General features: G+C 43.7%; 4 protein-coding genes across 8 annotated transcripts in view; 1 reads left to right on the forward strand and 3 right to left on the reverse strand.

The window, feature by feature from the left end:
* Positions 1–8,143: 8,143 nt before the first annotated feature.
* On the reverse strand, positions 8,144–94,136 carry smarca4a (SWI/SNF related BAF chromatin remodeling complex subunit ATPase 4a). 2 transcript variants are annotated; one of them, XM_084329659.1, is made up of 35 exons: positions 94,022–94,136; positions 92,510–92,775; positions 91,905–92,037; positions 88,878–89,345; positions 87,756–87,854; positions 77,159–77,414; positions 76,415–76,541; positions 74,722–74,895; positions 74,021–74,194; positions 73,438–73,608; positions 70,955–70,999; positions 64,491–64,621; positions 58,862–58,919; positions 58,199–58,276; positions 57,761–57,888; positions 57,244–57,394; positions 54,317–54,480; positions 43,280–43,346; positions 42,752–42,862; positions 40,006–40,248; positions 38,262–38,375; positions 36,240–36,347; positions 35,661–35,747; positions 35,171–35,217; positions 31,501–31,667; positions 27,995–28,158; positions 27,424–27,651; positions 25,417–25,494; positions 24,816–25,034; positions 24,162–24,424; positions 21,290–21,398; positions 18,642–18,743; positions 15,660–15,792; positions 15,366–15,520; positions 8,144–8,899 (listed from the first exon to the last, which is right to left on the reverse strand). In XM_084329659.1, the coding sequence occupies exons 2-35, from the start codon at positions 92,732–92,734 to the stop codon at positions 8,867–8,869; spliced, it is 5,010 nt and encodes a 1,669-aa protein (XP_084185785.1). In that variant the 5' UTR covers positions 92,735–92,775; positions 94,022–94,136; the 3' UTR covers positions 8,144–8,866. The 2 variants fall into 2 exon arrangements, with proteins under 2 accessions (XP_084185785.1, XP_084185784.1); XM_084329658.1 differs by having other exon boundaries at positions 70,955–71,002.
* An 18,597-nt stretch (positions 94,137–112,733) lies between these two features.
* Positions 112,734–118,203, forward strand: LOC311240627 (galactose-3-O-sulfotransferase 2; the record flags this gene model as incomplete). Its single annotated transcript, XM_084329199.1, has 3 exons — positions 112,734–112,865; positions 113,719–114,045; positions 117,285–118,203. Exons 1-3 carry the CDS (start codon positions 112,747–112,749, stop codon positions 118,201–118,203), a joined length of 1,365 nt encoding a protein of 454 aa, XP_084185325.1. The 5' UTR covers positions 112,734–112,746.
* A 162-nt stretch (positions 118,204–118,365) lies between these two features.
* LOC311241009 (cysteine protease atg4da-like) lies at positions 118,366–134,744 on the reverse strand. Of its 4 annotated transcripts, none has more exons than XM_084329661.1 (11): positions 134,607–134,744; positions 133,373–133,629; positions 132,320–132,403; positions 128,156–128,329; positions 126,436–126,739; positions 126,224–126,288; positions 125,569–125,720; positions 123,950–124,028; positions 123,287–123,363; positions 122,251–122,370; positions 118,366–120,755 (listed from the first exon to the last, which is right to left on the reverse strand). In XM_084329661.1, the coding sequence occupies exons 2-11, from the start codon at positions 133,569–133,571 to the stop codon at positions 120,582–120,584; spliced, it is 1,428 nt and encodes a 475-aa protein (XP_084185787.1). In that variant the 5' UTR covers positions 133,572–133,629; positions 134,607–134,744; the 3' UTR covers positions 118,366–120,581. The 4 variants fall into 4 exon arrangements, with proteins under 4 accessions (XP_084185787.1, XP_084185789.1, XP_084185788.1 ...); XM_084329663.1 differs by having other exon boundaries at positions 132,320–132,437; XM_084329662.1 differs by having other exon boundaries at positions 133,373–133,583; positions 134,607–134,739.
* An 8,490-nt stretch (positions 134,745–143,234) lies between these two features.
* The window catches only part of LOC311240628 (microtubule-associated serine/threonine-protein kinase 1-like), a gene marked incomplete at both ends in the record, with an annotated part of 155,423 nt that continues 154,478 nt past the window's right edge, over positions 143,235–144,179 (reverse strand). The window contains one exon of the mRNA XM_084329200.1: positions 143,235–144,179. This exon is cut by the window's right edge and continues 752 nt beyond it. Within this exon, the coding sequence (XP_084185326.1) occupies positions 143,235–144,179 (945 nt within the window).

A 144,179-nucleotide genomic window follows, 5' to 3' on the forward strand; every position in this document is an offset into this window, starting at 1 on the left:
TATCTTGTATGTCACAAATGTAACAGTACTGTATATCTGTATGTCATGTATGTCTTAAATGTCATTAGATTAGATTCTTATATCTGTATGTTGTGTATGTCATAAATGGCATTATGAATTGATGTAAACAAGACGAAAGTCTTTCTCTGGTCTGCATCCCCTTAACACATTGGGTGCCAACAACGAGATATCTCGTTGTTGGCCGCCATGGATTGGTTGCCAACAATGAGATTTCTCGTTATTTAATCGTTATATATTTTATTAGCGATATCCATTCATTTTTCATCCGTCCAGCCTGACATTATCATTGGGACTGGCTCTGAGCTCGAAATGCCGCCCCCTATCGTCTCCCGGATGGGAATGCACATCATTGGATTGGAGTCGATGGGAAGATTGCATCAGAAAAAAACTCCGCCCCAGGGTTTCCCCACCTCTGGAAAGCAGTGTCGTGTTACAAGATACACAGTCAGCGAGGCTGGAAGCAGTTTGGATCATGCGTTTCAGACTATAATGTTGGATCAATAAACACGATCAATATTTGGTGTGGCGATCAGGAATTGGATTAATCTTTTTGCAGAACATCTGATCTGAGGTAAGGAATCTATTTGACCAGTTTTGGGTTAATCAGATGTTTTTTCACAGCGGTCACAACGTGTGTGTATGTGTGTGCGTGTATGACGTTAGCGCTGACCAGGTCATGGATAATAGATTTTTCAGCCCGCTTCTCTAGCGTGCATAAGTACACATATACTATCGATAATCTAGCGTTTATTTGAAAACGATTCATAAATAGGCCGAAAAATTACAACTAGGGATGTCCGATATTATGCCACATCAATGTGGAACGCCCTACCCAAAGCTGTAAAGGAATGTGAATCACTACCCACTTTCAAAAACACTCAAAGAACACCTACGGGAGACTGCAATTTGAAACTGGCCCCTACAAATGTCCTAACCCAGTTGTACAGTAAATTACCAAGTATGGCTTTGTCAGTATTCCAATGTACAGTGTACAGTGTCCTTCCCCCTCCCCCCCACCCACCTCCAATGTACAGCCCCACCCAATTAATTTCTATAACCTTTATTTACCCAGGCAAGCAAGTAAGAACAAATTCTGATTTTATTTATTGTCAAAAGTATGCATAATGTTGTGTTAATTCCACAACAAGAGATATGTAATGTTAATTACCTGAAATTATAAAAAATGTTGGGGGGGAAAACCCTGCATATATCGGTATCGGTTGATATCGGTATCGGAAATTAAGAGTTGGACAATATCGGTATAAAAGCCAATATCGAGCATCCCTAATTACGTGTTTTGTGTATTCCAGTAAAGAGCTATTTTCGCGGATTTTTCTGGAATCACTAGAAATATTCAAAACTATACTCGTATTCAAAACGGTATAAAACGGGAATGTACCGATGAAAAAACAATCCGTTTCGTACATGTTGACTGCAAGCAAGTCATTGATAAGCGACGGGTGTATTAGACACATTGATTAACGTGGTGGCATCCAAGCGATAAATCGTCATATCCGGCTGGCAAACAATGTGTTAACAATTGCGTGTATTGAGCTGTAGGGGAGAGTGGGGTAATTTGTGCCAAGGGGCAAGTAGTGTCACCCCTGTTATCTAGAAGAAGTTGGTCATGTGACAACATATTTTTGAAGAGGCATCCATTTCACTCAACCTGCAAAAGGGAGACACATTTAAGTAATATAAAAAAAAAAAAAAAAAGTTTTGCCTTCCAAAGTAAAATTTGTATGATCAAGGTTTTTTATTGCTGTGTTTGAACAATTATAGACAACTTTGAAAACAGTTCACACGTTTTAGTGCTTTAGTAAGCTACACCATGAGTCTATACAGTTAGCATGATGCTAGCTCAAAACAGCTGGGGGATGCATTTTTTCCCAAAATGGTAGGCTTGGGGTGATTTGTGCCAAAGGGCCTGGGTTAAGTTGTGCCAGATGTTCGGTTAAGTTGCCCCAACTTATAATAATTAACTATTACTTTATTGTATTTTATTGTTATTGTACATTGTATTCTTACATTTGATCACTAAAACTGTGATATTCTTAATTTTAGACCAAAATCCACCATGCCACGCAGATACAAACGGAAGACAGACAGGGTTTCAACTCCTCTTGAGAAGTTGGAAAGAGCAGTGAAAGAGGTGCACCAGGGGAAGACTATACATCAGGTTGGAAAGGAGATGAAGATCTACAGGATGCTTTTACCGCTTTTGAGATTTAAATGATCCGTTTTACATCAATGGCCCAATTTACCACAGTGTATTCTCTCTAATGTCACAACTTACCCCGCACCGGGGGCAAGTTGTGCCACAAAACCACTTTTTTTCCCTAAAGCTATATTTCTGAAACAGTTTATTTAAAGGGGAACTATCTTATAAATGGCCTTTTTCAGTGTTTAGCATTGTTTCCTAGCTATGTGGACTTATATTAATATGATCTACGTCTCTAATTCTCATATTGGCGCATTCTTCCAATTCTCCTCTCACAATATTCACCCTCACTGAACTGAGTCATCTGAAAATGTGCTGATTTGTGATGTCAGAGACTCAGCTGCATGAGACTCTGCTGAGACTCACACTCCACACAGTTCCACCGTGGTTGGAGCCCAGCCTCAAAGCGGCTTAAAGGTGCTATGCATTATAAATGTCATTTTTCAGTCTCTAGCATTGTATTATAGTAATAGGAGTTCGTATCAATGTGTTTTTGGGCCTAAATACTATATTGGCGAATTCCTCAGCTACAGCCCATCCCCTCTTTGCCTCTAGTAAATCAGGTCATGTTGATTTGACGACCTGGTGCACGTCACGGGGCGCTGTTTATAGCGCACGGTGATGTGATTGGCTCTGTGGTTTTAGTAATGCCCGCCTCCATTCTTGCTACCTGCAGGGTGGAAGGTTTGTCCAGAAGATCACTAATCAGCTGAAGCCTGATGCGGTTCCCTCGGTCTTCGACAGACAGACCGGCGTTAGCTCTCGGGACTCGGGAGCGATCGGTAGCTACTTAGCACCAGCCGGGGCCGGCGTTAGCAACCGGGAGCGTCGTTGAGCATTCAGCCTGCTGGCTACCTAGATCCACTTCAACCAGCGTCGCGGAGCATTCAGCCTGCTGGCTACACAGCTTGTCGGTGTGCTAATAGCCTCTGCAAGCTAACGGTAGCTGGCTCCAGGCTATTAGCACATCGACAAGCTGCTGGAGCTCCCGACGCTCGGCTGGTTGAAGTGGATCTAGGTAGCCAGCAGGCTGAATGCTCCGCGACGCTCCCGGTTGCTATCATGTGCAGGTCCTCTTCTCAGACCTGTGTGGCAAAGCACTGCACACGCATCATGCAAGCTACACATCGCTGCATGTTGATCAATGGTGGCCCACTCGGTGCATCACAGTGGGCTACTATTGTGCTAACAACAACCGCGGTGTCCGGCTTGTCGGCCGGCATGAGTGCTCGATTTGGGGTGGTTCTCTCCTCCTTGTGTGCCCCCGTTCTCGCGGGTGTCCTGCCGGGGAGCTTGTGGACGCGACAACAGCGGCGGCCGTAGCGTTAGTTAGCTCATAGCTATTGTGTACCACTAGCGTTACGGCGGGCTCGAGCACCCTACGGCTGCCGCCGTTGTCGCGTCCATGGGCTCCCCGGCAGGGTACCCGTGGGGACGGGGGTGTACAGAGAGGAGAGAACCATTTCGTGTCGGGCGTGCATGCCGGCCAGCGAGCCGGACGTCGGGATATGTTGTTAGCACAATAGCTACCAAGCTAAGCTATGTTAGCTTCTAACGGTGTATACACAATATGTACAACGACACAATGATTTACATTATTACAAATATGGTAACGTGGTTGTGGCTTTTACAAATAGTGGTAACATATATATAGATAGACAGTACTGCTACATCTCTATATTTATGACCTACCATATTTGTATTGCTACAGTACTCAGGGCCGCCTCAGGGGGTGTGCGAGCAGTGCGGTCGCACAGGGCCTCGCGGGAAGGGGGGCCTCACAAAATAAAAAATAAAAAAAAATAAAAAAAAAATATTTTTTATTTATATTTATTTTTATTTTTTTGAATTTTTTTTTGAATTTTTTTTTATTTTTTTGCGAGGCCCCTCTTCCCGCGAGGCCCTTTTTCATCACAGACCTAAAATCTAGTTTTGCTTATATGCTTATATATTTCACATTAGACACGTTTGTAGAATGTGTCTGACTTGTTCCTGGGTCTGCACCTGGGTCACTATTGGAGCTCTGGGGCTCTGCAGCAGACATACTATTGGTTTCAACGAAGGGAGTGGTTACTTACATCATGTGTAGTACGCCGGCGCGCGTCAGCTGCGTTTGACTATTTCGCGCGTGCAGCTTTTGACTATTATGCTTAGTTATGCCAGCCAAGACGAAGAGGTCGGTCATTATCAGTCGGTCTGTCACCAAGGAACGTTGACGAAAGGCCTCTCGCTGGCGGGACAAATGGCCGGAGCCTTGTCATGGTGATGTCGGTTAGTAGCTAGCTTAGCTAAAGGCTAACTAGCGTTAGCTAACCTAGAGACAGCGCATCATGCGCATGCAGCCAAGATGAAGAGGATGGTCGTTTGGCAGATGAACTTCGTCAACTCCACGCGGTTGTCTCCATCCTCTTGGACGTTTGGTGAGTTTTTAACCTATTCTATTAACTCTATTCTATTCCCGCCGTGGACATCTCTCTCTCTCTCTCTCTCTCTCTCTCTCTCTCTCTCTGGAGCTAAACTGGCCGACTAGCTGTTGTAGTACTACTAGTAGCTAACGGTGTGTGGCCTGGTGTCAGCACCTGTATGTAGCCGCATAGCTTGCTTCTGCGTTAGCTAATGGTTAGCGATAGCCTGGTTGAGCTAACTGTTAGCCAGTTAGCAGTTTAGCTACGACGTTAGCTGCCGGCTGCGCTCGGCTGGGAACGTTCGTTTGATGCTATCAGTTAGCCTAGAGACTAGTTAGCTGTTAGCTTGTGCTACGACCATTGACATTAGCCGTGAGAATAGCAGGGGGTTCTGGCACTCTGACTACGACATCATCTTTGACAGAAGATGTAGTCGGGCCTGCACCATGACAAGGCTCCGGCCATAGCATAGCTTTTTGTCCCGCCAGCGAGAGGCCTTTCATCAACGTGGAGACCTGTGTTGCGGCCTTTCGCCCTGCGTTCCTTGGTGCAGGTAAGATTAATGAAAATGTCATGACATTACCCCACTCTTCCTTCCTTCCCCTCCTGAATGTTTTGTTAATAACGATGTTTTTTTCCAGGCAAAACATATGTTACTTCACAACATTTGGAGATACGACATGTGCTGTGTGTGAATTCATTGTCTTGGTCGTTTGTGTAGCTTGGGTAGCGTTGGGCCGTTGGCCAAAGCTGTGTGTGGCCTGGTGTCAGTAGCCTACCTGGCTAGCCTTTAGCTGATGTCGGCCAAATGGCTCCTTGCTGCTTTGTTTTCTCTGGTATAGACCCTCTTCTCTTTGGATTTAAGTGTTGATCTTTGTCCTTTTGGATCTATGTATATTCATGTTGCCTTTGTGAAGTTATCTTTTCCTTCTGTTTTGTTCTTTCATTAAAAGTTGAATATCCTTTAGGGGGTCATCTTTGCTTATCTCTCTCATACATGCTCTCTCTCTAACACACACACACACACGACAAACACACATGCTCTCTCTCTCTCTCTCTCTTTCTAACACACACAGTCTGCCTATGGCGGCCTTTCTCGATGGCTAGGCTGTGCTCGCTGAGTCTGTACCTAGTCAAGGATCTTCAGTCACAGTGCTCAGGTATTCTGCCACTGTGTACTCTCTGTTTAGGGCCAAATAGCATTTCAATTTCTTTCCAATGTGTCTCTCTCTCTGTACACTGTATATTGACTGTAGAACGGGAGCTCTCTCTCGCTCTCTCTCTTGCTATATGTTGACTGTATCATGCCCAGCCTCGGGCAGCGCTATTATTTACGAATATGTTAATGTATGAAAAAAAAAAAAAATTATATATAATTTTTCTTTTTTTTTTACCTTTTGGGGGGGGGGGGGGGGGCTCGCGTTTAAATTTCTCCCAGGCGGCCCTGACAGTACTGCTCAGTACTGCTATGATGGAGACCAGAGAAAGACTTTCGTCTTGTTTACATCAGGGTCCCCCAATTTCAATTCATGGTAACATATTATATATATATAGATAGACAGTACTGCTACATCTCTATATTTATGACATACCATATTTGTATGTAACCTGAAACCTAATCTCTGACGGGGAGATGGGCGGAGCTATTTGGTGGGTGGCTGTCACTCAAAGCATTCTGCCAGAATGGGTGGAGCCAAGCCAATAATAGCCTGCTTTCATGAGGCTGAAAAATGCTGGTTTTGAGTACAAGATTAGAAATATAAAACAATGATTATTTTTGGAATAAAAATTACAGATGTGTTACATAGACTCACAGGAAGTGTGTAAAGTTGCCCAAATAGTGCTAGGAATAGCAGTGCATAACCCCTTTAAGATCTTGAGGTAGAAAAATGCTGTTTTTGAGGACTTGATTAGAAATACAAAACAATGAATTAAAAAAAATAAAAAATTACAGGTGTTCCATAAACTCACGGGAATTGTGTAAAAGTGCCCAAATAGTGAAATAAATAGTCAAATAGTTCCCCTTTAAGATCCAAAATAATTGTCCCCAGGGATGCACAACATCCTAAACTGTATGTACATATTTTAGTTGGGGGCATTACTGTAATACCCTTGCTTTAAAGGGACTTTAAGTAAAAATTGGCACTAATTACCCCACTCTCCCCTACTGTACCCATTCTGAAATCTGTTTATTAAAATGTTCAATCAATCAATCGGGGTCAAGAGGGAGAGCACCGTGTTTAGAGCAGGGAGATCAGAGAGGTGGGGTGGCGTGGAATACCACAACCAGCAGAGGAATTCAGCGTAATGCCAAAAAGATATACACCCCAGGCCAGGATACTCCAAAACAGAGATAGTGGGAAAATAAGCTATGGGTTGAAAGTTATTTTAGGACGTGCTAAATTATACGTGTAGATACATACCCTTCATTTACGGGTTATAATCACTGGCGACAAAAAAGATAATGACAAAAACAGCATCTCAAAAACACGTCATAGCCTGTTTTCATGGTGAAGGAAACCCAGTGTCTGTACACTAAACACCAAGTCACGGTTCCAGTGCCCCCTAGTGGACGTAACTGCTAAGCACAATTGAGTCAGCGTCGACCCGGAATGACTTTATTTCCCACAATTGATTAATTTGTCACGAAAACAAAAATGCACAGCAGAGCAACCCAGGGAGTAACATGACTCAAGATTCCACTCGTTTCCAACGTGGACCCGATGGAATAAAATACAAAACAACACACCAGACAAATAATCAGGTCAAGGAGTGGTCAATGTGGAGACGTCACTGCAGTCATACCCTTAACCCTTTCACTGCCAAACTACAGAAGGTTAACCCTTTACTATCACACTACCGACGGGTTAACCTGATGTTGTGTGGCAGTGAAAGGGTTAACCTTGTGTATTGTCACAGTGAAAGGGTTAACAAAAGGGTTGTAAGACATTATGCAGGGCGATTAATGGGGTTTCAATTTCAATTAAGATTTTGGCTTCCCACGATCACAAAAACAAGATATTAAGAGATAAAACAATTATTGTGCCGTGTTGCTCTCATTTTGTCTTGTGTTGTAAATGCAGCACACCCTTCCTTCACACATGATGCAATTTTGTCCCCAAACACTCCACCAGCCGAAAAGGAGGAAGGGTCATCATGTCAGAATACCAGCGTTCCATGCTCTGCTTGGTGCCAGTTCTATTGAAGCCTATGGTCGATGTAAATAATAAAATAAATATACAAGCTATCTGAGGAAATATACATCAAGCAATATATCAAACATTAGCTAGTTAACAATGCAACAAATTGCAGATGATTCTGAGATCCAAGGTAATAAACCTGTTTAAATGACTGGTACTAAACAAGGAGACGGCTGATTCCATTCAACTAAACGTCGGCCGAACTGAACTCTTCCACACTTGTTTCACGCACAGTGACGACCCTTCCTTCTTTTATAGTGTCCAGGATCAGTCCAGGATCAGAGCAAAGACACAGACCAGCAGGAGCAGGTTAATCATATGAGATGCCTTTATTGTAACTGTATGGATTCCAGTGACACCGACACAAGAAATGGTCCCATCCCTCCCTCTAGCTTTATCACACAGGGGGGGGGGGGGGGGGGGGGGGAGACGTACCATGATCCTGCTTGTAGTCTTAAATTAAACATATAGAGGAAGGGAATACGGGTGTGTTTTCACAGACACACTTAAGTGACATGCATTAAAAAAGAAAAAGAAAAAGGACTCCCGTTTTAGAGGCAGCGACTCTGGTTTCACACATTAAGCTTAGTCACAAATGGAACGGAAAAAGACAACAGAAATAATAATAAAAAAAAGACATGTCTGCTCTCTCCCTGTGGTCCATGATCAATCTTGCTATTCCAAGCCCCATCAATCTTCATCTCTTATACAAAACAAAACAAAAAAAAAAGGCAAAAAAGACATACAGTTCCTACTATTCACGATCAGGAAAGCCTGCTTAAATATGGAAGTGGAAAGTTATATATATTTTTTAGTCCTTTTCTTTTTTTTCTCTTTTTTTGGTTGGTTTTTAAATACTCGTTTCACTTTAATGACTTGAGAATACATTTTGTGTCACTAAAAACCACCTGATCTACTGTAGCTAAAACTAGGCCCGTCTGTCACCGACCGTTTTCCCCAGCCGTTCAATTCTAAGTCAAATACATAGGTTCCAGCAACAGCGGGCTGCTGGTCTGGGTTCAGTCGTCGTCGCTGCCGCTGGCTGAGCGCTCCTGGAAAACACACAGAACACCACACGCTTGTTTACATGGACCCTGATCACATTACAGTCACATGTACCGTCATCAGTACAACGGAAATAATAACCAGAGTGCAAAGGTAACAGTAAAGTGCAATAACAACACAATGTACATTGTTTTACTCTTGATTTATGTTTGTTTTTGTTACAGTTGTTTGTGTCAGGCTTGTTTCGGAACAGGACAAGCTGTGTGGAACTCGAATGTAACATGTTGTATGATTTTGTCAATACAAATTTAAGTTTAAAAAAATAAAACAATACAATGTACAAGTGATTCAACTGGAGTATATATATAAATGAGTACTACAGAGTGATAAATCAAATGTATGTACAGTGATACAGGTATAAATACACTATGGTAGTAGTAAGCCATACTGGCCAGTGGTATAACTAATAAGAGTAGGTAAGAGATATATACAGATATAGTATATACAGGTACAGTATGTAAACAGGAATGTATGCATTTACATTTAGCCGACGCTTTTATCCAAAGAGACTTACAAGTTCTGTACAACAAGTCAGCAGGAAGGGTACAACTCTTTCAGCTGAGTAACAATGATCAAATAGTGCTGAAACTTGGGTGCTGCAGTATTGAGTGCATAGACATAAGACATATTAGTATAGTAGGAGGAGTACATGGTAGTATAGGACAGTAAGAAGGTTAGTGTTAAAAAAAAATATATATATATATATATATATATTTCAGATATTGATTGAAGAAGTGTGTTTTTAGTCGACAGCGAAAGATTGGTCGGGATTCGGCTGTCCTAACTGTGGTGGGAAGTTCATTCCACCATTGTGGAGCGAGGACAGAGAATAGGCGGCTTCTCTTTGATGACCCTCCCGGAGCTCAGATAGGAGTGGGTCTGAGGCGGCCAGAGGATGTAGAGCATAGGGGTCTTGAGGGTGTTAGAGACCATTGACTGGAGGTAGTCGGGAGCCGTTCCCTTCGCAGCACAATATGCTAGGTCGAGGGCCTTAAAGCGGATTCGTGCTGCGATGGGGAGCCAGTGCAGGTCCCTGAGAAGTAACATGGGCTGTGTTACAAAGAGTCAGATTAAACCGAATATATGTATTTATTGATTGATATATATTGCATAGGATTTGTATATCGTCTGATATCCCTTGTGTATTCTTTGTACATATACACGGAATATCCCTTTAACCTAGTACAGACCATAATATTTCGTTCTCCTATTGGAAGCGATCCCCTAGGCGCCAACGGCCATACCCCCAATGCCGAGTTCAAAGTCACCGCGAAGACATGTCTGTACATGCCCGGCTTTGCCCAGGAATACGAGACAGAAATAAGGTTGGCACTAGATTATTCACCGTACGTATAAATATGTCGCCGGTGGATACAGCAGTAGTCTTGTCTTATCCTAATACGTTCTTTCAACGTATCGTTCGCTCCTTACTAGTAAAGCCTTCATCACGAGTCAACGACCAAGTGAAGTGAGCAACCGTGCATCTAAATAGAGCACTTATAACCGCGTGCGAATAGGATAGTAAAGTGTCAGAGCTTAGTGGAATAACGTCAAGTTCGACCTAGTTAATGTGAAGTACCGCGCACCGGAGAATCTACACCGGTGAATGCAGAGCCCCTTTCCGGCTGGATTATTATTATTATTGCTTTGGTCCTGTGGCTATTGGAGCGGAGGAGAATCGTCTACACCCCACTACTGTGTGGGATTTACCCGTGAGGAACATCACTCGAGCCCGTCTCTTGGAGAGGCTGGCTGGCTTTCACCTATGCTGCACGCATACTGGGATTACAGCTGCTGCTTTCGTCTGCCGATCCAGGGAGTAATATACCGCCTCCCATAGCAGGAGCTTATCGAGTCCCCGTTGATCCAGACTTTGCATTCGAACATTTCCTCCCCCTGATGGCTTACAACCGGTGGGAACCCTACTAGTATCTCCCGCTACCTTACCAGAGTACCATAGATATAATTCCTAAGATTCAGGTTGTATTATTATCTCCTGCGTAATATGAGAATGGACATACGTTATTGATTTGCCTACGCACATTCCTTTGCCTTATAAGCGCATCCAAAGTAAAGTATATTATGTACTATCATTGCTGCTAATAAATACTTAAACCCAGTTTTGTGTGGAACCGAGTCATTGTGGGAAGTGTTCATCATAAGATACCTGTGTACTGTATGGCCAGTAGTAATGTACATAAGACAGTAGTGGTTTAATGATACCATACTTATTAATACAGTCAGGGAATTGTACCCCTCAGTTACAGGCTGACTTTGGTAGGTTGGAGATCAAGTGGGTGGCTGCGTTCTGGATGAGTTGAAGAGGCTTGGTGGCGGTGGACAGTAGACGAGCGAGCAGTGCGTTGCAGTCGTCGAGGCGAGACATGCCATCAACACCGCTCATTGGCCACGGTCTGTTATTTGATTGCAATAACTGTTGTTTGCCTACCATGATGTCTGTGATGATGGAATCTAATACCAGCTAGTATCTTCTTTAAAAAAAGGGTAAGTTCAGAATGTTAGACCTCTAGCCCGATTCCCTACTCGCCAATGATGTTGTAGCAGCCGTTCTGAGCATCATCCACGTATCAGCCCTGAAATAAACTCTGAAACGTATTCCAGTTGAGTGCACCCAAAGTAGCTTTCAGCATTAATTTCAGTGCTTGTACAGACCAGGCCACGTGAGCGGATCGGCGCGGCCGAGAAATCCGCTCTTCGCTCTTTAAAGCTTGGTCCGCTCCGCTAATCGCTCATGTTGACCCCGCCCCCAAGTCGCTCTCCGCTCGCTCCCCGCTCACCTTGAATCGAGCGCTCCCCGCTGCCCGCGCCAGATCGCTCGGCAGTTTTTTTTTTTTTTTTTTTTGGAGCATGGTGTAAATTAGCTCAAACTACAACAGTCTACACCCCCTGGGCCCCTTAACAATTGTTTGTATTGAGCCGCATTGTAATTGTACCCATTCTGCAATGTTAAATAACATTGTTTATCCATTCACTAGCTCTATTAAGCGATGATAGGCTAGCCGAGCCACAATGCTATGGTCGCTGCCATTAACGTTAGCATGTAAGCTAACGACAACAACAATGGCGTCGATACTTTTTCTAACAGGAGTGAGTGAAGGAGGAGGAGTGAAGCCTGAACCGGATATCACAGGTTCACCCTTCTCATTGGTTGAAAATGGCCTTCATGTTTGTACATCGCCATCTGTTGCTTTGGCATTGTACTGCATGTATATTACATCAACAGTGTTAAACCACTGTGAGCGGCCTGGAGTGGATTGGAGCGGAGGAGAACTCTCGCTCCGGACGTCGCGCCGACTCATTTTAAAACCCACTCCTCGCTCACGTCAAAACCGGCCGCTCCGCGCCCCGCGCCGCTCACGCACCGATCCGCTCACATGCACTGGTACAGACTGGAATATGGCCCCATTGACTTTTGATTTGATTTTTTTCTCGAACATAGAAACATAAAAAAAAGGTAAATAGTCAAAGACCATTTCCATACAGTTCAATAAGTGTTTGAGAAGGAACATGGGGAAGTAAAAAATAAAAAAAACGTATCAAGCCCTGCCCCTTCCTAACAATATTTTACATTATAATACAAATTAAAATAATATAACCAATAATTAAAAACGAACGTTTTTTTTATATATACAAATCCAAATGAGAAATATATATATATATATTAGGCAGTCACATTATTGTTCAAGCTCCTCTTATATTTGTCCATAAGCGCTTGTTTATAGCCGCCTTTAAATTGGTTGATATTGCTTAATTTTATACTCGCATCCAGACCATTCCAGAGTGATACCCCACAAACTGCAATGCCCATACTGTTAAGAGTTACGTACAATAGGTTGTTTTAAAGCTAATGTCCCTCTAAAATTATAAACACTCTAGACATGAAATTTTATTAATTGTAATGTTCCTTGGTACTTCGTTTTTTATTGCCAGAAACATAATTTGTGCAGATTTGAATTTGATTAAGTCCACGAATTGTAATGTTTGACTCTTTACAAACAGACTATTTGTGTGATCTAAATATCTACCAAAACTTGGCATTGGGTTTGTGGCTAACTAAGGTCTCCACTATGAAGAACTGCATAGATGGTGCAGAGAAAGGAGTCTACTGATCCACAACATAATTGCTAAATTAGGAAATAAATGTTTACATGTAGCAATTTGTCCTCTGCATTTAACTGTTTAAGAGCAGGGGGAAACCACGGACATCCAGGGAGCAGTTGGAGGTTAAGTGCCTTGCTCAAAGGCACATCAACGGTGGGTATTGACTCGAAGGACGGGAGAGAGTAGGCCTGCCACGATAACACATTTTGCTGGGCGATTAATTGCCCCCGAAAATATCGCGATAAGCGATATTATTGCGACCGGTTAGAGAATTTTTTTTTTTTGGAGAAATTTATTTCCCAAAACTTTTATTTTGAAGCCCACCGCTCCGTCTTTTCCGGGTTTTAGACTTTTATTTTGAAGCCCACCGACCGGACCGGAAGTATTGTTGCGATTATCAGGTACTTTGGGTACCAGAAAAGTCACGTGAAACACTGCAGACCACTGATTGGTCAGAATAGAGACGCGTCTCTAGGATTTCATAAGCATTATGTTTGCAGCAGGCACAAGTGCAATAAACAAAGGATACAGTCACTGTGTATTCTGCCTCATTTATTGATTAAACAAAACCGACATCAACACAATTTGCCACCGAGCGGAGAGTTTAGTCTCGCAAAAAGATCGCTGACTTGTTAAGGCTTGTTGTTAGGTTAGGTGCTAATGTTGTGCTAGCGTTTTAGCATGGCTATCGTACATAGCGTGATCAATATAACTCGCTATTGATTGTTTGTATGAGTAACGTTAATGCTAGTAGAATAGACACAACGTGAGGTAATCACCATCCATTTTAAACCGGTTATTACCTAATGCTAACGTTAGCAAATAGACGCGACTGGTAACGTTACAGCTAACGTTAACGCTTGTAGAATAGACACACTGAGAGGTAACGTTAGCGTTAGCAGAATAGACACAACGAGGGTCTCGTTAATGTTGTTATTGATTGATTGATTGAAAACTGTTTACTCTGTTTGTATGAGTAACGTTAATGCTAGTAGAATAGACACGACTGACAAGGGGCACTGGGTCCGCCTCATTAAAACAAACGCGCAAATAGCAATTAATCGCGCCCGTCAAAATCATTGCATTCATTTTAATTATCGCGGCAATTAATCGATTTATTGCTTATCGCGGCAGGCCTAGGAGAGAGTCATTCATTCGATTCCCCTACCCAATGGTCGCATGCCTGCTTCTCTAACCAGTAGGCCACCGCTGCCCTCTAGTGGGGATAAAGAGCTACTACAACCATTAGAAACAGGTTCATTATACGAGAGGCCTTTACTGTAACTTTATGGAATCCAGTCTCAGTGCATCGCTGCCCGGTAGTTCAGCTGGTCCAGACTGCTTTGTAATATCTCTAAAAGGCTAGACACCCTTCAGGGCAAAGAGTTCAGAGGTCACAACAACTTCACTAATGGACCGTCTTAAAACATTACATTTAGCCGACGCTTTTATCCAAAGTGACTTACAAGTTCTGTACGACAAGTCAGCAGGAAGGGTACAACTCTTTCAGTTGAGTAACAACAAACAGAGTTGAAACTTGGGTTCTGCAGTGTTGAATGCATAGTAGTAAAGACATATTAGTATAGTTAGTAGGAAGAGTGCATGATAGTAGAAGACGGTTTCTATCCCCACCCCCCTTAATTTCAGATATTGCTTGAAGAAGTGTGTCTTTAGTCGACTGCGAAAGATTGGTCGGGTTTCGGGTGTCCCAAATGTGGTGGGTCCCTAAGAAGTGGGGTAACATGGGCTGACTTTGGTAGGTTGGAGATCAGGCTGCGTTCTGAATGAGTTGAAGAAGCTTGGTGGCAGCAGTCAGTAGACAAGCGAGCAGTGCATTGCAATAGTCGAGGCGAGACATGACTGTTGATTGGAAGTTGATTGTGTGTCTCTCTCTCTCTCCATCTGTGTGTTTGTGTGCGTCTCTCTCTCAGTCTGTGTGTGTCTCTCTCTCTCCGTGTTTGTGTGCGTCTCTCTCCCTCTGTCTGTATGCGTGTCTCTCTCTCTGTGTGTGTGTGTCTCTCTCTCTCTCTCTCTCTCTCTGTCTGTGTGTGTCTCTCTCTGTCTGTGTGTGTCTCTCTCTGTCTGTGTGTGTCTCTCTCTATATCTGTCTGTGTGTGTGTCTCTTTCTGTCCATGTGTGTCTCTCTCTCCCTCTCTCTCCGTGCGTGTGTCTCTCTCTCTCTCTGTCCGTGTGTGTGTCTCTCTCTCTCTCTATATCCGTCTGTGTGTGTCTCTCTCTCTGTCCGTGTGTTTGTGTGGGTGTCTCTCTCTCTGTGCGTGTGTGTGTGTGTGTGTGTGTGTGTGTGTGTGTGTGTGGGTGGAATCCTCTCACCTCCTCCTGCTCGTCTTCGCTGTCGTCGTCGCTCACCACCGGTTTGGTGCGGGACCCGCGGCCCCTCCGCCGCTGACTCTTCCCTCGCTCTCGCTCCCCCTTCTCCTTCTCCTTCTCCTTCCGGCTCAACTTGATCTTCACCTTCACCGAGCGAGCTGGAAGAGAGGGAAGAACCAGGAACAGTCATGACCATCCTGCTACCTGCCGTCCATCGGTAGAACAAAATGTGTTAAAAAGTACACACTCTGTGTGTGTGTGTGTGTGTGTGTGTGTATGTGTCCGTGCGATACTCACATTCAGATTCTGAGCCTTCGTCTACCTCCTCGTCCTCTTCCTCGCTGTCCTCCCCTTCGCTGTCTTCCTCCTTCTCGATCTTCTGACGGACGCTGGTGAAGACTGACTGGAGCACAATGGAGTCTTCATAGATCTGACAGGTTCAGAGAGAGAGAGACAGAGGTCAGAGGCAGTCTGGTAGAGATATTGATAGAAGACGTGTTCAGAGAGACACAAGTCTATAAACTATAATAAATCAGGAGTCGGCGGGGATATTCTGGATGTCATTTTCATCTCTAGTTGAGGTTATGGTGGGGAGTGAGGTCTCCAGTGAGGTTAAGGTAAGGGTTAGACTTGGGTTTATAAACAGTGAGGTTAAGGTAAGGGTTAGACTTGGGTTTATAAACAGTGAGGTTCAGGTTAGAGTTAGACTAGGGTTTATAAACAGTGAGGTTCAGGTTAGAGTTAGACTTGGGTTTATAAACAGTGAGGTTCAGGTTAGAGTTAGACTTGGGTTTATAAACAGTGAGGTTCAGGTTAGTTAGACTTGGGTTTATAAACAGTGAGGTTCAGGGTTAGGTTTGGGTTTATAAACAGTGAGGTTCAGGGTTAGGTTTGGGTTTATAAACAGTGAGGTTCAGGTTAGCGTTAGGTTTGGGTTTATAAACAGTGAGGTTCAGGTTAGCGTTAGGTTTGGGTTTATAAACAGTGAGGTTCAGGTTAGAGTTAAATTAGGGTTTATAAACAGTGAGGTTCAGGTTAGAGTTAGGGGCTAAATAGCATGAAAATATGGGTACAATGTTGGTACTTCATCCAGAATGTCCCTGGTGACTCATGATGATCAGGGGTGGAGCTGGACTCTAGCAGTGGTGGCGGAGAGGAGCAGCCTGGCTAAGCTCCAGGCCATCAGGAACAACCCCTCCCACCCACTACACACGGACTTGGCTGACAGAAGGAGCACGTTCAGTGTTAGACTAAGACTCCCAAGATGTAACACTGAACGGCACAGGAAGTCCTTCATCCCGACAGCCATCAGACTTTACAATGCATCACTGAGCACAGGGTGACGGTACTACCTTCCTGGACTTTTACATTTACAAATGTACACTTACTGTATATTGTTACTGTATATTTTATATTAGAACGTGACATAGGAAATGTATATCCCGGATCGTATTTTATTCTTAGGCTTATTTTATTCTTATTGGTGACTTTTGTTTTTGTCTATCCAAATGTCTACCGTTTACTGTGAGCGATTTGTAGTGCCAAATTTCCCTCGGGGGAATAAAGTATTTCTATTCTATTCTATACAGAAACTGGTATCAATACTGGTATTGACAGGGTATTGGTATCAGAGATATCCCCCTATTAAACTCTGATACCAGAAGTTATGTGAAACAATTCAGAAATCAGAGCAAAGTGACTCGACTTTCTGTTGATAAATAGAAGTATGTTAGGTCTCTCCGTTGATGAAATTAAATGGAATATAGCTCCCATAAATTTTTGCCCAGTGATCCAAAACTAACATTGTAGGTCTGTAGCGTAGAAGTATAATGGATCAGAACTCTGTACAGGTCAGGGTTAGAAATAAAAAAAAAAATTCAAGGGCTTTTTTTGCCCCCCTTAATTGATTTTCGGGGGCTTTTTTTTATTTCGGGGGCACTGAATTTTTATGATGAAAATTAACATAAGGATTATAAAACATTGTTGACACTTTTTTTTACAGTCTTCGTCCCTATGTTTGATAATGTAATGTTAATGTCTCCATATATAGGGCTCTACGCTAACCTTTTTCCCAAGGAGCACATGTGCTCCTAAATAAAATGTTAATAAATAAAATCGAAATCGAAATTTAGGTGCACACAAAGAAATTTAGGAGCACAGTGAAAATTGTTCAAGTAACAGAGTTTATTAACTATTTATCACATGCATATTATACTGTGCGTGTGCACACTATGAATTGAAAATGGGGGACCCTGATGTAAACAAGACGAAAGTCTTTCTCTGGTCTGCATCCCCTTAACAATTGTGTGTATTGAGCTGTACTGTATTGTACCCATTCTGCAATCTGTTAATAAAGTTTTCAATCAATCAAACGCAAAGGATATCGGTTGTCAAGCTGCTTTTGTATGTTGTAGTGTTGTTATGATACCAACATTTTGACTTTGATACAGATAGGAAAGGTAATGGAATATATTATTAGATGACAGAACATTGAAAATTCTTTATACAATTATTTAATTAATTATGAAATAGAAATTCCGTTTTTGGGTGGAACGTTTGTTGCAAGGAGGGAGGGAGGCGTAGACCACTGCGTGTTACACACAACACGGAGAAATGTCCAAGCGCCTAGCTGCTTCGGTGCGTCGTTAACGTTAACGTCGGAAGAAATTCCCCACTAAGCCCTAAATTCAGAGCAGAGCAGTATCCTAATGACTTTTATGCTTCAGTCGATAAGGTGTTTTGCGAATTCTGTCAACATGCCGTGGGGACTGGACCCGCAAAAACACGTGCGAATATCACTTCAAAAAACCATGTCAGCCGGATTCCTCTTTCTCCTCGTCTCTCTTTTGCTCAAAATAAAAATGAATGGGCTTCATGGCTGGCTGATTTTTTTGCGTTGTCTGATTCTGAATGTATAACTTGCCTAAGCCGGTACCGTGACTTTGTTTTCGGGCGCTACTGTGATTGGACGTTTATGCGCCTTGTGTAATGTGGGACTATTAACAGCGCAGCTGTTTTGTAATCGTCACTCGTCTCGAGTAAATGATTTTTCCGGGTCGCGCACACACACATATTATTAGGGGCAAATACAAGGGAAATGCTCGCACTGTAGATCATATATATAATTATATATATAATTAGTAAACTGCCGGGGGCATTTTCTGCCCCCCTTAACTGATTTTCGAGGGCATTTTGTCCATTTTCAAGGGCATTTTGCCCCGAGCCCCCGTTAATTTCGAACCCTGGTACAGGTGTAGGACAGCAGCATCGTCTCCCTACCAGCGATCCCTCCAGGTTGAAGGTCTGGGCGTTCTGACACAGCAGCATCACGTCCTTCTCCAGGTCGTTCAGACTGCGGTACTTGTGGCTACGGATCCTCTCCTGGGACACGAGGCAGGAAGGGAAGAGGTTTCAGACACACACTCACACCAGCCCAGATTAAAAGAGAAAGGTTACGACAAGAGAGCGGTCAGAGGAATGAACCATGAGGCGGATGAGACACCTTTCCAAATGGGTGTTTGTAAGTAAAGACTCATCTAGGTCGGGAGGTTTGAGCAACGCTAGGTTCATGTCAGGATATTGATGCTGCATGGTGTATGTCGTGGCTTCCTTCCATTGTCAATCAATCAGTCTTTCCATCAAGCCACTAGACGCTTTAAACAGACAGTTCTAACTCGTTTCTTTCCTTAGATTACTCACAGTTCGAAGTGTTGCTTGGCCTCCGATGGTTTCGATGATGTTGCGATGTGTTTGCTCAAAATAAAGTACCAAACATTTGCACATGCAACAAAGAAAATAGGCCTTTACAATATTCAAAAGAAAATATGCAAAACTCAAAGTAAATAACAAACAACTTAGGTATTCTTTCTTTCTTGATAATGCTTATATAACTTTATAACTTAAAGGGTATTTGTACAAGTTGTATGTACGTATAATACGAAAAGGTACGTTATGAAAAGGTAGGAAAAAGTATGAAACGATATGAAACGGTTAAAAACTGTTTCCCGACCGCGTCTCTCAACAGGTTGGCTTCATTGCGGCTTTAGCGCAAGGCGCTGTGGGATTTGTAGTCCTTTGTAGTGCGTTGACTACAGACGTCACAATTAAGTGGCTTTCTTATGAAAATCAAAATACTGGCTCTAACAGTGTCACTGTCCAATCCTCTCATCTAGGAGGTTTGAGCAACGCTAGATGTCAGGATATTGATGCTGCATGATGTCACTGTCCAATCCTCTCATCTAGGGGGTTTGAGCAACGCTAGATGTCAGGATATTGATGCTGCATGAGTGTCACTGTCCAATCCTCTCTCATCTATGAGGTTTGAGCAACGCTAGCTTCATGTCAGGATATTGATGCTAGGGATGGGCGTGAGTAATCGATTACTCGTAGCTATGAGAAAAATCAACAACAAAAAAATCGAAATTATAAAAATGTTTTATCATATCTTTTCACATGTATGTGTAAGATTATAACCGTTTGTGGTTTCCTTAAACATATATACGTGAATGAACAAAAATAAGTAAACAAATATATATTCAATTTTTTTCCCTTTTCGAGTAATAAAAATCAATCGAGTATAGCATATAGATTTTTCTTTAAAATGCCCATCCCTAATTGATGCTGCATGGTGTCACTGTCCAATCCTCTCTCCACGTCTCGTGGTTGTGCTGCAGGTTAACCCTTTGACTGCGACAATACAGAAGGTTAACCCTTTCACAACCACACTACATCAGCCTCCCCATCAGTCTACATCAGCCTCCCCATCAGTCTACATCAGCCTCCCCATCAGTCTATGTCAGCCTCCCCATATCTGTTCAAAGCACCCTCTCAGTGTCATCTACCCTGTACAAATACTTTGTTAGCTGCCCATTCTACAGAGATCCAGGGCAGTGCATTCATCATTCTGAATCTCTCCACACTAGCAAGTGTAAGTTCAAGATTAATTCTACACAGTATTTGGTGCTGGCCTGGTTATACTATACAAGATGAATTCTACACAGTATTTGGTGCTGGCATGGTTACATTATAGAAGATGAATTCTACACAGTATTTGGTGCTGGCCTGGTTATATTGCATTCAGTCATTTGGACAGAGTTGTTAAAACTCACTCCACTCAAATCAATAGAGTTATAATTCACTCTACTCAAAATCAAACTTAAATCGACGTGACTGGGGAAATGTTGCCAGTCAGTCAGCCAAAACAAATTCCTGGACGACTCCAAGGTCGAACTGAGAGCTGCTGGAGTCGAAGGCCCTCTTGGAGATAAGAGTGACATGCGGCCCCCCCACCCCCCCTCCCCCCTCCTACGTGTATGCCCTGCGCCTCACGTTTGGTGACGGCAGCTAACTCGTATGCGTGCTGGAGGGGGGAGCCAAGGCTGTCTCATCACCAAAGTCCCACCCCCCAGCTGACAGCAAATGTAGTCAGAGCATGATCCCCGACTGTGTTGCAACGGTGATTCAGGACAACTCTTTTCCTCCCTCCCTCCCTCCCTCCCTCCCTCCCTCCCTCCCTCCCTCCCTCCCTCGGGTGTTCTGCGCCGGGAACATGGCGTGGTGATACACATATGTCTGTCTCAAGACTTTTAGTCCTGCATGTATCAACAAATGCGCATGTTGGTGTGAATTTATGTGTGTGCCATTATTACTATCAACTGTAATAATTGTGGAATATTACTAAAATGAGCTGTATGTGTATGAACCAAGCATCTCACTGTAATGTACCTGTACTTTATTCGTGACAATAAACTACTACTACTACTAGTCTACTACTATTATACAAGATGAATTCTACACAGTATTTGGTTCTGGCATGGTTATATTATACAAGATGAATTCTACACAACATCCGGTATAAACATGGGTATAGAAAATATAAATTCTACACAGTTCTTTTTACACTGGTTACACAGGTTTCTTCTCCATACCTTTATCTTCCTGAAGTCGACAGGTTTGCGGATGAGCTCATAGTACTCCGGCAGCTCCTTGCGAGATGGCAGCTGGATGAAGACCTCACTCAGCTGTCTCCCGTTAGTGCTGTGAGGGGACAGGAAGCTGCCGTCTCAGTACACAGTATCGTCACCAACTTCTAGTCTGATAATGCTACTTAACCTCTTAACCCATTATGCGCCAAGAACGAGTATACTCATTATTGCCGTCCAACCGTGGAGCGCCAACAATGAGTAAACTCGTTTTTATGATTGTTATTTCCTTTATTCGCTATATCCATTCATAATTCATGGCTGCAGCCTCTGCAGACCCTGTCTGAGCTGGCAGACGGTCAACACCGCCCTCTACTGCCTTGCGGAGCTATTGCACTTCATTGGAAACGGTCTGGTGTGTTTTCTGAGCCGATCTGAGCCGTGGGGGCAGGGTTTAAATACTCAGGCGAGGCAGGCCTTTACAACGATGGCATGGAACACTAACCCCGCCCGCCCGTTCATGTGTAACGCTCGTTAATGTCGGGGACAGGATCGCTGTGGATAACTGGAATGGCGATCAGATAATTGGATTCTTTTTTTTGCATTACATCAGAGACAAGGTACGAACACTATATATAAAATCTTGCGTTGATCTGATATTTCTTTCTCCCGCGATCAAAGCTATCTGTGTGGACCGTGTTGTGCTTTCTACCGTTCGCTGCAGTGTATGCACGAGGAAGGATAATAAGGATAATCTAGCGTTGTTTTCAGGATGATTAGATAATCAGGCGAAAAATTACAACGTGATAAGTGTATTCCACTAAAACGCTATTATCGCGTCTTTTCCTGGGATTACTAAGAATCACCAAAACTATACTCATATTCAAAACGGTATAAAACGGAAATGTACGGATGAAAAAACCATCGGTTTTGTGCATGTTGACTGGAAGCAACTCACTGACAATCGACGGATGTATTAGACCCATAGTTATAATATAAGATATATTTTAAGCACTCGCAAATTTGGCATTCTAAAACTATATCCATTGAATAAAGTCTTGGCGCTGAAGGGGGATCAGCGCCCCCTGCTGCTGGCAGTCAATGTGTTAAGCCCGAGCCCTATTTTCTGAAAATCCGCCTAAAAATACATACTTAAGTAAATGGAAGATTGATCCACTTCTACAAGGTCCATTTGGGGACCTACTAGGGACATCTATTTCGAGTGTCAGAAATATTGTGTCCGTTACTAGGTTTGAGTAAATTGTAATGAACCAAAAGAGAATATCAAATCTTTTTTTTTAATTTTTTTTTATATCTTTGACGGTGAATAACACCATGCTAAAATTGACCGGACATGAAAAATGGCCACTGAGCTTATTCAGCACCTTCTTGAGATCACGTGTACAAGAAATCTAAGCAAATTAATAAAGGGCAGACGATTAAACAGGAGATTTTGTAGATACAGTACTGAATTCTACCATCCGGACACATGCCATTTGAAATCCGATTATAGAATATAGAATATCAGGCATATAAATTACCTTATTATGGCCAAGTCGCACATCTTTTTTTTTGATCCACTTTTTTTTCTCCCATTTTTCTATATTTTCTCCCATCCCAATTTCGTATCATCCAATTCAACCCTCCCCTGTCACGAACGCTGTTTCTTGCCTCCCACAAGCCGGCTGCAATGTGGACTAAGTCATACATAGCACAAGGCCCCTCCGGTACTTGAGGTAACAGCAGTCGCATCTTTTCACCTGCGCAGCTCGATCTCTCAGTGGCGAGGAGTAACGCGTGGGAGGCTCACGCTGCCCCCGACACTTCCTGATTCTACTGCGCAGGCGCACCAACTGACCTGTAGGAGTCGCTGTCCACAACGTCCGATCCCCACCCATCAGTTTCCCACCCTCTAATACTGCCAATTGTATTAGTACGGACGACCAGCCAAACTGAAAACAATGTGGAGAGCTGGATTCGAACACGCGAACCAGCGTCTCCACATTGGTGGCGAGTGCCTTGCCCACTACACCACCTAGCCGCCCGCCAAGTCGCACATCTATGGATCGGGCCAAATCTCCCCTTTCCAATGGCAGAGTTCAAACTGGATTTAGTATCACCAGGTGTGCACCAAAAACCGTGAATGAAATCTACTGTAAGTATAGTTACTTTTTTTGTTTTTTATAATGTAAATTTCTGCCATTTATCAGATTGCAATGCTGTTTTTTTGCTAGACGTTCACAGAAATGTAAATAAACTAACTGCGTTCTAATTTATGGCAATAACGTTCAGGTTTGTTCCACCTGTGAGATATGATCCCGAAAATAAAGAGGAAAAAATAAACTGAAAAAGAAGTCCGATGATCGACAGGGGCTAGCGTGAGCTGAGAAGTGTAGTTTTAAAAAATTCTAAAGCCCATCGAAAGCCCTCTGTCTCTTCTCTCAAAAGACTACACTAAAGTTAGATTGCGCCAAATTCTCACGTCAATCCTCGCCTTTTTCCGACTTGATGCGCTCAGATTTCTATAAACTAATATTTCACTAATAACACTTAAAATCATTGGTAAACAAGTATAGTGCTGAAAATATACACGTTGACTGCCGTCTTTACTCTTGGCTACATTAAAATGATGTGCGTGATGTCATTCTCGTACCGGACCATCAGGCTTAAGAGGTTAAGACAAGAAGCTGCCATCTCAGATGATAGACAAAATGATAATAAACTAGTTCATCATGATAATATTTGGCATTTTATATTCACTGCATATTAATTGAAAAACACACAACATAGTATATTGGGAGTACTAAAGAAAGCCATCTAGCAGTGTGTGATTAAGAAAGTCAAAGTAGGCTGGCAGAGTAAAGCGTATCCTTCTCACCCGTCCTTGTACTTGATGACGGCGTCGACGATCTTCTTCATCTTCTTGGTGAGAGAGGGGGCGTTGGGGGAGAGCTTCTCAGCAGGGGGGCGCCCGCGTTTCTTTGCCTTCTTCACCTCCTCATCCTTCTCCCGTCTGTGGCCGCCACTGGAGCTGGGCGTGGCGGGCCCCGCGTCGTGGTCGCGGTCCCTCTTGCGCTTCCTGCTGGTCTTCTTGTGACGTACTTCCTCCTCGATGTCCTCCAGATTTCCCTCCTCTATGGCCTGTGACGGGGGAGAGGGTGTTAGTGAGCCAAGTACAATACTAATAGAATACTCTACAAGTAGAAAACTAACTTAACAAGGTTACATTTCTATATAAAAGACATTAGTGTGGTGTTCCAAAACAAATTAATTAATGTAGAGGAAACACTGACAACAGTTTAAGATTAAGATGTAGAGGAAACACTATGATAACAGTTTAAGATTAAGATGTAGAGGAAACACTATGACAACAGTTTAAGATGTAGAGGAAACACTATGACAACAGTTTAAGATCAATATGTGGAGGAAACACTGACGGTTTAAGATTAAGATGGTTAACTCAAATACCGATGTATCATTAGAAGCCAAGTCACTCTTAATTCCCTACAAATGAAAAAACCAAACAAGTCACCTTGAGCCACTGTTTCTCTGTGAGCGAGTCGCTGTAGTCCACCTCCTTCCGCTGGCGGGAGCCACGACCAAACATCTTTTCCTCCTCCTCCTCGCAGGTCAGCCTCTCCACCTCTGCGTCGTCCTTCAGGATCCAGCTCGGCATATCGTCGTCCTCCATTAGACGAGGCTTCCTCTTGGGGTTGCGGGCGTCCTCGCGGCGCCGGTCCAGATCCATGCGCTGGGTTAGAGAGGAGTCAACAAATTCATGTTGTGGATACAGCTGTGGTTCTCCATAATTTTTTGACAGAATAGAAATTGCAAATATTTAGTTCCAGGGACCCCCATCCGAGAAGATTAGAGTTATATTTAGTATTTTAATAGATTCTTTAATAAATGTTCATATTTAGTCCAGAATTCCATAATCATCTTTACTGTAGGTGGGGAGTTAACAGAGGAGAGAGTGAATTGAAACCTATTATGATTATTACATTCTCTCATTGTGATAACTTCAAGTAAATACAATATTAGTGAAAGAAAAACTACACCCACACTTTGCTGGGGACCCCCTGGAACCCCCTTCAAGGACCCCCCAGACCCCACTTTGAACAACTAAGACCAACCATGAACAGTTCGAACTCCTCTTCGCTCCTGGCGATCATCTGGTTCACGGTCTCATCATCGGGCACTTCGTCTTCCTCCTACAGAGAGATGAGATGAAGAGGCGTCAGGAGAGGCTGGTGGTGGATCTATGTGGCACCTCAGAGCCAAAGCCTCTGAAATGTGATAACACATGACCATGTAATGTCTTTCACAAATGTAATACAACATGACCACGTAATGCCTTTCATACATGTAATAACACATGCCCATGTAATGCCTTTCATAAATGTAATAACACATGACCACCTAATGTTTTCATACATTTTATAAAACAAGTGCATTTCGATATTCCACCCAATTACAATCATCACTTTTCAGGTCTATATGTATGGCTTTGATTGAATAGGCTATGTGTTATTACTGCTAACTGCAAACCAACAATAATGAGAAAGCAAAGACATGGTAGAAGGGAAAACCGACAGGAGGAAAGGAATAGGAAAGGATGGTCATTATTTTATATTACTGAAGAGGATAGATGACTATTGACTACTGAGGATATATGATTATTGGCTATTGAGGATATGACTATTGAGGATATGACTATTGGCTATTGAGGATATATGGCTATTGGCTATTGAGGATAGATGACTATTGGCTACTGAGGGTAGATGACTATTGGCTACTGAGGGTAGATGACTATTGGCTATTGAGGATATATGACTATTGAGGATATGACTATTGGCTATTGAGGATATATGGCTATTGGCTATTGAGGATAGATGACTATTGGCTATTGAGGATATATGACTATTGATAATGACTATTGAAGATATATGACTATTGGCTATTGAGGATATGACTATTGAGGATATGACTATTGGCTATTGAGGATATATGGCTATTGGCTATTGAGGATAGATGACTATTGGCTACTGAGGGTAGATGACTATTGGCTACTGAGGGTAGATGACTATTGGCTATTGAGGATATATGACTATTGAGGATAATGACTATCGATGATAGAAGACTATTGGGGATAGAAGACTATTGGCTATTGGGGATAGATGACAATTGAGGATATATGACTATCGAGGATATATGACTATAGGCTATTGAGAATATGACTATTGAGGATAGATGACTTATAGGCTATTAAGAATAAATGGCTATTGGGGATATACGACTATTGGCTATTGAGGATATATGACTATTGGCTATTGAGGATATGACTATTGAGGATATGACTATTGGCTATTGAGGATATATGGCTATTGGCTATTGAGGATATGACTATTGAGGATATGACTATTGGCTATTGAGGATATATGGCTATTGGCTATTGAGGATAGATGACTATTGGCTATTGAGGATATATGACTATTGAGGATAATGACTATCGAGGATAGAAGACTATTGGGGATATAAGACTATTGGCTATTGAGGATAGATGACAATTGAGGATATATGACTATCGAGGATATATGACTATAGGCTATTGAGAATAAATGGCTATTGGGGATATACGACTATTGGCTATTGAGGATAGATGACTATTGGCTATTGAGGATATGACTATTGGCTATTGAGGATCGATGACTATTGGCTATTGAGGATATATTACTATTGGCTATTGAGGATATATGACTATTGAGGATAGATTACTATTGAGGATATATGACTATTGGCTATTGAGGATATATAACTATTGATGATAGATTACTATTGGCTATCGGGGATAGATGACTATTGAGCCTAGAAAACTAATGAGGATAGATGACTATTTACTTTTCTTTTTACAGCATGTATGAAGAAAGAACAACTCAAGGAACACAAGTGACTGAGGAGAGTGTGTAAATGTTGAGGAGGGAGGACAAGAGAAGGAGGTCAGAGGAGGAGGAAGAGAATGAATAAACAGGTGGCGTGGCGCGTTGGCAAGATGCGGGTGGGTGTGTGGGGGCGATGTGGGAAGCGGGCTTGGATCACACCCACCCACGCCCCACCAGTGCGCCAGCCCCAGGAGCCCCGACCTCGTCCTGTTCCTCGTGCTCCAGGATGGCCTGCAGGAAGGCGCGGCGCTCGCAGCCCGACGACTTCTGGTCGAACATGCCAGCCTGGATGACCTTCTGGTCCACGTTCAGCTTGTACTTGGCGGCCGCCAGGATCTTCTCCTCCACACTGTTGACGGTGCAGAGGCGCAGCACGCGCACCTCGTTCACCTGCCCGATGCGATGGGCTCGGTCCTGGGCCTGCAGGTCCTGTAAGGAGAGAGAGAGACGAGAGGGGTGTTCAGAGGGAGGCACCCATACCGGGAACAAAATATATAGATATATCACAATATCTAAAAGAAATTTAAAATAAATGTTTATTACAAATAAATGAATAGCATGCTATTCCGATCAATCATATTATCATATAAACATTTCAGAAATCATTGTGTGTGAAATCGGACTTACCATTTGCGTTTTAGCATCGATTTAGAGTGTATCACGACCCTCAAAATAATTGAATAAACAAAGCATTGATGCAATATAACGTATGTTATAATGTGTGTGTGTGTGTATATATATATATATATATTGCCCAGACTAGTAATGTTACCTGATGTGGGTTCCAGTCGCTGTCGTAGATGATGACTGTGTCAGCAGACTGCAGGTTGAGGCCCAGGCCTCCAGCCCTGGTACTGAGCAGGAATATGAAGTAATCAGATCCCGGGTCGTTGAAGGTCTTCAGCAGCATGCCACGGTCCTCAGCCTTGGTGCTTCCTACAGCAACAGAACAAAAACACAGCATGTTGGGAATTTTTTTTTTTACATCCCAGGAAGTTATGTATACTCAAGTGAAAGAAATAGAAATATTATTTGATTCAAGTAGGCTAGTGAGTGAGATCTGATGAGATAATACTGTAGCGAACAGTGTAGTTGGTTGGTAGAGAGAGAGAGAGAGACTGTGTGGAGCCCGGATTTATTCCCTGCCACAGACTACCTGAAGGTTGAGGTGTTGGATGAAAAACAATAAACAGGGTGGCTGACTATATCTCACTTCTATATTAGTTTACTGCTCTATTAAAACACGATTATTCCACTTAAAAATTCAATGACTGCATATTCACAAGTTTGAAAGATAGATGAGTGGGAGAAGGACAGGGAAAGACCGGAAAAGTAGGAAAAAATACTCTGAATAAGTCTCGGAAGAGGCTAACGTTGGAGCTAACGCTAGTTTAGCCGACGTACTGCAAGCCAACAATGAGACAGCAAGGCTAGGGATGAGCATGGATTATGATCATATAATTGAGGTAATAAAATAACTAAAAGCCGAACTCAAAAGAGACGGTGACGAACAGAGACAAGAGATTAACCAAACTCGACAACATTGCTGCGGGGATACAGAGCCTGAATGAGCGAGTGGAAGAGGTGGAGACACGGGCAGAATGAATGGAGGACTGGGCAACGGAGTTGTCCGAAGCGCTCTGTACAAGCCTGGAACAACAATGCGCCATACAGCAAAAGTTTAAAGATTTGGAGTGCAGGTCGAGGAGAAACAACATCCGCATCTTCGGAGTGGCAGAGGGAGAAGAGGGAGACTACCGCTCCCATTAGACTTGGAGCTCAAAATACAACGAGCACACCGCTCACTAGCTGGTGCCCCACCGCGGCACATTATTATTAACTGGATTATAATACTGGAAACTGGAATACACGACCAAAGAGCTGGTGTTGAGATGCCTGGAAGAAGGGAAAGATTCAGCTGAGAAACAAGACAACTGCATAAAAAAGACATTAAAGATAAAAGGAATCCGCTTCCAGACTCCATACACCAACATGAGGATCCAATGGGACACGGGAATCAAGACCTACGCCAGCGCAACCGAGGCGCACAGAGAGCTGAAAAGACGAGGCATCCCGGTAGAAGAGCTGGAGCGAGCCAAAGAGGGAGACGGCAGGATGGGAACGCAGAGGCGCGAGAGGAGCCTGATTTGATACATGAGGACCAGACAGGATCCATTACAGGTAGACAAACACAGGATAATGTCAGGCTACACATAATAGAACCGGTGGATAAATACCATCTAACAGCAGCTCTGGTGAGTCTAGATGTGGAGAAGGCGTTCGATCGGGTTAGATGGTCTTTTCTGTTTAGAGTATTAGAGAGATTTGGATTCAAAGACCAATTAATTAGTTGCATAAAAGCTTTATTGAACATCTCCAAAACTCAAATTCTCACTTTTAACTTCTCACCCAGCAAGATATTGAGGAAGAACTATAAATTGAAGTGGGAAACCGAATCAATGAAATATCTGGGAGTGATCATTACCAAGGATATGAGTAAACTAGAAGTGGCGAATTATAATATAATTAATAATAAACTACAGAAGGATTGGACAAGATGGGCCACGCTCCTGATGGATTTCAGTTCTAGAATAAAGGTGATCAAAATGAATGTGCTGCCAAGGTTGTTATACCTCTTCCTTTCATTAACGGTTAAAGTCCCAGACTCCCAATTTATAGCATGGGATAACCCGATTTCTCCGTTTATATGGGCAGGAGGCAGGCCTAGGGTCAAATTTAAAACACTTCAAATTGTAAAGGAGAAAGGAGGTCTGACCCTGCCCAATTTAAAAGAATACTACTACGGTGCTCAGCTGAGATACACTGTGTACTGGTGCTCCCAAATGTATCGGGCCAGGTGGAAAGACAGAGATATACCTGGTCCAGCCTCAAGACTAGACTGGGGGGAAAGAATATAAACTAAAAGACAGTAGACTTTTGATATGGCCCTCTCAGACACCCCAGGTTTAGACCAGGAGTACTGGATAACACATTTGACAGATGGAAGGATAGGGGTATAACAGATCTCAGAAGATCACATTTTCATGTCATTTGAGAAATTACGAGGAAATGTAATTTGGGAAACTACAATCTGTTTAGATATTTACATCTATTAAGATTTGAGAGGAAGGTAACAGGGTGGTAGGAATGATGGTGGCAGCATATAAACAAACACCAGTGAAAATAGTGTCTGCAATGTACAAAAATCTACAAATCCTTAATAACTGTGATTCATATAATGTGAAGAATAAATGGGAAAGTGTATTTAATATAATTTTATCAGAGGATGATTGGCATTCAATATGTGAAATGCAACATACTTCCACCAGCTCTAGAGGATGGAGAGAATTCAGCTGGAAGATATTTCATCACACCACAAATAAAACAAATAAACAACCCTCACATCTTTTGGTTATGTACTAAAATACTAATATTTTGGAAGAGTGTCATCCAAGTAATGTAGACAATTCTAGGCTATGAATTTCCCATGGAACCCCAGATAGTCTACCTGGGCCTCTTCACAAAGAAGACTTGTATCTGTTCAAGATCATGTCACTCGTAGGGGAAAAGGCCATAACAAGGAGCTGGCTCAAAGAGATCCCTCCAGACAAGGAGGCATGGAAGGAAATAGTGGAAGAAATACACTCCATGGTGAAAATGACTTACTTCCTGAGAACAAAAGCAAAGTCTGACGACCGACGCTGGCTGAAGTGGTATCTTTATACTAGGTTGACGGGCGAGTAAAGAGCCCCACAGTTTAGACTAAAATGGACCGGACTAATCCAGAGTGAAAATAGCATCCTCTCATGCACTAATGTTATGTCATGTTTGTTCAGTGGTGGTGGTTGTTTCCTTAATGTTATGTACGTGGAAAAGCTGCCTGACATATCGTCATGTAACTCGCGAACAGAGGCATGGATTTGGTCAAGTGAGGTGGCGATTGAGAGTAAATTAGTTTGAATATGGCCATCAGTGATCTCATAGGGGACATTGAATCATTGCGTTGTGTTAATTAAAGCTCAATTAAATGATAAGGTAACAGTCCTTATAAGACGAGGTATTGCTATTCTACATAATTTCACTGAGCTGTAATTAACACAACGCAAGGATGGGAAAATATTATGTGCAAAAAAGAAATCAGCATTGTTTTTTGGCGAAGTGCCCCTTTAAATCTGTAGAATACAATGTGTAGGCCGGCGCATCCCTGCAGCACCACACCATTTCATTTAGAATGCTATTTTGACCTCCTATCATTTGGACTCCTCACTAGGCCCTTACCGTCCAGACGCAGATGTTTGAAGCTGCGGTGGGCGAAGTAGTCCTCCATTATGGTCATGAGTGTGGTCATCTGACAGAAAAGCAGCACCTTGTGGTTGGTGGCCATCAGCTTAGGGAGGATACGATCCAACAGCTCAAACTTCCCAGATGCGCGGTACAGTTCAGCACTAGAGGAGAAGAGGAGAAGAAATTAGCGACTAATGAGGCTGCGGTTACACTAGGGCCATTTTCGTTTAGTTTCATTCGCTTTTCAGAACGCTGCGTATTGGCAGGCAAGTAAGAGTTAGTTCGACGTCGTTTTGTCTCGTCTACTAATACATGTAGTACAATCCCAAAGCAGTAGGCGGCAATGTAGTTCAAACATGAAGGCCATTTTCAACCAATCAGAAAGGTTGAATGAGACACTCCACATCCTGCTCAAAATCTCAAAAGCCACTATCTTTATACCTCGCATGAGCCATTTAGCCACATAGCATTTATTTTTCAGCAAGAAATAAAGTGCAATAAACAAAAACGGATACATTCACTGTGTTCTGCCTTATTTGTTGATGATTTGTTGATGAAACAAAACTAACATCAACACAATTGACCACCAAGAGTGGAGTTTAGTCTCACAAAAAGATCACCAATTTTGTTAGCTTACGTGCTAAAGTGATTGGGATATGCCAGTATAACAGTATAGCATTGTGGCTAGCAGCGAAGTAACATTAATGCTAGCAGAATGAATGGATGTAAACGTTATTTAACAGATTGCAGAATGGGTACAATACAATACGGCTCAATACAAACAATTGTTAAGGGAATGCAGACTGTTGTAGCTTGTTATATTAAATAGCGTCCCCAGAGCGATAGTTCAACTTGACTAACAGGGTCTGAAAGTAACGTTAGCTAGGTAGCTAACGTTAGCTCACAAGCGACGCTAGCCAGCCAGCAACTGCGAAAACGAATGCCAAACTGATGATATCAGACGTTGATATCAGGAGCTATCAGTAGCTAGATAACATTAGACAACGCCTCATGTATTAAACAAAAGTGAATAGATGACTGGGCCATTTTGTTTAATGCTTGTTATGTTGAAAGAGGAGCTCTGCACTGCTCATGCAGTCGACTCTTGCGTGATAAGAGTTTGTTGACATGACGTGGGTCTGGCAGGGGGAGAATTTGGCGTCGGTCTCTACTACGCATGGGCATTGGGCAGACAATGGCACCATTGTCGGCGAGTTTCCTAAACGAAAACACCTTTTCAGCGTTCCCGCTAGGGAAACGCATTTTCCTGCCAAAACTATGTTTCTTTTCTTTTTCTTTTTGATTATGCAAACGTAATCATTAAGCAACAAAAACAAAAACCCCAGTCTCAGTATGCATGGAAAACAGTAGGGCTGTCCTCGACTAAAGAGTCAATTAACTTAGGACTTAGTCGACTAATCAATTAGTTGATTTAAATCGACCAATTAGTAAAATTGTGTTTCCCACATGCAATGATGCAGAAGGACCTCGTTAAATCTAGAGCTTACCAGAGCTCACGATTTTTCAGGAAATTACTTACTGCGTTGGTCCGAATACACAAGTGTTTTTCAAGACACAAATCTTGTTTCCATAAAGAAAATGATAATAAAACACATTGTTTTCATACTTTCCGCGCACATTTAATTTCACCACTATATTCCAACATCCAGATTGCTGGTCCTGCAGGGTGCGCTGTGCACTACTCTCAACTAAGTAAAGCCATATCTCCATGCCTATTTAGGTCCAATTTTCCAGAACATGCAATCTGGTGTGTATGTGTATTCAGCACAAACCATAGATCATGACTAATCACCTAACCAAGTTTTGGTTGACTCAGACTAGGGCTGTCAACGAATATTCTATATTCAAATTAATAATAGAGTTGTTAAAAAAAAACATACATGCAATTGTAAAAATGTATATTCGAATTGTGTTTTATAAAAAAAATAAAAACAGCCCCGGCGGTCTCCCTCTCGACTTCTCGCGTGTGTCTGAACGAGCTGTATGACTGACAGGAGAGACGTGACAGCTATCATGGTATATCACTGCCCTTTACACGCACCTTACGTTCACACTAATCAAACTAATTGTCTATTGGCTCAGCAGCCTGGCATTCGTGTGACATCATCAAATAGACCAGGAAATAGCCAACGGCTAACTTAATAGTTGTTGTCGTCGTCGAAGATAATAATCACAAGATGCATTCAGTGCTGGATCTATCAAAATGGATTTATGGAAAGTTCAAGACCGGACCACAACGCTTCTGGAAGGGTTAAATAATGACACCATGGCGCTCCCAATTCGTACGGCGATGGTCTACCGGCAGCTGAACCAGTTAGCGTTAAGTCAGCTACATTACATGTATCATTTTGTGTGCTAAGTGCTAACGCTAGTGTTTTGAGAGTTATAGCGTCAAGAATTTTACTTTTCAGTTTTTTATAGCACTTTATTGTAAATCATCCCTCAGGGGGAAAAAAATTGTTTAGTAAAATTTCTAGGAATTGTGTACCTTAATTTAATTTAAACAAAACATGAAACAAGTATATAGGCTACTGTATATTTCACGTTTCATGTCAAGGAGATTATGTTTGGTGTTTATCACGCCTTTTTCGGAGATGCGCTGCTGTGTATAAATGTCCATTCTATAGACCACCGTAACACTTCCGGGATTCTGAAATCAGGGAGGAGATTGCGGGGGGGTCAAATGAATGAATGTGGACGAGAGCCGTGATGTAAGTGGTTGCCGATACGGCTGTGGGGGTGCTAGAGACATGATCGAATAGACGTTTATGCGCCTCGCTCTCCTGAACACGGCGTGACCCATAACTAATCGATCAGAACTAAATCGGCAGAGAAAAAGCCCATTTTAAAGCACATATTCCGCATGGCCATGCGCAGAGTGCCCATGGAGTCTGGACGACGCGAGATGACGCTCGAATGAATGTGGACTGTTACATCAGAGGGGGGAGCTTCGATGGTCATGTAAGTGGCTACAGACCGCTGCACTTAAATATAAACATTAGTCTACCTGCTGTAGACTCAATGAGGTAATTGTAGATGTCGCCATAAGACGCGTCTGGCCATTTAGTGGGATAATTTTTTCATTATCCTGTTCGGCTGAAAGGACATTGGCCACCGAAGCTCCCCCCTCTGATAGAACAGTCCACATTCATTCGAGCGTCATCTCGCGTCGTCCAGACTCCATGGGCACTCTGCGCATGTCCATGCGGAATAGGTGCTTTAAAATGGGCTTTTTCTCTGCCGATTTAGTTCTGATCGATTAGTTATGGGTCACGCCGTGTTCAGGAGAGCGAGGTGCATAAACGTCTATTCGATCATGTCTCTAGCACCCCCACAGCCGTATCGGCAACCACTTACATCACGGCTCTCGTCCACATCCATTCATTTGACCCCCCCGCAATCTCCTCCCTGATTTCAATGTAACGCGGAAGTGTAGTGGACTATATACCGTGAACTTTCATACATTTGATCCGGCTCCTCTTGTGGACATGATGCGCAACAATAGATATTCGAATGGTTCGACTGTTTTTTTTAGAAGGAATATTCAAATGTAATTTTTGGCCAATTTTGACAGCCCTAACACAGACCAAACCAAACCTTGACTAGGACAGGGCAGCCATAGAAAACACAGAGTTCTACTTACCCTGATACTACTCCACCAGTAAAACCAAGATGTTCAGAGAAGGACTCCTGCGAAAAGAAATAACCAAACAATTTTTATTAAAACAAGTTGTCCATTTTATTTCTCAATGCATTCGTTTTTTCTTTTCTTATCTGAATATTAGATGTAGTATCCGCTCTGTGCATATGGCTCCAGTGTAGGTCTTTCAGTGTCTCCAATATTCACTGAGCGCTGATAACCTTTCATAAATCCCCAACTTGGAACGACTGCTTTTAGTTTATGTGCCCAAAATTCATGGCATCAGCACTTATATAACCTTTGGACATTTTAAGAATATGATTAAGCTTTCCATTATCTACATGTAATTGTTTTCTTTGTCCGCTTATTTTAATTAAATTGATTTGTTTGTTTTCTTATTTTTGTTAGTAAATATTAGTAATTCTCAACTGATTATCTGTTCAATAAAAAAGGAAGGAATTCATATATTTAAGGTGTAACCGGTCTGTGGTACCTCTATGTGCGAGAACATGTAGGGGTGGTTGCAGATCTTCCTCAATTGCATGATGGTGTTCATCAGGGTCTTCGTACCTCCTTTACCCTGGAAGATTAAAAAGAAACACATTGTAGTCCTCCAGCATGATGCACTGCACGATATTACAACTCAGGAGCTACTGTATAAAAGATACACATGTACTTAATTTAACTATATTTAGACAAATTACATTTTGTGAAATCTATTAATTTATTTAAATACACCCATTCAAATGGTAATCCTCCCAGTCCTATTTAGCTGAAATCCTTTCCACATTGCACTCCAAGTAGGTTCCAGCATTTATTCCAGGTCTTATACAGAAAGATAATAGACCCAATAGACTTTGCATTAGTTTTTTTGGCTTTACTACCCAGAACTGCAGGTCTCTCCACTATGCTTTGATAATACACCATTCTACTGACAATGTAATAAGAGACCGATAACATTGTAGAGGTGGTGAGCCACAGTCTGGCGCTCGGGAACCAACTCCAGTTCTAATACCAGCGGCAATGGCAGGAGTATGTACCCAACATGCAAGTCTTCTATCCTCTCGCTCACCTTTTTGTCCTTCTCTGATCCGTCGGTCAGCAGGACACCCTTGGCCTGCATGTGTCTGTAGAGAACCCTCTGGAGCGCAGACATGTCACACTTTATCACATACTCCACCTGCAGGGAAAAGGACAGAAGAAGGGAAAAAAAACATTGTAGTCTTCCTCGTTTCTAGGCAACAAGGATGCTGCCAGCTTTCTGCTCGTGTAATTCCACTTCCCATGAGCGCGTGACACAGTATCTAGAAAGGGGTTATTATCCTTCAAGGTCCATCGATTTAGAATGAAAAACAGCAAGCCACCTGTTTCTTCACAATTATCTTTGTTACAAGGAGAATAATAAGCTGGCTAATCAGTGGTCCATAGAGGTTTTCTTTGTTCTGTTGGGGGAACATCCATACTAGCTAGTAGCTAGCATCTGAACTTCAGCAACCAGACATTTTATTACAAAAGGAGACCAAACAAGGTGGATGAAGTCATTGTGTGTCTGTGTCAAGTTTAGAGATGTTCCGATACCATTTTTCCCTTTCCGATCCGATTCCGATACCTAAGCTTTGGGTATCGGCCGATACCGATATTTATCCGATACCAGTGCATACAAAAAAAAATAAAAAATTATAGAAATACTTTTTTTTTTTTTACAGATACTGTTATACTGTTTTTAGTAATAACTGGAAAGTAATGGTATTTAGTCAACAACAGGTGATTGTATAGATTTGTATTAGTATCATTAATCAATGAGTATGGGCTGCAGCACTGCAGATATACCCTACTCCAATGATCCACACGGACATTAAACGGTGTTGCACTCGCTACTCCGTGGCTCTGCAGATATACCCTATTCAGTCTGTAAGCTAGTGGCAGATAGAACGTTCATGTTGTGATTTTTGATGCAAAATAAATATTCAACATTCTCTTTTGAAACTCCGCCTCAGACTCTTATCCTTTGGCACTTGCTGTACTTTGCTTGCAGGTCTGCAGCCATTATTGCTGGATTATAAATAGCACCAACTTTAGACACGGTAACGTTATCAAGCTAAGCTAACTGACCTAGCTCGTCTTCCCGCATTGACATTTGATAACGTTAGTAATAGTCAGCTAACGCTAGTCAGTAGCTACTTAACTTAAATACAATTCACCGTGGGTGCATTATTGTTGATAGACGGTCACGGACAGTGTTAGGTCCTGGAGAAAGGACAGGCGATCATCTGATTTGATGTAACGTTAAAGCGGATGTTGTTCCAACTAGCTATCTTTCCAGATAATGCTATCATAACACCAGCAAAACACATCCCGTCCGAGCTCCCCGTCACACCGCACTGTCGGGGACAATGGAATTTAAGAAAGTGTATCTGCTGTTAAAATGACACAGCATCACAGTTTAAAACATGTTCATTTTATAATCCTCACTCTCCGCAGGACTCGGCAGGAGATAAATTACATCATGGGATCGGAGGCTAGAATTTACGTGTACTCGCCGATACCGATACCAGCATTTTAGGCAGTATCGGCGGCATTTCCGATACTGGTATCGGTATCGGAACAACTCTAGTCAAGTTTCCCAAACTCAACATAAAGCAAAGTCCTACTAGAACATTTATTTGGATGTGTAGTTTCATAAAATTGAATATTCAGTCATGGCTTCCTCTGGCTGGCAAACCGGGCACTAGGGTTTGTGATCAGTAGGGCTGGCCTGAATGCTTCTAACAATGCCAAAATCATAAAAAAGAAAAAGAAAAAAAGAAAACCACTACAAAAATGTGTATATATCAGCATAAGAAAGCTTTATAAGAAATAGGCTACTCCAACATTCCTTTTGAAAATCAATAATTTTCTGACAAGGACATTTAGTCATGAGAACCTTTATAAAAGCCATCCACCCCATAGCTCTCATCAACCCGCCACATTGAAACTTTATGCACGGAAAGAATGAAGCTTTGATTATTCACTGATAAATACTACTGAAGCTTCCAAGCCAATAAATGGCAATTATGACAGCCATATTGATAAGGCAACATAACAGTATCCTGACCTTCTCAGGCAGCTGGGCCTCCACTTCCTTCTTGAGTCGGCGCAGCAGGAAGGGGCGGAGCACCTTGTGCAAACGACGGATGATTAGGATGGTCTCTTCTTCATTCAGGTCCACCTTGATGGAAGAGAGATATAAAAGGTAAGAGAGGAGGCACATCCAGAATCCCAACCATTCACAATTTTTTGGACCCATTACCATACACTAGTAGGGATGAAGTGTTTATCGCTTTTAATGATAACCACGGTAACATAATTTCCAGACAGTTGGAAAATACAGTCTAGTAAATACCATCTCTAGACTGTCCAGCATCAACCACAGACGTTATCAACAGTCTGCCAAACACAGCAGGCAACATGGGTTTGTTTTACAATGAAAACATGGCGGAATGCAGACGGAGCTCCAGATAATTTACAGCCTTCTAAGAGGACTAAGCAGGGTTCCCACAGACATTACAAAATGTAATTCAAGGACTTTAATGTACTTTTCCAAGCACTATTTTTTATTTTAAAAGGGAATTTAAAAAAGGATACAATAAACTTTTAAATGCAGTTTTTTTTTTAATTGAAAACAAATCTGATCCAATATTTATGGCTTATAACCAGTTTCCGACAATTAGTTACACTTTCAAATTTTTTTTTTTATAAAATGTCTTGATTCAGAACAATTTTATCATTGAACAAAACCTTTAATATACGTGTGGTTGATTTGAATTTCAAGGACTTTTTATAAGAGTGCTGAGGGCGGCTGGGTAGTGCAGTGGACTAAGCACTCGCCTACCACCATAGAGACTCTGGGATCGAATCCAGCCGTCAGCAGCACCTCCGGCTTGGTCAGTCGTCCCTACTAACACAATTGGCAGTGTTAGCGGGTGGGAAGCCGGTGGGGTAGGTGTCCTGGTCGCCTAAATTCTTATCCCAACCCATGTTTGCTTCCGCGTTCGCGTTTTGCGCTCTAATTGGCCACTGACGTTTCTGGTCGAACCAATCGTGTGACGGCAAGTTCTTTCGCCAGTTAAGCTTAGGCACTCTTTCGAAGTTGGTTAAGGTTAGAGTTTGTCTTAGAGCAGGGCGATATCGTGTGACGGCAAGTTCTTTCGCCGGTTAAGCTTAGGCACTCTTTCGAAGTTGGTTAAGGTTAGAGTGTGGATCGTAGGCGTTAGGTAGTTTGCTGCTGGTCGAGGCGGAAATGGGCGCGTCACGCGATTGGGCGCACATGTCACATGACCAGAAACGTCAGTGGCCAATCAGATCAATCAGAAGCAAACATGGGTTGGGTTCAGAATAGACGCGTCCTGGTCGTTGTAAACTGTGACTCCTACTGGTCAGTCAGGGCGCCTGTTCAGCAGGGAGGGGATCTGGGGGAAATGGTGTGAACCTACGCACACGTTACGTTCCCCCAGTGAAACTCCTCGCTGTCAGGTGAAAAGAAGCGGCTGGCGACTCCACATGTATCGGAGGAGGCATGTGGTAGTTCTACACCCTCCCCAGGCTGACAGTGGGGCAATGCGCGCAACGACCAGGAAGGGAATTGGCATTACGACTAAATTGGAATGTGTGAAAATGACAGAAAAAGCCCCTGCCCAAAAAGAGCTGAGGGAAGATTTTTATTTTATTTTTAATGTCAGCACATTTCGAACAATACCGCGATAATAATGATAACCATGATCATTTTGGTCACTATAATCTCTAACGTGAAATCTTGATACTGTTACACCTCTACCACACACACATTTTAAATAGCTCACCTTCTCTCCCGTCATGGCGAAGGGGGCATTGAACCACTGCTCGAAGGTGGTACAGCTCTTGAAGATGGTGGGCAGGAGGAAGTTGAGCAGCGCCCAGAGCTCAGGCAGCTTGTTCTGCAGCGGGGTGCCCGTCAGCAGTATGCGGCGGGGGGCCAGGTAGTGGGTGTTCAGCACCTGCGTTAGCTTACAGTGGTGGTTCTTCATGCGATGACCCTCATCCACGATCATGTACTTCCAGCGCAGCTGCGGGGAGGAGGAAGTGCAGTGGGGTGAAACAGGAAGTTTAAGAAAACAGGTTTACTGATAACGGGAAGGAAGGACATCTAAAGTATTTTCTAAGTATATTACTCCTACTCAGTAAATCAATTAATACGTTGATTGATCCTGTACTGTTGTAAATATTTTGTTCAGTTTCTGATTTTTTTAATGTCCCCCAGTTAACCTCTTAAGCCCGAGCGGCCCGGTACGAGAATGACATCACGCTATAAATCCATCTACCGGTATACAGAATGTATTAATTAATGTTGCGTTTTTTTCTTCTTCAAATGTAGCAAAGAGTAAAGACCCTAACCCTGTCAAAACAGCAGTCAAAGTGTATATTTTCAGCACTACGTTTGTTTACCAATGATTTTAAGTGTTATTAGTGAAATATGAGTTTATAGAAATCTCAGGGCATCGAGTCGGAAAAAGGCGAGGATTGACGCGAGGATTTGGCGCAACCCAAATTGAGTGTAGTCTTTTGAGAGAAGAGACCCAGGGCTTTCGAATAAAAAAATAACTACACTTCCCAGCTCACGCCAGCCCCTGTCAATTATCTGACTTCTTTTTCAGTATTTTTTTCTCTTTATTTTCGGGATCTCATGGGTGGAACAAACCTGAATGTTATTGCCATAAATTAGAACACAGTTAGTTTCTCTACCTTTCTGTGAACGTCTAGCAAAAAACGGTGTTGCAATCTGATGAAAAAAATGTAGATGTGTGACTTGGCCACCATAATAAGAATACATTCCCTGAGATCCATAGATGGACCTTGTAGAAGTGGGGCAATCTTCCATTTACCTAGGTATGTATTTTTAGGCGAATCTTCTGAAAATATGGCTAGGGCTTAAGAGGTTAATAATAATAATAACTTTATTTGTATAGCACTTTTCATACAGAATTGCAGTTCAAAGTGCTTCACAACAGTAAAAAAAGAAAATACAGGCATAAGCGAGCATAAAAAAATCAATTAAAAAAAGAGATAAGGTAAATCAGTTTTTCAGTAATATAAATAATCAAATAGAATAGATTAGATAGAGTAAAAAAAGTGCAGTTTGATTCAGTTTAAAAATAGGCTAAAAAATACTAAAAATGTAACGGACAGTAAAAAGTTGGATAAAATTGTTCAATAAAAAAAGATAACAACAGAGCAGTGTATCGCTCTTAACACTTTGGCTGCCTAAGGTTAAATTCATGATATACCATAGATTGCCAGCGCTATTTGTCTATAGAGAAAGTCCCCTTCTTTGCAGGGCTATAACTTTTTAAATTCTATTGCTACATTGCCATTATTAGGGCCCATTCAAAGTCCTATATGTATTGTTCATTGTGTCAACTTTTTCATTCACATATTCATAGTAAAGTATGGTCTAATGTATAAGTATGTTTTCATCTCTTTCTGCAGCTTTCTCCAGAACGTGATATATAGCCCCAAATGCATTATATTGATGATGAAATACAGTTTGATGGCAATCAGCGCGATATAAAAAATTCCAACTAGACGTACTTCTAGAAGTTACTACACGTCATCTGATGTTGACCGGATGGGCGAGGGGGCGTTTATAATTCCGTGGGCAGCGTTATACCATTCATCTAATGTGGGTCAAATGTTGATAATAGCAGTTAGTATCGAAGACGGTAACGTTACACGCTGAAACTCACCCCAGTCTCCGCGCGCCGTTGGGCGATCATCGTCGAGTAGAAATCTTATCATTATGGGATATATTTTTACCCGGTCCATCTCCAGCTTGTATAATGGTATATACGTCCAAATCATGTTGTTTATCGAGTTATTGCCAATCGATCACCGTGTAGCGTGATGAGCCAGAGTCCCATGACCTATAGCGAGCGCCCGGAAGTACTACGGTCGTCATGACAACCTCTATTCAACATCCTGTTTGGCGATTGCGCCGATCGGCCACCAGATGGCGCTCCTGAACCGCCAGAGAGCTCAGTGGGTCCTGCTGGTGGATCTCAGGCCAGCGGAGGGGACATATGAATCCGATCGCAGATTTTTGAAATATTGATATAAGGACGACGTAACGCGTCCTCCGGCAACTTTAGCATGGCCAGCAAAGACGTCTAAAGACGGGTCCCGGCAGTCAAAGTGTTAATACTTTGAGTTTCTTTACAAAGTTCTAACATACAACAGAGCATCGCTAAAGGGGGCTTCAACTTCAGACAGTTCATAAAACTTGTTTAGTTTTAGTTAAAAATAAGAATAAAGAGAGTGCACAGGTAAACATGACAAGTACAGTATGAGGAGGTATAAATATATATTCATAATTAATCATACGTCAATATTAAATACATTTTACTTTGATCAGAGAAGGATTTTGTGGGCCGGTTGACGGAGATTTTGTGGGCCGGTTGACAGAGATTTTGTTGATTTAATGGACAGGTTGATTTAGTGGAGAGGTTGATTTAGTGGGTAGGTTGATTTAGTGGAGAGGTTGATTTCATGGAGATGTTGATGGTGGTACCTTACCTTAGCCAGGATTTGCTTGTCCTTGATGACATACTCATAGGTAGTGAGCAGCACGTTAAACTTGCCACTGCGCAGGATGGGAACAAACAACCTGCGAGCTGTCGGTGAACCCTGTAGATAAAACCACCAGAACAGACAACGTACAAACAACTCCGTTACGTACAATAATGTTACAATTTAATCATGCTGCAATATTGTTCCTGTCATACAATGGCTGGTTCTGATCAAGTAGTCATGTGTTATTTGCTATAACATCACGGCTAAGAGTTGTATAGCGACAAAGCAGAATTAACTCTTCATCAAAACTCATATGATATCTCATTGATATCTCAGTGTTTTATTCACAATAGGAAATCAGATATTGTAGACAAACTGTTGTAGAAAAGCACTAAAGGTTGTGTGTTACAGTACCACAGCTGTGAAGTTATTTATTATTAACACTCTTCTTGCTTAATAATAATAGATGCATCATTCTCAAACAAGTTATATATTCAAAGAGGATGGATCTACTAAAAAAAATCTACTGACCTTGTACGAGATCTTGATGACAGATGGCGCCCACTTATCAAACTCGTACACCCAATTGGACAGAGTTCTGTGGAAAAAAGGACACCAAATTTGTTCAGAATACATTGTTGTTCTTTGCTGCCACGCAGATTGTAACACAATAAAAAGGAACTTGGGCATTAAATGCGATATCTAGAACAGTTCAACTCAGTTTCTATTAGGCCCAGGGCAGTAAATAAACTTTTTCATCCAGTGGCAACAGTGAATGGTGGATTCATAAATTCACCAGATGGCTCTGGGCAGCATTTTTCGCATTATAAATTACAGTTCGTAAGACCTATTTGTTGCCGTTCGAACGCCACCTCACTTGACCAAATCCGTGCCTCGGTTCTCGAGTTACATGACGATATGTCCGGCGAGCGCCTTTTTACACGCCGCACATCAGATGACCACCCCGGACTCCCGACGCTCCAGAACTGCCAATCATCCGCTGATGGCGAAAATTATTAGTCAGCGGTGTAGCCAATGAGTGTACCTTCCCAACGATACCCCACGTGGGGGGGTGCAAATAAGGGATCTAGGTGAAAGTTGACGAGCGAAAACTTCAGAATGAACGGTTGTGGATGAGGAAATTAATTTGAAAGCTTTTTTTTTTGTCGCCGGTTATACTACCTGGTATAATTTCCTACCTGGTATTAACGGTTTCAACTTGACAACATGCATTCTAAAAGGGACCCAGGTTTATCTCCTGTTGCAGACCGTGTTTGTTAATATCAACAGCTGACATAAACAAAGCTGTTCCCCTGGCAACATGATTCCACTGAAATAGTCTACGGGTCAATACATTGCTCAATACTTTTAATTGATAAGACCTGATAAGACTCAGACGTCTCTCAAAGACTAATTTCTGAACGGATCTTTATACAATTTGGACCTGTTCTACATAAGACTTCAGACTATGGAACCAGTATTTTCAAGCTTATACCTCTATGCTGGAATATTGGAATATGGAATCTTGAACCCACTACAGAAGAATGTGAGTAGACAAGTTCAACTGAAGTTCAGACCTCTACTCTACTTCATTAGCACAAAAAGTGATTTTTTTGCATTAGTAACTTCAGAATGTTATCTTTCAAAAGAGACTAGGCTCATGCATGTGTTCAAGTTATAAAATGGCCACTTTTCTGGGTGCCTGTTAACACTTTGAATGCCAGCCACGAAATATCTACGGTAGTTTTATCAGCCCCCCTTGAGTGCCGCGGACGACAAATATCGTTTTATTTTTTTATTAGCGATCTGAATTAATATTTCATCAACCGAGTCTCCCGTTGGTACAGCAGCCCCTGTAGGAGCTCAGATGTGAAAAAAACGCCCACTATCGTCTCCCAGATGGTAATGCACCCTTTTGGAATGGACTCAATGAAAATGGATGAGAAAAGAAAAATCCGGAATCCACATTTTACTTCTCAGGCATGTAGCCCGAGCCGATCGGATTCATTGTGGACCCTCAGAACAGCGTGGAATACATATGTCAAGTATGTAGCGTTGGATCAATAAACACGATCGATATTTGGAATGGCGATCAGGAATTGGAATAATCTGATCTCAGGTAAGGAATCTATTTTACCAGTCTTAGGATAATCAGACCTGTTTTCACAGAGATATAAGCTTTTTCCCTATGTGTGTGTGTGGCTGTGCGAGCGATCAGGAAATAAGAGAATCGATTTTTCAGATCGCCTATATAGCGTGCATACGTAGTTACGTACACATATATTATCGATAATCTAGCGTTTATTTGAAAACGATTCATACATTTTTATTCATATTTCATCAATCTAGCCTCACGTTACCACTGCAAACTCTCTCTGAGCTCCATTGGGAAAATACCGCAACCCTATCGTCTCTCCATGTGGTACTGCACCCCTTTGGAATGGATTGAATGAAACTCATGGGGGGGGGGGGGGGGGATCCTGCTTCCACATTTTACTTCTCAGGCAAGTCACCCGAGACGATCGGATTCATTGTGGAGCCTCAGAACAGCGTGGAATCGGTGTTTCGACCACCCAGCGTTGGATCAATAAACGCAATCGATATTTGGAATGGCGATCAGGAATTGGAATAATCTTTTTGGAGAACATCTGATCTGAGGTAAGTGTGCAGCTTTCTATTGTGGTGGTGGAGTTTAGGTGCACTTTAGTCTGTGTGTAAATAAGTAATGGTTTGTGGTGTTTTTTATGCTGTGCATTTATGTGAATGTTTAGTGGTAGTTGAGCTATGATTGTAATTATGTTTTCATTTTCGGATGTATGGAGGCACTGTATGCTTGATTAAAGTTGTGAATGGAGATGTAGTCATTTCACATGTGATCCAGGGATGTAGCGAGTAGTGGGCTGTAATTGGTCGAGATACGTCACGTGGTGTCAGTGAAACTGTATACAGGAAGTCGCGGGGAATTTGACAGCAGCGAAGGGAGACGATTGAGAACCGGTGAGTGGATGTGTGTAAGCGATTTGTTTTAAGAATGATAGTAGTATTGTGGTAGTTATTGATTGAATGTGTGTCTTGTTTCAAGGTTTGTAACCTGTTGGAGGAAGAATTAAAAGCTTTTTGCAACTGAGTGGCATCCTGTTCATCCCTTCACCCCAGCTGCGGGAGTAAAGCAGCACAGTTACAAACCGCGGGCGGCGGCAGAAGAGTGGCTGAACGCGCCGTCAGATAAGGACAAAACAACCGAGGGATATGAGGTACTCCTGTGTCGTTGTAAATGAAATAACTCGCGCATCAGGCCATACGGGTCAGCGAGCAGGAACGTTCACCTGGTTCAAATGCTAAATACAAGAAGCAACGCAGCTAAATCAGTGAATGAATGAAAACGGTGTTTGACAGATGTCAGTGCTAACGTCAAATGCGATCAGGAGTAATGCCAAGCTACTGAAAGTAACTATCAAATAGCATACCAACACTAACGTGGACAAACATGAAGGCAGCTAAAGATAAAAAACTATAGCTCATTACTAGCCCTGTGATGGTGCCAATTATATTATTTAGGTATAGATGATTTAGTAGCCCTCTAATGTCAAGACCTTTAGCTTAGTTTGAGTGTACCCGGGTAGCAAGCCGGCGGGAGAAGGTGAAACCTACTCCACTTTGTTTATTTGTATTGTTTTCCATTTTTGGGCGGTATCCCTGGGGGGACCTCTGGTGAGCCTGGTAACGCCGCTGAAGACTAGTTAGGTTAGGATAGTCAGGGAAGAAGCTTCTGAGCTAGTTTAGGCAGCTAGAGAGGGCGGAAGACACAAGGTAGATAAGGAGTTACGGGTACGCTCAATTAGGTTATTATTTTATTGGGTTATTTATCATTACAATTATTTATTTTATGGTCAAATAAATAATAAATAAATAAAAATAAATAAAAATGGATCAATTAAAGAAAGAGAGGGCCAAAGTGAAGGCAGCTTTCACAAGAAAAGCCAACAGCATTTTGCGAATGGCGCCAACTATGCTGCGAGAGGAATTGAAAAGTGAGTGGAAATCCCTTTCTGAGGACGCAGAAAGGCTTCATGCAGCTAATTATGTTTGTGAGGCCTGTCTGATTGATGAAGCAGGCGACATGGAGGCTGTGGATGAAAAAGCCAAAGCAGACTTGGAGAGGGTAACCATAGAGTGTGATACAACATTAAAAGAGGTGAAGCAGGCAATCCATTCCAACCTTTGGTCAAAATATGCAGAGACCGAGCTAAAAGCAGCCATTGGACGGGCAGAAAGAAGCTATGAAGGTGCGGGAGAAGTTAACCTGGAAACAATCACCTATGAAAATGGTAAAGAACAAGTCACACTCGTGGAATCTCTCATCACCAAGGCAGGAAGTCTGCTAGCTGTCTGGGAAGGGTGGATCCCTGAAGGCGCTGCGTGCGAGGTTAGTAAGAAGCTGCAAGTGCTGGAGGACAAGAGAATTGACCTCTGGCAAAGGTGGGTAGTTGATTTCGGCAGGGTCCAGAAAGAGCAGGCTGATAGAGCCATTGAAATCAGGCAAAAGGCCACCTCTGACATCGCAGAAGCTGAAAAGGGAGGCGCTGAGGCTGAAAGAAGAGCCGCTGAGACCAGGCTTAAGGCAGCCGAAGTTAGCGCTGGGTCTGAGGAGAGGGCCGCAGAGGCCAGAGAAAAGGCAGCTGGGATTCAGTTGGAAATGGCAGAGGCCGCCGCAGAAGAGCGTGCCGAGCTGGCCAAGGGGCAGCGGAAAGCATGGGAGGAAGCACAGAGTGCTAGCCTGGCGAACCTGGGAGCAGGAGGCTCGCAAGCATCAGCCTCACCAAGAGTTCGGCTCCAGCCAATAAAACTACCAAAATTCAACGGTTGCATGCGAGACTTTCACCGTTGGCGAAGAGACTGGGAAAACCTCCAGCGACAGGGAGATCCATCTGGGTCAGCCGAAGTGAAGAAATTCCAGCTCCTAGACAGTGTGGAGGAGAGAGTCGTCAGTGGCGTTAGGCTCTCAAGCTACGACACAGCTCATGACATGTTTAGGGTCCTTGAAAACCGGTTCGGGAATAAGACCACCATCGCTATTCAAATAATTGAAGAGTTGGAGAAGTTGCCGGTGGCAAAAGGTAACCAGCCGAGGAAAACAATAGAGCTCATCCAAGCTGTTGAGAAGGCCCTTACTGACCTGACAGACTTGGGGAGCATTGATGCTATAAAGAATCCACTTATTATCAAATCTATTGAGAGCAAGCTGCCTGAATGTGAGCTGAGGAGCTGGCTCACCTTCAAAGCTGCACCTGTGAATAATGTCACCCCTAAAGGCCACTTTGACGCTCTCCTAAAATTTCTAAAAAACGAAGAAGTAGTCCTTGAGGCATTGGTGCAGCTAAGACCCTCGGAGGTATTCGAGAAGCCAAGCAAGCCAGAGTGGAAGGCGTTCACAAGGGCCACAGGAAAGGGTGCGGCTGGAGAAGAATGCAGCGTGTGTGGGGATGAGAAACACGGAGGCAGGATTTTCTTCTGTAAAAAGTTCAAAGCGCTCAGTCTGGCTGAGAAGAGAGACATTGTCGAAAAGAATGAAGCCTGCCAGAGATGTTTGGCATCCCATCATGAGGATGGAGAATGCAGCGACAGGTTCCTCTGCAGGAAAAGGTGCTGCCAAAAGGGAGAGACCTCCGACCACCACTACCTCATGTGCTCTGCGGAAGGGGGGCAGAGAGGAGATGAGAGGAAAAGGGGAAGGCAAAGGGTGGAAACAAGTGGCGCAAACGCGGGAACGCTCTCAGATGAACAACAGAGGGCGCTTGCTAATATCTCCCCCGAAGCAGCAGACCAGATTATAAAGGCATTCACCAACCAAACAACGGTGTCAATGAGTACAAACACTTGGAGTGGTAGTCTCCTTGAAGAGATTGGCCTGAGGGAGCATCCTGTGCTTATGATGATCATGGAGGTCACGACAAACGGGGGGCAAACTATTGGGACCCTGGTAGACCTCGCGTCCGACACTAACTACATAACCCACCAAGCTGCCGAAAGACTCAGACTGAGAGGGGAGAAAATAACGTTGGTCGTGCATGGGGTTGGAGGAATGAAGGTGAGAGTCGAGACTGAAAGGTACCTGCTCAAGGTCAGGATGCGCATTTCAGAGGACATGTGGAGTCCCCACCAGATAGTCTGTTATGGCCTGAATGAAATCGCCCGAGCAGGCAAGGTCGTTAGCCCAAAGCAGCTTCAAAAGTTCTTCCCAGAGGTCAAGACGGAGGAGCTGGTCCGGCCAGAGAAGATCGAGCTCTTGATCAGCCACCGGGAGGGTCGGCTTGCTCCACAGCGGATGAAAAGAGTGGGAGACCTGGTGCTGTGGGACGGCCCACTAGGGAAGACTGTGGGGGGAGCGCACCCTGATCTGTTTGAGGAGATGGAGATGTCAATTCACAACTCGAGGACTCATTTTGCACGTTCTATGAGAACAAAGGCAGTCAAGGTGGAGGAGATCTCCTGTGAGCTGGTAAACACCAGAAAAGGGGCTCAGGGCCCGGAGCAAGAAAGTAAGGAGGTCAGAAACACAGCCACGACCAGCAAAGAAGTTCTTGAATGGTGGAGGTGGGATAGCATCGGAGCCGCCTGCGAGCCAAAGTGCGGGGGATGTCGGTGCGGGACTTGCCAGCCAGGGGGAAAGGAGATGACTCTAGTAGAAGAAAGGGAACTAGAAAAGATCAAAGAAGGTCTGTCCTATGTGACCACTGACAACCATAGCAACTCACCTCACTGGGATGCAGGATACCCCTGGACAGAAGATCCTGTTTCGCTTCCATACAACAGGAAGGTGGTGGAAGCGACGTTCCTGAGGACCGAAAAGCGCCTCATGAAGGACCCATTATGGAGAACGGCGTATACAGCACAAGTTCATGAGATGGTGGAAAGAGGAGCAGCCATCGAGTTGGAGAAGAACATGATCAGCAGTTGGAGAGGGCCTGTTTGGTACGTGAGTCATCTAATCGCACCAAACCCACATTCTGTCACTACGCCAGTGCGCCTTGTCTGGAACAGCAGCCAGGAGTTCAAAGGGACAAGTATGAACAGCATTCTGCTGAAGGGTCCAGATGTTCTAAATCCCATCCGGGCGGTCCTGCTCAGGTTCAGGACAGGAGAGCATGCGGCCATAGGAGATATTAGAAAGATGTATAATTCTGTGTGGTTAAATGAAAGAGAGGTCCACCTTCATCGGTTCCTCTGGAGGGACTCACCAGAGGAAGAGATCAAAGATTTCGCCATCACTCGGGTCAACATCGGAGACAGGCCAGCTGGGTGCATAGCACAGCTGGCTATGAGGGAAACGGCGAGGCTTCCCAAGTTCTCTCATATGGATGAGGAGAGGAGGGTCCTTGAGGAGGACAGCTATGTGGACGATATCCTCACATCCCACAATGACCGAGGGAAGCTGGACAAGATCACGAGAGGAGTGGAAGAGATCCTCACCGCTGGAGGCTTTTCTCTCAAGCCATGGGTTCGGTCCGGTCAAAGTGGGAGGCGTGAAAGAAGTCAGCCCAAGCAATCTATTGAGACTCAGAATATGGCGCTCCAAACCCTGGTGTTGCCCAACCAGCTAGGGCAGGAAGACAACAAGGCCCTCGGCGTTGGCTACTATGTTGATAGTGACAGGCTCTTCCTGATGGTCTCGATAAATTTCTCTAAAAGAAAGCAGAAGATGAGGACAGGGGTTGACCTTCTTGAGGGGGAGGTCAGAGAGCAGACGCCAGATCCTCTGACCAGAAGGGAGCTCCTGAGTCAGGTGGCAGGGCTCTATGACCCTATCGGGCTTGCTACCCCGGTCAAAGAGAAAGGGGCCATTCTGGTGAGGAGAGCTTTCCAGGTGGCTGGGGGAGGGGGCTCGAAGAAAGACACGTGGGACCATCCTCTTCCAGCAGACCTCCGAACAGAAGCTATCAAGCTCTTTGAGGAGTACAGTCGACTTCGTCAAGTTGGTTTTGAGAGAAGCCTCACTCCTTCCGGATGGAGAGGGAGGCCGTGGGGTGTGACATTTTCTGATGGAAGTGATGATGCTTTCGGAGCTGTCCTGTATCTGAGGTGGGAGACATCAGCAGGGGTGGACACTCGTCTCGTCGAGTCGAAGGCCAAGCTGACACCCCTTGACCAGAAGGGTGATGTAATCAAAGCAGAGATCTGTGGTGCAGTCTTTGCAGCCAGATTGAAAGGGTTCTGGGAGAGGCAAGGCCGTCTGGAGGTAGAGAAGTGGTTTCACTTTGTAGACAGCCAAACTATACTGGGAGCAATTCAGAGGGAGAGTTACGGGTATCAGACGTTCTTTGCGAACAGGGTTGGGGAGATTCAGAAGGCAGGGCCAGTAGCCGACTGGTGGTGGATCCCAGGGGATCTGAATGTCGCTGACCTTGTCACTCGAGGATGTCCCCCGGAAGACCTGGATGAAGGTTCCAAGTGGCAAAAGGGACCAGCGTTTCTAATAAGGCCTGTGGAAGAGTGGCCCATGAAGTCCGCGGCAGAGGTAGCGGCTAACACCAGAGAGGCTGTGTGTAGGCTCCAGAGGAGGGCGTTCACAGCGGTTCTTACTCGAGCCCAGCTGAAAAAGGCGTCAAGTTCGTCCGAGAAATCTCCGAACGAGGCGGACAAGGCTCCCGGGCTCTCTAAGAAAGGAGAAAAAGAGCCCTCTAGCGAGTCCGGAAGCGAGGAAAAGCTCTGGGGGGCAGCCATCGTCAATCTCGTCAAACCTGAGAAGTTCAGCAGCTTGACCAAGCTCTGTGGAGTGATCAGCTGGGTCCGCCGAGCGGTGAACAAGTGGCTAATCCGAGGAAGAGCCATAGAGAGAGCAGAGTGGGAGGCCAAGCACTCAAAAGAGAAAGAGGGCAAGCCTGTCCTCGACGCATGGGAGCTTGGGGCCGCTTTCCGAGAACTTTGTTTGGCAGCTCAAAAAGGGGTAGCATTCCCTGAGTCAACACTGAACAGGCTCGTGGTAGTCAGGGAGGAGGTGTCAGGGCTTCTGATGTGCTTTGGAAGGGCCCGGGCAGCGGGGGAGTCAGGAGTGCCTCTGGTTCCCTATAGAGCTTGGGTCAGCACCCTCGTGGCGCGAGAGTCTCATGAAACCAACCATGAGGGAGTCGCTGGTACTATGTTGCGGATGAGGAGGAAGGCTTGGGTGGTTCAGGCTCAGCGGGTTGCAAGGAAGGTTGGGGACTGTTGCGTCTCCTGCCGGAAGACCAGAGCAAAGATGTGCCAGCAGGTTATGGCTGACCTTCCCTCTGAGCGGACTGAGCCGGCTGCCCCATTTGAGTTTACAACTCTGGATCTGTTTGGCCCATACATGGTCAGGGATGTGGTAAAGAAGAGGTCTAGGATGAAAGTCTGGGGTGTGGTGTTCTCTTGTATGGCTTCTAGAGCTATGCACGCCGATATGGTGGAGGGACTGTCCACAGAGAGCTTCATGGGCACTTACCAGAGATTCACAGCGCTCAGAGGACACCCGAAGAAAATCTGGTCAGACCGGGGCACAAACTTTGTTGGAGCTCGGCCTGCACTGAAGGAACTCTATGTTTTCCTAGAAAGTCTCGACAAGGATGAAGTAAGGGGAAAGGCTGCCAGACAAGGAACCGAGTGGATCTGGGTGTTCCACCCAGCCGACTCACCTCACAGGAATGGTGCGGCGGAAGCAGCAGTCCGCATTCTCAAGCAAGCGCTGAGTAATGTGGGAGGTGGCGGGGACCTCACAGGACTAGAGTTCCAAACTATGCTCTACATGGCAGCCAACTTATCGAATGAGAGACCGATCGGCGCCAGACTCCAGGTCCAAGATGACGCGGTAGAGGTGATCACCCCCAACACCCTGCTACTGGGGAGGGCTGGACCCACAGGGGACTCACGGAGCTACGAGTTCCAGGGCTACCCATTTGTGAGATTGAGAGCAGTCCAGACTGAAGTAAACAAGTTCTGGCAGCGGTGGAGCCAGCTTGCTGGTCCAGGCTTGTTTATCAGGCCTAAGTGGCATAGTAAGGCTCGCAATGTGGCAGTCGGAGATCTTGTTTGGCTTGCCGATCAGAACGCGCTAAGGGGTCAGTTCAGACTGGGCCGGGTTGTGGAGGTGGCCCCTGACGTGAATGGGGTCGTCCGTGATGTCAAAGTGAGAACGTGCCCCAGCTGTCCAGTGGCCTCGGGCAAGCGTCCGGAGAAGATCAGCAGCGATCATAGACTCTCTATTGTCCTCAGCAGAGACGTCCGAAGACTCGTGGTGCTCTTACCTGTAGAAGAGCAATAACAGCACCCCATGAGAAGGTTGATCCGAAGATTCCACCGCCAAAGGAGAGCGGTTATTTGTTGTGGTCTCCTTGGGTCTAAAGACCAGGATACCAAGTGGGAGGTGTGCAGCTTTCTATTGTGGTGGTGGAGTTTAGGTGCACTTTAGTCTGTGTGTAAATAAGTAATGGTTTGTGGTGTTTTTTATGCTGTGCATTAATGTGAATGTTTAGTGGTAGTTGAGCTATGATTGTAATTATGTTTTCATTTTCGGATGTATGGAGGCACTGTATGCTTGATTAAAGTTGTGAATGGAGATGTAGTCATTTCACATGTGATCCAGGGATGTAGCGAGTAGTGGGCTGTAATTGGTCGAGATACGTCACGTGGTGTCAGTGAAACTGTATACAGGAAGTCGCGGGGAATTTGACAGCAGCGAAGGGAGACGATTGAGAACCGGTGAGTGGATGTGTGTAAGCGATTTGTTTTAAGAATGATAGTAGTATTGTGGTAGTTATTGATTGAATGTGTGTCTTGTTTCAAGGTTTGTAACCTGTTGGAGGAAGAATTAAAAGCTTTTTGCAACTGAGTGGCATCCTGTTCATCCCTTCACCCCAGCTGCGGGAGTAAAGCAGCACAGTAAGGAATCTATTTTACCAGTCTTAGGATAATCAGAGCTTTTTTCACAGAGATATCAATGTGTGCCCTATGTGTGCGTGTGTGTGTGTGCGATCAGGAAATAAGAGAATCGATTTTTCAACCCGCTTCTATAGCGTGCATAAGTACACATATACTATCGATAATCTAGCGTTTATTTGAAAACGATTCATAAATAGGCCGAAAAATGACAACGTTTTTTGTGTATTCCAGAATATTCCAGTAAAGGGCGTTTATCACAGAATCTTTATATTTTCCTGAAACTTTCAAAAAACGAGTTTTTCAAAATGGTATAAAACGGAAATGAACCGATTAAAAAACAATCCGTTTCGACAATGTTAACTGCAAACAAGTCATTGATAAGCGACGGCCATATTATACACATAGCCATAATTTAAGATGTAGTTTATGCATTCGCAAATATGAGAGCTCTATCATTGAAGTGGGCGCTGGCACGCAACGGGGTTCTGGTGCACCCGACCTCCGGCACGGAAAGTGTTCATATCAACAGCTGACATAAACAAAGCTGTTCCCCTGGCAACATGATTCCACTGAAATAGTCTACAGGCCAATACATTGCTCAATACTTTTAATTGATAAACAGCTAAGTTTTCGGAATCTCCAAAACACTGTTAAGAACGAGGTAGGTGGACTCACGAGAGAGGTACGATGATGAGGAAGGGCCCATTGATACGTTTCATCTCCATGAGGTAGGTAATGAGGGCGATGGTCTGTATGGTCTTCCCTAGACCCATCTCATCAGCCAGGATGCCGTTCAGGTTGTTATTATACAGAGAGACAAGCCACTCCAGACCTTTGACCTGCAGAAAAGAAACACTGGTTAACTCTCCTCTTTGTTCTCATTATTCAGTGTATATTAGAACCAGAGAAGGACAATGGTAGTTAGCTACAGCCTACTCTGTGTATATTAGAAGCAGGTCAGGGCAGTGCATCTGGTATTGTTTAACACTTTGAGTGCCAACGACGAGATTTCTCGTTAGTTCATGCCAACCGTTCAGTGCCAACGATGAGAGATCTCTTTTTTTTTCTGAGCTCCATTGGGAAAATACCGCCCCCTATCGTCTCTCAGGATGGTACTGCACCCCTTTGGATTGGATTGAATGAAACGCATGGAGAAAAAAAAGTCCTGCTTCCACATTTGACTAAAGACGATCGAAGTCATCGCCGACCACCAGAACAGCGGATAATGTGTGTTTCCAGTACCCAGCGTTGGATCAATAAACAAGATCGATATTTGGAATGGCGATCAGGAATTGGAATAATCTTTTTGGAGAACATCTGATCTGAGGTAAGGAATCTATTTGACCAGTCTTGGGATAATCAGAGGTTTTTTCACAGCTATATCAACGTGGGCCCTGTGTGTGTGTGCAGGGAGCGAAATTAACTTTTTGACTCACCGGCCAGTGGCGGGTAGATGGGAAGAATCTACCCGCCAAGCAGATTTCTTACCTGCCAACTTTTTTTTGATAAAAAAAAAGATTATTATTATTTTATATAAATCTTTTTTTTAATAAAATATATATATTATATAATCATACTTGTAGTTGTATTATCTGCGAGACATCGCCACCTCGCTGTCTGCAAACAGCTCCACTGTCTGTGTGTATACTCGAGTGGCCTCCAGCTCCAGCAAGGATTCTCCGGCGCTGCAGCTGGACCCTAAACTCTTACATTCAGCATGAAAGGATTCTCCTGCGCTGCACTTGGACCCTAGTCAGCAGCCCTCATGCTGATGCGATGTAACTGGACACTTGCTGGAGCAGTTGTTGATGTCGGGAGCTATCAGTAGCTAGCCAGCTGGATAACGTTACACAATGCCTCATGTATTAAACTAAAAGTGAATAGTTGACTGGGTCATTTTGTAACAGTAGCTAACATCAGCTCACGGAGGTCTCTCTGACTAGACTAACGTCAGTCACGGTGACTGTCCTCTGTTTACATGCAGCATACAGAAACAGGTAGGGGAGGGGTAGGAGCAGCAATGCAATGTGCTGAGACAGCGAGTGAGAACTCCGCTCAGAATTGGATCATGATTTTCGGTTTTCACATGACTATTTGATTGGCCGCCACACGGCGGGCAGACCTCTCAGTGGGAGGCGCCAAACGTAAAAACTGAGCGCCAATGGCGGGTGGCGCTCTCTAGTTTCGCCCCCTGTGTGTGTGTGTGTGTGTGTGCGTGTGTGCTGATCAGGAAATGGATAATTGATTTTTCAGCCCGCTTCTATAGCGTGCATAAGTACACATATACTATCGATAATCTAGCGTTTATTTGAAAACGATTCATAAATAGGCCGAAAAATGATTTTCTTTTGTGTATTCCAGTATATTCCAGTAAAGGGCGTTTATCACAGAATCTTTATTTTCTTCTGGAACTTTCATAAAACGAGCGTTCTTCAAAATGGTATAAAACGGAAATGAACCGATTAAAAAACAATAAGTTTCGACAATGTTGACTGCAAACAAGTCATTGATAAGCGACGGCCATATTAGACACATAGCCATAATTTAAGATATAGTTTATGCATTCGCAAATACTGGAACTCTGCACTTTACACTATATATATATATATGTATTTAAATGATTAATCCTCCACTGCACTGTTTTTTTTGTCCTGTGTCTGTGTTGGTGTTGTTGTTACTGTGAAAAAATAAATGAAAAATGCATACACTGTAATGCCGCAACAATTACCAATGTGTTTTTACACAAATGGCTTAATAAAGGAATCTGAATCTGAGAGCTCCATCATTGAAGTGGGTGGTGGCACGCAACGGGGTTCCGGGGCACCGGACCTGTGGCACTCAGTGTTAATATGTCAGGGCAGTGCACCTGGTATTGTTTAATATGTCAGGGCAGTGCACCTGGTATTGTTTAATATGTCAGGGCAGTGTACCTGGTATTGTTTAATATGTCAGGGCAGTGTACCTGGTATTGTTTAATATGTCAGGGCAGTGCACCTGGTATTGTTTAATATGTCAGGGCAGTGTACCTGGTATTGTTTAATATGTCAGGGCAGTGCACCTGGTATTGTTTAATATGTCAGGGCAGTGTACCTGGTATTGTTTAATATGTCAGGGCAGTGTACCTGGTATTGTTTAATATGTCAGGGCAGTGCACCTGGTATTGTTTAATATGTCAGGGCAGTGCACCTGGTATTGTTTAATATGTCAGGGCAGTGTACCTGGTATTGTTTAATATGTCAGGGCAGTGCACCTGGTATAGTTTAATATGTCAGGGCAGTGCACCTGGTATTGTTTAATATGTCAGGGCAGTGCACCTGGTATTGTTTAATATGTCAGGGCAGTGTACCTGGTATTGTTTAATATGTCAGGGCAGTGTACCTGGTATTGTTTAATATGTCAGGGCAGTGCACCTGGTATTGTTTAATATGTCAGGGCAGTGTACCTGGTATTGTTTAATATGTCAGGGCAGTGCACCCGGTATTGTTTAATATGTCAGGGCAGTGCACCTGGTATTGTTTAATATGTCAGGGCAGTGTACCTGGTATTGTTTAATATGTCAGGGCAGTGCACCCGGTATTGTTTAATATGTCAGGGCAGTGTACCTGGTATTCTTTCAGCTCTCCGTTGATCAGCAGCGAGGACTGCTTGTCCACCGTCTCGGTGACGGCGTGAGCCACAGCGTAGTAGGACTGCAAGGTAGCAGCGAAGGCTGTGGCTGTGCCATACTCATCGTCCACATCCTGCTTGGCGTGTCTGAAGGGAGACGGAGAGATTAGAGATGTTTCAGGCTCCACTGGAAAAACCAAACACAGCAAGTGAAAGGATGACAACACAAAATATAATATTGGATGTGGATCTTCTTCATCATGTAATGGCATTATGATTGTGTTTGCTCACATGACATTTTCAGCTTCCATTGGTTCATAGCTGATCGGGCTACAGCCCCAACAGTAACTGTTTATAGTACAATAAAATGCCACCCAAGAGCCCAGTCTTGGAATTCTATTGACCCAAGAATTACATTAAAGCACAATGCTATTTAGTTATTTTGGAACAAATGCCATTTGTACAATTCTGTGTAACCGAATAATGGCGAGATTCCAAAAGGTGGACTCTTACGCTATGATGTTATGGCAGTCCACCTCAGACACCTCCTCGACGTCTGGGTCAGGAATCTTCTTCTTATCCTCCGTCGGGACCGAAGGCGCTGGCTGAGGAGGCTGAGGCGGCGGCTGCTCCTCTTCCTCCTGACAGGGAACCAAAGGAGGGTCAATACAACATTTAGTTTGTACTATGTGCAGCAATAGTGAAATAGAAATATGTGGGTAAACTATGCACTCTAATCTGGGATCACAGTGGAGGCTGAATTAAGGTTCTTTATCTGCACTAGTTGTGGGGGCATGAGCATTTATAGTCTCATGAAGATTCTTTGGATATGAGCATTTACTGTATAGTTCCATGCAACCTTTTTGCTAATCTCCCCTTCATATGAGGGGAAGGTAAATGTGTGGCTCTAGGTAAGTGGGTGTGGTGCTGTGTCGATCTGCGTGGAATTACGTTTTTGGAGAGAGGCGGGTAGATTCCTTGGGCTGCAACCGGAACCAGCGGTTCCTTGGCCTGCAACTCTAGCGGCATCTTCATGTTCCAAGTATAAATGAGCAATAATCAACAAAACAGTACTCCTTAACAAAGGTAGGTAAACTCTATTTCACAAGTTAAAAGGTGTTTAAACTCAGTTTAGGGAGGTAAATTGAGTTTAGGTGAGTATGTGGAAGTCTAGATGAGTATGTGGAATAGTCTAGATGAGTATGTGGAATAGTCTAGAGGAGTATGTGGAATAGTCTAGAGGAGTATGTGGAATAGTCTAGAGGAGTATGTGGAATAGTCTAGAGGAGTATGTGGAATAGTCTAGAGGAGTATGTGGAATAGTCTAGAGAATAATGTGGAATAGTCTAGATGAGTATGTGGAATAGTCTAGAGGAGTATGTGGAATAGTCTAGAGGCATATGTGGAATAGTCTAGAGTAGTATGTGGAATAGTCTAGAGGAGTATGTGGAATAGTCTAGAGGAGTATGTGGAATAGTCTAGAGTAGTATGTGGAATAGTCTAGAGGAGTATGTGGAATAGTCTAGAGGTGTATATGGAATAGTATAGAGGAGTATGTGGAATAGTATAGAGTAGTATGTGGAATAGTTTAGAGTATGTGAAATGGTAACATACCTCATACTCTTCCTCTGAGCCACTCTCTTCACTGTCTGAACGTGGAGCCACTTCGTACCTGCAGGGGGGAAAAAACGAAATGTTAAGATGTCCACCGTTATAATAACAAACTTAGAATAAAGTCTTTCAACGTTGACCAGAATATCTTTGTTTCTGTATAACGTGGTCACCATCGAGAGTAGAATAGTACAGTGCACTCATACAATGTGCAATGAGTCCTTTGCTAAACATTTCCCGCTTGCATGGGTGACTAAACCGTGGTAATATAGACACCTCGGCTGGTAAACTTCAAAACAGTTAAGACGGTGAAGCGTTTTGCGTTTAAGTTTCTGAACTAAACTCTGCTCCATTGTCATCCACTATGTACGATGGCAAAGTAGTCCGACATCTCTTGACATCCTTGATGAATTTACCGGTTTGAATAATTCAACCAAGTTTTGAAAGTACTCGTTTTGATCCCGTGGTGCAATGTGGGCATTTATATGGTGACTTTAAACGTAAGATATGATCATGTCCTGCAGTGTGATGGTGTCTGTTGGGGATGGGTTGAAAAATCCATACAGCAATATATTGTGATTTTTGCATATATTATATCGATACAGTGACACCAAGTAATAAAAAGGAAGGTACTGGAGCACACAGATCATCGTAGAACAACTTTAATAAGGTGCAAAAATCACTAACGTTTTGACACAAAAGTGTCTTCTTCACCGGTACTCATCTGAACAGGTTTAACGTGTGAACTCTCAAGTTTCAACAGTGACACCAAAAGTGACACTCAACAATCCCATTTTAGCTGGGTAGGATAGCCCTCGTCAAAATGAACATACTCCCCAGACTATTATACCCTCTCCAAATGATTCCAGTGCTGCTGACAAACAAGGTTATCAAGGTGCTAGAAGGCTGGCTAAGCTCATTCATTTGGAATGGGAAGAAACCGCGTCTGAAAATGGCCAAATTACAGATGGATGGTGAAGATGGGGGTCTAGACCTACTACCTAATATTAGACATTACCAACTAGCAGCACACCTTAGGGTACTTGTCGGCTGGTTCAGATCAGACCCACTATCAATCTGGCTAGACATTGAATCCTCGCAATCTAAGTCCCCCCTGTGGAACCTACTATTTATCAAAGACTTTAAGTCTGTTAGGAAAATATGCTCTAACCCCATCACACTATGCTCCGTCAAGACCTGGAAGACTGTCCGTAAAGTGGAGGGCCGAGCTAAGCTGACCTCTCCTCTTACCCCGATCGTAGGCAATCCTGACTTTAACACATTGAGTGCCACGGACAACATCTCTCGTTTTATCAGCCCAGTGCCTGAGTGCCCACAACGTGTATTATCGCTTTATTTTTTTATTAGCGATCTGAATTCATATTTCATCAACCGAGTCTCCCGTTGGTACACCAGCCCCATCAGGAGCTCAGATTGGAAAAAAAGCGCCCCCTATCGTCAATCCCTGTGTAACTGCAGGTCAGTCGCTTAGACTGACCTGGGATATGTAGATCTCTAGAGGTGGAGCCAACTGGCTCCTTGTGCTGGCAAGCCGTCTGATGAACATGGAAGTGATCGCGAGACGGAAATCAGCCTGGAATATATATTTAAAGCAGCCAATAATCAATCAATAAGCGTGATCGATATTTGGAATGGCGATCAGGAATTGGAATAATCTTTTTGGATAACATCTGATCTCAGGTAAGGAATCTATTTTACCAGTCTTAGGATAATAGACCTGTTTTCACAGAGATTTCAGCGTTTGCCCTATGTGTGATGTGGCTGTGATCACTGATGAGGAAATAAGAGAATCGATTTTTCAGATCGCCTCTATAGCGTGCATACGTACACATATACTATCGATAATCTAGCGTTTATTTGAAAACGATTCATAAACAGGCCAAAAAATTACAACGTTTGTGTATTCTAGAATATTCCAGTAAATGTCTTATCACGGAATCTTTATATTTTCCTTGAAAACGAGGGCTTTTCAAAATGCTATAAAACGAAAATGAACCGATAAAAAAACAATCCGCTTCGACAATGTTGACTGCAAACAAGTCATTGATAAGCGACGGGCAGATTAGACACATAGCCATAATTTAAAACATAGATTAGGTGTTTTTAACGCTAACATTGAAGTGGATGATGGCATTCAACGGGGTAAATCAACGTTAATCAAAGGCACTAAAAGTGTTAAGCCAGACCAAATTGGCGGCGGCTTCAAGACGTGGCATACGCAGGGCATAACTGATCTTGGCCACTTGTTTGATGGCCAGACCCTAATGTCCTTTCTACAGCTGCAGCAGCGGTATGGCCTATTGAAAACGGAATTTTTTAAATACTTACAAATTAGGCAGTTTATCACCAAGGACACCTCACTGTTAATTAACAGTTCCACCTTGCAGGTGGAGAAAGCCCTCTCCTTGCAGATTCCTAAAAAACGAATATCTATCTTCTATAGTACTCTAAACCTTAATTCATCTTTATCTTCCCTTGTCACTAAACAGTCCTGGGAAAAAGACACGGACGAGGACTGGCAGGATGCATGGACCTACGCAAAAAAAATCTGTTTGCAACCGCACCAAGTCTATCCAAGTTAGAATCTTACACCGCATTCATATTACCCCTGCCCTTAAGAGTAAAATGGATCCCAATGCATCCCCACTCTGCTTTAAATGCAAGATAGAGATTGGAAACCACGTCCACTGCTTTTGGTCCCGTGTAAAGCTCCAGAGCTATTGCCAATTTCAAACAAAGGAGACTGTTCAATTTGTTGACATTTGCTGCTAGGAAAAACATTGTTGTTCTGGATCAAGGACGAGGTCCCATCAAAGAGGTCAAGGCACAATATTATAATGGAATGCATTCCCTGTGAATACATCACGTGCATGCTGCACTCTAAACTGGACACTTTCTATGAAATATGGGACCCATATCTGTCTCATATCAGGCCTGCACTGTCTGCCACTGTACTTGGTGGGTTTCCCCATTACCCATAGCCTCCTTGTGGGCCAATGCTGCCTTGTGTTGTTTTGTTAATGCTGGTATCGTTGTTGAGGGTATCATGACAATTGTAAAGGTGCAAACGTGTTCATGCCCACATACACACACAACACACGCACGTACACACACACAGAACACATATGCACTCACACACATAAAATGCACAAGACTTACTAAACACACACATAAAACGCACACATAGGTAAAACACACATATAGTACACATACACGTCGCACACTTAGTCTATTTTAGTACATCTGTCCTAACACTGGCAGGGATCCGAACACTCAAGAGCCACCTCAAGGATACACAAACATGGTTGCTAGTGCCTGAGCCACATTTATTTTTATTATTTAACTTTTTCTTGTTTGTCTGTCTCTTGTCAAGGTCATTATGATTCATGTTACTGTTATTATTGGTGTCGTCGCTGTTGTCATTGTTATTATTATTGTACGGTTATGTTCTGTTTTATGTATGAAAAGAAAAGAAAAGAAAAACATTTATAAAAAAAATATTAAAAAAAATCCCATTTTACAACAAAAAAAAATATTGGAACAGACTGAAAACCTTATCTTATTAGATCAAACAGATTGTGTATATTATATTTTTTTATTAGATAAAACGGAGTGTATATATATTTGTATTAGATAAACAGATTGTGTATATATATTTGTATTGCGGAACTTAAAAGTTATCTGTTGGGGAAAAAATTTGCAGTTGAAAAAAGGTAATAAATCGCAATATTGTGATATTACAATACCCTGACTCTAGCAGGGTTCCCAGACATTGCTAAATTAAATTCAAGGACTTTCAAGTACATTCCTAAGCACTATTTTTCATTTTAAAAAGGGCATTTAAAAGGGTACAATTCGTTATAAAGAAACAAATTTGATCCAATATTTATGGCTTAAAACCAATTTCCAACGTTTGGTTACACTTAAAAAAAAAAAAAAAAAAATCTTGATTCAGAATAATTTTATCATGGATTAACAAAACTTTCAATGTGAAAGGTTGATTTGAATTTCAAGGACCTTTAAGCACCTTGTAAAAAAAATAGCTTATTTTCAAGGAATTCCAGGCCTCGACTTTATTATTATTTTTTAATCTAGGCCAATTTGCAGGTTGTATTTTTGTTCAATAAACAATGTGACTAGGCCAACGCTGACTTTCAAGAAGAGGGAAAAAAAAATATCGAAATTGACCCAGTTTTAGCATTTTTATCAAACATTTTGTTGACCAAACCACAAGCTCCACGCACATGCATATTTTAATTGCATGTTTCATAGCGTGCGTGTGTCATCTTAATGGTGACGTCACATCAGGGGCAGGGCAGCAGGGGCTCTGAGACTCACAGGCAGGTAGTGGCAGGAAGCAGAGCCTTGCTACTACTAGCCAGGAATGATGAATGAAAATGTATCTGTTTCACCTAACACTATTGCTCCGTGATCATAGCCATTCATCTCTAAAGCTAACCACTATTTGTAACAGCCACAACCACGTTACCATATTTGTAATAATGTAAATCATTGCGTCGTTGTACATAGTGTATGCAACGTTAGCAGCTAACGTAGCTTAGCTTGGTAGCCGCCGTTCTTGAAACTCCTAACAAAGCCCGAATTAAAATGGTTATCTCCTCTTTGTATACCTTTGTCCTCACAAGTATTCTGCCAGGGAACTTATGGACACGACAATAGTAGTTATAAGGTGTTTGATCATTGTACATAGTATGCACCGAGTGCAGCTAAAGGGACTATCCACCGAGTGCAGCTAAAGGGGCTATCCACCGAGTGCAGCTAAAGGGGCTATTGTATCAACATGCCGCAACGTGTAGCTAACGTAGCTTGCATGATGCGTGTGCAGTGCTTTGCCCCACAGGACCTACACATTTTACTCGTTCCCAAAACTCTTTTACATGCACGACATAATGCTAACGTTAGCGGGGTAACGTTAGCCAGAGCGATATAGCCAGCTTGGTACTATGACCCGGGGATCAGGCGACAGACCAGTAGCGCTGATGTACTGAACAACAGGCTGCCTAGTGGTAAATGTAGTTCTTTTTTTACAACATTAAAAACATTATAACTATGTTGTTTCAACCAGTTGTCCATCAAAGTCTCCGACAATTAAAGCCATTTGAGTCTTGTAAGATGTCCATTTGGATCAAGGAAATAGCTTTCTGCACTCGTCAAAACTCCTTGTAGTGGATCAGAAGTAGGGGAAAGATACCAGATGTGACGTCATGGCCCTGATAGCTCTGATAAGCTTTTTAATTTGCTCGTGCATGTTATTCGTGCGTGGACCTTTTTAACCATTTCTGAGTGGCATTTTCGGCGTCAAATGGTAAAAAATAAATAATGAAATTATATACCAATGATGTAAACTACCCATAATTGATCAGTAGGGTTTAACCTGCAAGTTGGGCTTTAAGCACTTCAAGGACCTTGTGCGAACCATGCCACTGGTGTTTGTTGAGCTGACCCAGGGAACCACTAGTGTGTTGGGCTGACCCAGTGAACCACTAGTGTGTTGGGCAGACCCAGGGAAGCAATCAAGCGCAACACACACACTTGATTAAATAATCATCTGATATTAAACGGTTACAAAGATAACTGATTTGCGACTGACCCAGGATTCATCTCCAGCCAGGTTTCCAGCTGGCCGGCCCTGGGAGCTTCCAGGCCCGTCAGGATATTCCCACTGTCCACGTGGATCACCTTCACCGGCAGGTCACTCATCTGACTGGTCTCGTCCAATGGCTGGAGGAGAGGAGAGAGAGGAATCAGCAGAATGGAGGGAAGAATGGGAGAGAAAAAGATTGAGTGGCGGATCAACGCGGAAGTCAAACTCAAAATAACGGTGTTGTTATTGGGGCGTGACCAGGCGATTTTAACACAGAAGTCAGAAAATTAGGTTTGCAAATTTTAGTTTGGTCTCTAGTCATTTGTTGGCTAGTCATTTCTTCATGTCTTTTTCCCATGCTGAAAGAGTAATTTGCTGAAGAATGATGAGCACATCTCCGGTATGCAGTAGATTTTAAAGAGCTCTTTCTGCATGTGGGAAACAGTTTTACAGATTTGTTGATAAAATCAACTAACCGATTAATTGACAAAAGCCCAACGACTATTAGTCGGACTAAGAATTCCTTTAGTCAAGATGAACTATCCTAACTAGGGATGTCCCGATCAAATTTTTTTGCTCCCGATCCGATCCCGAAAAAAGAAATTCGATCCCGATCTTCTGAAAATCACGTGATCGGCCCCCGATCCCGATCACGTGATCGGGACATCCCTAATCCTAACGATGTTATATATATATATATATATATATTAGTGCTGTCAATATCAATACAATATTTAACCGCGATTAATCGCATGGTTGTCCATAGTTAACTTGCGATTAATCTCTTTTTTTCTTTTTTTTTTATATCTACCTTAACACTTTCAGAGCCCAAGCTTAATCTTGATTTACCGGTTGAATGCCCACCATCCACTTCAATGTTAGCGTTAATAACGCCTAATCTATGTTTTAAATTATGGCTATGTGTCTAATCTGCCCGTCGCTTATCAATGACTCGTTTTCCAGTCAACATTGTCGAAGCGGATTGTTTTTTTATTGGTTCATTTTCATTTTAAAGCATTTGGAAAAGCCCTCATTTTCAAGGAAAATAAAAAGATTCCATGATAAACGCCCTGTACTGGAATATTCTAGAATACACAAAAACGTTGTCATTTTTCGGCCCATTTATGAATCGTTTTCAAATAAACGCTAGATTATCGATAGTATGTGTACGTATGCACGCTGGGGCCGCGAGCTGAAATCGATTCTCTGATTTCCTCAAAGCGATCGCGCACACACACATACATAGGGCAAATGCTGAGATCTCAGCGAATACAACTCTGAATATCCCAAGACTGGTCAAATAGATTCCTTACCTCAGATCAGATGTTCTCCAAAAAGATCATTCCAATTCCATTCCTGATCGCCATTCCAAAAATCGATCACTACTGTCTACTATCGATTGGCTAGTGTGAATAGGCTTGGGCGGTATGACGGTATTAAGGTATACCAGGGTATTTAGAAATACCTACGGTATTGATTTTCAATACCGTCCGTCACCGTCAAAATCACAGATGCGCTTCAGTTTCTATAACAGTGAAACGGAGTTTTGAGTGTAGTGCACACACTGAGTGTAGTGCACACACTCGCCAGCAGAGGGCGAGACCGCTCTAGTGGAGCGAGTGGGTCACAACGGTGTAATGTTGCGACAGTGCTGTGAAAATACCGTAAAGCGTTGTGACGAGAGCAGTGTTGTTGTGGTCCTTGTGGAGCAATCAGTCTCTTATTATATGTGAACTAAAGAGTACAAGGTTTACACAACAGCCCCCACCCGCCTTTTTATTGTATTTGTACCGTCCTGTACTATCCGCTGTCAGCTGTTTATCTCTCTCTGTGAGCTACTGAGCTTGAATAAATAGCGTTAGCTCAAGTTAGTAGCGTTAGCTCTGCGGCTAATCTTGGATTACCCTGAACTAAATCAATGGCTAGGTTATAAAGCATTCGAGTAGTTTTTACTGCACATAGAAGTAGCCAAACAACGGGAGCATTTCGGGAGCATATGACCAAAACCCAGGCAATTTCTAGCCCTTAAGGAATCAAATAGTCTGCCATGGCTATAGGCTAGATGCTAACGCTAAAACGGTGCAGGCTTCTACCGGTGCGGGACGGGACTATCATTCTGAGAGCTGACGATGATTTGTTTACTTGGTAACACGTAACACCCCCCCCCCCCCCCCCCCCCGCTGATGAAAATGAAAGTCATACCGTCAAATACCGTGCACCGGGGTATTATAACATAAAGGTTTGCCGGTTTGAAAATAAGGATACCGCCCAAGCCTAAGTGTGAATATATAATCCAGGCTGATTCCCGTCGCGCGATCACTTCCATGTTGAGCAGACGGCTTGCCACAGCTCAGGGAGCCAGCTGGCCCCACCTCTACATATCACTGATCCCAGGTCTAAGCGACTGACGTGCAGTTTTCAGGGATAGACGATAGGGGGCGCTTTTTTCCATTCTGAGCTGCTGGAGGAGCTGGTGTACCAACGGGAGACTTGTTGATGAAATATGAATTCAAATCGCTAATAAAAAAATAACGATAATTGTCGTCGTGGGCATTCAGGGGGGGGGGGGCTGTGAAAACGGCTTATGACGTTTTGGGCATTGAAAGTGTTAAACGGATCTTTTTCAAGTTCCAAGTTTTAATACTCGTATCAACATGAGTCAACAAATGCTTGCTTTATGCAGCCATTTAACACAAAAGGATGACCCTCATGCATTGCAAATTTGCATCAAATTCAAAACAGAGTGATGCACAAAATAACTTAAAAGAAAATAATAATTTAAAACAATGAATAAAGTGTGCATGAAATAATAGGGGAAATAAAACGTTAGGAACTTGTTACATTCACCCACACAAGGGCTGAGTAATCACACCCCCCCCCCCTCTCTCTCACACACACTCTCTCCCCAGCTCTCTTTCTCTCTTGCCCCTTCCTCATCTCTCTCACCCCCCTCTCTATATATATATCTCACACACACACAGACACACTTCAGAAACAAACATAGTATCAATGAGAGCATCAATAATACACCCGAGTGAAGTCTAGTTAAAAAAAAATAAAAATGTCTTAACAATTTCAGTGCCGGCCATTTAACATTGAAAACCCCGTTGAGTGCCAGCATCCACTTCAATGATAGCGTTAAAAACGCATTAATCTATGTTTTAAATTATGTGTCTAATCTGCCCGTCGCTTATCAATGACTTGTTTGCAGTCAACATTGTCGAAAAGGATTTTTTTTTCTTTTTTTTTAATAATCGGTTCATATCCTTTTTATAGCATTTCGAAAAGCTATCATTTTCTCAAATTTCAGGAAAATAGAAAGATTCCCTCATAAACGGCATTTATTGGAATATTCTCAAATACACTAGACACGTTGTCATTTGTCGGCCTTTGAATCGTTTTCAAATAAACGCTAGATTATCGATAGTATATGTGTACTTATGCACGCTATAGAAGCGAGCTGAGAAAACGATTCTCTTATTTCCTCAACAGCACACACATATACACATACGGGACACGCTGTTATCTCAGTGAAAACAGCTCTGATTATCCTAAAACTGGTAACATAGACTCCTTACCTTAGATCAGATGTTCTCCAAAAAGATTATTCCAATTCCTGATCGCCATTCCAAATATCGATCACGTTTATTGATTGATTATTGGCTGCTGTAAATATATATTCCAGGCTGCTTTCCATCTCGCGATCACTTCCCTGTTCATCAGATCCCTCGCCAGCATAGTGGAGCCAGTAGGCTCCCCCCCACAGATCCACCAGTATAATCGAATGGCCTGCAGTTAGGGCTGGGCGATATGACGATATTATATAAATATCGGGTACAGTTCATTAACGATACTGTTGCAAAGGGCCAGATTAAACTGAATATATATATGTATCATTTTGATATACCTTGTATATTATTTGTATATATACACAGAATATCCCTTTACCTGCGTACAAACCAGAGTAATATTCGCTCTCCTATTGGACAGCGACCCCAGGCGCCAACGATCAAGCCCCCAACGGCAAGTTCAAAGGCAACTCCGGGCATGTCGGTACATGCCCAGAGTCTGCGTAGTAATACGAGACAAGAACTGAGGTTGGCACTAGATATTCACCTTACGTATAAATACGGCGCAGGTGTAAACAGCAGTAGTCTTACCAAAACCTTAATACCTTCACCACGAGTCAACGTGCAGTGAAGTGAGCAACCTTGCATCTAAATAGAGCATTGAGAACCGCGTGCGAATAGAATGCTAAAGTGTCAGAGTTTAGCGCAGTAACGTTGAGTTCGACTTAATCTAATGTGAAGTAATAGTCGATCATTTATTGTGTATCGTGCGGCTACAGTTCTTCAGTGACCAGCATTACCATCGGTTCGTCGTGTATTTAGCTAGTGCACTTATCCAGGCTGTGCGGCCTAAATCCGTGCCCACACCCGAGGAGTCCTAGGCGAGAACCGTTGGATATGTGCACAGGAGAATCTACACCGGCGAATGCAGAACCATTTCTGGTTGGATTATATTGCTTTGGGACCGTGACCACCGGAGAAGAGCACCGTTGATTCCACTGTCGTTTGGGATTTAACCTCGTGAGGATCACCACTCGGGCCCGCCTCTTGGAAGGGGCTGGCTAGCTGTCGTCAATGCTATCGAGCATATTGGATTACAACTATTGCTTTTGTCTGCTGATCAAGGGAGTACATGCACCGGCTCCTGTATTTGGAGCCCCTTTATTCCTCGTTGACCCAGACTGTGTACCCGAACATTCCTCTACCCCTCCCGGCCTTACACCCCGGAGGGAACCCCCCAGTGTCTCCAGTTGGTACCGGTGTGGCCCATATAATTGCTATACCACAGGTGGCGTCAGCTTAGACCCATCATAGTATTCCTACTATTCTCATTGACTTATGCTCTTGACTGACTTTACGTATGTTCTTCGCCATACAAGCGCGAGCCTAATTCTCAATCTGTAACCTAACGTTGCTTAATAATAATAAATAACCCTCCAATATAATTTATGTGTAAATGCTGTATTCTTGTGTGGGTGTTCACCATATATATTCATGTACTGTATGGCCAGTAATTAAAGTACATAACTAGTAGTGGTTTAATATATCACAATCTTTAATACCCCTCAGTTACAGATACACTTTTTAAACGTATCGTGGATATCGTGATGTTTTGCCCAGGAGGATTGTGTCGCGTCAATCTGGTCCACACGTTCAAACTTTTGAACAGCGCCGCCCCACACACACACTACTGCATCAAAGTTACTACTTATGATAACAAAGGCATTCGTTTTGTGGCATCAACGTTATATAGTTACACATTCAATAACATCAGCGTATTTACATAGCAAAGACCGAGGTCGACCTAGATAGATAGCAAGCATTAGTCGTTCATATCTCAGCCCGTACTGACTCAGTTGTGCCCATTCTGCGGTCTGTTAATAAAGTTTTCAATCAGACAGATGTATGGAAAGGCTTTTATTATAACATCCGTTGCAGTAAAATCATTATGCCTCGTTGTTTAGTCATCCTGCGGAGCTAAAAGCTAAACGTCGACCGCGGGGAGCTACCGCTACCGTTGTTGTTGTCGTGAGCTCTCGTCAAAATCAATGCGGGATATAGCGGAAGTAAAAAATGTATACGCGCTTGCCGATTGGTGCTAAGAACAGCAGGGCGGGTGCAAGCGGTGTGACGTAATTGGCAGACTCGACTGTCAATCAAAATGATTCTGTTTGCCGTCTGAATGAATGAAAGCGTTATTAACAGATTGCAGAATGGGTACAATACAGTACAGCTCAATACAACAACAGTGGACTGGAGGATGCAGACCAGAGAAAAACTTTCGTCTTGTTTACATCAGGGTCCCCCATTTTCAATTCATCATTCATATCTAAATCATATAATATCTCATTGCTAAATATATGCAATATATAATCTAATAATCCAATAATCTAAATCTAATATATAATATAAAAATGCTAAATGCATGGGTATTTTATTTCGTCTTTAATGTTAGCTTGCAAACTCAAATACTGTCTTGGTAAGCCTCATAATGAATTGTTTGGGGGAAAAAAAAAACATCATGATGCGTATCGTGTATCGCCGAAAGGTCAGAAAATATCGTGATATCATATTTAGGCCATATCGCCCAGCCCTACCTGCAGTTACACAGGGATAGGCGATAGGGGGCGGTATTTTCCCATCGGAGCTCCTAGAGGGGCTGCTGTACCAACAAGAGACTCGGTTGATGAAATATGAATTCAGATCGCTAATAAAAAAATAAAAACGACAATTCACGTCGTCGGCACTCAACATGAAATAACGACATATGTCGTGGCTGGCACTCAAAGTGTTAAAAGTTAATCGTGAGTTTAAAAATTTTTTGGCGTCGGGCGATAACGCGTTAATACCTCGTTAACTTTGACAGCCTTAATATATATAAATTGTATCCTTCAAACTCACCTCTCCATCAGGCCCCAGGACAGCACCCCCTTCTGCATTCTCAGGCTTCTGGGAAAGATGGAGAACATGTGCATGAAATAAAAAGATGAACACATCAGTAGGGATGCAACAGATCACAAAACATAAATAAGCATAATGAAAAACACTTGTCCATTATGGCTATATGTTAATTCTAGGTGTCTTTCATAAGGGGGCAAGTCTGAATAAATATTTTCTTCCCCCTCACTCCAGTGCAATGAGAGTTGTGGCCATCCCTCAGTGTAGACCAGGGCTATTCAACTGGCGGCCCGCGGGCCAGATCCGGCCCGCGGGATGATTCTGACCGGCCCGCCAAAGATTACATGATAATACAAAAAAATTTAAAAAAAATAATTTTTTTTTTATATATTTTTTTTAATATTTTCTTTTTTTTTACTTTTTTTTTCTTCATGTCAACGTTAACACGCACAATTGAGCCAAACGTCACTCAATTAATGACATATTTCATTGATAAATTGAGGGAAAACTTTGCAAGTCGATTTGATGAATTTGACATGTCCAGAGAATTGATGCATTTTGTGAGCAACCCATTTGCCAATGTAGCTGCTATTTCCACAAAAGGACAAGAGTTCCTTGCATCACTTCACATTGATGAAGGTCTCCTGCAACTTGAAATAATTGACATGCAAGCATCATCTGCTCTGAAGCAGGCACTTGAGAATGAATCCACCACAACATTTTGGATAAAGTGTATTCATGTCAAGACATTCCCCAAAATAAAAACGCTGGCAATATCTGTGCTAACAATGTTTGGCTCAACATACACCTGTGAATCCAGTTTCTCTCACATGAATGCCATTAAAACAAGCAACGTGCCTCCTTGACAAATGAGCATTTGCATCACTGTTTGCGGGTAGCCCTCACTTCCTATGAACCCTCTTTCTCTGCCATTGCCCAGTCAAAGAAGTGCAATCTCTCTCATTAGATGTGTGTATGTAGGCTAGGCCTGTCTGCCCCCCACCCCCCTGATGTTTGAGAGTTAAGAGTGGACAATAAGTGCTAATAAGATGCTGTGATTTGCTGTTGTTGCAGAGACATGAAGCACTTTTTCATAAGCTCAGCTGCACTATAAATGTGTTTTTTTGTTCAAGTGTCAATGTTAGAATGTTCAGATGCACATCATGCACTTGTTTGTTTTTTATTAAATTTTTATATTGAAATGTTGAGGAGGAGATGTTGCAGTTGTTGCTCATAAATGAAGCACTTTTTGCAGGAGATGTTGCAGATGTGGCACATAAATGAAGCACTTTTTTTGAAAAGTATACTACTTTTGCAATGTAGTTAAATAAAAGTTGTGAAAATGTGGTTGCGTGTTGTGTCAAGTGTACATATATTCATAGCACGGGGAGGCGCCGTGGCAGTCCGGCCCCTGGCCCCTTGGGTTTCTGACAATGTAGCCCCCTGAACAATTTAGTTGAATAGCCCTGGTGTAGACCTAGTAGTGCAGCCTATAGTGGACGTGTTGGATAATTCTTTGACAATTCTGCTTCATGTCTGTTCACATTTGGAAATTACCATGTTGCTGAAGTGACTAATGAAAGGAAATATAAACGTTGTGGTTCGACATTGTGCACTGAATTACAACTACCCATGACTGCATTGGGCTGCATAGTTCGCTTTCAATATAAATAACATTAAGGCTTTGATTATAATTTTGCCCCATCATTATCTAAATGCAGAGGTTGTTTTGTGTAACTAAATACTTTGGGAAGCGTATGCCTTCCCGGATCTGCTAGTAACGGACAGTTATCCACTGCAGATTTTAATTCACATGTTCACGATTGAATATTGACTTAATTAGGTTTGATGGCGCTGGTTTCAGAAGGCCAGCACCTTTGTTGTTTCCGTAGTAGTACCAACAGAAACTCTGCATAAGGTAAACTACAGAGGTTGCACAATTTGACCAGTTAGGTAAACAATAAACAATAAATGAAATCCCTTGTTGAGGGATTCCGGGGGTCCGCAGAAAAATGTGGAATAGTTTTCCTTCACTATTTGATTGAAAACATGTAAGCCCAATGAGAGAATATACCGTGTAAGTAGGGATGGGTACCGAACTCTGTACTTTTAAGGTTATCGACCGAATTACGTCGGTACTACAGAGTATCGATTCACGTTAGATCAATCGGTGCCACATTTCGATACTAAATTTCAAGTATTTTTAATCTAGTACTGTGGTGCACCACTTTCTGCCCTTCCAATGACCAAGCTGTTTTTGGCTGGGCTCCGTCCATACTCGCAATGTGCTTTGAGTGACAGTCACCCACCTGCACTAGCAGATACGAGAGAGAGAGCGAGAGTCCCCCCCCCCCCCCCCCCCCCTAGTCAGTGTTGGTACAATCCCACATTGCTAGAAAACAATGCAAACCACTGGAAAATGCCATTTATAAGATAGGGGACCTTTAACAGTCACCGCAGTGTATGCATGTCTAGACGTCACCCACCTTCTTTTTCTTCTTCTTCTTCTTCAACTCCTTCAGCGCCTGCACGGCCTTGTGGGCCCTCACCAGCTCTGTGAGGTTGGCTACGTACTCGTCTGTCTGCTGCAGCAGGTAGGCCAGGCGCTTGTCTTTCTTCTGGTCGATCAGCTTACGGTAACCCTCTTCATCCTCAGCCTGGTAAAGGAGACATAGAAACACAGATGGTATATATATTTTGCTGCGTTTCCTCTGTGTTTTGTAGCAGTGAGGGCAGGGGGTCATTTTTGTATGTTCCACGTCCAATGCAGGTTCATATCTGGATACTTGATAATGATTAAGGCACTACCTCTCAGCACTGGGCTTATGATTGATTGTGCTTTTTTGAGGAAAAAATTGCTAGATTACAAAGTTTTGTTAATGTCCCATGGTGGTAGTGTACTTGCAGCTGTGATCGATCGATGGCTGAAGCTCCAGCTCTCTTTTAATCCAATCTTTATAGCTGAACCAATACAAACAACCATTTTATAGCTTCGTAATGCATTAGAAGTTTGTCTTAGTATTCGGTGGTGGGACTACTTGTTGTAAATATACAATGGAGGGCTCTCACCATCAACCTCCGCATTCTCTCCTTCTCAATGCGCTCGTTCTCCTTCTTCTGCTCTCGTTCGGTGTTGGCGTGGTAGGTGGCCACGGCCTTCGTGGCCTTCTGGATCTTGGCTGTAATGGAGCGATGGTACTCCTTGAAGTCCTTGGCGTGCTGCAGGATGAAGTTGAGGTATTCCTATCGACACAAGGACACACAGCTGTCATTAGAGCGGTTTTTATTTTTAGCCTATATTTAACCAGGTTTGTCCTGGTTTCTTTGGATTCTTGAGGCTTTCTGTAGTCATAGACAAGTAAAACCTTTGCTTTTCAGAGGAGAGCGGTAAATATATTTCTCAGTAGTCTAAAATAAAGCCAGTCAGAATTAGCGAAGGGGGGCATGTTTATTTACAATATGACTGAAGCTTTCATGAAAGTAATTCCAGGCTAGTTCAACATCAAAATAGGCAATCCTGTCCCAGTTAAAATTATAGAGATCATGCAAGAAAATAAGAGAATATACTGTACGAGTGTAAATATTTGTATTGGTTTCACGTTCTCCAATGTTATCTGCTCAGGTACAGCAGACTGCTGTAGATTTCTGGACTCACATTTAACAACAAAAGCCTTCTTAGATGGGGGTCACTGAAAAAGTTAAAGAACCACTGAGCTATAAAACCCCCCTACCTTACTGTACCCACAACAGCCTCCTCCCATCGGTGTTACCTGGTGTTTCTGTCGCCGCTTGCGTTCCTGTTCGATCTTCTGCTGCTTCTCCAGCTTCTCCGTGATGCGGGCTTCGCGTAGCGACTGCCGTTTGCTGCGCTTGTACGCCTTGGCGTTGAGGGCCGTCTCCAGAGCCGTGTCGCGGCGCATACACACCACCACCTCCTGACGCAGCTGAAGCCACAGGAGGAGGAGAACAAATCAGGAGGAGTTCAGTTCTCAAAAGTTTTATCTCTCATTAACACATTGAGTGCCACGTCCCTTCCGGGAAGTGACCCCTTCCTTGCCGTCCATTAAACCCATGTAAACGTAGTTGTAGTTTGTAGAGCTAAACCTATATTTTATATTATAGCTATAGGTCTAATAACGCCGTTGAGTCTCAGTGACTTGCTTCTGGTCAACGTGCAAAAAACTGATTATTTTTTCATCTGTAAATTTCCGTTTTTATATCGTTTTGAATATGAATATAGTTTGGGTGCTTCAGAGTCATTCCAGGGAAAAAACGCGAAAACTGTGTTTTTGTGTAATTCAATAAACACGTTGTCATTTTTCGCCTGATTATCGGATCTTCCTGAAATCAACGCTAGATCATAATTATTATCCTTCCTCGTGCACGCATGCAATGTTGTTTAGACCAACGCAAGCTTTCATATATAATGTCCTTACCTGGTTTCTGATGCATGTAATGCAAAAAAAAGAATCCAAATATTTGATCGCCATTCCAGTTAGCCACAGCGATCCTGTCTCCGACGTTGTTGGGCATTGCACTTCAACGGGCGGGCGGGGCCGGTCAGTAGTCAAAACCATCCCTACAAGCGTGTGTTTTGTCGGAGTGTTTAGGACCCGCCCCCACGCCGCAGCTCGGTAGAGAAAAGAAACCAACCCGTTTCTAACGGGGTGCATTACTGGCAGAAGGCGTTAAGAGGGCGGTATAAGACCATCTGCCAGCTCAGACACATTCAGTACAGCATGCACAAGGTGCCCAGCTGAATTATGAATGGCAATAGCGAATAAAAGAAAATCCATGAGAAAAACTTAGATCTACGTTTCCGACACTGAACGAGCAAGCGCCCAGACCTGACCTGTAGGCGTTGCTGTCCACAACGCCAGTTTCCCACCCACGGCTTCCCTCCCCCTAACCTAGCCAAACGAGTTAGTATTAGCGATCAGCCCAAGCCAAGGCAATGCTGACTCCGGGAGTCGAGACCCTCTAGACACTAACACTACACCATATTATTTCCATTTATTACTAAAAGATTTGCACTACATCTCTACCTCATTTTTGCATTGTTTGCATTTTGTACTTTAGTTTGTGCTTTAGTTTTGTATATTTTATAGTGTTTGGTCTTTATTCTTTTTTTTACTGTATGAAGCACAATCTCAGGGGGCTCATACAGAACCAAGCATTTCACTGTAATGTACGTGTAACTTATTATGTGACAAATAAAACAAAACTTGAAACATTATACACCTCAACAGGTTTTAAGGAAATATTTTCCAAGCTGGCCCAGGAATCAACACAAATCAGCTACCATGCAGTCTTACCAATATTACATATCCTCACACACGTCATTATAAATCCAATAACAAATTCTAGAACAGAGGTTGGGGCAGGGTTGCAGTTTGGCTCAGTAATTGCCTGCCTGTTCTGCGTGTCGTTTCCTGAGAACTAATAGATCCATGCGTCGCCTACCTGTCTCTGGAAGTTCAGCAGCCGCAGGGCCTTCAGCTCGATGTTGGCTTTAGTGCGCAGGTCTCCAGCCAGGGAGCCCGGCAGGTTCTCCAGCTCCTGGATGCGGTGAGTGATACGAGCCTGAAGTCTGGAGGACAAAAACAACACCATGAAGAGCCAAACGACCCAAATAATAATAAATTGAATTTGTAACACACTTTATGAAGTGCTACATGAAAGGAGATAAAGATCAAATAAAATGAATAAAAACTATTAAAATGAATAAAACAACCAATGAAATGGAAGAAACATGCAGATCAAAATCTTAAAAATAAATAAAATAAAGAATCAAATCAATTTAAAAAACACGACATCGGTCGGTCCATTTAGGCAAAAAAGAAAACAAATCAACATTGTTTGTTTCCTTCAGGGCAATTGGTTAATAATATGATAAATCAACTAGCTCAAATCACACAGATGAGTGGAATACACCTTTTGCGAAAATAAAGTTAAATGACAGTGAAATTTCCATGACCAAGACATGTCTGTGTTAATTGAAAAAAAACAAAGAAGTTCCAGGCACTCTTCATGCACTTGCCCAGAAGAAGGCTGAAACATGTTTAAAAATATATATATAAAAAAGAAAATCATTATGATTAAAGCTTTTTTTATACATGAAGAGTGCCTGGAACCTTTTTTCAACTGGCCATTTTCAAATCCCATGATTATTCCAGGTTTTCAATGCGTGTATAAACCCCCTCTCACCTGTATTCCCTCTCCTGGAGGATCTCCACTGGGTCCAGCCCGCGGGGCTTCTGGATGGGGGTGATACGGTTCTGTTTCTGGTGCAGCATCATTTGCGGAGGCTGGGGAGGCTGTCCCGGAGACTGGGTCTGAGGGGGCATGACGGGGGAGGCGGCGGGGGGAACCGAGGGAGGGGCGGGAGACGGTCTGCCGGTGGGCTGAGGAGGAATCATCTTCTGGGGAGCACTGGATGGAGCAGCGGCGTTCACCATGGGCCCTGCAACAGAGCGGCAGGATGTTACATTTACAGGGTTCCCACAAACATTGCAAAATGAAATTCAAGGACTTTTAAGTACTTTTCCAAGCACTATTTTTCAAGGATGTCACTCGAAGGTTTAGAATTCACTTGTAAATGCTGTTTCTTTCAGCATCTTCTTGGCCTGCTTGCCAGCTAGAGCAGTGGTTCCCAAAGTGGGGGCTCGCGACCGAGCCGCCGTGGGGGGGGGGGGGGGGGGGGGGGTCGCCAGATGATAAAAATTCTATAAAAAAACATCTAAAAAAAAGAAGAAAAAAAACATTTCTTTAAAAAAAAATTTAATGCAGTCTGGCCACTGAAATTAGAAGCAGGCCAGGCCGTGTCTATTCTTAACCCAACCCATGTTTGCTTCTGATTGATCCGATTGGCCACTGACGTTTCTGGTCATGTGACATGTGCGCCCAATCGCGTGACGCGCCCATTTCCGCCTCGACCAGCAGCAAACTACCTATAACGCCTACGATCCACTAACCTTAACCAACTTCGAAAGAGTGCCTAAGCTTAACCGGCGAAAGAACTTGCCGTCACATGATATCGCCCTGCTCTAAGACAAACTCTAACCGTAACCAACTTCGAAAGAGTGCCTAAGCTTAACCGGCGAAAGAACTTGCCGTCACACGATTGGTTCGACCAGAAACGTCAGTGGCCAATCAGAGCGCAAAACGCGAAAGCAAACATGGGTTGGGATAAGAATTTAGGCGGCCAGGCCAGTGTTTCTAGTTGCAGCGGCGCAATAGTTAGATAACCTAGGTGGGGAACAACGAGGAGATCACTGCAACTCACACACGTTGGAGAACTATCTCTCTCTCTTGCTCACACACACACACAAGGGGAGCCGCATCTGATTGGTGGAGGCGGGACCCTTACAAAAAACAAAAAATCCATCAAAATTTGCATTTGATATATTATCTACTGCCATTTAAAGGGTTAGAATTATAAAATGAATATGTGGCGTTATGATCAGGGCTGAAGTTGAATAAAAGATTTATGAAAGAAAAAGTGGTATTTCAACATATAGTAATATTTTATATGGCGTTATTGAAGAGGACAATTTTGTCCCTTATGGTAAGAGTGAGTATTTTTATTTATTTTTTTCAAACTGAAAATCCATCAAAATCAGTGTTGTTGCTAATCATATATATTATGCTAGCGTGTTTAACAATCATTTGTGATGCCATCACAAACACTGGCATTTAAAGGGTACAAATAAAAAGAAATCCTACACCAGAATGCAGGAAATTTTAGTTTCCGGCACTCAACCGCTGGGCCACAGAAACGAGAATTCTCGTGAACGGCAACCAAAGGGGTTAAAGTGCTTTTATTTTATTTTTTACAAAAAAATGTAAAGGCCTGTAATTCCTTGAAAATAGAATTTTTTAACAAGGTGGTTAAAAAGTCCTTGAAATTCAACCATTTGCATTGAATGTTTTGTTCATCCATGATCAAATTGTTCTGAATCAAGAAATCGTTTTCTTTGTTCTGTTTTAAGAAAATATTGATGAGTCTGCTTTTCCTCATTTCTTCGCATTTGATGCTCTAGCTCAGGGGTTCCCAAAGTTTTCAGGCCGCGACCCCCGAAATAACGGTGTCAGAGAGCCGCGACCCCCACTATTATAGGAGAAAATAAAAATACAATTATTTAAAAAAAAAAATTAATAAATGGAAATGTATGGTTGAAACATGCAAACGTTCAAACGCACACACACTAATAAGCATTGGAGGCTTTTAACCAGGGCCGGACTGGGGAAATCATTCAGGCCAGGAAATATAGTGCGAAATATAACCCCAGTCAGGCCACTTTTTAAGCGGGGTCCCCCACCAGGAAATCTTTTTGTTACAAAGACTTAGGCTGAGGTTAGACTAGTGTATTCCTGGCGTTTTTTTATACGTTTTTGACGACGTATCATGTCCTATCTACACAGAAACGCGTTTTTTGGCGTTTTTTTGTGGATACGGCTGAAACGCAAAATTGTGTTTGCGTTTGGAGATACGCAAAAAAAACGCCAGGAATACAGCGTGTAGTCAGCACGGAGCAGTTGTTGCGAAAACGCCCATGCGCAGTAGATACCATCTGCGTGCCCTTCCTGTGTACAGTGTGTGTGTTTGGGAGTGGGACAGAGCTGAGAGCTCCGTGTCCCAAATAGCTTCAGCTACCATGTGTTGTCAAGTTATTGTTATAAGGACCCCAGTCCAAGCTACAACAGTCTGCATTCCCTTAACAATTGTTTGTATTGAGCCGTATTGTATTGTACCCATATGCAATATGTTAAATAAAGTTTACATCCATTCATTCTGCTAGCATTACCGATTGGATGAACTGGCTAACGTGAGCTATCAGGATTCAGACCCTGTTAGCTCAGAGTTCCTCTTTCAACTTAACAAGCATTAAACAAAATGGCCCAGTCATCTATTCACCTTTGTTTAATACACACAGCGTTGTCTCTAATGTTATCTAACTACTGATAGCTCGCGATATCATCAGTTTTGATGCTGGCTAAGTAGCGTGAGCTAACGTTAGCTTCTAGCCACAATGCTATATTATTATAATGGCATACTCCATTGACGTTAGCATGCAGCTAACAATGCTACCGAGCGTTTTTTTAGACTAAAACTATCCGCTCTTGGTGGTCACTTGTGTTGATGTTAGTTTTGTTTCATCAACAAATGACAAGCAGAACACACAGTGAATGTATCCGTTTTGTTTATTGCACTTTTATTAGGCTTTGCTGGAAAATTATTGCTGCATTGAGTAAACAAGATGGTGGCGCGGCATAGGCTGCCTTATTGACATTTTCTGGTGGAGCTTCCACCAGGAAGTGTATTGGCACATTCGTTCTGATTGGTTGAAATTGCCTTCATGTTTGCCACCTACTGCCACCTACTGCTTTGGCAGTGTACTACATCAGTGTGCTTGGCTGACAAAAACGAAAAAAAAACGAAAGTGTGACTCGAGGCGCATGACGTCGCGGCGATACGCGGCGATGCGTATAAGAAAACAATACGAAGATGATACGAAAGGTGTAACCTCAGCCTAAGATTCTCGTTTCGGTGTAGTTTTTCCTTTTTTTCGATATTAATATCCTATTCCATGTCACAGAGCTGTATTTTGCATGGAAAAGGCATATTGGGACTCCGAAGGTGCAGTACCGGCCAGATCCTGGTAGTGGCGCTGTCTCGAGAATGCAGTAACCCCTGTTGCAGACCTGGTGTTACACTGTTTACGCTCCAGGCAGACTTTTCTGTTAGCCTGAAGCGAGGGCTTCACCAGATCGCATGGAATACTTTTAGGGTATACTTTTTTAACTTACGGTATACTGTATATAAGGTTATGGCGTAGGGATGGGTATCGTTCACATTTTAACCGATACGGTACCGGTACCTGTGAATCGATACCGGCACCCAACGGTACCTTTTTTCGGTACTTTAGTCTCTAAAAATGTAATCTACCTACCTCAGTTGGCTTGCCATTTCCCCGACTGCTTTGTTGTTGAATCAAGTAAAATACTAGGTAAGCGTATATTGTGCGTGTGAACATTGACATGAAAATAAAAAAGTAAACAAACAAAGTGTAAAGAATATATATAAATAAATAAACCATTTTTCTTTTTTGCAGTACAGACAACGGTATCTCACGTGAATCGATACTCTGTAGTACCGACGTGTTTCGGTAAGTACCTTTAAAAGTACCGAATTCGGTACCCATCCCTATTATGGCATGTGCCAAATGGACTTATGATCTACCTGATGGCGATCAAATAATTGGAAAATTATTTTTGGAATCCAACCGGCCAAAGGTAAGAGCAATTTGACGTCAATTTCAGCTTGATCATGCAAGAATTTCATAGCCATACCCCAGATAACATGTATGTTGTGGTAATAACGAATGCCGTTATTGGCAATGAATTAATCACAAACGACCACCCCGCCCCCCCCCTTTCACGCATTCATGATGGGACATAATACCGATCATATGCCTTTGGATTTTTAACTGTAGCGTGTGTAGGGATGAAACGCCAATGGATTTAACGTCATATACGTCTTATAAATAGTCTCACAGGAATTATCCCAGATCATTCCGATATAACACTCATATTCACCACAGTATAAAACGGGAACATATCGATGGAAAATGTATTTCTTTATGGCATATTGAACGGAAGGTTCATACTGTCAATTGACAATGATATTGGATCCATAGCTATCAAATAAAATATAGGTTTAGCTTAGGGCTGGGCGATATGGCCAAAAATTATATCGCGATAACGATATCTATAACAATATCATATCACTCAATATTTGATATTATCGATATTGTTATAAGTATACACATTTAAAAAAAAAAAAAAAAAAAAAAAATAACAACAGATGTATGTTTATTTTGCAGCAATTCTTTGTCGTTGCCGCCATCTTTAGTGTTACATCCCCTCACACTCCAGTTCTCAGGCTGCAGCTGGTTTGAAAGCTAAAGTTAAACGGCTTCTCTGCTGGCTGTGGCTCCAGGGGAGTTGAACAGTTCTGGCTCTGCTAGTTTCTTTTCCATCTTTTGGCGCTTTTTTGGTGGACAAACCACCGCACATGTGCACCGTGACTCGTGACTGGAGTCTAGCTCTGCTAGCACACATAGCCTACTGTGTACAGACGGTTTCAAACTGTATTTTTTATTAGAAAGCAAACAAAAGAAATGGACAAGAGAAAAATAAATCTCAATTTGGTCAGTATTGTCATTTGGACAAGCAAAGCCATTACTTTAAGTTGCAGGCAAGAAAGACAAGTATGTCCACTGTCTCTGGTTTTAAAACTGCCCTGTTGCAGGTCACACAAAAAAATAAATTAAAAATATAATTCGATATATCCCCCCCCCCCCCCCCCGATATTGATTATTAAAATATATCGCGATAATTATCGTTATATCGCCCAGCCCTAGTTTAGCTCTACAAACAACGTGGCGCACAGTGAATGTTTGTAATGGAAAGCTGGCCCGACAACAGCGGCCCCCGTTTAATGGCCGGCACCAAATGTGTTAAGCACTTGTGCGAACCCTGCATTTACTGCATACATAGTACGGGGTGTCTTTGTTTTCCTCCCCATCGTGGGGACATTGACCAGACCCCACAAGGTAAAGGAGCTATTTTAGGGTTATGGTTAAGCATGTAGTTGTTATGGTATGTTCTTGTTCATGTTGTTATTATGGTTAGGGTAAGGAGGGTTTACCCTTACCCTAACCCACAAGGATATGTGAATCAACTCAGACTACCATTGACCTCATACTGACCTCCGACAAGTCCAAGATCTCCAATAAAGGGGTTATAGCATGTGGGTTAAGTGATCATTATATGATATTCTGTACCCGCAAAAAGCTAAAACTAAAGGCTGGCTGTCACAAAACAGTCACATCTAGAGACCTCAAAACCTACTCTAGCGAGGACTTTAACCTTGAACTGGAGAGTCTGGACTGGTCAGATGAACTCAATGGTACACTGGTTGAAGAAACTTGGCTTGGCTTCAAAACCAAATTTTCATCAATACTAAACAACATGGCCCCCCTAAGAACCACCAGGGAAAAAAATCGCGCTGAGCCATGGATGCACAATGAAATACTGACCGCTATGAAAGCCAGAGACAAAAAATGCTCTGAGTTTCGTAAAAGCCAGTCAAAGCTTACCAAAAGCATGAGCAGTGAACTCCAAGACCACATGACTGAACTCAAACTAGAAAGAAACAGACTAAGAAATGACGTAAACTCCATGATCAAAACTGCTAAAAAAAATGTCATCAATGATAAAACCGAGGAAAACAAAAATAAACCACGTGAACTTTGGAAATTACTCAACAATCAACTAGGCTGCAGTAAAAAACTTAAAACCAGGTTCTCAAACATAAACATAAAGACGGACAACACGCTCATCACAGACAAGCTGGATGTAGCCAATTACTTAAACACTTTCTTCACAAACATAGCCACAACACTGGTAAACAAACTACCCTCCCACTCAGGGCAGTATGGGGTAGAACACATAGTAGCATACTACAAGAACCTAGGCGTCCACAAAGACGACTTCAAACTGGAAATGGTAACTACAGATGAGGTACTCAAAAAACTGAGCGCCCTCCAACCAAACAAGGCCACTGGCCATGACAACATCCCCTCCAAATTCCTCAGAGACTCAGCAGCAGCCATCACCCCAGTCATCACACACATAATAAACCTCTCCATAAAACAGGGACACGTCCCCAAGGACTTCAAAATTGCGAGAGTAATACCCCTGCACAAAAAGGGCAGCAAATTAGACCCGGGCAACTACCGCCCTGTTTCTATCCTTACATCCATCTCGAAAGTCATGGAAAAAATAGTATACGAACAGATCGAAAAGTACCTCGCGGAAAAAAATCGAATCTACGAATTCCAATCTGGCTTCAGAACATCCCACCTTCTCTACTTGAACGACCACATCAAACAAGAGGTGGACGCGGGCAAATACTGCGGCATGGTCATGCTGGACCTACAAAAGGCCTTCGACACTGTCAATCACACCATTCTGATTGACAAGCTAAAAGCAATTGGTTTTGATAGTTTATCAGTGAGCTGGATACAATCCTACCTGGAGAGGAGGGAACAGATGGTGGAGGTAAACGGTACCCTATCCCCCCCCCCCTCACAGTGAGCTGTGGTGTTCCACAAGGAAGCATACTAGGACCGCTACTATTCCTAATTTATGCAAATGACATGTCGTCAGCTTGTGACTGCAACTTGTTCCTGTTTGCGGACGACTCAGCCCTGCTGGTCTCTGACAGGAACAAGTTACAGGTTGAAAAAGCCCTCAGCTCGGAACTAGGCAAAATCTGCATATGGCTCGCCGACAACAAACTATCATTACACATGGGCAAAACAGAGTCCATTCTCTTCGGTTCAAATAACAAACTCAGCAAGACCGACGGCTTCTCGGTTACAGTGGGTGACAATATTATCACAAGGAAAGGTGAAATTACCTACCTGGGTTCCATCCTAGAGGCTAATCTTTCCTGTGACAAAATGGCATCCAATGTAATAAAAAAAAGTCAACCAACGAACGCGATTCTTGTACCGGATCTCCTCTCTGGTAAACAAGAATACCCTGAAGACTCTAGCAGGAGCACTCATTCAAGGGTACTACGACTATGCTTGCACCTCATGGTACCAAAGCACCTCAAAGGCACTAAAAAACAAATTACAAACATCTCAAAACAAGCTAGTCAGACTACTGCTTGACCTGACTCCTAGAACCCACCTCACCCCTGCCCACTTTGACAACCTAGGATGGCTTAGAGTAGACGACAGAGTACAGCAACTTGCAATGGGCCTGGTCTACAAGATACACTACGCAACCAAGGTACCCATGTACATGTCAAAATACTTCCCAAAGGTCAGTGAATACCACGATCACAACACCAGAGGGAGCTCCACAAATCATGTAAAACCCAGATTCGGCTCAAACAAGGGACTAAACACGTTTCGCAATTATGCCACATCAATGTGGAACGCCCTACCTAAAGCTGTAAAGGAATGTGAATCACTACCCACTTTCAAAAACACTCTCAAAAAACACCTACGTGAGACTGCAATTCGAAACTGGCCCCTACAAATGTCCTAACCTAGTTGTACAGTAAATGACCAAGTAAGGCTTTGTCAGTATTCCAATGTACAGTGTAAAGTGTGTGTGTGTGTCCCCTACCCAACCCCCCCCCACCTCCAATGTACAGCCCTCACCCACCCACCCAACACCACCCCACCCACCCAACCTCCTCCAATGTACAGTTTCTACGCCAAATGTATATACACTCTTTTTCTGGACACTTTTGTATCACAAACAGTACTGTTTGCAAATCATAAATGTATAGATGTAGCAGTACTGTCTATCTGTATGTCATGTATGTCATATATGTTATGATGAATTGAAAATGGGGGACCCTGATGTAAACAAGACGAAAGTCTTTCTCTGGTCTGCATCCCCTTAACAATTGTATGTATTGAGCTGTACTGTACCCATTCTGCAATCTGTTAATAAACTTTTCAATCAATCAATTCAATCAGGTATACGGAATATGAAGGAATGCCGTCATGGATCCATGCAACGGTGTGGATTTTTACAATACTGTCACTTATGATATATGAATATTAACAAAAGATATTTTTATGCTAATAAAATAAAGATCCTTGAAGCAGTACCTTAACACATTGACCGCCAGCAGCAGGGGGCGCTGATACCCCATTCATCGCCAGATCTTTATTCAATGGATATAATTTTAGACCGACATTGGCGAGTGCTTAAAAATATATCTTATATTATATCTATGGGTCTAATAACGCTGTCGAGTCTCAGTGAGTTGCTTCTAGTCAACATGCCCGAGACAGATTGTTTTTTCATCCGTACATTTCCATTTTATACCGTTTTGAATAGAGTATGGTTTGGTGGGTGTTTTTCAGTAATTGCAGGAAAAAGACAAGAAAGGCATTTTACTGTAATCCAGTCATCACGTTGTAATTTTTCGGCTGATTATCTAATCATCCTGAAATCAATGCTAGATTATCAGTATTATGTCTCCTCGTCATGAGATGGCCGTCGTAGCGGGGCGCTCCCCCCCCCCCCCCAACGGTAAACAGCCACACAGATAGCTGTGATCGGGGTAGAAATAAATGTCAGATCAACGATCAAATTTATATATAATGTTCTTACCTTGTATCTGATGTAATGCAAAAGAGATAATCCAAATATCTGATCGCAATTCCAAATAATGCTCATGGAGGTCTGTACCACACTAACGACCGTTTCACAATGACGGGCGGGCAGAGTTACTGTTCAATGCCATCGTTGTATAGAACTGGCTCGCCTGTGTATTTAAACCCCGCCCGCCCGGCTCAGATCGGCTACTAAAACACAACACCCCATTTTCAATGAGATGCAATGCTCCGCTTGGCAGTAGAGGGCGGTGTTGACCGTCTGCCAGCTCAGACAGGCCAGGGTTTCCGTTAGCCGGTAATTACCGGTATTTGACCGGCAAAATCTGTTGAAGTCCGACATATTTAATCTCTCCGGTCATAATGTCCGGTGAAAATAATTCCCTCTAAACACAATTTGATTATTTGAATTGTATTAAAATAGGCTAAAATTAAATAGCCTATGCTATGAACGAAACAATCATTACATTTGTTTCATCGTTGCTTCACCAAGCAGGTCTAATAATGACAACGATGTTGTCAGCGGGATCTTAGTGCTGGGTTTGCGAGAGCATGCAGCTGCAGAGCCACAGAACCCACGGAGCTGTGCCCGCGCAGTGCAATACTCCAATTCAGCCATTGGCAATTCAGCTGTTGGGTGGGGGGGCGCTGCTGAGCGGTCCCCAGACCGGACCTCAAAACACCGCTCTCTGCGGCTCTGCAGCTGCATGCTCTCGCAAATAAGTCGTTGGGAGGTGGAGATTCATCACGCAAACCCACGATAATGTTGCCGTCTCTCTCTGCCAAATTTCTCAGTTCTTCGCTCGATATAATTAATACAAATGTCCAATATAACGGAATTCGTTAGCTCATAAAAATGTGATTATAACAGACTGCTGTTTATTAATGTCGGGCCGACTGCCCACAGACACCTATTTGATTTAAAGTCAGCAGCAGCACGGAGTCTCGAGTCGGGACTTATTTTATTTGGAATATAATGACTGTATACGCAAAAGTAGCCTAGTTTTAAGTTAAAATATTATAAATCTACATGCCTTGAGGATGTCATCTTTATATAGCCTGCCTATCAATTGTTTTTAAGCTCAATAAACTCTGACCGGAATTTCTCTCATTTGACCGGTAGATTGAAATCTACCGGACACTGAGACCGGCAACAATTTTTTCTAACGGAAACCCTGAGACAGGCTCTGAAGGAGATACCAGAGGCTGCAGCTATGAATTATGAATAGATATAGCGAATAAACAAAATAACGATCCCAAATATGAGTTAACTCGTTTCTGGCGCTCAACGCATGGCGGCCAATAACGAGTTAACTCGTTTATGGTGCACATTGTGTTAAAAAAAAAGGTAAAAGAGATATTTAATTTAGTTTTCACTGAAATAGCACCATGAGAATTATATTCCAAGATAACAAACATAGTCTTATCATATTGTAATTTTCACTGGAAATGTAAGTCCATATTGCCAAACGCCCTAGTAAGGAGTTAGGGAATGAATGCGGGTCTATGGAATGTCCCCAAAACACATGAAAACATGGCTGAGTGCGTCTATAATATCCCTCAATGCCCATCTAACTGTCCAGTCCTACCTTCAGGCCATGATTTGGGGGGTCCGTTGGTGGGCTGACCCTGCATACCTGGGGGGATGCCTGCGGGGCCAGGAGGGGGCATGTTGGGGCCTACCATACCTACACCAGAAAACAAATGTTACCACACGGATCTATGTGCCATTCATTTTCTACTCCTTTCAAAATAGTGTGTGGGCTAGAAGAAAATGTGCATGTCTCACCACCAGGGGTCTCTGTTGAGTCTTGAAATACATTTCTTTGTTTGAAACATGGAGGCCCCATTTATCAATATTAAAAAGGTTGAGTAGATAAAGTAGATTAAATACTGTGTCACAGTTCACAAAATATACAGGACAACCGCTTCCAAGGACTTGTTATAATCTAAATGTAAGTGGAAATGAGTTGATAATGAATTATGTAAAAAGCTCTGAACACAAGTTGGTGTATTTTGCTTGATTACCGAGGCCCACTGTGTGTATATCTGACAGTACTGTAAGGCCCACTGTGTGTATATCTGACAGTACTGTAAGGCCCACTGTGTGTATATCTGACAGTACTGTAAGGCCCACTGTGTGTATATCTGACAGTACTGTAAGGCCCACTGTGTGTATATCTGACAGTACTGTAAGGCCCACTGTGTGTATATCTGACAGTACTGTAAGGCCCACTGTGTGTATATCTGACAGTACTGTAAGGCCCACTGTGTGTATATCTGACAGTACTGTAAGGCCCACTGTGTGTATATCTGACAGTACTGTAAGGCCCACTGTGTGTATATCTGACAGTACTGTAAGGCCCACTGTGTGTATATCTGACAGTACTGTAAGGCCCACTGTGTGTATATCTGACAGTACTGTAAGGCCCACTGTGTGTATATCTGACAGTACTGTAAGGCCCACTGTGTGTATATCTGACAGTACTGTAAGGCCCACTGTGTGTATATCTGACAGTACTGTAAGGCCCACTGTGTGTATATCTGACAGTACTGTAAGGCCCACTGTGTGTATATCTGACAGTACTGTAAGGCCCACTGTGTGTATATCTGACAGTACTGTAAGGCCCACTGTGTGTATATCTGACAGTACTGTAAGGCCCACTGTGTGTATATCTGACAGTACTTTGCGAGTCTCTTCCTCAACCTACCATGCGGCCTGCTGTAGTTGGCCTGAGCCGGTCCAGGTCCCGGCCCGGCTCCAGGGCCAGCACCAGGCCCGCTGGAAGGTGGCATGCTGGGCATGGCTTGCTGCTGCATCCCCGGCATGGGCCTTTTGCCCTGCACGGCCATCTGCAGCTGGTCAGGTAAGGGCTGACTGCGCGCTAACATCTTGTAAGCCATGATCTGGGCCCTGAGCTGGTGTAGCTGGTTTTGGTTGAATGGCGTGGGTCCACCCGACGCGCCCGGTCCTCCGACAGCGCTGCCCGGCCCGACTGGACCCTGGGGACCGCCGCGGTTCTGCGGGCCCATGCCCTGGCCGGGGTCCCCGCCGCCGCCTTCCATGGGTCCTGCCCCGGGGCCGGGGGGGCCTCCGGGCATCATAGGACCAGAGGGGGGCCCGTTGGCTGGGCCAGGGCTAGGGGCGTGCTCTGACCCTCCCAGTGGAGAGGGATAGCCTAGAGACAATATGGGACAAATAAGGACAAACAATCAACGTCACAACAGGGGAAGCTGTAGCAACTTAATTCCTAAGATGATCAAGGAAAACAGATGAGCAAAAACTCCAAATGTCACCACAGATGAGACGTTATGTTTTTTTTGTTAAAAGATTATTTATGAAATAGACAAGAATAAATGAGGGCAGAAACACTTTGATCATCCACTTTGCAACCTTCTTATAATTATAAATGAAAATATATTGGATGGATTGATAATACAAGTGCCAACTAGTCTTAACAAACAATACCAACTAGTCTAAACAACCAAATAACACATCTTAAAACATACACACGAAAAAACAATCATCTTGACACCAGTATGTACCATCAGCCACCAGTTAGAACAGGCCGGAGGAGTGAACAGAAAAACGGTTCTGTACTGTCATTTGAATGCTTTATTATCCACGTGTCTCTCTCTCTCTCACACACAGTGTGCTTTAACAGCAGGCAGCTGCTTCTGTTGTTGTGTGAAAGAGGAAGCCTCCTCAGGCCCCGCCTCCTCATGCCCCGCCCACTCTGCCGTCTGCTACTGTTGACGACAAACTGTCAGCGAGCCAAGAGGAGAAACCGGCTGGTTGGGGTTCACAGAGTGCACTGCTGCCACTATGTACAAGCCTGTCACCTGGACGCTTACAGGTAGAGAGGTTGTAATCAAAACAAGCTGAAGAAGAGTTGAGTCTCCTTACTTTTAAACTCCATAAATCATATTTAAATAATTTTTTACTCAGCCCAATGGGGAAAATATATAGAAATTCAATACATCACAAATTTGATTAGTCGATTGTATGGTGGTTTTATTGAATTACAAACCCTGTGCTGCGTATCTAATGTTATTGTGAGATAAGCCCAGTGGTGCATCCCTACTGAGCATATACACCAGTATCATTCACACCGGGCAGCTCCACAGCATCACGGTCTACTGTGGCCCAAAAGGCAGCTCCACACACCGGGGCACATCAATGCTAGTTGTAGACAGGGCTGGGCAAATTAATATCACGGTGACGGCAATCATCTGAAAATATAGCCCTGTATCATGATATGTGAACAGTATGCAAAGAAATCACAACTTAATTATCCAATTGCTGTTGAACTGCATGATCGTGTAATATCAAACACAAACACTGTTATGTTCAAATAACATCCCCCTCCAAATACTGCAGGTGTCATTTTGAGAGAAATTTTAGTTAATATGCAGCCGCTATCATTCATTTAAATGCAATTAAAACGATAATACTGAATCATCTCCCAGCCCTGGATGTAAAGGGATGTTCACTTCCCCAGCTGGCCCAGGATTCAAACTTCTGGATCTAGTCCATCAATGCTACACATTATCTTACAGGTTCTCTCAGCAATTTAGTGGCATTGACCACATTTAAACACGACGGTCATTTTGCTCCTATGTCATGCTCAGGTTGGGTCCCACCCAAGAAATCCCAACCTGAGCAAGACATAAGAGCAAAATGGCCACCGTGTGAATATGGCCAATATGGACCACCGTCTTTTAAATAGACTTGAAAGGCTTCATATGATACTTCCAGAGAATCATTTGGGGGCCCTTTATAATCCTCCCCAAGACCCATGCGAGAGACCTCACCGCACACGTTGAAAAAACGTTGATTGATCCACAGTGGGCTTGAACAATATTGAAATCCCCCTACTGACAATATTGCTTTAAGAAAAACAACGATTATTAGGGGTGTAACGATGCATCGATCCTAATGTGACGATTCAACTGCATCGATTTGAAAATGTTAGAATCGATTAAAATTGTGTTTCTTTTGTATATTGTTTTTATTTACCTATAGTCCATTCATGCTGAGTTAATCAGTTCCCCCAGCCACATTTGTGTATTCAACATTTTTTGGGGAATTAACTGATCGAATCGAGGCCAAATGAAGAGATTTCATGATGCATTGAATCGTTGCCTGAAGAACCGCAATCGAATTTAATCGTTGGTTGCATCATTACACCCCTAACGATTATATTATCTTACAAAAAACTGAAACTGTCTTTTTCAACTGTATGGACTCAACATTAGTAACTGCCCTCGTACAGTCTCTCCACTGTTGACCGTCATGTTAGGCTTCTTTTGCTAATGAGAGCGGACATCTTTCAAGTTTTCTCCACTAAGTTTGGCTACATGTGGTAACGTTACATACAGGTTCAGAACGTAGGCTCACATAATGTTAACCTTTTTTGGCTACAACAATGCGGTGAGGCAAGAGAAGGGGACTGACTGACTATAAAGATTCACAACAGGCATTGCATAATTGAATAGTGTTCCATTATGAGGGACGTCATCGTGGCCACATGCATGATGTGTAAATGATAATACCGCCTCATCGCCCCCAAGCCTATTCCACAGTTGCACTGTGTGTGTTGCATCCATTGCACACACATCCACATGCACTGTTAACATTCACTTTAAACACTACACCATATTTGATCTATGTATTACTAAAAGATTTGCACTACACATGTGACAATTAAAACAACTTGAACTTGAGTGTGCGTTACCTTGGGAATGTTGGTCCATGGGGCTGGGAGGAGGGCCCATCCCCTGGGCCCCCACCGGCCTCATGCCCATGCCCTTCATCTGGCTGTAGCGAGGGTCGTCTGGCATTCCTTTCTCATGCATGCCTTCCATGGGCTGAAGAGGACACACACATACAACAAAAATGCAACATGAAATTGAGCCAGGTGTTCGTGACAAAGCTGAAACATAGCAAATTAAGATTTAGGGTAATATAAAAAATGGGAACGCCACCCATTTTAAGAATTGACATAATGTTCTTCCTGTGCCCCAGGACAGTTCAGCCAGTATTTGTGAACATGCACCACTCTCTCCTAAAGCTAGAAATCAGTAGAGAACCCTACAATCAATGATGCCAGCAGCCTCAATAAGTCCGAACATTCACTGTTCCCGGTACACAGGAAGAACATAACGCAAATTCCTAAAATTAGGCAAATTCTGCCAGTGGATACCGGTAGTTTCAACCAAGGAATCTGATTGGCCAAATACATGTTCCAACAGCACTGATAATTCCCATTACAAAATAATTGTGTCTATGCAACTAAATAAATGTAACTGGTTGCTATGCAACTAAATAACTGCTGCGTACTTTGTGCATTTGGTGCATGTTCTCCTGAGGGTATCCGGAGGGTCCCTGTTGGGGAGGGTGGGGGTGTCCAGAACCAGGGGGTCCCGGGCTAGGTCCCATCATGCTGTGGGCAGAGCCCGGAGAGGGACCCGGGCTCGGTCCCATCATGGGTCCTGGAGAGGGCCCGGGTCCTGGGGAGGGGCCCGGTCTGGGCGTCCCTCCCATGGGGGGATCCGGGGTGGACATCTCTCAATGGAGACCAGGAATGTTAGACAGTAAGTACCGCTCTGTGGAAAGATGAGAAATATCAAGATACTGACTAGAATGTCGGCTACAAACAACCAGGCCAGACAAAACCGCTCTGTGATCAGTAGCTAAGCATTTGCTATAGAAATAGAGAATAATCTCTTGTTCAGGACAAAAACATGTATTTGTTTATTAGTTTGTGGTAAATAATAGTGATGGGGGGAAAATGCACCACTAACTTGGGACCTACTGTCCATAATTCTGCAGACCAGCCACCTTCTGCATTACAATGTGACAGAAATTCAACAGTCTGATGTGATGGACAGATCGTCTTATCCCTCAGGCCCAATGATGAAAGCATGCAGCTAATTTACAATATAGCTATGTGGGCACTGTTTGGATTTGTCACGTCTGGTTAAATAAGTGACACCAATTTGTTACCACATCCACACAAAAAAGAAAACAACAAACAATGGGTCAGCAAGAGGTCGTTCAAATCTACAATTAATGGGGGACCCTGTCTGAACACATACCGCCTCAACAACAGGTCCGACTGGAGACAGGGATGGTCACTATTAAAAGGACTAGACATCAAACCAATAGCTAGGCTACCAACACATCTCACAACTCAAGATACTGTTTACAGACAGCTAGCTAACCTTAGATAGCATAATGCTTACTGTTAGCTGAGACAAGCTAACTGTTAGCTAGCCAGGCCTACCCAGATTTTAACAAGACATAGAACTTGGCTAACAAATGTAAACCCAATATCTCATCGTGCAACTGCAGTTTGCGAGAGTTGGGTGACGGTGTGAAGGTGCACAGCTGGCCACGATAGGAAATACAAAGAAAGCCAACTCAAGAGCAACGTTAGCTGGTTTCTATCTAAGCCTGGTGCTAATGCCAATAGTCGTTATAGTCTAGCAGCGAGCTAGTTAGCCTAGCCGGCCATGCTCTCCTGGGCCAATTAGGTCCGAAGATCTCGTTGTTGTTGTGGAGATTTGAGAGCAGATGCAGCGACATGTACAGTTAGACCATCATTTGGTCTGCAGTTGATTGATCCAACGCGCCTCCCGTACCCGCTCCGGCTGCTGAACACATCTCCAGAAACACATTTCATTCATTGCGCTGCACTCCGCCGCGCCACGGGAGAGACAGGGAGAGAGAGACACTGTGATGTCGCTATATTGACTCTTTTCTTATCCCGTCAAATACGAGCACGGTTGTTGTTAACACAACATACCGCCACGGTGTTGTGGTTCAATAATGAAATAACACTTGACTTACACAATCAGCGAATCCGAAGGTATAAAGCCTCGCCGGTGGGCAATGTATCGTTTTCCTTTGAGCCAGAAACAAAGAGCGACCTGCCCAGTTCGCTTTTTTCCCCCTTCACCCCCCCCCTCCTCTCCCTCTGGGTTGATTGTAACACAGGGACCAATAGGGTGTGGCTGCAGAGCCGCAAGCCCAACGTCTGGGCGGGGCTTCGGGGCTTGTACTCGGTTTGAGGCGGGACTTCGGGGCTTGTACTCGGTTTGAGGCGGAACTTCGGGGCTTGTACTCAGTTTGAGGCGGGTCTTCAAACCGAGTACAAGCCCCGAAGCCCCGCCCAGACGTTGGGCTTGCGGCTCTGCAGATATACCCTACTCACAGGGACGGCCTGTGCTGAGCTCTCGAGCGCCCCCCTCGGTAGGTCTTCTTCTTGCACATGCAGCCCAGTGATGGTTGTGTTGCAGAGAGGAATGCAGCAGGCGCAATATGCCGGCGTGGGGGATGGGTGTGTGTAGTACGTTATGTTATAGCCGCCGCCTAAGCATATTATATTAGGGTTAGGGGCATAGATTTATCATTATTGTGGTGCGTGTTCACCGTAAAATGATCGGCAATCAAATTGTGGAAGAAATTCAGTTGAAAAGAACGGATAGCTATTAATGATGATAATATGGCCAAGTAGACTTGGGGAGGCCATGGAATCGGCCGTTTGGAGCACCATCTCAAATAAGCTTTTATAAAACTAGCGTCAGCTTGTAGAGATGTAAATATTCAACACTTGTTTAAAATAAACGTTAACTTCACAATATACCAACATCTATCAAGTAAAAAAGGAATGATAGCCTTTTGTTTTGGTGTACTAAAATACTATTCAGTCTGAAAGAACCAAAGAAAAGGCTATTGACATTATTCCAAAAATGTTATGGTAAATGGCTGCTTTTTTATATAGCACTTTTATCCAAAGCGCTTTACAATTTGTTACTCACATTTTACCCATTCACACACCGAGGCGGAGGCAACCATGCAAGGTGCCAACCTGCTCATCGGGAAGGAGCAATTATACAATTGAGGGTCATTTTCAACTGCAGTCCCTGAGCAAGAGGTTACCCGGTCTAACCCTAACTAGAGACCAATACAACACCTCAAAGGTGATGCAGCTGGAGCATGGCTTGGTGGCAGGGGCGTAGCTGGGGGGGGGTAGCTTAGGATGATTCCAAGGGCCCAGCACTGGGGGGGCCCCCCCAAAAAAACTAGACATCACTCAGGTGTATTATTGATGCTCTCATTGATACTATGTTTGTTTCTGAAGTGTGTGTGTGTGTGTGTGTGTGTGTGTGTGTGTGTGTGTGTGTGTGTGTGTGTGTGTGTGTGTGTGTGTGTGTGTGTGTGTGAGATATATATAGAGAGAGAGGGGGGGCTTTGGTAGACTATTGCATTGGTCCATTCATTGAAGATGAACGCAATGCGACATTCTTTACTAGGCTCACCCACCAACAGTGCAGGTGCTGAACTGCTGATCCGAATGTATAGGTAAAAACCATATTATGCGTTTTCATCAATAAAAAAATGGCCAAAAAAAATTCCGCTCGCGCGTCGGAACAGAGAGACGCCTCGGGGTGCGTCTGCGAGGAGGAGTGCGCCAAGCACGAAGGTCTGGAAGATGCGCTCCAGCGCGCTGGTCTGGGGAGCGTGCCAAGCTCGAAGGTCTAGGAGATGCGCGTTGCGCGCCGGTCTGGAGAGCGTGCCAAGCTCGAGGGTTCTTGGAAGATGCGCGTTGCGCGCTGGTCTGGAGAGCGTGCCAAGCTCGAGGGTTCTTGGAAGATGCGCGTTGCGCGCTGGTCTGGAGAGCGTGCCAAGCTCGAGGGTTCTTGGAAGATGCGCGTTGCGCGCTGGTCTGGAGAGCGTGCCAAGCTCGAGCGTCCTTGGAAGATGCGCGTAGCGCGCTGAGGACTGGAGAGCGTCCAAGCTCGAGGGTTCTTGGAAGATGCGCGTTGCGCGCTGGTCTGGAGAGCGTGCCAAGCTCGAGCGTCCTTGGAAGATGCGCGTAGCGTGCTGAGGACTGGAGAGCGTCCAAGCTCGAGGGTTCTTGGAAGATGCGCGTTGCGCGCTGGTCTGGAGAGCGTGCCAAGCTCGAGCGTCCTTGGAAGATGCGCGTAGCGCGCTGAGGACTGGAGAGCGTCTGCGCTGGTCTGGATGTGCGTCAGGACGACAGCTGCGCGGGGGGTCTGAAGTGGATGACTGGGATGCCTCCCGTGGAAGTCTAGGGAGCGCAGACCAGTCCCACTCTCAGGCAACGGCGACAGCAGGCGAAGGCTGGAGCAAAACATCTCGACGCAGGAGAATGGAACAGCATAGGCAGACGGAGGATCTCCCGAAAGAGTCTAGATGTTTAGAGAATATGACTCGGCAAGTATACAACACGACCCCACGCCAAAACGAGGGGAAGCGCCCTGGTATTTAAAGCCCACAGGGGGACTAATTAGCCTGCCACCACAGGTGCGAGAGATAATAGAATATCAATCAGGTGTGGCCACTAAGGGTAAAGAACGAGAGGGTGGGGGCTAGAGAGAGTGAGTAGGGAATTCCTAACAGTAGGCTTAAAGAAGACAGAGAATAGGGAATTCCTAACAGTAGGCTTAAAGAAGACAGAGAAAAGGTAGTGAGCAGCGGGCAAAACCTCACAGTATCCCCCCCTCCAACGGGAGCCACCCGGCGACCCAAAACAAATACAGACAGAGTGGCAGGGGCAAAACAAGACGGTACTGGCCAAGCCAGCAGGGGAAGCCACCACAAGTGTGGGGCTAGCAAAAGAAACAGGGTCGCCGAGGGGTAACTAGGGTAGCAGAGGGGCAACTGGGGGAACTGGTCTAGAGGAACTGGGTCTAGAGAACTGGTCTAGAGAACCGGTTTAGAGAACTGGTCTAGAGAACTGGTCTAGAGGAACTGGGTCTAGAGAACTGAGGGGCAAGCAGGGTAGCAAAAGGGGTAACCATGGTAGCACCGGGAAAAGGGCTAGCAGAGGGAAGGTTAGCTGCCAGGGCACTGACAGCTACAGGGCCTATGCTAGCTGTACTGCTACATCAACATAGAGGCTGCGCAAGCTGCCGGAGCTAGGCTAGCAGAGGGAAAGGGTAGCTGCCAGGGCACTGATAGCTACAGGGCCTATGCTAGCTGTACTGCTACATCAACATAGAGGCTGCGCTAGCTGCCGGAGCTAGGCTGGCAGACAGGGCTGGACCAGCATGAGAGAACAAGCTAGCTGGAAGGACAGTCCTAGCTGTGTGAGATAAACTACACAAAAAAGTGGAGGCCATGCAGAGGGACCAGGTTAGCTGCTTGGGCCTGGCTAGCTACAGGGCCCATGCCAGCTGCAAGGCTGCATTAACATAGAGGCTGTGCAAACAGCCGGGGCCAAGCTAGCAGGCCGGGGCCATGCAGAGGGAAACTGGGTTAGCCGCCAGGGCATGGCTAGCTACAGGGCCTATGCCAGCAGCAAGGGCTGCATAAACATAGAGGCTGTGCTAGCAGCCGGGGCTAAGCTAGCAGACAGGGGCTCTGCTGAGGGACTGGGTTAGCTGCCAGGGCATGGCTAGCTACAGGGGGGTCAAACAGGGCAAAACGGGAAGCAAACAGGGGAGCTAACCGGGGAGACTAACAAGCTAAACAGGGGAGTAACAGGCTAACAAGGGAGCTAAACAGGACTAACAAGGAAGCTAAACTGGGCTAACAGGGAAGCTAACAGGGCTAACAGGGGAGCTAGAGGGAACAAGAAAAAAAAAAGGCAAACTCAACATACACAGTCTGTGCTGGCTGGGGTCGTAGACTTGGTGGGGTCGTACTGTTATGGTTTGTAACCGACCCCAATCGCACAACACAAGACAGGTATGATGGTTTGCCAAGAAACAGATATTTATTGAACAACAGGGAAATACAGGGAAAAGGGCACTGTCCCTTTAAGGGAGAATCACAAATACAGGAATATAATATGAGGGGAAGGAAAGGTGCCTTTAAGAGGCGGGCAGGAAGAGGGAACACTAAGGGAAAGTAAGGGAACGCCTAAGGGAAGGTTAAGGGAACGCCTTGGGACAGAGGAACTAGAGACTAGGTAAACCAGGGACAAGGAGAAACTAGGGAGAGAGGACTAGGGACTAGGAGAGCTAGGGAACAGGAGAAACGGGGACTAGGGGAACTAGGGACAAGGAACTAGGTGGAACTAGAAGGGGAGAACTTGGGACCAGGAACTAGGTGGAACTAGAAAGGGGAGAACTAGGGAACTGAGGGGACTGAGGCCCGCGGAGGCGGGCTGGGAAACAGGGAGGAACTGGGAGGACTGGTGGAAATCATCTGGGCCGCTCTGCAGGACAGAGGAGATAGTTAATGCACAAAAGGGGAAAAAACAGAGCAGGTGCAGAACAGTCCAAATAACAAAGTGAACAAAGTAATAATATCTTCGTGTGACAAACACACAGGGGGAGATGTAAAGTCCAAAAATACTATTCTAAGTGAGAACCAAAAACAGAGGCATTACGCTGGGAGATGAAATGTCCAAACTAACTAACAGAGGCAATACGCTGGGAGATGAAATGTCCAAACTAACTAACAGAGGCAATACGCTGGGAGATGAAATGTCCAAACTAACTAACAGAGGCAATACGCTGGGAGAGTGACATCACAATCAAAACTCACCCAGGCGTATGCGTAAAGGTACAGGAACAGCAGCGGGAACGGGGGCAAGAGGCATTACGCTGAGTGAGTGACACCACAATCAAAACTCACCCAGGCGTATGCGTAAAGGTAAAGGGGCAGCAGCGGGAACGGGGGGCAAGGGCACTACGCTGAGTGAGTGACATCACAATCAAAACTCACCCAGGACGTATGCGTAAAGGTACGGGGACAGCAGCGGGAACGGGGGCAAGGGCACTACGCTGAGTGAGTGACATCACAATCAAAACTCACCCAGGACGTATGCGTAAAGGTACGGGGACAGCAACGGGGCGAGGGCATCGCCACCGGGGCGGCTGGCTGTCCGAGCCGAGGGAGAGAGTGCTGGAACAGTGGCGGTGACGAGGGCATCGTCCACCGGGTAGCCGCTGTCGGAGCCGAGGAACAGAGTGCTGGAACAGTGGCGGTGACGAGGGCATCGTCCACCGGGTAGCCGCTGTCGGAGCCGAGGAACAGAGTGCGCGCCACACCTTGGTGTGCGCGTCGGAACAGGGAGCTGGAACAGTGGCGGTGGCGAGGATGTCGTCCACCGGGTAGCCACTGTCGGAGCCGAGGAACAGAGTGCGCGCCACACCTTGGTGTGCGCGTCGGAACAGGGAGCTGGAACAGTGGCGGTGGCGAGGATGTCGTCCACCGGGTAGCCACTGTCGGAGCCGAGGAACAGAGTGCGCGCCACACCTTGGTGTGCGCGTCGGAACAGTGGCGGTGGCGAGGATGTCGTCCACCGGGTAGCCGCTGTCGGAGCCGAGGAACAGAGTGCGCGCCACACCTTGGTGTGCGCGTCGGAACAGAGAGACGCCTCGGGGTGCGTCTGCGAGGAGGAGTGCGCCAAGCACGAAGGTCTGGAAGATGCGCTCCAGCGCGCTGGTCTGGGGAGCGTGCCAAGCTCGAAGGTCTAGGAGATGCGCGTTGCGCGCCGGTCTGGAGAGCGTGCCAAGCTCGAGGGTTCTTGGAAGATGCGCGTTGCGCGCTGGTCTGGAGAGCGTGCCAAGCTCGAGGGTTCTTGGAAGATGCGCGTTGCGCGCTGGTCTGGAGAGCGTGCCAAGCTCGAGGGTTCTTGGAAGATGCGCGTTGCGCGCTGGTCTGGAGAGCGTGCCAAGCTCGAGCGTCCTTGGAAGATGCGCGTAGCGCGCTGAGGACTGGAGAGCGTCCAAGCTCGAGGGTTCTTGGAAGATGCGCGTTGCGCGCTGGTCTGGAGAGCGTGCCAAGCTCGAGCGTCCTTGGAAGATGCGCGTAGCGCGCTGAGGACTGGAGAGCGTCCAAGCTCGAGGGTTCTTGGAAGATGCGCGTTGCGCGCTGGTCTGGAGAGCGTGCCAAGCTCGAGCGTCCTTGGAAGATGCGCGTAGCGCGCTGAGGACTGGAGAGCGTCTGCGCTGGTCTGGATGTGCGTCAGGACGACAGCTGCGCGGGGGGTCTGAAGTGGATGACTGGGATGCCTCCCGTGGAAGTCTAGGGAGCGCAGACCAGTCCCACTCTCAGGCAACGGCGACAGCAGGCGAAGGCTGGAGCAAAACATCTCGACGCAGGAGAATGGAACAGCATAGGCAGACGGAGGATCTCCCGAAAGAGTCTAGATGTTTAGAGAATATGACTCGGCAAGTATACAACACGACCCCACGCCAAAACGAGGGGAAGCGCCCTGGTATTTAAAGCCCACAGGGGGACTAATTAGCCTGCCACCACAGGTGCGAGAGATAATAGAATATCAAACAGGTGTGGCCACTAAGGGTAAAGAACGAGAGGGTGGGGGCTAGAGAGAGTGAGTAGGGAATTCCTAACAGTAGGCTTAAAGAAGACAGAGAATAGGGAATTCCTAACAGTAGGCTTAAAGAAGACAGAGAAAAGGTAGTGAGCAGCGGGCAAAACCTCACAGTTAGTCGTTATGCCAATTCCCAATCCCCTTCCTGGTCGTTGCGCACTCTACCCCCTACCGTCAGTCCGGGAGGGCGGAGACTATATCACATGCTTCCTCCGACACATGTGTACCCAGCCCACCACTTCTTTTTACCTGGCAGCGCGGACTCTCACTGGGAGAGTGTAATGTGTGGAAGGTCACACTACCTCTCCCAGATCCTTTCCTTGCTGTGCAGGCACCTTGACCGAACTGTAGGAGTCGCTGTTTACAACGACCAGGACCCACCCTCGCCGGGTTTCCCAACCGCTAACACTGCTGTTATGGGAGATTAATAATATAATAATGAGCAATAACTTGTTCTGAGTCCAAAAGTTGAAATAAGGAAATAGAAAATAGATTTAATTCCTCACATAGATCAATTGTTTAAGGAATGCACAGTTGAAGATCAGACCATGTAAACAAATGTCCGATCACCAAGTGAGAACGATCTCTCGTTCCGCAAGACCGTTAATACAAAATTAATATATACATATGACGTGGAAGGAACTGGAACATCACCCTGAGGATTGGCTGAAATGACTATTATGGCTGCTTTACAAGGAAAACAGAGCGGATCCCATAACAATGTCACTTATGGCCTTATAGCAAGGATCAACATAGATCATAACCAAATTGTTTTGACTGGCTAATGTGTGCTTCTCTTAAAGAGAAACGCACATACTACGTTGATATCTGATGACAGCGCCCTCTCATACAATACCACAATGGTATGATAATATATTTCCACGACAGTTCCCTCCTTTTGATAATATAATCAACATTATTATCACCATATAAAACAAAACAGAAATAATTATCACACTTAAACAACTACTACCACCAGCCCCTAGAGGGAGACAGCGGCCTACATATAAAGGCGGCCAGGATGAGGGACGGTGAACAGATCTCCATCCCAGTGAGGTGATGGAATGTCCAAGTCGTGAACCGTGAGATGATGAAATGTCCAAGTCGTGAACCCAGCACAGCATCCCGGCGCTGGTCACAACACAACACAGGTCCAGACGGAAAACACCTCTCCAACAAGCTGGAAAGAAACACAAAATCCCAGGAAAAGTATTTTGCAGAAAAATAACCATCCACCGAAGACCCCAGAACATATACCCATAAAACATATCATAATAACAATAACAATAGCCATAATAATAATAATAAAATAATAATAATAATAATAATAATAATAATAATAATAATAATAATAATAATAATAATAATAATAATAATAATAATAATAATAATAATAATAATAATAATAATAATAATAATAATAATAATAATAATAATAATAATAATAATAATAATAATAATAATAAAATAAGAATAATAATAATAATAAAATAAGAATAATAATAATAATAAAATAATAATAATAATAATAATAAAATAATAATAATAATAATAATAATAATAATAATAATAATAATAATAAAAATAACAAGAAGCAACACAACCTCTAATATTAACCACAACTTGCCTCTTGACATTGCAGAATCCGGAGATGAAACCCTAACCCAAAAAAAAACCTGCGCCGATGGGACATCTCACAGGTAAACAAACCAGAGCTTGACAACCACGAACAACACTATGCTAGCTACCCCTCGTCTTCTTGTCGCAGTGGGGGGTTCTGATGCACTGGAACTTTAATGGGCAGCAAAAGATCCCTGTTATACAGGTGTCCCGCCGTGCCAAAAAATCATGCTCCCGAGAGGGCTTTTAGAAAAGCCTGTCTCTACCCACGGACGCGACCTATCACCCCCCACCCACCATCCTATTGTTCGTGGTCCAGCAGTCATGGGCTGGGAAAGCGTCCACAGCCGGCCCGGTCTGCTCCCCGCGTAAGCCAATCACCGGTGGGAATGGAACAGCAGGACACGCCCCATCTCTCCCTCGGAAAACAAAAAGAGAAAATACATCACACACTAATTCCAGCATCAAACGATTCAACATTTTTTTTTTTTTTTTTTAGAGCGCCTCGCCTAAAGTTGTCACATAAAGGAAAACAGACATCACACACTGGAGTGTAAATGTGTTATCAACAGGATAGAATGAAAAACAAACGGGGCAGGCTGCACGGTTTCTGGTGTTGGGAGTGTAAATGTGTTATCAACAGGATAGAATGAAAAACAACACAGGCCCTAATCTGAGGCCAGCTATTGCCCTCCTGCATGTCATGAGTCATGAGGGTTCCGCGAGAGACCTGATGGGAATGTTTCTTTAAGAATATAGAATGACAACTATTTAACTAAACAAATAGTCTGTCTAGGGCTTCAATCGATCTGGATTATTTTTGCCCATCCCTAGTTTATCCTGTGCTGAAGTCTATTCCAATAGAGATAGTGTATATTTTGGTCTATACATTGAGACAGGTATAATGGGGCAGAAGGAAGGGGCTTCACTATGGCAGCAAGTCATATTGTTTATTGTTGAAAAGGATCCCCATCAGCTGTCGCCTAAGTGGCGAGGGGAAGCCACTGTATATATATATATATGTGTATATATATATGTATATGTGTGTATATATATATATATATATATATATATATATATATATATATATATATATATATATATATATATATATATATATATATATATATATATATATATATATATATATATATATATATATATATATATATATATATATATATATATTGGGGGGAGATGGTAGCATCTAAAGGTGCCAGGTCAGAGAGGTTGAAATGTGCTTGGCTTGGAAGACACAAAACATAACAACATGAGATACATATGACAATCACAATTAACAATGTAGACATCATTATCAACATCATATTTAAGTAGTACATTCTTAGGTGGTATTTGAAAGACACTTTACTATTCAATTTACTTATGTTCAGTGGGCAGTTATTCCAATGATTGATGGCACGATAAACTTTAAAGATTTTGGACGTGGTAACGTAATCTGTCCATCATCAGCTGACCTAGTAAAATAAGAATGAACCTGGTTGCATCTGACAATTTGTTTGTATAAGAAAACAGGTTGAGACGAAAAGACAGTGTTCCTGAAAAACTAACCTTGCAGCTCTGTGGTGGGCAGTTTGCAATTTCTTTAGTTGACCTTTGGATACAGAGGACTATACTGCTGCACAATAATCTAGGTGACCTCCTAGCCTTAATTGATAAAGTATCAGTAATCGAATTACCTATATCTGACCATCACTGTGTATTTAACAGAGACAAAAAAAATGGAGGGAAAACCCTGCGGTAAAGTAACTAGGAAAATTTGATGGAAGGACGGATGTCATAACCTTGCCCTCTCACTTTCAAACATGCAGAGCGGCAGGGTTTTTGTTATGATGCCAGCTGTAATAGTGTGTTTTGGGACAGGCGAGTGCAAGAGGTACATGCGCGTTCACAAGTAATGTATGCTTGTGGATAATAGAGTGGATATGTATTAATACTCCCAGATGAAGGTAATAGGCTAATGTGTTGGACCTGAAAGGCTGTCCCTCCTAGTTGTGGGCTTTCAGAGGCAGGGCAGAGGGAACAGAGCGAGTGGAGAACAAGACAAACCACTCAAGTTAACGTAAAGCTGCAATACGTAGTTTTGGGATAGAAGTGGGTGTGTGATAGTATCTTTAGAACCAAATTATCAGAGTAGCAGTATATACACGGCATTCCATTTGCAACAAAATAGGAAGAACAGCAATATTCTTCACTAACAAATTACAGGACAATTTGCTTGTGTTATGTCAACTGAGCTTTACAAAACTGTCATGGGAGATGACCACAGCTAAAACGGTGCCGGGTCAGAGAGATCAAAATGTGCATGGTTTGCCTATGTTTAAAACTCAAGTCCGCCTTCCCTCCATCCTGTATAACGCAAGACATCGGCAATGTATAGTTTTCTCTGATTACAGTCCCAGATGCCCCCCTGGAAAATGCATAGCGCCCGCTTATTTTGCCCCTGGACAACTTTTTACCGTAAGCACGCTATGTGTTGCTCCTGAGTCAACAATGAATGTCACCGGTGCATTTGAAATATACAAAGTCATAACTGGCATCTTTAAGCAAGCTGTATTCTCCTACTTTCAATATGCGAAATGGCTTCCGCTATCAGTGTGTGCATTCCTTCACTTTGTTTTTCATTGCACATTGCATGTGTGCGAAGTCGGTTGAGAGTGTGTGTGTAGTGTGTGTTTATACTCTGCCTGCGGTCGCTGCTCTGCCCGGCCCTCTTCGCCTCGACACCCATCCGCTGTGACCCCCCTCCTAGTCAATGCGATGGCTCCACTCCATGTTCCTCTCTCCCTCTCTCTCCCGTTCCACCTCGTCCTCCTTTACGGCGCTGTTGTTGAACCTCAGCGCGCCACTGCTCCTTTTCCTCTCAACTTGATCCCTTTGATCGCAATCTCGGAACCAATGATCGTTTTCGCCACAAATGAAGCACGCCGCTGGGCATTGACGCTGTCCCTGTTTTTTATAGGCATTTCCCCTCTGATGTCCTCTCGGAACGGTCTGGCCAGCTCCGTCCTCCCTCGAAAGTTGTGTGACAGCTCTCACCAAAGTCAACACCAACGAGGAAGGGTCCCCTGATGTGGACCTTGCCCCCATTATGACTTTTGACGTAGCCCGTGTATTTCGTTCCACGGACAGCTGGAGCTCCCTCAGCTGTTTGGAAATGTGGAAAAGGTCATCCGTTGTTGTCAATCCAGCCTTTGGCGTGTTCGGCTTAGGTGGCGTCGGAGGCTGCCACGGCACTGGCGGAGGGGGAGGTAGCTCTCCAGGGCAGGAGGAATCAAAGTGTGGCAGGAGAGGCGCCGGTAGTCCAGGTGGTTGCCACAGGGGAGGCTCAGTCGCCGGTAGTCCAGGTGATTGACGCAGGGGAGATCCAGTAGCCGCCGCCGGTAGTCCAGGTGGTTGACGTAGGGGAGGCCACACACACGGAAGGGCATCGAGGCCAGGGTCCAGACAAAGCAGCGACACCACCGCCGTGGGGGAAGAGACAGACAGCAAAATGTTATCCTCTACATCGTCTGCAGGCAAAAGCTTCATCGCTCTTCTTCCCTCTCTCCTCTCTGCTTCCCTCTTCCATAGACCTAAACAAGCCTCTTGCTTCTCTAAATCCTCCACAACTTCTATTTTAACACGCTTCTTTTTCCTCAACCGACTCCTCACTTCCCTCAATGCTTCCTCCAACTCTTTCAACTCAGTCAATGAGAAAGAACCCCCTATCGGAAAATTGTTTTCCTTTACCCACTTGTCGACGTATGCCACAGAATCTAAACCATAAGTGCTTCTCATATACTTCACTCTTCCACTTTCCTCACCCTGTGGCCCCGCCAACTTGCTCCTGCTTCTTCCCATATCAAATAAAACAAAGATAACAAATATAACAAAAACAAAACAAAACAAAACCAAACAGAAAATAAAGGACAAAAAATAAAAACCCACAAAAAAATATGTGGCAGACAAATCGTTTCCTCTGAACACTTTCGAGAAAAAAGCTCTGTGGAGTAGCGTACTAACACACGCCTGTTATTTCGGATACAATGCCCCTATCCTATTTCTTTTCAGAAAAACTGCAGTATGACCAGATAAGGTAGTGGAAAACTAATCACGTACTAACACATAAGCCCCTGTCCCCCTATCTTTTGGCATCCCACGCACGGTCCAACTTCCCGCCTCTCTGTTAGGAAACCCACAGAATCTAAACCTTCTCATATACTTCCAGAATCAGTGCCTAAAACTATTTGCATGAACTTCCCTTTCCACTTTCCACTATACCCACAGTACTTTGCACACGCCTGTTATTTCGGATACAAATGTAATTCACGCCTAATTATCTGAACATACCTCTTAATTTAAAGTGTCCAGAGGAAAACCATAAAAAGGGTACCAAAAAAAAAAAAAAAAAAAAAAACAATACTATTGTGAGGTTTTGTCCGCTGCTCACCTACTCGCTCTGTTCCTTTAAGCCTACTCGCTCTGTTCCTTTAGTTTTCTGTTAATCAATTGCATTCTCCTCACCTCACTAGCCCCCACCCTCGCGTTCATTTGCTCTTCAGCAACCACACCCTTGGACTACCTGTCATTATGTGTTTGATTGGTCTGGTGCCGAACACACACTTCTAGGTTCAAGTATCAATTACCTTCACGCACCTGAGGTGCATTCTAATTAGTTCCCCTGTGGGCTTTAAGTACCTCGCTCTCCCCTCAGTTCCTGTCGGGTCGTTCCGTATCATATCTCTATCACCTAACTCCTTCGGGAGGTTCTCTGTCTGTTATGCTGTTTTCATCTCCGGCGTGAGATGCGCTCTAGCCTTCGCCTCCTGTCGCCGTTTGCCTGGAAGGAGACACTGGACTGCGCTCTCTAAACTTCCACGGGAGGTATTCCAGTGTTCCACTTCAGACCTCCGCGCAGCAGACGTCCAGACGCGCATCCAGACCTCCGCGCCAGATGCACTCAAGCCTTCGCCACCTGTCGCCGTTTGCCTGGAAGGAGACACCGGACTGCGCTCTCTAAACTTCCACGGGAGGTATTCCGGTGTTCCACTTCAGACCTCCGCGCAGCAGACGTCCAGACGCGCATCCAGACCTCCGCGCAGCAGACGCCCAGACGCGCATCCAGACCTCCGCGCAGCAGACGCGCTCTTCACTCCAGACGCGCATCGCTTCCTAATACTCTACGGGAGGATGCGTCTCTCCGAGCCGGCGCGCTCTTCCGCGCAGACGCGCTCTTCACTCCAGACGCGCATTCAGACGCACTCCAGATGCGTCCTCCGTACCGGCGCGTACTCCAAGCAGACGCGCACCCCTCAGACCTCCGCGCCAGATGCGCCCTCCGTACCGGCGCGTACTCCAAGCAGTCGCGCACCACTCAGACCTCCGCGCCAGATGCGCCCTCCTTACGGGCGCGTACTCCAAGCAGTCGCGCACCACTCAGACCTCCGCTTGGACAACCCGTTCCCCGTGGCGATGCGCTCGCCCTGTTGTTCCTGCTCTCTTTACGCACAGCGCCTGGGTGAGTTTTGCAAGACTGTCTTTGACCCTATTCGTTTTTCGTGTGTTTAAGACACTGAAGATATCCTGCTTTTTGTCAGACTGTCACTTACCCAGCGTCAGCTTTTTGGATTGTTCATTGGGATAATATTTGCTTTAACATCGCTCACTGTGTGTATTCACACCGAAGATATTATCACTTGGATTATTGTTTGGACTTCGCTGACTGTGTGTATTCACACCGAAGATACTGTCACTTGGATTATTATTGGGACTTCGCTCACAGTGTTTATTTGCACCGAAGATTCTATCACGTGGATTTGTGTTTGGGACGTTACTCACAGTGTGTATTTACACCGAAGATTCAGTCACTTGGATTACTCTGTTTTGGGACAAGTCACTTCTCCTGTCACCTGCTCTGTTCCCAACTGTACTCTGAGCTAACCCGCTCCCTCTCTCCCTCTCGGTCCCATTTACCACCTCGGAGAGCTGCCGAGAGGAATCTGCAGAGCGGCTCTGACGTCACCGTCTGCTTCCCCAGACGAACCATCCCGGGAGAAGCTGCAGAGCAGCAACATTCTTCTAATGCTTGTATCCCAGTCTTTGTCTGTTTTCCCCTCTCTTGTCCTCCTAGTCCTCCCTGTCCCCAGCCCGCCTCCGCGGGCCTCTGTCCCTGTTTCCCCTCTCTAGTCCTCCTAGTCCTCCCTGTCCAGTCCTCCTAGTCATCCTAGTCCTCCCTGTCCAGTCCTCTCTAGTCTTCCTAGTCCTCCCTGTCCAGTCCTCCTAGTTCCTCCTAGTCCTCCCAGTTTCCTGCCCTTGTCCCTTGTCCTGTTCCTGTTTCCCTTAGCCTTCCCCTTAGCCAGCTCGCCTCTTAAAGGCACTGTGCCTTTTTCCCATTTCTTGTTTTCCAGTAATTTGTGTTCTCCCTTAAAGGGACAGTGCCGTTTTCTGTGTGTTTCAATAAATGCCCAGTTCTTGGCTTACTCTCATACCTGTCTTGTGTTGTGCGATTGGGGTCGGTTACAAACCATAACAACTATGTTCCAGCCCTAGACAACATCTGGACTCAGAATCTCAAAATAACTTCCAACTCCCGCACGCATCCATATGGGTTTACCTGCCAGAGATGACAAAACAGTCGGTGTCCAGGTGTCCCCCCTTCTCCTGAATCCTTTCCCCGGAGGCTTAGGGCAGGGGATAATTTAGTATTCCCCTGGATTGCTCGTCGGCAATGCACCGCTCTGAACTCCCGCTGTCTGGTCTATCTTGACACCCTAATGTAACTGTAACTCCTCGTCGCCATCTGTTATGGGAGATTAATAATATAATAATGAGCAATAACTTGTTCTGAGTCCAAAAGTTGAAATAAGGAAATAGAAAATAGATTTAATTCCTCACATAGATCAATTGTTTAAGGAATGCACAGTTGAAGATCAGACCATGTAAACAAATGTCCGATCACCAAGTGAGAACGATCTCTCGTTCCGCAAGACCGTTAATACAAAATTAATATATACATATGACGTGGAAGGAACTGGAACATCACCCTGAGGATTGGCTGAAATGACTATTATGGCTGCTTTACAAGGAAAACAGAGCGGATCCCATAACAATGTCACTTATGGCCTTATAGCAAGGATCAACATAGATCATAACCAAATTGTTTTGACTGGCTAATGTGTGCTTCTCTTAAAGAGAAACGCACATACTACGTTGATATCTGATGACAGCGCCCTCTCATACAATACCACAATGGTATGATAATATATTTCCACGACACTGCCAATTGTGTTAGTATGGACAGTCGGCCAACCCGGAAGCACCACAGCTGGATTCGATCCCACTGTCTCTGTGGTGGTAGACAGACGCTTAGTCCGCTGCGCTACCCGACCGTTTTCCCCGGGATTCTCCCGTATTTCACCCTTCTTTCCCGCCGTCCTCCTGTTTAAATATTTTCCCGTAAATCTCCAGTTTTTTCCCTTCATACAAAAAGGCTAGATTACCCGCTGTGAAGACGAGTCGTCACGACAGGCAGAAGCCTGGAGCCCCCGCCAGTAGGGAGCCCCCCCCCGAGGCCTGACATAATGGCTGTACTCAACAGAACAAAAGCGACCGCAATTCAAATGGAGATATGCAATGAAACGACAGTAGGAAACCCCCTTAGGGGCCCCATGGCACTTCACGTGTAAATGAAACTTTCAGCCAGCAATACCTATGTATAATAAACAAGCAAAATGAAGAGGATTTATCCATCTGGAGCAGAACAAAGATGAGGATAATAAACTATGTTTCTATATTTTTTTAACAACTGACTCAATCTCCATTTCTACAGCTTACTGTCATGGCTCATTTTAAATATTCCACAATTATCCATTCTCACTTTTACTAGGTGACTAACTCAAATATGCCACCAGAAAAAAAAAGTTAAATGGACATAGGGACGCTTTTTAGTCAAAGGGCAGCAGAGACAAGTGATACAGGGACACATGTAAGGTCTTACAATGGCTTAGTGATTATAACAGTGCAGTTCAGCATTCAGTAACCCATACTTTTTGTGAACGTGTTTTTGATACTGCATTCTGTTGAACACACACCTCAGAGCTGTGAAAATTGGCTCAATTGCAAGAAAAATAATAGACAGTTATGATATTACATTCTGCTCAGCATAATTTGTATGCAAAATATTGTGGTTCCCTGCTTTAGTCTTTTGACACATTTCTATACTAAATGCTTTTGTAGTCCTGTGTCATACCGAAATGTCATATAAGTGAATTTGTATATAAACAACTCACCAAAAGTGACTATTGCACAACTGATTTGACCAAAAGAAACCACCAAACCCTCCCTCCCTCGCTGGCAAATCTCCCTTATTTTAATATCCCAATGTTGACAGCTATGAGTAGTATAGCATGGGACAGTAAGATACACGTAGTACAGCATGGGACAGTAAGATACATGTAGTACAGCATGGGACAGTAAGATACTAGTAGTACAGCATGGGACAGTAAGATACATGTAGTACAGCATGAGACAATAAGATACATGTAGTACAGCATGGGACAGTAAGATACATGTAGTACAGCATGAGACAGTAAGATACATGTAGTACAGCATGGGACAGTAAGATACTAGTAGTACAGCATGGGACAGTAAGATACATGTAGTACAGCATGAGACAATAAGATACATGTAGTACAGCATGGGACAGTAAGATACACGTAGTACAGCATGGGACAGTAAGATACTAGTAGTACAGCATGGGACAGTAAGATACATGTAGTACAGCATGGGACAGTAAGATACACGTAGTACAGCATGGGACAATAAGATACATGTAGTACATCATGGGACAATAAGATACATGTAGTACAGCATGGGACAGTAAGATACATGTAGTACAGCATGAGACAATAAGATACATGTAGTACAGCATGGGACAGTAAGATACATGTAGTACAGCATGGGACAGTACGATACATGTAGTACAGCATGGGACAATAAGATACATGTAGTACAGCATGGGACAGTAAGATACATGTAGTACAGCATGGGACAGTAAGATACATGTAGTACAGCATGGGACAGTAAGATACATGTAGTACAGCATGAGACAATAAGATACATGTAGTACAGCATGGGACAGTAAGATACATGTAGTACAGCATGAGACAATAAGATACATGTAGTACAGCATGGGACAGTAAGATACATGTAGTACAGTATGGGACAGTAAGATACATGTAGTACAGCATGGGACAGTAAGATACATGTAGTACAGCATGGGACAGTAAGATACATGTAGTACAGCATGAGACAATAAGATACATGTAGTACAGCATGGGACAGTAAGATACATGTAGTACAGCATGGGACAGTAAGATACATGTAGTACAGCATGGGACAATAAGATACATGTAGTACAGCATGAGACAGTAAGATACATGTAGTACAGCATGAGACAGTAATATACATGTAGTACAGCATGGGACAATAAGATACATGTAGTACAGCATGAGACAATAAGATACATGTAGTACAGCATGGGACAGTAAGATACATGTAGTACAGCATGAGACAGTAAGATACATGTAGTACAGCATGGGACAATAAGATATGTAGTACAGCATGGGACAGTAAGATACATGTAGTACAGCATGGGACAATAAGATACAGATAGTACAGCATGAGACAATAAGATATGTAGTACAGCATGGGACAGTAAGATACATGTAGTACAGCATGGGACAATAAGATACATGTAGTACAGCATGGGACAGTAAGATACATGTAGTACAGCATGAGACAGTAAGATACATGTAGTACAGCATGAGACAGTAAGATACATGTAGTACAACATGAGACAGTAAGATACATGTAGTACAGCATGGGACAATAAGATATATGTAGTACAGCATGAGACAGTAAGATACATGTAGTACAGCATGGGACAATAAGATACATGTAGTACAGCATGAGACAGTAAGATACAGATAGTACAGCATGGGACAGTAAGATATGTAGTACAGCATGGGACAGTAAGATACATGTAGTACAGCATGGGACAGTAAGATACATGTAGTACAGCATGGGACAGTAAGATACATGTAGTACAGCATGGGACAGTAAGATACATGTAGTACAGCATGAGACAATAAGATACATGTAGTACAGCATGAGACAGTACGACACTTTCTCTCAATATTCAGTATGCAGAGTCATGCAGAGCAAGATGAAGCAACAGGACACTGATGCACTAACGTTAATAATACCAACCATACAATAGTCAAAAGCCATGCAGAGCAACATGTTAAAGTTGTGGACAGAACATGTACACATAGATACAGCATACAACTGGCCAACACTGCAAAACAAAAATCTACAAAACAACCGACTGTTTTGGAGATGTACTTTATAAAAATGTCTGTCTGGGTGGCTGATTCTACTGTACACATATAATCTACTGGGTGTGTGTGGCCAGCTGACATATGATTGATCCAGCTTAGAGGAGGTAAGGTCAGGTCTTTGTCATTGCTTTAAGCCCCAGAGCCTGGTCTCACACGGAGCCTGCTGCAGCATGCCGCTGGGGGAGAGGAACCTTCCAGGGTACGGAACACATGGTTGGGTTGGACCGCAGTGAGGAGAGATGACCCCCCGCTGGTTGGCCGCCCAACTCTGGAGACACCGAGTGACGGGTCTCCTGCTGACCCTGGGGGTCACCTTCCTGCTTATACTGCTGGCTACTCAGTCACTGCAACATGCGAGGTAAGGAGCACAACCTAATCCCTCCCTTACAAAAAAACGATCATGGTAGTTTGCTGGTCATTTACATTTTACCATGGTACAGGCCATTGTGTAAGTCATTTATCATGGTACTGCCATGGTAAAAGTCATGTATCACTATGGTACCAATTTTGTACTGTATACCATAGTATAATCTAATTTAAACCATGATACCGATGGTAATATCAGGGTATTTCCATCATATTTGGTAGTGACTAATAGAAATGCCATGATACCTTTTTGTAAGGGTTCCGTCTGCTGTGTCCCTCTACTCAGTCCTCAAATTCCCTCTGAACCTTTTGAAAAAACAAATGACTACACTGGACCACAACGTGAAGCAGAATCCTAAAGAGATTACATTGTCTTTAAAGTTATACGTCAACATTATGGGAAATGCGCTTACTGTCTTCTCCAGAGTCAGACAAGAAGAAAAATGTCCTCGCTGTGTGTTCAGTAGAAAGCCATCTAGCTGCAAGCCAGTCTAGCTTAGCACAAATTAATGGAAGCAGATACGGACCAGTAGCCTAGCTTAAAATTCCAAGAGAAGTGTTTTTAACTAACATGAATGAATGAATGAAAACTTTATTTAACAGATTGCAGAATGGGTACAATACAGTACGGCTCAATACACATTATTGTTAAGGGGATGCAGACCAGAGAAAGATGTTTGTCTTGTTTACATCAGGGTCCCTCATTTTCAATTCATAGTGAACAGCAGCTGGATAGCTTTCTACTGAACACAGAGAGAAAATTGGTATCTATCTTCTTGTCTGACTCTGGAGGAGACAGTGTGTTCCTTTATGGTGCTAAAATCCCGTTTTCTTTCTTTTCCAAGCCATTATGCCAGACACACAGGCCCAAATGTCAATCCAGTGGAGGTGCGAGAGGGAACATCTGAAGATGACGATCACAGACCAAAGAGCAACCCGGCCCCTGAACCTAGAGACAGGATGGACAGTCAGCCTCCCAGTGAGCGGGCTCAAAGGGACCCCAGTGGGCTTACCGTAGAGAGGACCAGGTCCACTGCTCCACCCGTCGCCTTCCTCAAAACACACAAGACAGGAAGCAGCACTGTCCAGAATCTCTTGTTCCGTTTGGGAGAGAGAGAAAGTGCTACATTTGCTTTCCCTCGTTACACCTACCAGTTCAGCTACCCAGACAAGTATGCATATTTAATATACAGTAATATATTATATTCCATTTTATTCCACTTTGTATTTTCTATTCTACCATAATTGTCTGTCCCGTCAATGTCGCACCAAAAACCACCAACCATTACTTGGCAACCGATTAGTTGATTTAATTGACAAATCTGTAAACTTGTGTTTTCCACATGCAATCATGCAGAAGGACATCTTTAAATCTGGTACATACCAGCGATTTTCTTTCAGGAAATTAAATGCTCTTTCAGCATGAAAAAAAAAAACTAAAAAGCCTTGGTTAACGAAGACCAAACCTACACTTAATCGAGTTACCAACTGAGAGGGAGGGGGCAGCCCTGTCTGAATCTATAGAATCTTGATGAACTAATGTATTAATGCATTTTCAAGGAAGTAGGCTATTTTCACAATAGCTGTCTTGACATAACAAATTTAATATTAAAAATCTGTTGTTACGGGACACCCTAAAAACTTGGTATCTCATGTAGAAACAGACCCCATTCTTAACCTTAAAGGAACACGCCAACGTTTTGGGAAATTAGCTACCCTGGAGTTAGACAAGCAGATATACCATTTTCTTCTCTGTGCATGCATTAGGCCAGTGTTTCTCAAAGTGTGGGGCGCAGAGGCATGACAGGGGGGGCTTGAGATTTATAAAAAAATAAAAATAAAAAATTATTACAGAAAATTATCACTAAAGTGCTATCTGTTGCAGCTGCACTGTTCTCCATGAAAATACCATATTTGGATAAGTTTGACAATTTCTCAAAATCTGAAAATCATTATTTAATAAAACACAGAAAAGGATCACCAAGTTACTCTGGATAAAAAAAACTTTACAGACAACATTGAGACAAAGCTTCCTGACACATCTCCATCCAAACTCTTGGAAGAACTCATTGAAATCTCATCTGATACCACCTGGAGAGCTAGTTTCAGAGTGTGGTGCTGAGTACCAAGTATCTCATGATGCAGCAACATTGACGACCACGGCTTGCAGTGGAGGACAACGCTTTGTCAACAAACCGATGTACTTTCTAACAGCTATATATACTTTATAGTATTGCTATCTGTCCATTCTCATTGTCACGTGAGTGCATAAACCGTGCCTTCATAATGGCTTAAAGAAAATAAAAATCCATCGGTTGGTTGTCATTTTATAGCGCCGTGAATATAAGGTTTATCGCAGTTTTCGCCTCGTATTTTTTCTGGGGAGCTAGATAATAGGCTAAAGGCTAGTCACGTTATATCAAACGCTATTTCTGCTGTATATATACGAATGAAATAAAACAAACTGCGTAGCATCCGGACTATTACAGAGCATCTATGGATGAAATGGGGGCGGCAGGGGACGCCGATTACTATTATTGATTAGCAATACAGTGTGCGTTCAAGTAGCCATTTTCACTGAACGATCACGTTGCGTTTTAAAACAATGTCCAATCCAGCTGTAATTTGGGGGAATAGTATCCAGCCCATGTGATCGCCGGCAGCATTTCGTCATTAGTCATCGGAATCTGGTAGATCGATATGTCCATTGGCTGATCATAAATCCCATTATTCCAGGCTGAAATCTGCGTTCGGTTAACGGGATCAAAGATGGAGTATGTTCGGCTGGGATCGAGGCTCATATGAAACGCCCACAGACAGTAATTTTTTTTTCTCAATCGCCCTCAATGATACTGCAGTGGAGCGATGGCGCCCCTAAGCGGATCTGGCCGGTATTGCATGTTTTGAAAATCAAATATGCGGGTAGGTCCTGCAAGTCGATCGGGGACGTTAATAGCGTTCTTAATATGGAATAAAACAATAACAACTCGCCACGAGTTAACTCGTGGCTCTGGTCCACAACACATGGCACCGTAACACGTATAAACTCGTGGCTGGTCCTTAAGGTGTTGATACCATTCAGCACCACATATCTGTGTGAAGCTGGCTTTTCATCCATGACAGCTCTGAAAACAAAATATAGGGCCTAGTTGAGCCTTGAGGATGACATGCGTGTTGCCTTGTCAAAGACTGACAGCAATAAAGTCTGTTTGCTTATTTCCTATGTTCGCTTTGTAAATTCCCAGTCACTGAGTGAAGATCTGCTGTTTTGCAAATATGTCAAAAACAGAGCGACAGCTGATGAGCTCTTCAAAATTATTGACAGTTACGTGACAGAACATGGACTGAAATGGGAGAACTGTGTGGGCTTTTGCTCTGACGGTGTGCAGGCCATGGCAGGGAAAAGGAGGGGGCTACAGGCGCTCATCAAGGGGGTCTCACCAAACGTGCAATGGACGCACTGTAAATGCACAGAGAGGCGCTAGCGTCAAGACAGCTTAGCCCTGAGCTGAATGAGGTTTTGACAGAAGTTATAAACGTGGTAAATTTCATCAAAACCCGACCCCTGAAAGCGCGCCTGTTCTCTGCGCTGTGTGAGGAGATGGGAGCTGACCATTCTGCAGTGCCGTTTCACAGCGAGGCAAGGTGGCTCTCGTGAGGGAAGGTGTTGTCAATTTGAAAGGTCACGATATTGGTGTTATTTCAATACATTTAAACATGGCCCATTTCATGACTATTTTGTTGGGGCGAGGGGGGGGGGGGCAAAATATTTTGGTCCGCCAAAGGGGGGCCTGACAGAAAAAGTTTGAGAAGCACTGCATTAGGCTTAGGGAACAGCCCCACCGTTAGCCTAGCTTAGCGTCATTCACTGGAAGTAGGTGTGCCAGTGTAGCCTAGTTCCCAACAGTCACGAAATACACCAAAACTTTCAAAAAAACAGGGCTGTTGAGGTGATGAAATCACTGGGCCCAGGCAGCAGTGGTTCGGCAAAAAAAAAATTCAGAGTATATCTGCTTAGAAAACAAAAATGTCTGAGTTGGATTTGGAGTGTATTTCATGACTGTTGGGAACTAGGCTACACTGGCACAATTACTTCCAGTGAATTAGGCTAACAGTGCGGCTGTTCACTAAGCCTAATGCATGCACAGATAAGAAAAGCGTATGTATCTGCTTGTCTAACTCCAGGGTAGATGGCAAATAAGCAAATTTTCACCGTGCATGAGATATCAAGTTTTTAGGGAGTCCTCTGTGGTTACATCTTTGTTTACCCATCCATGACAAGTCAAAATGGCTGCTGTGAAAACCGTTTACATCCTTCAGTTATGTGTTGCACTCTGAACAACAGCAGACGGGACAGTATGATCACTGCTTCACTAACATGGACATTTGGTCTCTTAACCCGTGGTGCCAGGTTCAGGGCGGAGTTTGTGGACGAGCTACCGGACGGCTCCTCTCAGTTCGACGTTCTCTGCAGCCACATGCGTCTGGACCTGGAACAGCTCAAACAGCTGATGCCTCCAGACACCATCTATGTCACCCTGCTCCGCGAACCTCTGAGGACGTTCGAGTCCATTTTCTCCTGTTACACATCCACCGTCCCCGCCTTCGCCTCAGCCAGAAAAAAGGCAGCCGATTTGTCGGCGGGGAAGAAGAGGTCGGCCCTGTCCGCTTTCCTGGAGGCTCCGGAGTCGTTCTGGGACCCCGAAGAGTCCGGTAATGGCCTGGGAAGGAACCCTGCGTGTTTCGACCTGGGCCTGAACAGTCATCGGTGGAACACCTCCTGGCCGTCGGACCTGGCTCTGCTGGAGGAGACCTTCCACCTGGTGATGATAGCGGAGCACTTCGACGAGTCGCTGGTGCTCCTGGGGGCTCTGCTGAAGCTGGAGCCCGAGGAGCTGGCGTACGTCCGCCTCAACGCTCGCCTGGCGCGGGACGTCGCTCCGCTGGACGACCTGACCAGGGCCAGGCTGCGCTCCTGGAACAGCCTGGACGTCCTGCTCTACGACTTCTTCCTCGAGGTGTTCTGGAAGAAGGCGGCTCAATACGGCCTGGAGAGGTTGAACAACGAGGTGTCTCTGCTGAGGGCCTCCACGGAGAGGATTAGATGGAGGTGCGTGGCCCGGGCAGAGGCGCCCCCTGGGGACCTGGAGGACCTCGTGAGGCCCTGGCAGACGGACACGGTCACAATCCTGGGATACCAGGTACGGGAGAACCTGACACAGCAGGAACAAGGATTCTGTGTGCGTCTGGTACTGCCTGAACTCCAGTACCACACTCATCTGTATTTCCAGCAGTATGGCAGAGACATGAAAGCCAGGCCAACAGACTAAGACATGATGCCCAAGAGTGTTAGTATACCTTTGAAAATAATTTTGTATAGTGTTTACCTTTTTCAATAAACTAACAAAACAAGTCCAGAATGATGTGTTACACTGCTTTATAAACGTTTTTGTAAATGGATTATTCAGTGACAAGTCAATTAATTTTGCAGCTATAAAATATTTATTCCGATAAAATCCGTAGTAAAAACAACCCAGCTCAAAAGAATGCATTCAGACTAAAATCAGCTTTTTTGTACTCAAGCACACACCATTCAACTATATATATAAAACCCACACTTCTGTAAGAAAAACAAGCTTTATCCATTCAATGGAAATCGCATGGCAGAAGGAATCCAATTGGCTAATCCACTCAAACGCTGCACATCCTGTCACATGACGTCAGACTGTGGTCTAAGACCCTGATGACCTAATACAACTTGCCTTACCAACCAAATACTTGTCTCAAAGAGACATTTGCTTATTATTCTCAGTGTTGAACGGTGAATATGACAAGTGGCTAAGAGTCTAACGATTTTCACATTCCATATGAATTCAGATTTTGTGGTTATGTTTCTATTCATTATGCAGTCAAATGTATTCAAACTACACACAGTACATACTACACAAGTTGGTTTGGCTCAGAAAAATAGAAATGCTATGCATGTGTGTAGACTACCATACCATTTGGACCCAAGTGTACTCCCTGTCAGCTATTGTAATAGCAGACACTGTGACAGGAAACAAACTCCATTTAGAATGTTTATGTTGTCAAGTTGAAACTGTCTACAGTCAGCATGGTCAACAGTAATCCCCGCTAGTAATTTTATACAGTTACACAGTGCAACAGTTGCATGATGACCAACATAACCCATATAAATACCACATACAAGTAAAAGAAACAGACAACATACCATGAACATAAACCCTTCCATCATTTGAACAAATAAATAATCAAGCTAAAAACAGGAATACATACATGATTGTAGTGTCATTGGCCTATCTATTTATGTCTCTCTTCATTCAGTACCACCTGTAGGCGGCCAAACTCAAGATTACTGCTTGCGAGAGTTGAGAACAGAGTCTGTTCTGTTGTCAGTAGTTCGCTACTAGTTTGAGAGTCGCCAGGGACATTCTGGATGAAACTACTCCATATTTCCACCCAATTCTTCAGAACCTAACTCTTACCTTAAAGGGATAGTTAGGTATTTATTTTACATTAAAAAGAGGTATGAAATACTCATCAGTAGTGTAATCCATGCATAACCGTTAGCTTACTTAGGAGTCATGTGGTCGGAGTTCTGGCCGTGTTCCAAGTAAACCGAGAAGCTTCAGACAGGCAGCTTTTTAGTTTAGAGACCCCGTTTGCCGAAGCTTGGTGATTTGCTTGGTGGTTTGCTTGGTAGTTCGCTCAGTTAATGGTTATGCATCGATTACACTACTGGCAAGGAGGGATGCACTGACATGAACATTTTGGCCAATACTGATGTTATGTCCGATAACCAATATTACCAATGTTGATATGATCTGTATAAATAAAACAAATTTCTATGATAATCTAATTCTGTACATAATATTTGTGTACATACTGAAACAATGTTAGCCCACAATCCTGTGCTGCGTCATTGTCACATGCACGTAACATTACCCAAACAAACAAACGGGGTGACAGTAGCTCACGAGGTAGAGCGGTCGTCTGGTAATCGGAAGATCCCCGGCTGTGTGTCTTTGTGTCCTTGAGCAAGACACTTAACCCCTAACTGCTCCCGATAAGCAGGTTGGCACCTTGCATGGTCACCTCTGCCATCGGTGTGTGAATGTGTGAGTGAATGGGTGAATGTGAGGCATCGGTTGTAAAGTGCTTTGGATAAAAGCCTTTTCCAAAACAATTTACAAACTGTGTGGCAAAAAAAAAGTATAATAAAAATAAAACACACAACGGCAGCTAGACAGAGAAATAATCATTCGTTTTGCTCATCAGACCGATGCAATCAATTAAAAAAAATCCACTATCACCAGCTGATATATGTTTGCCGATATACATCTGCCCAGTTTTGCTCATTTGACCGATACCAATATATGAAAAAAGAAATCTGGCCGATATTGATATGGTCACTGATATATCGTGCATCCCTATGGGCAAGTGGTTCATACCACAAGATCTGAACTATCCCATTAACCCTAACCTTACTGGAGACCTCACGCCCCACCTTAACCTCAACTAGGTGAAACTTGCACACAAGAGTGTCCCCGGCAACTCCCGGTTATCGCTTGTGAAAGAGAGGAGTCCATTTCTTGCTCTCGTCAGTAGTTTGATCACTTCATCTGCCACCTATTCAGAGTCTTTAAAAAATCCATCCATACTGGTACTGATGTCCGTTTAAAGTCTTTCACAGTAGAACAAACTCGTCCATACTGCTGCTGGTGTTTGCTCTCCGTCTCTTGTCCTCCCTGTGGATGCGGGTGACATTGTTTGTAGGCGCCGTGCCGCTGACCGCTTCCTCGTGACCGTGGCCCTCTGTGAACGTGAACATGGGATACTTCTCTGCCGATCTAGACAGAACCTATAGGGAGACAAGAACATGACAGATCACGTCACTCAAGAGTATTTAGTATCCGTATTGTGATGTATTTCCGAGTGAAACAGGACAGGCAGGCGGGACGTAATGTTGGGAGGAATTTTATTTGATCGTTGAAAAAAATAAAAATAAACAGGGGTCGACACTTAAGTCTCCAGAGCGTTAAAGGTCATGATATTATTGGTTGAAATTGGTTTGTGCGAATCTACATAAGCAGCACACGTCATATTTCGTTTTACAGGAAGAAATTGTAAACTTTTTGGGATGGACACGGGGCTAAATCTTTTATAAAAAGGTCCATAGAAGTCAAATCAATCATCAAAACATCTTAGCCAGAGAATGGTCACGGAATTGAGGTTCTTGGCCCAACAATTAGGCGTATCTTAACACTTTGATTGCCAGTGTGGCGTGCACTATTTATCGTTGGATGCCACCACCCACTTCAATGATAGTGCTCTAAACGCATAATCTCTGTCTTAAATTATGGCTATGTGTCTAATCTGCCAATTTATCAATGACTTGTTTGCAGTCAACATTGTCGAGACGGATTCTTAAAAAAAAAAATTATTCGGTTCATTTCCGTTTATAGCATTTTGAAAAGCCCTCGTTTTTCAGGAAAATATATACCGGTAGATTCCGTGATAAACTGCATTTACTGGAATATTCTGGCATACACAAAAAACGTTGTCATTTTTCTGGCTATTTATGAATCGTTTTCAAATAAACGCTAGATTATCGATAGTATGTGTACTTATGCACGCTAGAGAAGCGATCTGAAAAAAATATTCTCTCATTTCCTGATCAGCGCGCACACACAGACACACACATATAGGGCACACGTTGATATATAAGTCAAAATAGATCCGATTACCCCAAGACTGGTAAAATAAATTGCTTACCTCAGATCAGATGTTATCCAAAAAGATTATTCCAATTCCTGACCGCCATTCCAAATATCGATCGCGTTTATTGATTCAGCGTTGGGTACTGGAAATACATAATCCACGCTGTTCTGAGGGTCGGCGATCAACTTGGGTCTCTTCAGATGCCTCGCCGGAAAAGTAACATGAGGAGGCTGGACCCCCCCCCCCCCTAAACCAATGGGGTGCAGTTACACAGGGAGAGACGATAGGGGGCGGTATTTTCTCAATTGAGCTCAGAGAGAGAGTCTGCAACACTAGCGTGAGGCTCGATTGATGAAATATGAATTCAAAATCGCTAATAAAAAAAATACAACAAACAAACGCTATATGTCGTTGGTGGCACTCAACTGGCGGCATGAACTAACGACAAATCGCGTCCCTGGCACTCAAAGTGTTAAGTGAAGACTGGCCTACCCCGGTCACTAAATCAAAACACACCCACACAGAGAGTTTTGAGAGTAGTTAATAATATGCAGTTTAACCTATTTCATTGTGAAGTTGCTAGTAGTTTAGTAAACTATTTAGAGTAGTTTCCCCAACACTGTTGAACCTCATACCTCACTGACAGACGAGCACAGTGATTCAAAGTCCTTCTGGCCCTTGGCGTAGAAGCCAATAGTACAGCTGGGGTCCATGCGGGTGAAAGCCATCTTCCTGGGGTGCTTACAGTGAAATGACTGCAAGTGGTGAGAGGACAGGAGAGGGAAACCACATCAAACATAGCAAGTAGTCAAAACTAAAACCAACAGTGCCCAGTAATTAGCTTTACAATTCATAGTATTCAATCATCGCAGACATCTTGGTAGACAAGCAATAGGTGATTGTACCACATTGATAGGCAAGACATATTATGAGAATACTATGAATAACCATCCCACAAAAATCACATACTGTATTATCCTCCTCCATGTACTAGAGTGAGATACCAAGTGATTATCATTAAATGACAACCGTGGCCAATGAGCTGGGGCTCTGCACCACATTGGTAGGCAAGACACGTGAGAATACTATGAATACTAAGTAGTAGCCTTCCACAAAAGTAGTTTAAATGATTGAGTACTCAGGACAGAGAGGAACAAAGCACTTTTCTTCTTTTTATATTTTTTAACGCTGCACGGCCTTGTTAAATTCAAAGAGAATGATATAGATTCCAGGGTCCTCGTCTATAAAATATTCCTACATCCACATGTCATACTTATGATGAAATCCAAACCAAAGTTGTGATTTATTAATGAGCTGTCAACTTGATGTCGGCTTTTTACATTGATTTTCTCCAATGTTCCGTACATCAAAAGCTATAACTCACTTTTGTTATTATCCAAAGTATGAATGTCATCATTTTTTTTTACCTTTAAATATATATATTTTTTAATCATATTCTTTGAAATGATTTGTACAAAAGGAATCTAGGATAAAGTCAAGGGACATTTTGATAAATGAAGCCCATTGTCTCTTTAGTTTGTGTCAATTTGATGTTTAGACTCTTTGTTTCCTCAGTGACACATGATTGATCACAGCTGTCATGCAAATGACGGCAGAGAGAAAGACCAGAGAGAGTAGAACGAGGAAGAGACAACAACACGTTACTCGTACCACCAGGGGGAAGTTGTCCTGTGTGATGTCCACAGTAGACTGGCAATAGTGGGGGTCCAGGTAGAGCAGATGGTCCCCTGTTGCCCAGGACCAGAGGAAGAGAGCAAGTGAATGGACTGAAATTGACACACATTTAGTCATTTATCTGATGCTTTTATCCAAAGCGACGTACAAGTTCTGTACAACAAGTCAGCAGGAAGGGGTACAACTCTGGCAGCTAAGGGTAAGTAACATTGTTCGTCAAACAGTGTCGAACTTGAGTGCTGCAGACTTGAGGGCATAATAGCATAGTAGATAGGCAAATATAGGCAAAGTAGCTTAGTAGCAGAGTGCATAATAGTAAAATACAGTACAAAGGTTAGTATTCTTTTTTTCAGATATTGGGTGGGGTTTGGCTGTCCCGACTGTGGTGGGAAGTTTGTTCCACCATTGTGGAGCGAGGACAGAGAATAGCTTGCTTCTCTTTGATGACCCCACAGGAGCTTGGATAGGAGTGGGTCTGAGGCGGTCAGAAGATGTAGAGCGTGGGGGTCTTGGGGGTGTTAGGTTCGAGATCATTGACCGGAGGTAGGATGGAGCTTTTCCCTTTGCTGCATGGTATGCCAGACACACCCGAGAGGAACAATACCTGGATCAGTAGAACTAGATTCTGAACATACGTACCCTGGAACCCAACGAAGAACAGCGAGTGCCTCGGTTTGCCGCCAACGATTCCGATGCAACATTGCAACGTCAACAGGTTCTACGGAAAGATGGCAGGAGAAAAATGGTTTAATGTTCTTTGTGTGTGTACAGTACATTAAAGGGATAGTCCCCTGTTTTAAGAAGCCTATCTGGTTTGTCACAAACTGCTAGCGTTTTAAAGGAAAAATCCACCCTAAAATATAATGTATATTGCACTATTCCAATGATGTTGTGGACAGTTAATTCCATGTACTAGAGCAGTGGTTCCCAAAGTGTGGGGCGCCGAAAAAAATTTATTAATAATAATTTTGCCTACCAAAACTGATATACGCCAATGTCAACAAAAATGTATCGACTGTCATGTATTATTCCTTATAATTCAGAAGCCTAAATAAGTTTAGCCACAAACTGTGTTATTGTCCATTGTAAAAGCATTGTATGTTTGTGTTTCAGGCTAGCTAGCTATTGTCCAATCGAATGAGTGAATGAATGGGAATCGAAGAGAGTGAGACGTAACGTTACGCTAGCCTGCATGAGAGGAATTTGTGAGAGGGATCGACCAAAAATGGAGACGTTTCTGGTAACAGCTAAAAGACAAGCGGCGGAGACCACAAGTACTACAGCTACAAGTTTTGAGAGTGGCAATCTAAAAAAAACTACCCCGCTTTGAGAAGATTTGCAAGGGAAGGGCTGCACTGAATGTAGGCTAGAATGGGAATATGAAAAGTGATTTATTTACAACCTGCAATAGTTAATATTGATTCATATATTATTTAAGTTACTACTCAGGGAAGTACTGCAATTATTATTTGAATGTAAAGAAATCTACTAGCCTACTCAGGGAAGTACTGCAGGCTAATTATTATTATTTGAATGAAAATAAATCTCCTACTCAGGGAAAAAACTACATTTTGTATTAGGCCTAATTACTTCACAGTGGCACAGGATCATTTGCCAAGCTTTTGTTCATTTTCAAATACAATTAATTGTGTCTTTGTGTCTTGTGGTTAATCCCGTCTTGTTAGTAGTAGAGGAAATTACATGTTTGTAGCCTACAATTAATTCTAGCCTACATCTAGGTGGGGACCAGGTTAGGTGGGACTCAAAAATAATTTCTTTTTTTAAAACTTTATTTTTTAGCGTTTATCGCTTTCCTGGTCAAGCATGACCGACAGTTGTAGGGTGAAACGGGAGAGAGAGCAGGGGGAGACATTCGGCAAATGACGGCGAGTCCGGGAATCGAACTCGGAGTCAACCAGATCCGTGACGCAGCACGGAGTTCCGCGACGCAGCGCGGTAACATGGTGTGCTACTGGAGCACCCCCAAAAATAATTTCTAACTACGCAAGTGGGGCCTGATTGAAAAAGTTTGGGAACCACTGTACTAGAGAGATACCATGAACATGACACATGTGATCATACTGTATTAACCTCCATGTACTAGAGTGAGATACCATGACACATGCGATCATACTGTATTAACCTCCATGTACTAGAGTGAGATACCATGACACATGCGATCATACTGTATTAACATACTGTGATCATACAGCTAAGTAACATACTGTAATAACCTCCAATGTGTTAGACTGAGATACCTTGACACATGTGATGTAACTGGGGTTGAGGGCTTGGCCTCCCAGTCTCACAGGAACCAGGACGATGACAGACTTCCAGGACGGGCTGCTTCCTGTGGAGCTCCAAGAGAGAGGAGGCCGCTCACACAGTCTCCTCACATCCCCTGTGTAGACTGCAGGGAGTAATGGACACAAAGAGACATAGGACTTTAAACAGGGTTCCCACAGACATTGCTAAATGTAATTCAATGACTTTCAAGTACTTTTACAAGCACTATTTTTTATTTTAAAGGGGCGTTTAAAAATGATACAAATCACTTTTAAATGCTGTTTTTTTTTTATAGGGAAAAATCCAATATATACGGCTTAAAACCTATTTCCGACAATTAGATTAGAATAGATTCACAGACAAGTGCAACGAAATACACTACACTAAAAAACAAAAGAACAATTTGATCATGGATGAACACAACTTTCAATGTGAATGGTTGATTTGAATTCCAATGACTTTTTAAGCACCTTGTTAAAAAAAATTCTGTTTTCAAGGAATTCCAGGACTTGACTTTTTTGGGTAAAAAATCAAGCACTTTAAGGACCTTGTGCGAACCCCGTTTAAAAGCACTGACCCTCGTGGGATCATATCTGGTGAGAATAATGTAGTGAAAGAGATACTCACCGGTACAATCTTGTGCCACATACACTGCCAGGCTGGGAACCTCTACCGACGCTGCCACAGCTTTACTGAAGCAAAAAGACATCCCAAATAAATCCCAAATAACTAAACACATGGCAAATAACTCAAGACATCCCAGAAAATCACTAAAGAAGGATTGTTAGCCGAATAGGGTGATAATAACAGGGTAAATATGACATCACTAAACATCTCACCAGAGGATGTGTGCCACAATGGAGGGTCCGTACCAGTCCCCGGCCTTCTTCCCAGAGGTTCTCCCCAGTTCCACCAGCTGGTGGACCCCAAAGGCTGCCGAGGGATGGTCCCCGAACCAGGACACCACCCGTCTGTGTGTCGGCTCCGTCCGTCTGTCCAGGTGGGCCCCCAGGCTCATCTTCCTGCACCTCCTCTTTGGACGGTCAGAGACGTTCCGTCCTCCGTTGGGGAGAGTAGCAGGATGAGACTCTGGGATGTCCATGTCGTCCTGGGCCCAATGTTGGCCTGAGCACCAGGTCCAGCCTGGAGACAATGAGGTGTTATGATTATGAATGGTGCAAAGTAATCCTTTAAATAATTAAATTAAATCTCTGCATCAGTCTGGTTACGTTTATTCACTTGAGATGGATCTGTGGGACTACTTGTATTAAAGGGGGCATGTACTCCCAGGTGACTCAGGCCTTCAAATCAGGATGGACTAATTTACTGGAGCAGGGAATTATCTGAGCTGAATCAGAGCAATCCGCCAATATGGTATTTAGACACTAAAACACATTGATACTAACTCCTATTACTATAATACAATACTAGAGACTGAAAAATGACATTTATAGTACATGTCCCCTTTAAACAATCAGGCCTTAATACTCTGTTTACTACTTTATTACTGGTGATGCTACAACACTCACCGCTGTGTTCTTTATGATAATGATAAGATAATTATGGTTGGCTGGTCCTCTTTATCCGACAGACGAAATACTCATTGGCAATTTGTTTATTTATAAAGCCCTACTTGCTAAATTCCCACCATAATCTCTCATCTATGCTACTCTGGAACACTGGTCCACGCTCCAGTGATTGTCTAGTTCTTCAGGTTCCCCGAGCTACAACTAATCTTGGCAAGGCTGCTTTCTGTATTAATGCAGTGGAATCATGGAATCTATTACAGCGTGACCTAGAACTAAGCACTCTTGTTTCTTTTGGACTTTTTAGAGTTTTAAATCAATAACCGTCCACCATAAACATGTAGTTGTTTCTGCTAATTGCTCTTTCTTATGAACTGTATTATTATTATTATTATTATTATTAATAATACATTTCTGACTATGTATTGATGATCTATCGTTTTTAATTGATTGTGTGTCCTGTTACTTGTAATGCTCTGTACACTCTGCGCAGTTGAAAATGAGGGTTCTCCCTCAATGACTCCAGAGTTTAAATAAAGTATAACTAAAATTGGCTTGGTTTAGGGTTTATTCATTTGGATTGAAGGCATTTTTTCAACATCGGTATTCCTGCTGTATCGTTTATAATAGTAATTCTATAATACTAATATTTGGAGCAAAATGGAGTGCTAAATACAGCTATACTGTATTTATAGCTATAGTAGAATCTGACAACTTTGTGAATTCAATAATTTATTTTGAATTGATCTAATTGGTATAAAAAAATTAAATAAAGATGTGTCTGCATGTATGTGTGTCTGCATGTGTATGTGTGTCTGCATGTGTATGTGTGTGTATGTGTTTGTGTGTGTGTCTGCATGTGTATGTGTGTCTGCATGTGTATGTGTGTGTCTGCATGTGTATGTGTGTCTGCATGTGTATGTGTGTCTGCATGTGTATGTGTGTCTGCGTGTGTGTGTCTGCATGTGTGTGTCTGCGTGTGTGTGTGTGTGTGTGTCTGCGTGTGTATGTCTGCATGTGTGTGTGTTCTCACCCGGTGGCATCAGGTGCAGCAGCAGGCCCTGAGCCAGCAGCATCTGCCCCGTGCGCAGGACGCAGCCCCAGCCACTGTCTGTGGTCAGAGAGGAGCCGGCCAGCTGTGGGAAGCCCCGCCTGTATGTCAGCCACAGCAGAGACCCAAAGGACCTGCGGAAACTCTCCCTCTCCACTGACACAAACACAGTGGAACTGAGGAACTGGTGGTCGCATTTAACCCGTTCACTACCACACTACAGACGCTTAACCTGACTGACCAAGCTGGCGGTACCGCCGACACCAGGATTTGAACGCCGGGTGGTAGGTGCTTAGACCTCTACAATAACCCTGGGTGCGGTAGGTGCTTAGACCTCTACCCTAGCAAGCCGCCCGAAGTGGGTCTTTTAAACTCTGAAATTATATATTTTGATCTAACTATCTCACGCTACTTGTCTTTTCAGTACACTACTGGACACCTAACACTTTGTGGAAGAATCCCTTTTGGTTGCCCCAAACAATAGCTTAGTTCACACATAAGTGAGAGGCCAGGGGCTACGGCCCCCACCCCTCTCTATACTTACGCTCATTGTCTCCTAGCTGGCCATGATGAGAGATTGATTGATTGATTGAAAAGTTTATTAACAGATTGCAGAATGGGTACAGTACAGCTCAATACATACAATTGTTAAGGGGATGCAGACCAGAGAAAGACTTTCGTCTTGTTTACATCAGGGTCCCCCATTTTCAAAAGAGCACTCCTCTTATAGCCAAGCTCATTTAACCTACATGTACTTTGTACTATTTGTTTTTACTATTAGACCTATATTGATCAGAAGATCCGTCTAGGATATAATTGATGAGTCCGGACTCCGGATCCACCACAACTTCCTGCTATGTACAGCCACTAACTTACCTATTGCAAAATGGAGGTACATGGAACTAAATGTATGGAGAGTTATATACAGTATAGTCTGTTGTAAAGCTTGAGATTCTCCCCTCTGTTTAAAACCTTGATCTCAAACCTTTGTCAATCAAGTTGTACATGTTTTAATTGATTGTTATCCTTACTTGTCTTATTGTTATGATTTTATATGCCTTTTTTTGCTCAACTCTGTACACTCGACATGACTGTAAATGAGGGAAACCTCAGTTGCCTTTTGAGTTTAACACATTCGGGGCCATTGGGGCCCGTCTAATCCCAGTCTGAGGCCAGCTTTTCATTACAAGTTTTCACTGTGCGTGAGGTTGTTTGTAGAGCTAAATCTATATTTTATATTATCGCTATGTGTCCATTGTCAATTGACAGTATAAACCTTCCCTTCAATATGCCATAAAGAAATTTTTTTTCATCAATACGTCCCCGTTTTATAGCGTCGTGAATATGAACTATATACCGCAATGGTCTGGGGTAAATCCTGCAAAGCTAGTTATAGGGCGCTAAGCTAAGAACGTTAAATCGATGGTGTTTCGGCCCTACACAAGCTAGAGTTAAAAATCTAAATGCATATGTTCTGTATCATGTTCCACCATGAATGCATGAAAGTGGGGGGGGGGGGGGCGGGGGAAGTCGTTTCTGATTATTGATTACCAATAACGGCATTCGTTATTGCAACATCATACGCTGATCGGGTGGATGGCTATGAGAACAAGGCCCGATCAGGCTGAAATTGACGTCAAATCGCTCTTACCTGTGGCCGGTTGGATTCCAAAAAGAATTTCCCAGTTATTTGATCGCCATCTGGTAGATTGATATGTCCATTGGCTGATGCTATATTCCTTTACTGCATACTGAATTCGGCGTTGCAAAAAGTATTCCAGGCGATCTGGTAAAGCCATAGCTTTAGGCTAACAGAAAAGCTAACCCGGAGCGGAAAAAAAGTGACACCCGGTATGCAACAGGGGAAACTGCATTATCGAGATAGCGCCAATACCAGGATCTGGCCGGTACTGCACTTTCGGAGTCCCGATATGCCGTTTCCAGCCAAAATACAGCTCTGTGACATTGAGTAGGATATTAAAATGGAATAAAAGCAAAACCGAGTTTACAACGTATATATACGTGGTTGGCCTTCAAAGGATGGCGCCCAATCACGTATATATACGTGGTTGGCCGCGAATCGGTTAAATAAAGGTTTGAAATGTTGTTGTTGTTATTGTTGTTGTAGTACAGTCTCTGTCCCCTGTATGAATGTTACTTGTCCTATTGTCAGTGTACCATGTATGTCCGTCATACTGTGAAACCTTTACGTTGCTTAAATGGCAAATGGACTGTATTTATATAACAGCTTTTATCCAAACTTTTTTCATACAACTTATGCCTCACATTGACCCATTCATTCACACACTAATAGCGGAGGCAACCATGCAAGGTGCCAATCACTCATTGGGAGCAGGTAGGGGTTAAGTGTCTTGCTCAAGGACACTCCTACATGCTGCCAGGAGGAGCCGGAATCAAATTGGGACCTTACAATTACCAGATGACCGCTGTAACTGAGGGGTACAATTCCCTGACTGTATTGTTAGATATGATATTTAATACCACTACCTCTTGTACTTTAACTTCTGGCCATCCAGTACATGATATAAGTATGATGAACACTTTCCCACCTGATGAAACGAATCCACACAAATGTACCAAATCGAAGGTTTAATATAGCAAAAGGTATATACAACGTTCACTTAATTACATTTATGATTTGAAATATGAAATATGCACTTTTATGGCAAATGAGTATTCGTAGGTAAATCAACATTGAATGTCCAATCTCTGGTTACGCAGGGAGTAAGTATACAACCTGGAATATTTAGGAAACGATAGCGATGGTACTTAAATGATTATAGCTGGATACACTAAGGGGGGGGGGGGGGGGTCCCGCTGGTTGTAAGACAGTAGGAGGGGGGGGTTAGAGAAGCCGCTGGCGGTATCCCATCTGGCCGACGGTGTCTTCGGAGAATCCAAAGTCTTGGACACGGTGCCCACAGAACCTCGGTCCGCAGACGAATACAGCTGGACCCTCTGTGGACGGTAGCTGCCGGTCCACAACGGAGACGTGAGGCGACCTCACTGGTGTAGAGCGCCGTCTCACCTGGAGTCCTCTCCGGGGGGTAATTCCAACACTCCGCAGTGTTGGCCTTTATCCATGGAATAATCAAAGCACCCAAAGCATAATCCAAGCCGTGGAAGGCTCGCCGTCGTCCGGGTAGAGTAATCAAATATACAGGTCCAGTCGCTCTTGGCCCGGAGCTCCTCGGATGCAAGCACCACTAGGGGTCTGCCCAGCCTGGTTAAGCGTCCAGATAACGTCAGGAACGATGGGGGTACTGATAACTTTTAGAACTCTAACCGAACGATGCACCATACATAAATAGACTATTATTAGCTTAATAGAATACGTCCAACTCGACGGTATAGTGCCAAACTATGACTATTCAACTATTAATCTACACGATATCTCAATGCCTATTCTGGGCCAAGTAGGCCTTACTACACCGCACGTGCGTCGTGGGGAGGCTTTGCGTCTGTCACTCTGTTGGAGGGTAAAGAACTGGACTAAAAGGAAAGTTCTACTTTACTTGCGCCATATATATATGCGCTATGAACAAATAGTACCATTCGTATTTCGCCCGACATATTCCTGCGCGGAACCGGGGCTTGCCACGACATGTTAGGCGGCACGATTGAACTTGGACCTAGGGGTATGGCAACCTGGCGCCAGGTTCTCGTCCAATGGTAGAATGAAACTATTATGGGCTGTTTAGTAGACTAAAGGGATATTCAGTGCATATTGTACAAGGAATATACAGGGGATATCAAACGATATACAAATACAATTAAATATATATATATAAATAAATATATATATTCGGTTTAATCTGATCCTTCACAACAACCGCTCTACCTCCGTCCTGAGCCACCCTGCTTAATGTCTATGCACCAGTCACCAAGAAAAACTACATTCTTTGTATTTTGGTGAATCAAGTGTTTTTGATTATTATTCCGATAAAAGAGAAGAGCTGCAGAGCTTGAATTATATCTCAGTTATCACAGATCTATATGAAACGGGTGCAGTCAGAAATTACAATAATTTTGATAGTCAAGGTAATGGCAACAAATGTAGGTATCATTGGGGCATCATTTGGGATATGTTTAAATGACAGATGCAGCAGGCAGGGCGGGTCTCACCTGAATTGCTCAGTAGGTAGGAATGTCCAAGCATGGTAACAGGAGAATTCTTGCTGAAGCGAGATTTCTGTTTCCAAGACCAGGCTGGTGTTGGGAATGGAAGAAAAACAAAGGCCTGCTGTTAAGGTAGAACAACAGAATTACTAGGGGGGGGGGATCCATACAGCTATATCATATTTTGCTTGATATTGATACACTACTAACGCAAAGTATTGATATTTATTATTTAATTTATTTTCTAGCTGACAATCCCATTTTGCTGCAATAAAAATTAGGTGAACATACTGAACATTTTATATTATGTCTATGTTTATATTAGATAAAACAGATTATGTATTTATTTATATTAGATAACAGATTATGTATTTATTTATATTAGATAAAACAGATTATGTATATATTTATATTAGATAACAGATTATGTATTTATTTATATTAGATAACACAGATTGTGTATTTATTTATATTAGATAAAACCGATTATGTATATATTTATATTAGATAAAACAGATTATGTATTTATTTATATTAGTTCAAACAGATTATGTATTTATTTATATTAGATAAAAGAGATTATGTATATATTCTTTATTGCAGATGTTGAATTTTTGAATTTTTAAATCGACGTAATTTGCAGTCGAAAAAGGTTGTACATTGCAATATATGGCAATATTATAATATTGTGACTGGTATCTTGATAATATCGTATCGTAGGGCCTCTGCCCTCTGGTGATTCCCACCTATAATAATTACCATCTAGAGACTATAGATGGTTTCAGTGGAATGTTTCATTTGTTGATGTTTTTGCCAATTTAAAATAAAAGACAATAATTTGACTGTTTAAGCAACACTCCGTTTCTCTGTCTAGAAGTTCCAAATAATATTTGTTCAACCAGATTTACCATCAACGGTCAATCCAGAGTAATTTATTCCATAGTTGTAGTGACAGCTGACTGGAGATCAGCTGGAGTGCGTTCTAGAAGAATGTGTTATTGTCGTCAAGTTGAAACATCAAACCAGCTATAGTTACAAGGTAAGACAAGTCAAACTGACCATATCGGACACTGAGCCAAGCAGAGACCAGTTTGGATTTGAGTTTGCCTGTTTCTTGTGGCTCCTCCTGGTCCTCCTTGTCCAGGACCAGGTCTGAGCCCAGGGGCCCCATAGAGTCCAAGGAGAGGTGGAGCCAGTCATCTGCATGCTCGTCCTCGGGACATTGGCCCTCACAGAGGGGGGAGACGCTGGGGTTCATTCCTAATGAGGTCTACCAACACCGGATGTGGAAAATGTTTCCTTATCGCCATAGCAGCCTGTGTGCAGAGGCATGAGCATAGTGGTAATCTTGTCATAGTCTTAAAATACGACACTGTGGATACTGGCAATCGAGCAAACAATGAATGTCTCTCTGTGAAAATGGTTTGTTAACCCAAGTCCTGTCCCTTAGCATGTGGTGAATATGTTAAGTTAAATTGTCCTTTACTAATCCCATTGGGTAAATTTGTCCTCTGCATTTGACCCAGTCTTAACTCTTTTAGGAGCAGTGGGCAGCCACACAGTGCGGCGCCCGGGACCAACTGCCAGTATCTTGATCAAGGGCAATGGCAGGAAAGCTAGCATGCATGTCTTTTGTTATACAAAACACAGTTTAATGTCAACTGTGACAAAGTAAATCATTCTCCATGGCGTTGTAAAGGGGTGAAAACCACGTGAGTACCTTGTGATCTGAGGAATTTCAGATAATGCTTGTTGCAGTCAAGGAAGAGATACTCTAGCAGTTGCATCCTACCAAATATGCCTAGAAACAGGTCTGGCATACTTCCGGCTAAAGACCAATTCACCTTGCAGATATTGACCCAGATATGGTGTTGACGAGGAGAAGCGTTTATAATAGCGGTCCGTATACGTGACAATTTTCATGGTTACACATTTATTAACAAAAAAAGTAATAATAAAAAACAGAATGTAGTTATATAGCATAGTTTGTCATAGTAGAGCATGGCGTTTATGATGGTCATTATTTCAACATGTTCTCAAAAGCTAAACATTTGCCTTTTTACAACGTTGAATTGGCAATTCCTGGCCAGGCCACAACGTGAAAATGACCATGCTTACCAAATTAACGTTTATTCTAAAGATAGGACAAAACGAAAAATATACATCATCATCTTTACAAATGACGGAAAGATCAGTGCGTTTTAAAATGTTGTGTATTTTCTAGCTGAACTCATTCTAGTCTCGACCCTCATCGTTACCGCTTGTACTAATTCTGCATTTATCTCAATCTTACCTGCGTTCAGGTAAATGTCATTCTGTATCGTTTAGCTACATCAATAATATAATATTATATCCTCAGACTTTCCACAATTATGCGAATCTGGTTTCGAAGGTCGAACATAAATTGTCGCCTTGATGTGGCTGCAGGTACTTTCAAGTAGCGTTTCACTTCCTGTTTATGTTCTTGGAACTGTATTATCCATACCATGATTGGTCAACAATAGGCCAATCCGGTGTCGCCCCCCCCCCGCCCCCCACAGTGGCCCTAGAGCTCTGCACATTATGTCTGCACTGGCCTTCGATCCGTTTTTTCATTCCAATCGATTGATTGATTGATTGATCGAAAACTTTATTAACAGATTGTAGAATGGGTACAATACAGTACGGCTCAATACACACAAATGTTAAGGGGATTCAGACCAGAGAAAGACTTTCGTCTTGTTTACATCAGGGTCTCCCATTTTCAATTCATAATGACATTCATGACATATGTAACACAAAAGTTACACAACATACAGATATACAGATATATCATGACATTTATGACATACATGACATACAGATATAGTACTGTTGCATTTGTGACATTATCCACACCATTATCCATCACTGATAGTCTATCAGTGAGCTGGATGCAATCCTACCTTGAGGGGAGGGAACAGATGGTGGAGGTAAACGGTACCCTATCCCCCCCCTCACAGTGAGCTGTGGTGTTCCACAAGGAAGCATACTAGGACCGCTACTGTTCCTAATTTATGCAAATGACATGTCGTCAGCTTGTGACTGCAACTTGTTCCTGTTTGCGGACGACTCAGCCCTGCTGGTCTCTGACAAGAACAAGTTACAGGTTGAAAAAACCCTCAGCTCGGAACTAGGCAGAATCTGCATATGGCTCGCTGATAACAAACTATCATTACACATGGGCAAAACAGAGTCCATTCTCTTCGGTTCAAATAACAAACTCAGCAAGACCGACGGCTTCTCAGTTACAGTGGGTGACAATATTGTAACAAGGAAAGATGAAATTACCTACCTGGGTTCCATCCTAGAGGCTAATCTCTCCTGTGACAAAATGGCATTACTTACTTACGCCTGCTACCCCTTCTGGGGCATAGGCCGTCAACAAGTGATCTCCAAGCATCTCTGTCTTGAGCTGTTCTCTCCAGTTGGTTCCAGGTCATCTTCATGGTCTTGGTGTCTGCCTCCAGGTCTCTGCGCCAGGTGTTTCTCGGGCGGCCCCTTTTCCGCTTGCCCTGCGGGTTCCATGTTAGGGCTTGTCTGGTGATGGTACTTGCGGGCTTTCGCAGGGTGTGGCCTATCCAGCGCCATCTGCGTTTCTTAATTTCTTCTTCTGCGGGCAGCTGGTTTGTTCTCTGCCAGAGTTCGCAGTTGCTGATGGTGTCTGGCCATCGGATGTTGATGATCTTCCGCAGGCAGCTGTTAATGAAGACCTGCACTTTCCTGATGGTTGCAGCTGTAGTTCTCCACGTCTCTGCTCCATATAATAGGACTGCCTTGACGTTGGTGTTAAAGAATCTGACTTTGGTGTTGGAAGTCAGTTCTTTTGAGCTCCAGATGTTCCGTAATTGCACGAATGCTGTACGTGCTTTCCTTATTCGTGCTCTAATGTCAGCATCTGTGCCGCCCTGCTTGTCAATAACACTGCCAAGGTAGGTAAAGGCTTCAACTTCTTCCAAAGCCTCGCCATCCAGCATGATTGTGTTGGTGTTGTTTGCTGCATTGGTCTTGAGGATCTTAGTCTTGCCTTTGTGGATGTTGAGTCCCACTTGCGCGGAAGTGGATGCCACGTTGTTGGTCTTCTCCTGCATCTGTTGTTGGGTGTGCGACAGTAGTGCCAAATCGTCAGCATAGTCCAAGTCGTCAAGTTGCGTCCAAGGTGTCCACTGAATCCCGTACCTTCTCTGTGCTGTGGAGGTCTTCATTATCCAGTCAATGGCCAGCAGGAAGAGGAAGGGCGAGAGCAGACAACCTTGTCTGACCCCGGTCTTCATTTGGAATGCCTCTGTGAGCTGCCCTCCGTGGACCACCTTGCATGTCAGTCCCTCATAGGAGTTCCTGATGATGGAAACAATCTTGGTCGGCACCCCGTAATGTCGGAGAAGCTTCCAGAGGGTCTCTCTGTCTAGGCTGTCAAAGGCTTTCTCATAGTCCACAAAATGTATGTACAGGGGCGAGTTCCACTCTATCGACTGCTCCACGATGATGCGCAGCACTGCAATTTGGTCTGTGCAGGATCGGTCCTTGCGGAAACCAGCTTGCTCATCGCGGAGTTGTCCATCGATGAGGTCCTTCATCCTGTTCAAGATTACTCTGTTAAAAACTTTCCCTGGCACTGATAGCAGTGTGATCCCTCTGTAATTTGCGCAATTGCTAAGGTCGCCTTTCTTTGGGATCTTGATGAGATAGCCCTCTTTCCAATCTCCTGGCACGTCTTCTTCCTCCCATATCTTCATGAAGAGTGGGTGGAGCATCTTCACCGTGGTTTCTATATCTGACTTCAGTGCCTCCGCAGGGATGTTGTCTGGTCCTGCAGCCTTTCCGTTCCTCAGCTGCTTGATAGCCTTCCTAATTTCTTCCCTGGTTGGTGCGTTGCAGGCTATGGGTAGGTCTGTGTCAGCCTGTGCGATGTCTGGTGGGTTCTGTGGTGCTGGCCGGTTTAGAAGTTCTTCAAAATACTCCATCCATCTGTTCTTTTGTTGCTCCTCTCCCGTTGTTATCGGTCTTCCCTCTTTGTCCTTCACAGGTCGTTCTGGTTTGCTGTACTTTCCTGCCAGCTTCTTGGTGATGTTGTACAGTTCTCTCATATTCCCCTCTCTTGCTGCTTGCTCTGCCTCTGTTGCCAGGTCATCCATATACCTTCGCTTGTCTGCTCTGATGCTCTTCTTTACTAGCTTGTTTCCTTCTGCATACCTTTCTTGTGCCTTGGCCTTCTCTGCTCTTGTCCGGCTGTTGTTCACTGCCGCCTTCTTCTCCCTCCTCTCTTGGATCTTTCGCAGACTGTCCCCTGAGATCCACTCCTTGTGCTGGTGCTTCTTGGGGCCAAGAACTTCCTGGCAGGTAGACGTTACTGCCTCTTTTATCTCCTTCCAACTGTTCTCCAGGGTGCACTCGTCCTCTTCCAACAGCTCCTGTAAAACTTGGAACTTGTTGCTGAGTGTTACTCTGAACTCTTCCAGCTTACTGGCGTCTCTCAAGGAAGCTGTGTTGTACCTGTGTTGTGTTGTATGTGCCGACATCCAGTTCTTTCTCAGCTTCAGCTTCAGGCTGGCTACGACAAGGTGGTGGTCTGAAGCCACATCTGCTCCTCTCTTTACTCTTATATCCTGCATGGACCTCCTGAATTTCTTGCTGATACAGACATGGTCAATCTGGCACAAAAAAAAGTCAACCAACGAACTCGATTCTTGTACCGGATCTCCTCTCTGGTAAACAAGAATACCCTGAAGACTCTGGCAGGAGCACTCATTCAGGGGTACTACGACTATGCTTGCACCTCATGGTACCAAAGCACCTCAAAGGCGCTAAAAACAAAATTACAAACATCTCAAAACAAACTGGTCAGACTACTGCTTGACCTTACTCCTAGAACCCACCTCACCCCTGCCCACTTTGACAACCTAGGATGGCTTAGAGTAGACGACAGAGTACAGCAACTTGCAATGGGCCTGGTCTACAAGATACACTACACGACCAAGGTACCCATGTACATGTCAAAATACTTCCCAAAGGTCAGTGAATACCACGATCACAACACCAGAGGGAGTTCCACAAATCATGTTCAACCCAGATTCGGCTCAAACAAGGGACTAAACACGTTTCGCAATTATGCCACACAATAATGTGGAAGGCCCTACCCACAGCCGTAAAAGAATGTGAACCCCTACCCTCCTTCAAAACCGCTCTCAAAAAGCACCTACGGGTGGCTGCAATTAGAAACTGGCCCGGGTAAATGGCCAAACCCACCAAACCCCCTCCAATGTCAATCAATCAATCAATCAATCAATCAATCAAATGTATTTGTATAGCACGTTTAAACATGACGCTTGTCAACCAAAGTGCTTCACATAGCTAAGCTAAGTACAAAGAAAAGTATAAAATAAACAGAAAAATTAAATAAAATCACCGGATAGACAAAGGAAAAACAGAACAACACATCAACAAGTACGGCAAGAGTCAAAGTGAGTCAGGGAAGGCCAGGCGATATAGGTGGGTTTTGAGTTTTGATTTAAAAGACTCGATGGAGGGGGCAGATTGAATGGGGATGCTGTTCCAGAGGTCAGGGGCTGCGACCGCAAAAGCACGTCCCCCCCTAGACTTGAAGTTAGACCTACGGGTGGTTAGGAGACCCTTATCAGCCGATCTGAGGGCCCTGGCGTTGGTATAGGGGGTGAGGAGGTCTGCTAGGTAAGCAGGGGCCTTACCATTTAGGTCTTTATAAACCAATAAAGCGCACCGGGAGCCAGTGGAGGGAGGCAAGTACAGGGGTGATGTGAGCTCTCTTCCGGGTACCTGTGAGCAGTCTAGCGGCAGCGTTTTGGGGGAGTTGTAGACGGGCTATGGTGGATTTATTTAGCCCCAGGTACAGGGAGTTACAGTAGTCTAAGCGTGATGATATGAAGGCCTTTCCAGGTCTGAGGGGGAGAGAATGGCCTTGATCTTGGCTATGGACTGGAGCTGGAAAAAGCACCCCTTCACCACCGAGTTTACCTGCCTATTGAAGGAAAACTCTGGGTCAAAGAGCACGCCCAGGTTTTTAACAAAGGGCTTGACTAGGGGAGACAGGTTACCCAGGCTGCTGGCAATGACACTGGTTTGGTTCGGAGGGCCGAAAAGGAGGATTTCACATTTTGACTGATTGAGCTGTAGAAAATTGTGTGCCATCCAGCATTTGATGTCGTCTAGGCAGGAACGAAGACTGTCAAGATTGTTTATATTGTTGGGCTTCATGGGGAGATAGACCTGAGTGTCGTCAGCATAAAAATGGAAGGAGATGTTGTGTTTTTTAATGATCAGACCAAGGGGCAGCATGTATAGGGAGAATAGGATAGGGCCAAGGATGGAGCCTTGTGGAACCCCGCAGGAGAGAGCGGCAGAGGGGGAGGAGCAGTTTCCGATGTTAATGGAGAAGCTTCTATCACTGAGGTAGGAGGTGAACCATGATAGGGCTATGTAGTTTCTTCCCCTTCAAATGTATATATATTTTTTATGATCTCTTTCTCTTAAACAGTACTGTATATTTGTATGTCATAAATGTCTTGATGAATTGAAAATTGGGGACCCTGATGTAAACAAGACGAAAGTATTTTTCTGGTCTGCATCCTCTTAACAGTTGTTTGTATTGAGCCGTACTGTATTGTACCCACTCTGCAATCTGTTAATAAAGTTTTCAATCAATCAATCAATCAATCAATCAATCAATCAATCAATCAATCAAATTTGACGTTTTCTTTTCATCTTTGTCACACCAGTGAAAAGACTGTGAATGTGGATGCAATTTTCATAATTCCTATGTAAGATTCTTATTGTTTTACGACCAATGAAGTCCGGTTGTGCACTACAGTGCACATTTAGTAAAATATTAAGTTTAAGAGTTAAATAAAAAAAAATATATCTTTGAAATGTGTTCTTTAGCACTCAAACACTTAAATTATCACAAAAAAATACAAGTGACAACACCCCCCCCCCCCCTGGGTCTCAGGAGGATAAAATAAAAAGACATGGGAAACTAAAGGATTCTCACTGCATTTTATTACATTTTCTGCACTATAGGCTTTTTGCATTAGTTTTCTTTTCCACAACAGTGCCTAGGGAATATGTTACATCATTATGGACAACAATGAATAGAGATAAATGTCTTATAAAAGTCCAACACTAAGACAACAATGAACATAACAGGTATATTGCAACTCTCATTCTCACGGAATGACACAAGTAGAATTGCACTAAATGGAACAAATGCACACATTTGGTAGATTCTCTCGTTTTTAGTTGAACAATTTAGAGATTTAAATAACTGAATGTATGTAGCAAAACAAAACATTTGCTGATTGATAACATACAAAAACATCTTAATAAACAAGTGTAATAAATAGTTACATAAAAAAAGTAAATAAACACATTTGACACAAAGTAAAGTGCAATTTCCTTGCATCGTCGCAGAGACACACACAGGCATATAACATTTAAACATGATTTCCATATCTGTCTAAATGCACACGACATCATGGAAATATGAGCATGGAAATGAAAACGTCATTACAGCTAAGAATTCAAAACATAACTCAAATTAATATGAATGAGTTCCTCTGAATAAAAAGAGCGACTCACTGGTCCATCATAATGTAAATATGTAAAGATCTGCAGATGACGTAGGCTTCTCAAGTGTGACCGATTTCAACTGGCTATTCATTTTCCTTCTAGTTACCCCGTGGCGTTGTGTGTTACTGACCACTAGGTGGCAGTCTAGGACAGGCCTGGGCCTTGGATCCAAATGGCATCTTAGCCCCCAGGTCGTCTCTAGATGAAGCTACAAAGCTGCTGTTAGCACAAATGACCTTAGGAAAAGCAAGCGTTGGGTGCCTTGATATTCTACTACTGTATCACTGATGAGGGCACTCAATATTTTATGATTCATAACATCACTGTAAACAACACTTTACCCCTAAAGAAAAACACTGGCACTTGTCTTCACACGTCACATTACACAACTCTACTTTGCATACACAGAAGGGAGCGAGAAAAAGGAGAGGTTCTAGCCTATCGTTCTATAGTGCTAGTCTCATTATTATGCTAGTCTCGTTTGTGTACGTCGTCGTTTGACCGGCCGTAGTCTACGTGAATGTATATGCAGCCTCCTCTACAACTCAACACACTATATTGTATTCACTGCAAACTATACACAGTTGCACGTTCCACATGGGTCAGTGGAGACAAAAACTTGGTTCGCTTATTGCAACTCCTCCCAGCTAACTTCCTGTCTTGAGCACAATGTAAACGTTAAGCGGGGGGCACACAAAACATGGCATCAAAAGCACATTGCATAGTGTTCCTGTGCAAGTTCCAATAGTCCGCCCCAATTCGAATGGAATTCAGCCCTTAAACACATAAGAAACACAACAATTGATTGATCAAATGTTGTTTCTGTCAGTTTCCCACATTGCAAGAAGTTTGATACCTACATAGGTCCAGTTTGCAATATGCTAGCATCAAACAGATCTGTTAATATTACTGAATTAATTTGTTGTGTTGTCAGAAGTAGTAACGACCCCCTCTCGCTTCATCGATTGTTTTGTTTTCGGTCTAGCAAGACTTTTTTTCTTTTTTTTAAGAATTTTTGTAATCCTTTTTTCCATGCTGAATGAGTTATTTCCTTTGAAATGATAAGCACATCTCTGGTAAGCACTAGATTTAAAGAACTCCTTCTGCATGATTAGCATATGGGAAACTCAAATACATATTTGTGGTCAACTAATCGATTAGTCTATGAATTGTCTATTGACTGACCATTAGTCGTCTATGGGTTTCTTAAGTCAGGGGCGGCCCTAGTAACAGCTATACTGTGCCTGAACCCTTCTAATAAATGGACATTGAGGGAATCTGTGGTGCAGATTCACTATTACAACTGAACTAAAGCGATGGCACTGGAGTGGATCTGAATGGTGATTGACTGGATGAATAATGCCCTTTTATGGTAACAACAACTTGACAGAAGCCTGCCTGTTGACATGCTGTTATAGTATGTAGTCTGTTGACAAGTTATTATAGTATGTAGTCTGTGGTCTGTTGACATGTTAGTGTGTAGTCTGTGGTCTGATTGCATGCTGTTATAGTATGTAGTCTATTGACATGTTATAGTATGTAGTTTATGGTCTGTTGACATGGTATGTAGTCTGTTGACATGTTATAGTATGTAGTCTATGGTCTGTTGACATGTTGTTATAGTATGTAGTCTATTGACATGTTATAGTATGTAGTCTGTGGTCTGTTGTTATAGTATGTAGTCTGTTGATATGTTATAGTATGTAGTCTGTTGACATGTTATATTATGTAGTATGTGGTCTGTTGTCATGTTGTTATAGTATGTAGTCTGTGGTCAGTTGATATGTTATAATATGTAGTATGTGGTCTATTGGCATGTTATAGTATGTCGTCTGTTGAATGTTATAGTATGTAGTCTGGTCTGTTGACATGTTATAGTCTGTGGTCTGTTGACATGTTAATAGTATGTAGTCTGTTGACATGTTGTTCACAGTGTTTACTACCATAAGGTCTTTTTTATATATATTTTTTCTCATCTTCTCTTTAAATATTCTCTTTAATTTCTCATGTACATGTAGAACATGCATTAGACGTACACTTTTTTTTCTTATTATTTTTTTTTTAACTATATACAACATATTTTGGTGCACGGTACATACATATAACACCATTTACACACGCATGAGAACAGTAGCTGACACAACTTCCCTTCATATTATCTTTATCTACATGTTGGAATCTATTTGGTGTTTTAGGCATGAATGTTTTCCTTCCTTTTGAAAGTCTTAGCCAGTATGTGGCATGGAGATGCTACAATATGCCTTCAGGCCTAAACGGCATCATCTAGGAGTCTCACCCCAGATCACGAGTGATGCTTGGAGGAGCTACGTGCGGAACCTTTCTTATCTGACTGGGCTGAGCCCGTGGCCCCTGAGGATGTCTGGGCTCCCCGACGACCTCCTCCGGATGAAGCCTCCGGTTTTCCTGATGAGCCTTCCCGCTTCTCCTCACTGGTTTTGGTGGATTCTTTGCTCTTGGCCCCCTCCTGGGACCCCACCTTCATAGGCCCCAGCACAGTTTTGGCCACAGTTGTGAGCTGGGTGACGAAGCTGGCCTTCTCCCCAGGGGACACTGGGCGGGACTTGCTGGAACAGGGGGAGGCTGCGGTGGAGGAGGGGGACGTGGGGTTCTCCTCCAGGACCTCTAGGTGGGCTCTCTCCTCCTTGGCCCCCCGGTAGCTGCTCGATGGGCCCTTCTCCGCTCTGGACCTGATGATAGCTGGTACAGGGGTCGTGGAGGTCACCGGAGCTGTGGCTGGAGCATGGGCCGGGATCGGAGGAGCAGGACCTTTGACCCTGATGGTCTCAGCAGGTGCTTTGTCGCTGCCATTAACCCCTCCTTTCACAAGGCCGTCTCCCGTCTCAGTGCCTTTGCTTGGCTTGGACACCTCCGTCACCGCTGCCCTCTGGGCGATAGCTTTGTCTGCACCTGTACCCGTGGCCTTCCCTTTCTCCTCAGCCTTCTCCGGAGCTTTAGCTGCCGGGCTGCTGTCCGTCTGTGTGTATGTGCTCTGCTGCCTCCTTCCCTGGGGCTGCAGGTCCCTCGACTGGGTGCTCAGGGTCGAGGAGCCCCTCTCGCCGGGTTTAGTAGCCGAACCCACGCCGGTCGCCTCGAAGCTCGGAACGCTCGGGTGCGGAGGTCCGTCTCCGGGGCTGGACTTGTTCCCCGGGGTGGAGGAGGGTGTGGAGACCACCGGGCCAGACTTAGTGACCACCGTGGCCGGAGCTGGAGTCTCGGCAGAGGGCGG

The sequence above is a fragment of the Notolepis coatsorum genome, assembly GCF_963971535.1.
Source record: "Notolepis coatsorum genome assembly, chromosome: 14".
NCBI classification, from domain to species: Eukaryota; Metazoa; Chordata; class Actinopteri; order Aulopiformes; family Paralepididae; genus Notolepis; species Notolepis coatsorum.

Excerpts from the sequence above, each read along its gene's own strand:
- smarca4a (XM_084329658.1), bottom strand. The coding sequence starts at position 92,734 with ATGTCCACCCCGGATCCCCCCATGGGAGGGACGCCCAGACCGGGCCCC. Across the intron at positions 64,622-70,954 it reads TCCTGGGGCCTGATGGAGAG|CCATTGGACGAGACCAGTCA; the intron begins GTGAGTTTGAAG and ends CCTCTCCTCCAG. Across the intron at positions 21,399-24,161 it reads GTCATCAAGTACAAGGACGG|CACTAACGGGAGACAGCTGA; the intron begins GTGAGAAGGATA and ends GTCCCCTCACAG.
- LOC311241009 (XM_084329661.1), bottom strand. The coding sequence starts at position 133,571 with ATGAACCCCAGCGTCTCCCCCCTCTGTGAGGGCCAATGTCCCGAGGAC. Across the intron at positions 132,404-133,372 it reads TTGGCTCAGTGTCCGATATG|CCTGGTCTTGGAAACAGAAA; the intron begins GTCAGTTTGACT and ends TCCCAACACCAG. Across the intron at positions 124,029-125,568 it reads GTTACATCACATGTGTCAAG|AACCTGTTGACGTTGCAATG; the intron begins GTATCTCAGTCT and ends ATCTTTCCGTAG.